Raw genomic sequence first — 118,259 nt, 5'->3', positions numbered from 1 at the left:
CCGGAAAATCTGAAAATTTCTGAAAACAAATCTGACGCCTCTCCCATCAAATCTTGTACTTTCCACAAATTTACATAATTGTCCTTACAAAATTTACCAACTTGCTATTTACAACATTCTCTCTCTATTCTTTAACTTTTTCTCTAATTTCCTTTCTAAATTGTTCTTTCATTTTTTCAGATTTATTTATTTTTTCTCCTACACATACTTCTCTCTCCAATCTCAACAGATTTGTTTTTCTTTAAAATTACTTTTCTATTTTTTTTCTCTCTCCAATTCCTATTTTCTCTCCAATTTTTAACCAATTTCAAATTTCTCTCTCCATATTTTTTTTTCTTTTTAAACATATTTTCTCTCTCCAATCTTAACTACTTTCCTTCTCTCAAACTTTCTCTCCTTGTATAATGACAGATTTTTTCCAAAGATCTTGTACTGTAAATATAATTATGTCATCTCGCAAACATTCTCTCCTTATCTGATGGACAATTATAGGACATTTATTCCAAAACGTAAATTGTTGTCAATGAAATTTATAAGATTTTTTTTATGTACTGTACATTTTTTTAACGCACTGGCCATTTTTTTTACTTTTCTGATACCACTTGTGACGCCTCGTGCCCTATAAATAGGCACGAGCACGCCTCGACAATCCACAGACGAGACTAATATCCGGCAGAGTCTTCCTTTATAACCGGACTGGCCGCACCTGTAAAACCTGTCATGCAAACCATACATTCGCATACACAAGCTTAAAGGAAGCTAAAATCAACTATCAGACTCTAGTTCCAAGCCGAACCACCAGAACTCGATTAACCCATCCTGCACAACACCATACATCCCTATACAACCTATGCGATACATAGTTATATATACATTATATGGTTTTCAGTGTATAAAAGTATAACTTTGAATATAAATCAAACCAAAGTGAAAGGAAATAACACCAAAGTGGCACCGCGCCACAACCTCTGCAATCCATCTGCTAACCTTGTCGTTGCAGATAAGTCTAACTAGAACCTGCATACTAAGAACTGGTAAGGGGTCAGTAACTCACCGACACGAGCTAAACTGGTAGAGGAGTCCCAAAATAAAACTACAAGAAAAACCCTTTTCGTAAGTAAAACATGCACACATATAAATATATATCAATCCTAATACTGGCATACGATAACAGACTTAACTGCCCACCCATGGTATGCGTCTCAATTAACATGGAGTTGCCCAGAGAATTCTATAGTACGTTGGCTAGTACTGTCCCATACAGGCACTAACCATGGTACTAGCATTCTCTCGAGAAAGTGTCTTACCCTAGGTAGGTAAGCTCCTTTACCACTGAGAGACTCCACAACCATTGAAAAACTAACCTCATGATAAATATATATGCCTAGCTTAACTAGATACGTTAGCTTCATCGAATTCGAATAGTCAGATCGTCCCTCCAGTATTCGTGTTAGGACAAAAAACATATTCTCATCGGTACCCTAGCATGAAACTACTTCGTCTGGTTTTGGAAAAGTATTTTATTATGTCAAAAGCAGAAATAATACTCTTTTCTTGTAAGAACATCCTTCACCCACAATCTCAACAGATTCAGAACTCGCCTGTTACGCCCCCGACCGGGATAAGGCTTTTTAACACATACTTATCTTATCACACACAGAAGTGGCACAACAAAGAGTTATATCATAACATGCAGAGGGATCCCAATAGCCAAACAAGTCGCGCGGTATGAGGTGTACAACCATGAGACCCGAGGGTAAAAGAAACAGGCTTACAGGCCAGCCGAGCGGTTAGAGGTAGTAAATTCTTGAGTCTCGAGGACCAACCTAAAACAAGAATCCTTGCCAGAGAGTGGAACACTACAACTGCCAAGACCCTCATGACTCGTCTCAGTCCACTTCACCAATCACATACAACGTGCAAAATCAATATGTTTTCAAAACGTCGATTATCACAAAGCAGTTCAAAACTATCACTTTGAAAGTCATTTTCGAGCAAAAACTATCAAAACAACCAATCGATAATCACCATCAACGACACAAACTTCATCGTAAAACCATTATCGAAATAGACATAATCAAAGTCATAAGCTTCAATGGAAACAACGGTGTAAATCATGTACTATGATCGCCTATCCATCTAAACATAATGATGCATGCATATCTCCTACTCCTAGCATGATCTAGATGATAATATAAAAGAAAATAAGAGGTATCCCCTACTTAGCGATTTAGGACTCCGTCCTCCTTCGCTTGGCCTTGAACAACTCGCTCCACACTTGTTTCGGCTCCCCCTCTAACAAAATCAAACACAATAAACATAAATGTTAGATATTCCAACAAGGACCTTGACATAAAATAAAAATCAAAAGAACAAAGACCTTAAAACACTTAAAACCCAAATCCAACTCGCTTAACATCGGAAGAACCCACGCGTGACTCTTTTCTGTCTTCGATTCAAACCAACCACAATTTAGATCCATTTCGATCATACCATAAATCGGTGGAAGGGTAATTCAATTTATAACATTTCATTACTGTCTCGGCCAAATTGCCAATGTGTAATCCTTGAAATAGCTTAATACACACAACAGCAAAACAAATATTTCCTAAACGCGCGCTGCGCACTATCACAGTCATAACTCTCTCATCCGAACTCGAATTAACATGTAGCATATCATTTCGGAAAGCTAACATCCTAATATATGACTTTTGTGTATGTGGAAAGTCCATTCGGGTACTCTACAAGACCCAGATTGTCCAATAACAGACTGCACTATGCAGTCCTTTGTTTCAACTCAATCCAATAGAATTTGCAGCTTCCCTCAACCTTACCTTCTACCATGACATTCTCTAGATAATAAAACCCTAGAATTTAGAACAAGTTAATTAAAACATGAAAAATACAATTACTACCTTGATTTAGATGGTGTTGAGTTGCTTCATAATTTCATCAGTTCCTTTCTATCTCCTACAAATTCGAAGTAACAAAACTCCATTAAAAATTCCAATTAGAGTAATGTTGAGTTTTAAAGAGAAACAAATTTCTTACCCCAAAATTCCATGTAAAACCTTTTGACACAAAACCACGAAAGATTAAGTTTCATTTTGTTTATTCCCTTAACTAGCTGAAATCTCAGTTTAGTCTTTGAATTTTGTCTGATTGCAAATAGGCCCCTGGTTCTGACTTGATTGCAAGTTTAGTGCTATTTTAACCCGACCCAATTGCCTAAACAGTCCTTCATCAACCTTATCATTTCGTTTCAATTATCTAAAAACTTGGGATGTTATAACATTTTTTACGAGTTAATTCCTGCGAAGGGTAACCCTTGGTTCTGATTGCAAATAGCCCCCTAGTTCTGTTCGGAATAGACCTTCAGATCTGTTGAACCGGTCTGGTTCAACAGATTCCGGTGAAGGGTAACCCCTTCGCTGAAATATTTAGAGAGAGAGAAAGATGAGAGTTTTTTTTTGAAGGTCGCCGATCGGAAAAATTTCCGGTCGGCGACCTTCATTAGAGAAGACAGAGTGAGGTGGAGAGAGAGAGATGAGGTGCGAAGAGAGAGGTGAGGTGGAAATAATTATGTTTTTTAATATTTTATTTAGAAATTAGGATGGGTATTTACACCATTTACATGAAAATAGGGGGCCAAATTTGAATTCATGAAAAATTGGGGGCAAAAAGGAAGCTGGTTACAAAGTAGGGGGCCAAATATGAATTAACTCTTTTTTTTACGCACAGACATTCTTGTATGTACAGGGAATTATGTTTTGTACTAGACACTTTTTGAAAAGAAAGTGCAGGAAATTTTGCTATGTACAATACATGATAAAATTTACTTTACATTCCTTTCAAAATGGAAACTATTTCACTGAAAATTCATCTGACATTTTGTTATGTACTGGATATTGTTTTATGTACCGGGCATTTTGTTATGTACTGGACAATTTTTGGATATAAAAAATAAGAAATTTTAGTTATGTACAGTACATTATTCAATGTCCAGTACTGTACATTACACTTCAAGAAAAACTTCGTTCACTTCAAGAAGAAATTCATTTATAAAACATAGTGAAATAGATCTGATTTCATTCACATCTTACAAACCCCTTACAAATAAATCGAAGTTTGATCACGAATAGTTGACGAAATCAACAAAGATATCCAATTTGGGTTAAAGATATCTGATATGTTGTTATTTGATTTAATTTTAAAAAAAACCCTAAATCTTGATTTTAGGATTTTAAGATCCATAAATCCAAAAAAATCAAAGATTTCATCTCTTAATAAGAACCTAACCATGCGACATCGAACATAAATCATCAACGATCCTTGATCTTTTGAACCATATGAAATCGATCTTTTGATCTTCTTTGAGACAGAAAAAGAAACCCAAAATATCAATCCTGAAAAAGAAACATTAAAGTAAACCATTCACCTGGAAAAAGAATAACAGAAAAGTTTTAGATGTTTAAGACATTTGGATGTATAAATAAGAAAGAAGAAGGAATTGAAACAAAATAATGGGCATAATCCCACGGCCAAAATTTCCGAAAAAATGGCGCCACAGATCAAAATTTGAGAGATAAAGAGATGAAGAAGATAAGATCTGAAAGTTTTAAAGAGAGAAAGAGAAGGAAAATATCTCAGATATAGTGGGAATTTTGGATTATCAAAAAAGTTTACTTTCCTGCGTCAGATTGTCAGAAAACGTCAGAATGTCCCGTCCAAGGGGAAGAAAAAACAAAAATCAGAAAAAGTTGTCCTTGCCCTGACATTTGGACCTGAAAAGAATTTTTTGGCAAACCCAGTCTGGACTCTCATTTACCATCCATTATCTGGACCCCCAGCTTATTTTTTGTTTTCAATATCCCACACCCTCCTTGTCATTAATTATGTTGTGAAAGATTGAGAGATGATGTAAAAAAAAAAACAAAATTGAGCAGTGAAGTGAAAGTAAAGTATAGTACCATATAAACCCAGAAAATGGGTCCAAATACTAAAATAAACCCACTCAAATTAATAATAATATCAAAAATCCAAATTTAACAATTAATAGGGATGACGTCCAATTTCGGATCTCTATGCTCAAACTCCCATCTCGAGACTTACCCTTTATATCTTAATACCATTTATTCCATTCTACATGAACCTTTTTATTAAATCAACAACCTCCACTCATTCTTCACTTTTTCCAAAAACATAAATATCTTTTCTCTCCTTACCGAAGTATTGGAATTTGATGTCACTTAGTGTTGTAAGCGGAATCTCAAACATTTATATGTTTAACACAAACTACCAGGATCACATGCAAGAACTAAAGATGAACTAGAATGAAACAATAAATTACCTTAATCGCTTTCCCATCGAAGTAACTTCGATGCCTTTATCCCGAAGATGAGATCTTCAATCGTAGCTTCTCTACTTGAGACACCCGAGCAAGTTAACTTGATATCCCTTCTTTATTGTCAGCTAGGACCTTATTGAAGATTGAGAAGAAGAACTATTCTTAATTTGACTAGATAGATACGTTGGGAGATTTTTCTCTAAAATCCCTCTCTCCACTTAGATGTCCGAGAGATTGATTTTCTCTAGAGAAAATTTCATACCTTTTTTGTTCTATAATGGTCCTTATATAGAGGAACTCTAATTAGAATCATATTCAAACTGAAGAAGATGTCCTGCGACCAAAGATGCAATGCGAGCAATTTGTCGGATAGGACAATTGATGAAGAAGATCATCGAGTCCGGTTGATTTAGGGGTTGTAGTGTTTAGCTTGAAACCAACTACGATCGTCAAATTACGAAGTAATTCGCGGCTAACTTCGACCAGATCCTACAACGGGTGACACAATAAATGACTATTTAATCGGATGATATGACTAGTGGGAGTGAGATATACAATCATGGGAGAGTCCCATAAACATATCTCATCGGCCTAAAACAAGTTTAGCCAAAGATAGCACAAAAAGCCCAAAAGAGGGGTTTTGGGCCTAGAGCCAAAAAAGGACTTTTGTGCTCGGATTGGGCTGAAAATTGGAGGGTGGGTTGCCCTAATAGGGAAGGTTAGATCTGCAAATTTTGGCCTGGTTTGGACGTCCCCTCATTAAGGAATTGAGAAAATAGCAACTAGTTTCTATTTTCCACTATTTCCTTAATCTTATTCAAAAGGGTCTTTTAGGAAACCAAATTTGAATATGACTCTTATTAGGTTCTATCTAATGACCCTTAGGGAAGTGAATAAGGTGTGGAATTTCTCTAAGAGCTTTCTTACTCTACAACATCAAGTAGAGAGAAGAAATTAGCTAATTCCCAAAAGTTATCAACTAGTCAAATAAAGAAGTAGTTCTTCTTATTATCAAACCACCATTGGAGTTCTAGCTAGCTTATAAGGTGGGAGATTAAGTAGACCATTCGGTGTCCCAAGTAGAGGAGCTACAATTGGAGCTCTTGGTCTTCTGAAAACGATTGGAAAGGTTCGAGGGAAAACTAGCGATTAAGATAATCTCTAACTCTTAGTTGATTATTAGATTATGCATGATGATCTTGGGACCATACTAATGTTAGACATGAGATGTCTGAGATTTCGCTACCAACATTAATAGACACCACTAATACCCAACACAAACTAGGATTAAACATAGACCACAGAAAAGATAAAGTGAGAATCCTTTTTTGATTGGGACTCCTAGATGGAAAGGATTTTCATCTAGGGTTTCCCATAAACCTGGTCGGCCAGATCAGGCCCTTAGTGGACTTGGCCTGGCCGGCCTATTAGCTTAGCCGACCATCACATGGCCGGCCTTTTTAGCCCTTTCCGGGCCTCCCTTTCGGGCTCAGTTCTTCCTATCTTTGTCCAGATCCCATCTGAACCTTTTGGGCATGTTTAGGTGGATCTAATCCATTTATTTTCCAAGTTCCCACTAGTCAACTCTCTCCGATCAAGTATCCACTCTTTGGTGTAACCCGTTGTAGGATCCGGTCTATGTTAGTCGCGAATCACCGAAGTGATCAGACGATCGTAGTTGGCTTCTAGCTAAGCATTACGACCCCTAATTCGATCGGACTAGATGATCTTCTTGATAAGGTCATCATTATCCTAAGTGACAAATTGAGCACATTGTTACCTTGGTCGAAGGACACTCTTTCAGAAGGACATCTCCTTCAGACCAAAAAGATATATCCTTCAGTCTCCCACTTGTTACCTTGGTCGAAGGAACTAGTCCGAGACGCTATAAAACTTCAGCAGACGCGTCTTCGACGCATCTGGAGTGCCCTAGGCATCGGACATAGGCCAGACGCATCTGGGATTTGTCTGGGATGGCCTTGGGGTCTCGGACTTTGTCTGAGACACACCCTAAGGCCCAGCCTTAGGCCAGACGCGTCTGGGCCTAGGCTAACGTCCTGGCCTAGTGCCAGGACGTGTCCTATGCCTGGGACGAGAGCAAGGATGCATTTGACCCGGGCCAAGACGCACCTAGTCTCGACCAGACCGTGCTAGGCAAGACCCGAGGACTTGGCCATAGGGCTGAAACGTGCATGGGTCGGACCTATGCAATTCTTAGGGCTCTTTGGCCCGGACCACCTTGTTGGGCCTTGACCTTAGGGTCTTGGGCCATGACCAAGGGATGTCGCGGGCCTTTCCGAGTTAGACCTAGGTCCACGGGGAGAAATTTATGGGTCTTGACCCGAGTGGGAGTTTTTCAGACGAAAGTCAAAATTTTCTCCCGATTCCACCCAAATTTTACCGAAATAGTTCCGGGTCTTTCTTAAAATTGATTTTGGAAATCATTAAGAACCAAACCAATTTTTTCCGAAATTGACCAGGGCTTTCAAAAACCCAAAACGGAGTTTTTCTTAAAATTGATTTTAGAAATCATAAAAGATAAAACCAGAACACACCATTAGTCGAGTTCCTCGAATTTATTCTTTTGGTCCATAATGTGACATGGGATAATCAACATAAGTATCTCCCGGATTATCATGCATATATAATTCTTAGCCTTTAAATATTATATAAATGTATGTGATGTGAATGCGGGAAACTAGTATGGCCATAGAAATTGTTTCTTTTATTCTTGTTTTAAGCACAGATGGGTGCAAATTTGTAATTAATTTTAATTTCAAGTTTATACGATCTGCGAATCGTTAGAGTCTTGTAATTAGAGTTTAGGGTCTTTGAGTCCATTGAAGAAGCTCGAGGATGAGATCCAAAGGCGAGTGAGAGAAATCAATGGAGGTTCGAAGATGGCGATCTAAGGCGAACCAAAAGGCGAAACAAGAACAAACCAAAGGAGATTAGATCTTCTAGGTTAAGGGCCATACTAGGATCCATGTCTGCTTAATTTACTTTCTCGCGCGCATTTACTTACTTATTTACGCTTTATGTCGTGGACGTTAGTTACGCTAAGTAGTTCACTATAACACATGTCAGACTAGCGTAAAAGTCCCTAAAAGTAATTTTGAGTAAAATTTCTACCCATACTAAGACACCCTTTGAGCCCTCGATTGTGGAAGGTGGGTCGTCCTTCGCAGAGTACCTCCTCTATCTTAGGACAATGCGGGTAGACTCATGGCGGGGGCCTACACGTCTAAATGGTTTTACTTAACGAGATCAGCAAAAGAGTTTTGGATACTCGAGACAAAAGGATAGATTAGTCATTCATTAATGAAATCTATCAACCGAGAGTTCATCATCGATCAAACCGTGTCTAATAAAGTTTAATTTCTCATTTTGGACACACCATTCATTTGTGGTGTTCCAGGTGGAGTGCGTTGGCCTACTATTCCACAACTCCTAAGATAATCCTCAAACGCTTGACTCAAATAGTCACCACCTCGATCTGATCGAATATGGCTTTTATTTTCTTGCCAAATTGATTCTCTACTTCGTTCTGAAATTGTTTGAATAATTCAAACGATTCTGACTTATGCTTCATATGATATATGTAACCATATCTAGTGAAGTCGTTAGTGAACATAATGAAGTAGCCATAGTTACCTCTTGATAGTGTACTCATAGGTCCGAATACATCTGTATGTATCAGTCCTAGTGGTTCACTAACCATATCTCCCTTTTCTTTAAAAGGTGATCTTGTCATTTTTCCCATTAAACATGATTCGCATGTAACGAATGATTCTAAATCACATGAACCCATAAGCCCATCTGAATGAAGCTTATGGATGCGTTTCATGTTAATGTGGCCTAAATGACAGTGCCAAAGATAGCTTTGGTTTGAATCATTTGAACGAACTCGTTTCGTGTCTATGTTTAAGATTTCATCTTCTATGTTCAAAACAGAAAGACCATTATAAAGCTTAGCACTGGTATAAAACATCTCACCTCTATATAGAGAACAACGTTTATTCTTTATCAAGAGATGATATCTTTCTCTGTCCAATACTGAAACAAAGATGGTATTCCTCGAAATAGAAGGTACATAACATTCTCACTCGCTGGAGAATTGTGTGTGCAGCTATGTTCCCATACATATTTTGGAGTGCAGGTTCCATGGTTGGCAACATAATGTTGGTCACTTGTTTTGACCTTGACCGGATAACTTTGGACTGCTCTGCTTCCTCGACTGTCGAGGTAGTTGATGATGCATAAATTGTCCATACGTTGACTAACGTTAAGAAGTCAAAGAACATACCTGAAGTCCAACGGACCAACCTAGCTTAAGGCAGCAGAACAACTAAACCTTCGACGCTCCGCCACCTGCATCCCTAAATGGGAGGTTGACCAGGACAAGCTAAGAGGTATCAGCCCTATTTCGCCTACAACACGAATAGATCAGCCCTAGAATCTCTAAAGGAATGAGGGGGGGTCCACGTAAGCTAGGCCGATGCCTTACGCCCTACACTGGGAAGGCAGAGGCGCGCCAACAACTTACAGACTCAATTCTGGAATCTCCTTAAAAGATCCCAGTCGGTTAAAGATCTTAAGTGTTTAAGTAAGCTTGGACTACAAGAGTCTCAAAGGAGGAAACATCTCCTAGATGATCTATCACCTCGGCAAGATATCTACGAAGGATCCTTGAACTTAGGAACTTATATTTATACTAGATACGAGATAACTACAAGGGAAACCCTAAACGCGAATAGTGAGAAACTTCCCTAAATGGTGGATCACGACCACCTCATCTAGACCGTCTAATCACAGTCGGTCTACTTCAACCTATAAAAGGGCCCCCCATCGTATTCAACAAGACATGTAAAAAATAAGTGAAAACACAAGCACTTTAACATGGGCCTCATCTTGAAATCCTAACAAGAAAGGGAGCCAAAGGGAAATATCGAAAGCAAAATTACTGAAGAAAAGTTAAGTCATGAAGAAAATTCAAGGCCAAAGGAGGTTATTTATTGTGGGAGAAGAAGATCAAGAGACCTCCTCAAACGAGATGAAAGCATTAAAGAAAGAAGGAAAGCTACCTCGGTAACGCACCAAGTCATGATGATTGGGCGACAAATCGCGGCTGAAGACTAACCAAGTCAGAGAAGGAATTAATGGGACCCAACAAACGTCAAGAAGTCAAAGAAGTGGCAGGACTCATGATTACGCATAAATTGTACAAACGTTGACTAACGTCAAAAAGTCAAAGAACATACCTGAAGTTCAACGGACCAACCCGGCTTAAGGCAGTAGAACAACTAAACCCTCGACGCTCCGCCACCTACACCCCTAACTGGGAGGTCGGCCAAGACAAGCTAAGAGGTATCAGCCATGTTTCGCCTACGACACGAACAGATCAGCCCTGGAATCTATAAAGGAATGAGGGGGGTCTACGTAAGCAAGGCCGGTGCCTCACGCCTTAAAGGTGGATCACAACCGCCTCATCTAGACCGTCTAATCACATTCGGTATACTTCAGCCTATAAAAAGGGCCCCCCATCGTCTTCCAGAAGGGAAGCTTGAATACGATCTCTCAACCAGAAAGATCGCCCCTTACACTGAGTTCCAATACTCGCCCCCCCAAAAGGTTCAATAAATATTCAATCTATTACCACAAAGAGTAACTTGGCTGTCTTCAGCGCCGGAGCAGTTTTCGAACTCTCTACACGTTTTCCCCCTAGGAATCAAGAGTTGGAGCGAGGAGCAAGGAGAAGGAGCAGGAAACAGGAATCTCATTCAACATAACAGAATATTTAATGATAAAGGAAGCTGTCACTCATCAAGTCCCGCTTTCATGTTGATATAACGGAAGGCCATTTTTTAACATCAGCAGTAGCAGTTACCAATGGCCTTGGGGTATCTAATACGCTTTCTTTGTTTGAAGATTTGAGAACACTTCTCAAATTCTTCTCCCAATCTAGAAAGTTGTTTAGATTCAACTTTTTCTTCTCAAGGAACGAATCTAATGGTGAACTAAAACCATATTCCATCTTCATTACATAAAACAGAAAAAGGATTTTCGTAAGTACTACATTCAATATTCGCAAAAACTTGTTTTTTCCATATTGTTCAATGAAAACCGTCCTCGTTTGAATAATATGATTCAATTTCTTCGGAGTTAAGCGTACTAAGGCACTGCCCTTAACCTCATCTTCATGGGTGGGTAAACTCTTTACTGATCATACTCTTATAACTCTTGGTTGATGAATTACACCGAGTGGGTTTCTCTATATAAGGGTCATTAGAGAACAGAAAAGGTGTGGATTTTTCTCAGGAAGAAAAATTATACAGCTCTCTCTCTCTCAATATACAGCTAGTGGAGATAGAGGATTGTAGAGAAAAAGCTTATGTTCTATCAATCTAGTCAAGAAGAAGGGTTCTTCTCAACCTGCTATTAAGTCCTAGCAGACTGAAAGGAAGGGAGATCAAGTCAACATACTCGGTGTCTCAAGTAGAGGAGTTTTCTTCTCCGAATCTTTTTCTTTCTTTAATGTTATTAATTTTTATCTCTCCCAACATGATTATGATCTCTTTAGTGATGAGTAGCTAATTTCTCTAATCTAGGGTTAGGATGAAGCCTTAATCTTGTATGATAGGATGACATTTTTCTCACGATAAATATATTCGATGTGATTTGATAGATAAATTTAATTTCTTTGCACTTATTTTATAGTATCTCCTTCATTATTTATGCTTACAATTTGATGTTACATGTTTAGACTTAGAGTCTTTAATGTATTGTGACGCCCCGTGTCCCAAAATAGACATGACCACGCCCCGGCAACTCACAGACGAGACAAAAATCTGACAGAGTCTCCTCTGTAAATCGAACCGGTCGCACCTGTAAACCTGTCATGCAAACCATACATTCGCATATACAAGAATAAACTATTAAACGGAAGCTAAACAAACTCAACTCAATTTCGGGTCGAAACCCGAACCACAAACATACAAACGCCTCATACAACACCGATACAACTTATAAACAACTCTAAGTTTTACGTATATACATATTAGAGTTTGGTTTCTGCGATAAATACATAACTTGAGAATAACGAAAAATCATATAAAACGACATAACTCTGCTAGCCTCGTCAGACAAGATCACCGGCTGGAATACACACTCCGCCTCGAGGCTACAACCAAGAACCTGCACACGAACAACTGGTAGGGGGTCAGAATACTCACCGACACGAGTTATTCTGGTAGAAGACCAATCCAAAACCCATCACGTTTTCAAAAGTTCCTTTAATAAGTTGTAAACATCATGACAAAGCGAGTTATCAAACCAGTTACCGTATATACTATATACAAAACCATTTTCCTTAATGTAGCAAGCAATAGCAGTGATTAGCTGCCCACCCATGGTGCGCTCCCAATAAGAGGAGAGTTCCTCAGGAGAACCTAGAGTGCGTTAGATAGTACCAGCCCATTTATGGCACTAGCTAATGCACTACGTCTCCTCGAGAAAGAGACTTACCCCTAGCCGGTAAGCCCCTCTCCCACTAAGGGACTCCGCAATCATTGAAGAGTTTACCTCATGATACATATATACCTTACGTATCTAAATAAATTTTTGATCACCGAGTTCGAATAAGAGAGCCGTCCCCCAATACCCATGGAAGGACCTGAACCTCATTCTCTTCGGTACCCTGTCATGCATCTAATGCGATCTTTCAAAATCAGTTTCATTCGTATATCAAAACCAATATTCATATTCAATTCATTATCTTATCAAACACGGAAGTGGAACAACCAAGAGTCATATCGCCACAAAGCAGAGGGATTCCCAATCAATGTCACCTCCCAGTCGAGCGGTCAGGAGTACGTCCCTGAGTCTCGAACTGGAGGCACGAGCACCAATGGCCAGCAAGTGAAGCACTCTACTCCCACAGGTCTCATGACTAGTGTCGTCCACCTCACCGGTCTCACACGGATCACAACCGTGTCCACATGTCATCCTACCCTCAATGGCTACGTGCCCGTAGGTTGACATAATCCGCAGTCGGGTACATACAAGAAAATCCCAGTAGTTCACAATCATCGTGAAATCAGTTCGAAAATATTCATATCGCATCAAAACATTTCAAGCATATTTCAGTTCATCACATAAATCGAGTTTCATGCTACCTAAACTCTAGTTATAATGGCGCATATATAACTGTATAATCTAGCATATTCATTATCTATAAAACCATGCTGGATAAAAGATTCAGAACCCCTACCTCAGTCCTTGCATCACCAAAGACTCCCCACCTACCAGACGACCCAATTCCTCCTCATTCGCAAACTCTGGGATAAGGAAGAATAACCAAAAATCGAATAGAAACATTAGGTTCTTATACTAAGAACCTTCGTAAATAAAAAGAATCATTAAAACAAAACCATGAAAACTTAAAAGTAAATTCGCTAACTTCGGAAGACTTTAAGTATCTGTCGAATCGATCTCTAACTTTCATAACCAAGTCCATTGAATACTTGAAATGCATCGAAACCAACAAACCAATTTCCCAAAAACTCTATTTTTCATTTTAGAGTCTTCATAAGCTGACAAATGATATAATGAACTATATAATATAAATCTATAACCGAAATTGTTCATTTATATGAAATACGACAAAATTCTGGTAACCATCTCTATTCCAATTCATTCCAAAAACTAGTCCACATATGAAATTCGAGCCGTAGAATAATTCGGCAGCACCCCGTCTATATATGGTCACCCCTAAATAGTCCATAACATTCTAAACATGATCCTGAACATAAATCATTAGAAGAAATCGAATAATAATCGTCTAAATAGCTCCAAATTTCGATCCCAAATGAAATTAGTACAACTATACAGTATACGAAATAGCTATTATAAAACCACCAAATTCGGACGAAATAGAAAATTCTGAACGGATAGATATGTAGAACAAGTCGATTGGAATTACCTGGAACAAATTTCGTTTAATTCCGACTACCGGGCGCGAAGAAATCGACGAAAGAAAACCGTAGTTCACTTAGTCCTAAAACCCATTTCACCCACACGGTTTCTTTCTTTTCTCTGATAGTTTAAATTGAATTGTAAAGCAACTAAATGAAATTGGCTTAAAAAAGAGATGAGACTTTAGTGGTGACGTGGGTTGCATGCATGTGGGGTAGAAATGATTTTAAAATTGAATTCGAATAGGTGGGTTTCTTGGGCGCCAAGTGTCGGTTATAGGGGTGGGAATCGGTCCGGACCGGTCGGTACCGGACTCTAACTTCATCGAACCGGTCGACTCGGACATAAACTGTTGGTGACCACCTATTTACTCGGGCGGACTCGGACGGTCACTCTAAAAAATTCTTTGTCCATTGACCGTCCAAGACCGCTTATTTTACCGGTCCAGTCGGACACCGGACGGTCTCGGTCCGGACTTTCCAATAAATTTACTTAATTCAGAACTTTATTTTTATTACCACAAAGAAAATTACTTACAAATGAAGATGTTTAGCCAATAACTCAAAAGTAAATATAAAAAAGAAAAACACACAGTTGATCATCATTTGACAAGATATAATTAAGCCAAGCACTAATGTTTGGTCTTCTAGAGGACTATATGACTATAGCCAACGATCATCATATATTCATATGTCTATAAAATTCAACGGTCAACTTCTAAAAATGAGGACAGTTTAGTCGGTCAACCTATTCGGTCACTCGTACCGGTCGGTTAGCGGTCGGTCCTTCGACATAGAATTTTGACCGTGAGCGTTCGCCAATTCTTTCGGGCCGGTCGGACACTGACCGTTATGACCATCGGGTGTCCATGGACATTTTTTATCTCGGTCGAACGGGTCGGATAGCGGTCTTCCGGATCTTTTTCCCACCCCTAGTCGGTTATGAAGAGCCCATGGAATTAAATCACTACTAAGTTCTTTATTTATATATACTTCATAGATAAGTCCCACCATAATTATAACTTAATAGTTCAACCTCCATCAATTACCATTTGACCCTTAATTTAACTTGAGCCAAATGCAAAATAGTCCTTGTAGTAACCTTGAAAACACGGGATGTTACATGTATCATGCTTAGGGTTTGATATGTAATAGTTGGAGCATCTCTTGAATATTTGTCTTGAAATTAAGATATTAGATGTTTATGTCGTTTTAAAAGATTATAATTTTCCGAGGTTTGGTACGAATGGTTGCCTTCCCTTGAGTTATAAGAAAAATATTTGATTGTGAAAAACTAGGTCATTTTACATACATGATAAGGTGGATTCTGAAACCCTAGGTTTCCTCCTTATAAGTTTCTCCATTAATTATATTTCCGTTGTTTTAATCAAGTTCGTTATTTTTATCGTCTCATCACAAAAATCAATTTCCAAAGTAAATCCAAATTAGTTATAGGAGTCAGAATAGATTGACTTAGTCTCTGAGGAACGAATCGGACTTACCGGAATTATCACTTGACGCCCGTATACTTGCGGGTGGTGACCTATTTAGGAAACTTTCTAGGCCCATCAAGTTTTTGGCGCCGCTGCCGGGGACTATGTTTTAAATTTTTTCTAAACTTGGAAAGTTTTTATTTTTGGTAAGTTTTGACTTTTTGAATACTTTGACTTGCTTTTCTATTTTTGGTGTGTAGAGCACTAAGGAGCTAAAGAGGAGGCGCAACAAGGAGGAGGACCTCAAAAGAAGAAATTTACATTTTTTTTTTTTATTTTGGTGAGAAAGAGAGACTTTAAACTTTCTTAATTTTATTTTTTGGATTAAAGTTTTGACCCTAAATTAGAGGGCTTTTAAATTGTAACCGAAAATCAAACGAAGCCTCGGGTTCGAACACTCGCGGGGAGAGTGGCCCGGGTCGTCTGCAAGGGTCATCGCCCGTCTTGAACGGGAGGTAATTTCTTTAATCACCCACGAAGCCCCTGTCAGTGGGTAATTGTGTGTTTTGTGTGCCTAATTGCTTGATCGAATTGTTTAGTATAAGCATTCTAGTAAGGGCAATAACCCAATTGAAAGATAGGAGACGGATTTCATCACCGTTCTCTTGCCCAAATAGGTAACAACATTCACGATCCTAAACCTCACCTAAAAACTAAAATTTGATTTAGACATCAGCCCCTAAGGTGACGAGCTCATAGGATCTTTGGAACAATTCAGGGACTTGATTTTTATTTGGGCATTCTTAAAGGGAAAGTTCACTCAACTCTTTATAAGGTCGCCTCGAGAAGAGGAAACGTTACCAGGTTGGACGGCTATCACAACGTTTATCGTTGGTCGTCTCCAAGAGTTGTTTGATCGTAGTACTTGGACGGAGTAACCCTCATAACAATTATAGTTCAAGCTTTGTAACGAAGTAGGAGCTGTCTAGATTTTTAAGGGAAATCTGACCAACTTGTCATTCGTCTAGATTTTGTTTAGGTTGCTTGGTGGAGTCAGACTGATTGTGTTTGCTTTCCTCTAGGGTCTTCGTAGTGATTCCTCGGTTTTCGATTTAAAAAAAAAAAAAAAAAAAAAAAAAGAAGTTTTGTTGAGAATATCCTTGGTCATTGGGCTCTAGTTTATGCACGATAGATATCGTGATAAGAGAGGTCGTTTCATCAGTAGAGAAACACATTCAAGTAATCTTTTAGCGAATCTCTCTTTGAGTGACACTATGGGTGAAAATCCAGACCAAGCCAGGGGTGCAAACCCACCTATGACACTCAGGGATTACATGAATCCTACTAGAAAAAGTCAACCATCAAGCATAAGGTTACCCCACTCCACGACTCACTTCGAGTTGAAGCCGAGCATTATTCAAATGCTCCCGACCTTCCGTGGGGTTGAGAACGAGAACCCCTACCACCATGTTAGGGATTTTGAAGAAATATGTGGGACGATGAATCTCCCCAATATGCCTGATGACATTTTGAGACTTAGGTTGTTCCCTTTCTCTTTAAAAGAGAAAGCAAAATCTTGGTTGTATGCCTTACAACCTCATTCCATTACTAAATGGGAAGAATTAAGCAATTTGTTCCTTCTGAAATTCTTCCCTAAACACAAAACTATCACTTTAAGGCAAAGTCTTAACAGTTTTGTGCAACAAGAAGGAGAGTCTCTCTATAACTATCTTGAGAGGTTCAATGAACTTGAACTGCAGTGTCCACATCATGGTTTTGAAAAAATGAGACTAGTCCAGATTCTTTATGATGGACTAAATTATTCAACTACATCCATGGTAGAGTCATTCTGTAATGGCGGGTTTATCGGTAAGAGTGCTGATGATTGCATGGCCTTTTTAGAAGAATTAGCTGAGAAATCCCACCAATGGGAAACTTCTAGAGGACCTCCTACTAGGACAAATATTACTCCAAATAAAGGTGGCATCTATAGAGTTGATGAGTCAGAACTTAAACTCGCCGCCATGGCTAGAAGAATAGAAGCCCTAGAGCTTGGTGATGTGACACGAAAATGTCACATTTGGAGAGCCTAACTTAGACTAATTAGTCCTTTTCGAGTGTTATTAATAATAATTTTATGTGTTTTTCATGTTAGGTACCTATTTTGGAGATAAACATGAAATTTGGAATAAAGAAAGCGAATCATCACTATCATTTCATGTGTCGAAAAAGATAGAAAAAGACTTCAAGCAAATCAAATGACAAGAGGAGTTAATGACGAGTCCGACGGTGAAAACGGAATTCAATTCGGAGTTCGGACGGGGAAGATGTGAAAGATGGAAGCTAAGGTCTTTTCTTGAAGGCACTCTCCTTTGTTTTTAGTTGGGAATCAAAGTCAAGCCCACAATGAAAAGAAGAAGAAAGAAAGGAGTAGAGATTTTAGAGGCACCTCTTTAGGGTCCAAGATGAAATGGTCTAAAGACTTAGTCAAACCTTGACTAAGTCTAGGGTTTGACTCAAGTTAGAGAAAGGGGTCAAAGGTTACTATTCATCTTCTTCTTGATGGATCTTCTAGCTTGAACCAAGGAGAGAGAGAGAAAGGAGGCTAGAAACTTGAGGGTTTGTGGTTCAAGAGCTTGAAGGGTTGAGAGTGAAGGAGAGAGAAGGAAGAAGGAGGAGGGCCGGCCAAGCATAGGCCGGCCAGCACACTAGGCCGGCCTAGCTTGGCCGGCCGAGCAGCAGCCCGAGCTGCAATAGGAGCAGCAGCTCGGGACTGCTGCAATCACAAGGGAACGGGAGCTGCAGCACAACAGCCCGGGAAGAGAACGACATCAACAGCGTGAGCAGCGCACGGGATGGCTGGAAAACGACCGGAACAGCAGCTCCGAGTTCTCTTGCACGCGACCAGCAGCTCGGATCTTCATGGAGGGCTCGGGTTTCACGTCATGGAGCACGGGACGGTTGTGGGACGTGCGCGACAGCAGCTACCGGCTCGGGAGAAGCTTGTGTTGGCCGGATTTCATGCATTTTGGCCGGAAACTTGGCCGGAAACTTGGCCGGATTTTCTGATTTTTCCGGCGACCTTCTTGATCCGAAACCATGGGGCTTTTACTTCTCATGTCCTTGGCTAGCTTCCCATGTGATTTGATTTGATTTTGGGCTACAAATTTCTAGAGAGAGAAAGCTAGGGTTAGCTTTAATGGAGGTTGTGTTCTAAATGGAGAAGATGATGGTGGTCGCTATGGGGAACCCAGAATTTGCTAAGGGGAGATCGGCTGCTCCTTAAAGACTCATATTTTCCGACGATCTTAGCCTCGAACCACATCGAAAAAGGGGGATTCTCTCATCATTTCCTTTCCATTTCTTATTCAATCACCATGTTTAGCTAACTTTAGTGTGTCGATTATATGAGATGAAATGTGATGAATTCGTGATTATGTTTAATATGATTTGATGTTTTGATTATAAATTGACGTTCATTTATTTCGATTATCGTTTTGATCGTATTTTCATGTGTCTTGTCAAGCACTTCGCATAGTTAATAGACGAAACGACGTATTCGATATCGATCGTAGTCTAAGTCATAATTTCATGTGTCTTGTCATGCACTTCACATAGTTAGGCGACTAGACAACACTTTCGTTGACTCGGGATTAACCGATTATGACGTTTATTTGACTAAGTATGATCTCCGGATATACGTAGTGCTTATAGACATCACCTTAGGAGTCGAACATCGATTATACTTAGGAACATTAGATCGGACCATACATAGCTGTAGATTTATCAATATGGATTCCCGGTTCGACACCTCTCTCACTTATTTATCTCCCGACTCTTGTTGCCTCCCGACTCTTGTTCCTCCGACACTTCTCTCGAATCTCTCTCGCCCGTTTTACTTTTGATCGCTTAGTAGTTTTATTTGTTTTCTTTATTGCTTATTCAATCAAAACCCCTTATTAATGTTTCTTCCTTTCCTTTTTTAGTTTAAGTTAGCGTTTAATATCTAGACCGAGGGATAAGACCCTTCGATATCCAAACTACCTTCCTATCCTTGGATCGATCCCGGCTTTGCCGGATTACTACTTGATACCTCCGCTTGGGTGTGCTATCCTTGGGAGTATCTCGACCTCTTAGCGGAGAAGGCCCAAGATTGGGACACACCCGTTAAGAGTAACGTAGATATAGCCGAAGGAAACCATTACTCAAAAGGAGGCAGATGCTTTTTAAAGGAGAATGGGGAAGTAGAAGATAAAATTGCATACATAGCTCGGAAAGAATTTATAGATATGCATGATGGTGATTTAGAAATTGATAGTGTCTGTAGCATGTGTGCAAGTCGAGAACACCTAGCGAGTAAATGCCCTACTATTTCTCTTTGTCGAGATGTCTCGTTAGGATGCACAAATGTCGTGAACACTCATATGAAGCCCGTAGGTTCGAGGAGTGATGTCTTTACCAATGATTATGAGAATCTTCAGGAGCCCTTAGTTGGTTCTTATGCGTCTCATCATGAGAGGACTCTTGAAGATGTTTCGAAATCATTTTATGAGGTAGAAACTCAGATTAGCCAAAACACCTTGCACGCCCTTAAAGAGATGGAAGCAAAATTGAAAGACATCGAGAAAGGGGTTTCACAACCCCAAACTCCAACAAATCCTAAGGGTACAGGTGAGGGTAATACACCTAGTGCTAATGTTAAGTCCAACTCCATTCTCGAAAGTGATGAAATGATTAACTTAGAGACTCCCATGACGGTAGACATACCCGAGGATCGTACGATTTTTGAGAATGGTGGTGGGCATAACGAGGTTTTTCAGTCGAAATCTGAGTCTAAACCAGTTGATAGACCTAAACCCTCATTCTCTCAACTATTATTGCCTACCTGTGATATATATATGCTTGCACCGGTAGTTCAAAGGGACAATACTATTAATGCTCAGGAGGACCATAACAACATGACGAGCTTGATTCCTGAGACCTTTGTAGATCATTTTGGTGAAATGCATGCCCCCTCTGTTATTTTATCAAACTTTGTTGCCTTGTCATCATCCAAGTTTGGGGATTACCTCTTATTTTTTGCCGTCTCACGTATAAACCCATACCATTACATTGTTGTGAGACGGTTTTTACTAGTTAAAACTTTCGTATGGGTAGACCCCGAAATATTTCGTCTTTTGTTATATGATTGGTTGGTCTATTGAGATGGGTTTGATGTTTGTGGGTATCATCTCTGGAAACCCTCCACGAGACCTAACTCGTGCTCTTGTGAAAGCAAGAGAATCAATGACTAATTGCATGGTTCGATGCAATCGAGTGATCCTGCGTGAGTGGTCATTTTTATGTGGTCATGCTTATGCTCCATTCTTATGTTTTATATTGATGTGTTAGGAGTGTTTCTCACTTTTTATACTTTTGGGACGTGGTTCGTTCCAAGTTTGGGGATGGCGATGGGCTTATCATCAACTTGGAACTCGAATACACAAGTCTTGGTAGTATAAATTTCTATCTCCGCCGGCTATGGTAATATCCTTCCACTCTTCTCTTTAACTTATTGTACCTCTTATCTTTTGGTGCGTATATGCTTAGAACATTGAGGACAATGTAGTTTTAAGTTTGGGGATGGGGATACGACTTTTTGGTCGCATGACATCATGACCTTAGATTTCAAAAGACAAGAGAGTTCAACAAATTGACCAAATTTGAAATTTTTTGGGTAGATTTGGTATGATTCTAGTGGTATTTTTAAGTATGTTGATGCATATGGCTCTTTCTCGATAAATCTTATGCATGCTCTTAGTCCCTTCATGAATGTTAAGTCCTTAAGTGTTCGTGTGCTATCATGTGAGTATCATCTTAAGGAAGAAGGGACATTTCTAAGTGACCTAAAATAGTCATTAGTGGAGACTTAAACCCATGTGAGATATCTGAGCCTTTTTATTGCCTTTGAGTGTACTCTTCCGCGCTAACTCCGAGTAGAATGAAGAGCTACTCAACTTCGCAACTTTCAATAGAGCTTAGACGATCTCATGAGCTCAACTTCCTTAGCCACTAGGAGTGACATCAGGATAGCGAATAAACCTTACTCTTGTAGTCCATGAAACCCGATAATAGTGTCAACTTTAGGGAAACGGATACTCCACCATCCATTCATCATACTACTCCTGAGAATGAAGGCATGAAAAGTAAAGAAAAAAGAATGTGAAAGCAAAGTGTGAAAGTAAAGGTGATTTGTTGAGAATACTAGTTTGTACTTTTGTGTTTGGTGTTTGGTTATGTGTGTAAAAAAGAGAAAAAAAAAAAAAGAAAAAAAAAAGGAAATGAAAAAGAAAAGAAAAATAAAAAGAGAAAGTTATTTTTGTGTAAAAGTTCATGTGAACTTTTGAGTGTTTATGTAAGTATTTGGAATAAATATTCAAAGCAAAAAGTCAAGTTAAAGGTTGTTTGAGTATTCTTTTATCATTGAAGGCGTCGACATTCTCGGGATTTCATCATCTTCCATTCCATCACTTGTATCCGTTTACCTTTAGGTGACATTAATAGAGGGTAGAGTGGGTGAGAAGAGTAAGTGAGCTTCCCCATTCCGTTAGTGGTTGTTTCCATTCCTAAGAGATCATTTCGTTTTAGAACTTGATATCCTCATTTAATTTTGTATGTGTTGAGTTTACTTTATTCCATGCTCACACATGAGAGTGAACCATTACAATTCGATTTTGAGTGATTTCATGTTTAAGAGCGTATGACCGTGAGGCTAAAGTCGAGGCGAAATGCGCTATGATAGGAAACAAGGTTTTGTAACTTTAGCCTTGGATGATACTCATGATGATGAGACATTTGCACTTGAGTATGAAACTATTAGTGAGGAGACTCTTAGCATGCTTTTGTGTTTATTGATTTGGTTCATATGTTTGACATACTTAAGTCTCTCACTTGTTGATCATCACCTTATTTGCATCGATAGTTGAACCCTTATGTCTCTTGGAAATCTAGAACTTTGTGGGTGTATTCACTGGAAACCCTCACGAGACAAAACTCGTCCTTTAGGGGTAACCTAAGGGTTTAAAGGCTTGTTGCATACGCTAAATGCAACCGGGATGCCTCCGAAAGTGAGTTAGGCTTTTGTTTTGTTTTATTTGCTCGAGGACTAGCAATGTTTAAGTTTGGGGATCTAGTTTTATTTGTTTTCTTTATTGCTTATTCAATCAAAACCCCTTATTAATGTTTCTTCCTTTCCTTTTTTAGTTTAAGTTAGCGTTTAATATCTAGACCGAGGGATAAGACCCTTCGATATCCAAACTACCTTCCTATCCTTGGATCGATCCCGGCTTTGCCAGATTACTACTTGATACCTCCGCTTGGGTGTGCAACCTTTTCAGGTGCATCAAGTTTTTGGCGCCGCTGCCGGGGATAGGTTTAGTAGTTTAGATATCGTATTGGTGTTTTGTTCATTAGTTTAGTATTGTTTGCTTACTTGAACGTTTATTTTCTTTGCTTTTTTTAGTTTCTTTTTAATTCTTGTTTTCTTTGAGGTACTTATCCAAGGAGCTTTAAAGGACGAAAGCAAACAAGTTTGGGGATAAAAAGGTAGAGACAAGAAAAGGGAAGAGGATCCAATTGTGGTAACAAACGTCACCTCTAGTATCGTTCTCTAACCTTTACCTATTTGAGCGGCTTAAGTGCATTTGCATCTTGTCTATTATTGATAGTCGTAGTTGAATTGAACACTTGTGATTGCTTGCATTTTGCTTTAATTGTGCTTCAATGGATGTTTATGGGAATGATAGTTGGAATGATGGGTATAAGGTTCATCGACCACTTAGAAGTCTTAGAGACTACCTTGAACCTAATATGGCTAGCATACCTTCATGCATCATATTTCCGAGTTATGAGTGTAATTTAGACATAGACCCTGAGATTATTCCATTACTTCCTATATTTCGAGGCCTAGAGAATGAAGATCCATATTTTCATTTGAGAGAGTTTGATGAGATTTGCTCGATACTCCCAATCAATGGAGTACTTGAGGAAGTCGCTAAGCTCAAACTATTTCCATTATCATTGAAAGAGAAGTCGAAGATATGGTTTCATTCTCTAAGGCCTAGGACTATAAGAAGTTGGGATGAGATGACTAGGGTGTTTTTGAAAAAGTTTTTCCCATTCCATCGAACCAACACCTTAAGAAGAGAAATTATGAATTTTGAGCAACACAAAGAAGAGACCTTCTTCGGGTGTTGGGAAAGATTTAAAGACCTCCTTCTCGCATGTCCACATCATAACTATGAAATATGGAGGGTCATCGGGTTCTTTTACGATGGCTTGACCTCCAAAATGAAACACTTCGTGGAAGTGATGTGCAACGGAGAGTTTATGAGTAAAAGTCCTAATGAGGCTTGGGAGTGGCCGGAACACCATGAAAATTCCGGCCAAAGAATGGTCAAATCCGGCCAAATCATGGAATCCGACAACAAAAACTTAGATCCGGGCTAAAGGGAGCTTGCAGCCGCGTCTCGAGCTTCAGGTCGCGCCCAAGGATGCATCCCGAGCTGCAGCCGTGCTCCCGTGCTGGCTGTGCGCGTCCAACTCGTGCAAGCTGCTGCTGCTTGCGCCGGAGCTTGCATGGTGCTGCTCCCGGTAGCTGCGTCTTGCTGCTGCGCCGGCCCGTGTTCTGTGCGTGCTTCCTCTCGGCTGCCACCTTGAAGACCCGAGCAGCAGCCACCTTCTTGTGCTCGTCCCGAGCTGCTGCCGGCCAAGGCTAGGCCGGCCTTAGTGCTGGCCGGCCTAGCTTGGCCGGATCTTCCTCCTTTCTTCTCTCATTCAACAACCAAGAGGAGAGAGAGAGAGAAGGAGGCAAGGGGCTAGGGTTCTTCATCACTTAGTAGAGTTTGAGAGAGAGAAAAAGAGAAGAAGGAGAAGGAGGAGTGCCGGCCAAGGCAAGGCCGGCCTAGGCTTGGCCGGCAGCAGCTCGGGCTGCACGGCAGCAGCTCGAGCTGCTCGGGAGAAGCTGCTAAGCAGCACAGCTCGGGAGAGCTTCAGACCAGGCCGGAGCAGCACTTGCTAGTCGCGACCAGCAGCATAGGACGCGTGGAAGCAGCTCGGGTAGCTGCTGCTCCTGGCCGGATGCAAGGTAGCTGCTGCATCTGGCCGGTCTTGATGCTTCATAGCTCGGGACGTGCAAGGGGTAGCTGCTCACGGCTCGGACGTGCAAGGACAAGAAGCTCACGGCTCGGGACAGTAGCCTTTTGGCCGGATTCCATGGATTTTGACCGGATTTCTTCATATTTTGGCCGGACTTATATGAGTTTTCCGGCAACCTTCTTGGTTCGAAACCTTAGGGCTTTTACTTCCCATCATCTTGGCTAGCTTCCCATGTAGTTTGATTTGATTTTGGACAAGAAATTTCTAGAGGGAGAAAGCTAGGGTTAGCTTTAATGGAGGTTGTGTTCTAAATGGAGAAGATGATGGTGGTCGCTATGGGGAACCCAGAAAATTGCTAAGGGGAGATCGGCTGCAACTAAAACTCATATTTTCCGACGATCTTAGCCTCGAACCATCATCGAAAAAGGGGGATTCTCTCACCATTTCCTTTCCATTTCTTATTCAATCACCATATTTAGCTAACTTTAGTTTGTCGATTATATGAGATGAAATGTGATGAATTCGTGATTATGTTTAATATGATTTGATGTTTTGATTATAAATTGATGTTCATTTAGTTCGATTATCGTTTTGATCGTATTTTCATGTGTCTTGTCAAGCACTTCGCATAGTTAATAGACGAAACGAAGTATTCGATATCGATCGTAGTCTAAGTCATAATTTCATGTGTCTTGTCATGCACTTCACATAGTTAGGCGACTAGACGACACTTTCGATGACTCGGGATTAACCGATTTAGACGTTTGTTTGACTAAGTATGATCTCCGGATATACATAGTACTTAGAGACATCTACTTTAGGAGTCGAATATCGATTGTACCTCGACACATCAAATCGGACTACACATAGTCGTAGGTTTATCATTATGGATTCCCGGACTTCGACACCTCTCTCACTTATTTGTTGCCCGAATCGAGTCTTACCGTCTCCCGACTCTTGTTCCTTCGACTCTTCTCTCGAATCTCTCTCGCCCATTTACTTTTATTGTTTAGTTTAGCTTATTTTACTTGTTTGCTTTATTCTCTTATCACCTTATTCGATCAAAACCCCCCGTTTATCTTTGTTCTTCTCCTTTTTAGTCTAAGTTAGTTTGTGATACCTAGACCGAGGGATAAGACCCTTCGATATCCAAACTACCTTCCTATCCTTGGATCGATCCCGGCTTTGCCGGATTACTACTTGATACCTCCGCTTGGGTGTGCAACCTTTTCGGGTGCATCACTTGGTCAGCCTAAAGCATTCAGGGAGGATCCCACTCACATCATGAGTGTTGTAAATGAATCCACCTCTTATCCGTGCTCCGTCTGTGGAGACCCTTCTCATATAGGGAACAAATGTACCCTATTTCTTGGTTCTACTGAAAAAGAACAAGCTTATGTTCTTTACCAAAACTCTAGGCAAGACAATCATCAGAAGTATGACCCTTATTCTAACACGTACAATCCAGGTTGGAGAAGTCATCCCAACTTCTCCTGGTCCAAGAGTCAAAATCAGAGTCAGCCTAGTAATTCAATGAACCCTCCTGGGTTTAATGCTCCATGGAATCCTTATGCTCAGCCTAGTGCACAATATCCTCCGGAGAACAAGAACTCTCTAGAGGAGGCCTTCATAAAACTAGCTAATAGCCAAGTAGAGACCAACCAATCCTTGAATAGTCTGAAAATCCAGGTAGGTCAACTTTCAGAAGCCCTTAGCCAGAGGGAAAAGGGTATGTTTCCTAGTCAAACTGAGCAAAACCCAAAAGGTACACTAGGTAAACAACCAATGGATCAGGCCAATGCAGTAACCACCCTTAGAAGTGGTAGGGTAATTGACAATAAGGTAGGAGTTCCCGAAGATAGTGAACTAAACTCTGAGCAACCCACCTTACCAACTAGTGTCTCTAGTGAAGAGCCCGAGAAGGCTCCTGAGTCTGAGGAACCACCTGTAGTGCCTGAGCCTTACATTCCTAAAGCCCCGTATCCTCAGCGTCTCGTAGAGCCAAAGAAGAAGTCTCAGTTCGAGGAGATAATGGAAATATTTAAACAAGTCAACATTAATATCCCGTTATTAGATGCAATTAAACAGATCCCAGCTTACGCTAAGTTCCTTAAGGACCTATGCACTAGAAAGCGTAAGATGAATGTGCATAAGAAGGTCTTCTTAACTCAACAAGTGAGTTCTATCATCCAGCAAAACCTTCCACCTAAGTACAAAGATCCAGGAAGTCCTACATTACCTTGCACTATAGGGGACCATAAGATCGAGCGAGCTTTGTTAGATCTAGGTGCCAGTGTTAACCTTCTTCCTTACTCTGTGTACTTACAATTAGGTTTAGGAGAAATAAAACCTACTTCTGTAGTTCTTCAGCTGGCAGATCGGTCTGTCAGACGACCACGTGGCATAGTAGAGGATGTTCTGATAAAAGTTGGTGAGTTTATCTTTCCTATAGATTTCATCATCCTAGATACTGAACCCGTTCATGATACCCAAAGTCAAATCCCTGTCATTTTGGGTCGACCATTTTTAGCTACATCAAATGCTGTCATATACTGTAGAAGTGGTCTTTTAAGATTGTCATTTGGAAATATGACAGTGGAGATGAATATTTTTAATGCGGGACTTCACCCTGATGACATAGATGAGTTCAGTGGGTTGAACTTGGTGGAGTTATTAGTTCAAGATGCATTACCAACAACTCAATCGAGAGATCCTTTAGAAACTCTATTGGCACTTTTATGCTTAGATGAGGAAGCTAGTATTAATGAGATAGAAAACATATCAGAGTCTACTTCCTTATTCGTATCTGAGTCGATTAGTTTGCACACCTTAGAGTCACCACTTCCATCGTATGAGTCAATTGTTAGTTCTGACGAAACTTTTGAGGCACTTCTAGAGGAGCGAGAAGTTGAGGACATGTCATCTTCGGTATCAACACTGCGTTTTATCCATAATCTTATGGATAACCGCGAAACTCTTTCCAGAAACGAAGATGATGAGTCATGGGTGCTCAATCTATTAAATGAAAGTGATGACTCGTTTGACTTGGATGAAGATCCAGAATTCTTCAAGGACCCTGATTACATCATGATAAAAGAGATCACAGAAAGTTTATCTGAACCAATTTTTAGGGAATTTGAGTCAGGAAGTCGGGTTATTCCTTTGGAAGTACCCAACATACCTGTTTTGGAAACCGCTAGTCTAAGTATAGACGTCTTTGATAGTCCTCAAGATCCTCTTGCATCGTGTCCATCGGGAGCATGTTGGGAAGTTTTTGCAATCTCTCACTTGGGTTCTCCTCCTTACATAGATCCTTTCTGTCCGGACTATACTATTTCTAGTCCATGGCCAAACTTAACGACTTTATTGTCGTCTAAGTTTGGGGATTCTTACCTGATCACGATAGTCTCACCGGTACTGCAACATATTTACACAAGTGTGAGACTATCATTCACTAATCACTGCGTGTCCTGGGTAGATCCTCAGATGTTTCGCCTATTGGTTTATGGAGCTGTTACTTAAGGATTGTTGAATCATCTGTATCGTCTGGCTGAAGACGTTAAACTTAGCGCTTTCTGGGAGGCAACCCATGCAGAGGACGCTGAACCGGGTAATATCTCTCCCTTCATCCTGTTATTTTTTGCATAGTCTTCAGAACATTGAGGACAATGTTCGGTTTAAGTTTGGGGATAGGGGATTGAATTTTTTGCTAAGTCCTTATTTTAAAAAAATTCAAAAGGGTTCAAAATTTTTAATTTTGGGATTGAAAAGGCGAGTCTAGTTGTTTTTGCTTGTTAATAGTTATAGAGTCTAGTTGGTCGTACTATGCTTTTGCTGAAAGTTTTTTCACGAATTTCGAGTCTTGGAGTTGTTGTGCACTAGCCATGTGAGTGTTAGATAGGTGAAGAGTTGACTTTTCTTTAAGAACTTAATCGATCATTAGTGGAGACTTAACCTATGTGAGATTCTGAGCCTTTCTTGTTGTTTTGAGCGATCTCTTCTGAGCTAACTCCGAGTAGAATGAAGAGCTACTCAACCTCGCAATATTTATTAGAGCTCAGTTGATCTCTTGAGTTCAAATTTTACAACCACTAGGGATGTCATCAGGAAGCGAACCTTTCTCTTGTAGGCTGAGAAACTTGAAAGCAGTGTCAACTAGAAGAAGATAGGAACCTCATCCATCCTTTAGAACCCTGAGAATAAGGCATGAAGCAAAGTGAAGAGAATTTTACCCAAGGAAAGAGTAGTACCAAGAAAGTGGTTTTTGTATTATGAGTCCTATAAAAAAAAAAAAAAAAAAAAAAAAAAAAAAAAAAAGAAAGAAAGAAAAGAAAAGTAAAGAAAAAAATATGTTTGTTTAGTTTAAGTGTTTATCCCAAAGTAGTTCTTGAAGATTTGAAGACGTCGAGTTCTCAGAAGTTCTAATTCATCCTTAGTCTATCGACCTCTAGGAAGCATTGTTAGAAAGTAGATCAGGTGAGAAGAGTTGGTTAGCTTCCCCATTCCATATTAGTGGTTGTTTCCTTTTTATGAGATTAGTCGTTCATAAAGAAATTTAGTCCATCTTTTGTAATGTGTTGAGTTTTCTTTTATACTCATACTCGCACATTGAGTGAGCCATTTCTGAGTGACTTTAATTTTTGAGTGTATGACCGTGAGGCTGTAGTCGAGGCGAAATGTATCGAGACGGTAATCAAGGTCTTGTCTTTTCAGAACCGAAATGATACTCATATTGGCTGGTCACGTGCACTTCGAGTCTTGATTACTAGTGAAGAGATTTTTAGCATTTGTATGGTTTGATGGACTTGGATTTTCATTTCTATTAACTTTTGAAAATCTATCAGATAAACATTTTTAGTCCACATCATAAATAAACCCTTCTGCATTTTTGAAATTCTTGAATTTTGTGGGTATATTCACTACAAACCCTCACGAGACAAAACTCGTCCTCTAAGGTAACCTAGAGGTTTAACGGCTTGTTGCACGTGCTAAGTGCAATCGTGATTCCCTACGAAAGTGGTGAGTTTGGTTTAGTTTTATTTTTGCTCGAGGACTAGCAAAATCTAAGTTTGGGGATGTTTGATGAGACATGAAAATGTCCCATCTGAATCTCTTAACTTGGGCTAGTTAGTCAATTTCGGGCTGTTACTCTCATGAATTGTTTGATTTTCTTTCTCAGGTCTCATTTACGGAGTTCGATGCGAAAACATGTGATAAAGACATACTTGAGGGGCATTTTGGTCATTTTAATGACAAGGGTATTATGGTCAATATAAGTGCTCATGTGAAAGTAGAGTCGAAGACGAACTCGACGGCGAAAACGGGAGTCAAATTGGGGTTCGGATGAAAAAGGTGTAGCAAGTCAAAGTTTTGGTCAAGTTACTTGACCAAAGTACATCATGGAACGCTCAGGTACACATGGCGCAAATCTGTCGTCCAAGGGTACACTTTCGGTATTGTCTTGGGGTTCGGTGGGATAAAGATGGGATAGCATGTGAAGAATGATCCGGTACATCATGCATGCAGAGTTCAGTACTTCCCCTGGATCTAGCGGTTTGTGTTCCGTCAGCGCCACGTGGGATCATCAAAACGTGTGCTGTAATTCTTTCTCACACGACCACAACACACCAGATCACTTCGTCTTAACAAACCACGTCAAAGAGCAGCCGGCATTATCTCCTTACTGTTTCCTTATTAATAGAGCTAGAAAGAGAAAGAGATATTTTTCTTTCTCTTAATAGACAAAGAGATAGAAAGGAAAGAGAGTGAAGAGAAGGAAAGAAAATAAAAGGAAACCAGAGAAGGGGACCATGATCTCTCCATTAAAAGGAGAGCCGAGAGGTTAAGAGAAAGGAAGGGAGTTTTGGAGCTCGGTTTTGAGGACAACTCTCGGCTAAGAAAGAGAGAGAGAAGAAGAACAACTCTGTTCTTTATAACAGGGGTATCTCGGGTTTTAGAAGACAGCTACCGACGGTTGAGAAGACAGGGAGTTCGGCCATTAACAAGTGACGACCGAGAGCTAGAGAGAGAGAGAGAGTGAATCTTTTCTGCTTCTTCTTCTTCTTCTTCTAATCCTTCTCTTTGTGAGAGAGAAAAGGATACATAGAAAGAGTTAAGAGAGAGAGAGAGGTTACTGTTATGTAGAGAGAGAAAGAGTTTTAACTATTTATAAAATCCATCGAAATCATCTATTTCTTCTTCTTTCTTTCTTGTTTCTGTTAGGTAGAGAAAGAGAGAGATATATTATTGTTTAGAGAGATAAAGAGAAAGGATAGAGTGAGAAAGAAAGAGAAAACAGAGAAGGAAAGAGAAAAACCAGAGAAGGAAAATTATTTTCTCACCTGGAAATCGTTTCTGGGAAGATGAGAAAATAATTTTTCCTAAGGTTCTGTTTGGCTGCGCAGAAGAAAAAAAAAAGTGAAAAAAGGTGTTTTCTTCTCCGAATCTTTTTCTTTCTTTAATGTTATTAATTTTTATCTCTCCCAACATGATTATGATCTCTTTAGTGATGAGTAGCTAATTTCTCTAATCTAGGGTTAGGATGAAGCCTTAATCTTGTATGATAGGATGACATTTTTCTCACGATAAATATATTCGATGTGATTTGATAGATAAATTTAATTTCTTTGCACTTATTTTATAGTATCTCGTTCATTATTTATGCTTACAATTTGATGTTACATGTTTAGACTTAGAGTCTTTAATGTATCATGCTTAGGGTTTGATATGTAATAGTTGGAGCATCTCTTGAATATTTGTCTTCAAATTAAGATATTAGATGTTTATGTCGTTTTAAAAGATTATAATTTTCCGAGGTTTGGTACGAATGGTTGCCTTCCCTTGAGTTATAAGAAAAATATTTGATTGTGAAAAACTAGGTCATTTTACATACATGATAAGGTGGATTCTGAAACCCTAGGTTTCCTCCTTATAAGTTTCTACATTAATTATATTTCCGTTGTTTTAATCAAGTTCGTTATTTTTATCGTCTCATCACAAAAATCAATTTCCAAAGTAAATCCAAATTAGTTATAGGAGTCAGAATAGATTGACTTAGTCTCTGAGGAACGAATCGGACTTACCGGAATTATCACTTGACGCCCGTATACTTGCGGGTGGTGACCTATTTAGGAAACTTTCTAGGCCCATCAAGTTTTTGGGATTCATTTACAACACTCATGATGTGAGTGGGATCCTCCCTGAATGCTTTAGGCTGACCAAGCTCTAGGGTCACATGTTTTCGCATCGAACTCCGTAAATGAGACCTGAGAAAGAAAATCAAACAATTCATGAGAGTAACAGCCCGAAATTGACTAACTAGCCCAAGTTAAGAGATTCAGATGGGACATTTTCATGTCTCATCAAGGAGCGACACTTGGAGCTCTCGATCTTCACACGCGATTGGAAAGGTTCGTGGGAAAAACGCGATAGAGGTATTTATTCTCTTCTAGTTCATTGATTAGTTCATGCTATATGATCCTGGGTAATCTAGTGTTAACATATGATGTTTGAGATTCCGCTTAGAACACTAGGTAGTTGTATTAGATACACACAAAATCCTACAGTGGCATCACGAGCCAGTTGCAAGAAACTATCTCTGACTAGTCGAATTAGATTCGAACTTGATTGATTAGATGATTTTATGTTTGAATATTAATTTAGACATGAAATTGATTAGTTTAGATTACATTTAGACCTAATCGGATAGAAATTGAAAGGGTTTCAATGCATAGAACTTTAAATTTTCAATTTTTGAAAAGAGTTTTCAAAAAGGGAACTTAAAAGTTGATGAGTTTATTAAAAAAAACAATTCAAAACCTGTTGTTTTTGATAATTTTTCCTCAAACAACAACTTAGGGTTGAATGGGAGAGAAGACAGCAAGCTCGGATGGTAGTTTCTATTTTGTAAAATAGAAACTGGCAGACCGGACCAGCCAGGACGCGTCTGGCCATTCCGGGCATCTCGGGAGACAGAATCCCAAGATGCGGAAAGACCGGACTGAGATAGTCCCAGTCCAGGTCCTACTAGGAGTACGAGACATGAAGTCTCGGACGCCCAGACGCGTACAAGACGCGTCTGGAATCCTAGTCCGTCTCGGTCTAAGACCGAGAGAGAATCCGAGTAGGACTAGGAGTTCGAGACTAGGTCTCGGACATCCCAGACGCGCCTAAGACGTGTCTGGAATCCCAGTCCATATGCGACTGGGAGTCCGAGAAGGTCTCGGCCTTAGGCCGAGACATAGTCTGACTGTCCAGACGCGTCTAGGACACGTCTGGCACGTCCTAGCTTCTCGGACTTAATGTCTGAGAGAGCAATACTTGGTCAGACGCGTCTAGGACGCGTCTGATGCACCAAGACGCGTCTGTGGCCAAGGGACGCATCTGGCCTCGGGCAAGGACGCGTCCAAACCGGGGTACCCGATATATTTGGAACATGTTTTCTTGGTCCGGCCAGTGCTAAACACTTGTCCTAGCTAAGTTTTGGGTCAAACAGAGACTGGTCCGCGGGTATTTGACCAAGTTTTACTTAAGTCTTTAGAGTTAGACTTTTCTTCTTCCGATTTCAACCATATTTTCCGAAAGTGTTTAGCATTGGAAATCATCAAGGAAGAAACATGACGTTCCATTAGTCCGTATTTCACGAAAATAGACTTAGAATTCACGTTAGACATAGAGATGTCACAATTTCCCACAAATAGCTATACGAAACGTAGCGAACCTAAAAATAATCTAGGATACATACTTTATCTTATATTATTGTCATATTTTTGAATGTATGTATATTTATATGCGTGTGATTGCGTAGATAAGTATACCTTTAGATAGGTAAACGTTTTTTTTTCAAAGCATAAGTGTGATGTGCCCGAATAATTCTTAGAGTATAGGGGCTTAAGAAACCATTGACGAATTGAATGATGGGATCATGATTCGAGTGGGAGTACTCAATGGTGGTTCAAGGATATGTATCCAAACGAACCTTAGGCAAACAAGAAATAACCTAAAAGATGAGATTTTTTCGGACTAATACTAAGATTTAAGAAATCATTACGCAAACCCACATATCTTTACCTAATAAATCACAGTTAGTTATGCTAGAGTTCACAGTAACGTAACTTGATAAATTACGTAAAAGTCTCCAAAAGGAATTTTCTGTAATGCCTACCCAGATTAAGACACCTGTTGCGCCCTTGTTCATCAATGGTGGGTCATGCCAAAGCAAGGTGCCATCTTTTACCTCGGGACAATACGAGTAGATCTATGAAGAGGTCTACGCGTCTAAATGGTTATTCTCAACGAGTCAGCAAAAGGGTTTTGGATTTCGAGGCAAAAGGATGAATTAAACACATAAGTGTTATTCATCAACCAAGAGTCATAGGAGTATGATCAGTAAAGAGTTACTCACCCAGGAGGGCGGAGTTAAGGGCAGTGCCAAAGTACGCTTAACTTCGTAGGAATGGGGGTCTTGGAATCGCATTATTCAACCGGGGACGATTTTGAGTAATGTGGCAAAAATTGTTTTGCAATGATAATAAGTTCTAGGATTTTGTTTTAATTTTCTTTTAAAAGTATTGTGAATATGACTATTAGAAAATAGTTTTCCAACCTTCGTTCATTCCTTCAGAAGGAATTAAATGAAAATTATTTTCACGATTGGTAAAAAATCCGAGAAACATTCTCGTATTCGAAACAAAGGAAACGTCTGAGAATATCCCATTCCCAATGTTCACTACTACTTCAAACAACTTAGGATATGATTATCCACAAATTCTTTTGTGAACATCCATAAAATTCTTCTCTCACGTGAAGATTAATGATATGGATGCTTACACAACCATTCGACAATTAGAGGAAAAGTTCCACTAGATGTCGTGAATGGAGAGGTTGGGACCTCTAAGAAAGTCGTCTTGAAAAGAATATTGAGGAAAAGTGAATCTAAGAAACGTTCTTAAGATTCAGAAACCAAAAGAATATAAGAAGAGTTTTTATGATTCAAAGGGTTGAAGGGTCGACATAAAGGTTTCTAAAGCAATGGCTAGGCCATTCAAGGAAACTACCCTAAGTACCTGGAAGACAAAAGAAAAGGAATTATGAATTCGGATTCTCGTATCTTTGTTAACTAAGTTAATCTAGCAAGTATTGAAGACTCCCTTCATCAGGTGTTTAAACCGGATGTACGGCTCAGAGGGAGCTCAAGGGAATTACATACTTGACTAAAAGAAGAAAGGATCCAAGAGGGAGCAGAAGCAAGAATTGCTAAGGATGCTGAAAGGGATCAAAGTCTTCTTTTAGACACTGATCTAAGTAGAACTTAATAAGCGTTATTATGTTCTTCTAGAAACATCTATGTTTTAAAACAGAGCTAAATTGACAAAGAGGTTCTTAGAGAACCAAAAGCGTTAACAATGATACTATAGGCTATAATCAAAGGATTCAAAAAGGTGAACTCATGTTTTGTCATTGGTCAAGTTGACATAAGACACATGAAAGAAGATTCAATAGTATGGACTTCTGAGTCTGAATGATTTTGGAATCATAAGACATATCTGAATTTTGTTCAACAGGGCTATTTGACAAAGTCACCTTTTTGAAAGGGAGACATGGCTAGTAAACTAATAGTCTTCATACATAAAGATGTACGTAAAACTATTAATACACTAACTAGAGTTAACCTGAATCCACTTGACGAAAATATAAGTCATTCGATTGGATCGAGATGATAAGTATTTGAGTCAAGAATTTGATGACCATCAAAGAAGTTGAGAAATAGTTTCTCACCTTGCTCCACAAACACATCATATGGGTGATGAGTCCAAAGGGAGTAATCAAACAAGTTAGACATGAGTCGATCAATGGTGGGTATAAGCCAATCTTCCGAACACTTTCTAAGATATATTCTCAAACACGATCGTTCATCCTAACTAACCAAATTCCATCAAAAGCTGAAAAGACACCATAAGAGTATGAGTTTGGAATGGTTCCAAAGTAGTCTTTTCTTAAGGTCTAATGATATGAAATTAACGTAAATGGTTCCCGAGAACCAATATTACATATCAAACAGAATATTTCTTTATGACATAAAAAAATATTAAGGGATTCTTCCACAAGCAATCAGAGAACAAGGTGGTTGTTTCTCGTGGTGGTGTCTTCCCTGAAATAAGAGTTATTTCAAGAAGACAAGTGGGAGAAATATTAGATATCGAAGAAATTCGATTTGAGCAACAAAACTGACAGTGATGTACAAATGTCAGAAATTCCGAGTCCTATCTATTCAGAGCCAATAGACAGGGAAAGAGAGGTAGAGATGGAAGATCTCGAAGATCCTCCCGCATAAAGCGAATTAGATTCGCAGGAGAACTCTCAAAGAATTGAGAGCGTCTCAAAGTTGCTCACGCCCCTTATAGACCTTGAAAGCTCATAAATCTGTCTCAGAGGAAGGAGATCCAACTGAAGAAGAAAATGAGCTAGCTACACAAAAGCTATGACGGAATCACTCCGAAACATGGTTTGGAGCCATATGATCAGAATGGAATCCATATCTGAAATCAAGTTTGGAACTTGGTCTATTTTACTGAAAGGAAGGGTTCCTGTTAAGTCCAAATAAGTTTTTCAAAGTGAAAAACAGACAAGGATGAAAACATTGGTGTTTTCCAGAGCATGACTAAGAAACAAGGTCGCAAAGTTCATGGTATGGACCAGGAAAGACCAACCCTCGTGTCACAATGCTAAAAACCATAATGATCTATTACTAGTCAAAGAATGTGTACATGACACATTCAGGAGGAAGTTCACTCTTCTAAAGTTGGTGTAAAACGCAAGCTTCAAAATCCATCAAGGGATTAAAGCGAGCAAGTACGAGATGGAATCTTCGATTCAGCAAAGTATACAAGAGTTTTTCTTTGGGAAAGAAGATAAACCTTGAATTTAAGAAGTTCAAGAAGGTTAGTGGGAGTGACCCAGATTTCTTTGGTCCGGTATGTAGACGACATACTAGAAATTGAATACAACATTATGAATGTTGAAAAAGAGTTTAGAACTGACTCAATAAAAGGACCACACATAAAGGTGAAATACTTTTGGGCACCAAACATCTACAGAGATAGATCGAGAAGGTGGTAAGACTTGTTCAAGAAAAGGTCTTGAAAAGTCTAATGTGAAACACTCAAACGGAGTACTTCTACACAATTCTCATGGCACACAACTTAGCAAGATTCAGAATCTGAAGGATTATGATGAGCAAGCACGCATGAGAAAGATGGTTATGCAAAAGGCATAAGATCGGTCATGTGAGACATGATTAGCATTCGTCCCGACGTCGCAAAGTACTTGGAGTATTTATGGTCGTCACCAATCAAATCTAGATAAGCTGATCTGGATCACACAAAGTACTTAAGAAGAACTTGTGAATTCTCGGTAAGAAAATAAAAGGTTGAAAAGTCATATGTTTAATTTCCAGAATAAGATGACAATCTTGACTTGGAAGAACAATAAGCTGGAAAGGTTCCAGGCAGAGACTGTTGCAAACTTTACAAATAAAAGAAAGTAGTTAAAACTTGGGAAGTTTTAATTTAGTATGGTAATACTAAAGATTATCATCGAATGATAACAAGAAAAATCCATATAAATTTAATCTATTAACTAAACTGTCACCTTAGACTAAGTATGGAAACAATACTAAGGTCATAGGCATTAAGCTTTAAGCTTAGACAAGTAAGATTGAGGGTGTTAGAGTTACACGAGAAGACTCAATATTACAAACTCTTATTATCAGAAATAAGCTAATTATTTCGTCGTTAAATCATGGTTTAGTGTTTAATCGACGGTCCAAAAGATAGTGAAGCATTCCAAGTAGGTTTGTAAGATGCGTGATCTGGTAAATGAAACCCTACTAAGTGAACTTGGAATAGATTCATTATTAAGTCCCTAGTCCAGGTCATTGCATGGACAACAATAGCACATGAAGACCAGCATGTCAGATTGACTGATAGCGCTGTTTCATGGGCTATAGGAATATAGTATTCAAGTCAATTACATGAGTGTATGATTGGGGAATATACACTGGATAAACCAACCATGAGAGTTCTTCAAATGTTGAAAAATGTCATGAACACTCAAAGGCAAGATTTGGAGAGATTCCTCAAACATGAGTACTCCACTCATCTTATGTAAGGAATGTCAAACTTTGGTACCGTCAAACGCCGTGCTGTAAAAGGAGGTTATAAAGGCGGATTACTGGGGGAGATAGGATATACTTGAAGTTAAGTGGGAGTACAAGACTGGATGATGTCCTCCTATTAAGTTAGGATAAGTATCTCCGGGCCACTTGAGGAGAAGCAACTGGAAAATGTGTGGCCACACTCAAATGGATTAAGGGTTAATCATTTTCTTTGACAGTTGTTCTCCAGATCAAGAAAGTCTGAAAGGTATGACGTATCAGATGAGATACGAAGAGACATGGGAATCGAGCATTGCACTTGTTCTAAGTACAAGTGGGAGACTGAAGGATATATCCGTTCGGTCTGAAGGAGATGTCCTTCCGAAGGAGTGTCCTTCGACTAAGATGGCAATGCAATCAATTTGTTAGCTAGAATAACGGTGACCATATGGTGAAGATCATCCACTCCGCTCCAATTACGGGTCGTAGCGTTTTGCTAGAAGCCAACTACGATCGTCGGATTACTTCGGTCATTCGCGGCTAACATAGATCGGATCCTACAACGGGTTACACGTAAGAGTGGTAACTTGATCGGAGAGATTTGACTAGACGAAACTAGGCTAAAGATGGATTAGATCCAACTAAATAGGTAGAAAGGGTTCGAATGGAGATTCGGAACAAGATAGAAAATACCGGGCTTAAAAGGGGTGCCCGGAGCAAGGCTCTAAGGGGCAGCCATGAGATGGCCGACCAAGGTAAGGGGGCCTGCCAGATAAAGCCCATAGTGGGCTGCCCCGGCCGGCCGCAGTAAAGGAGGAAAGCCAAAATACCCTTTTAGGGTATTTTGGTAATTATCTTTTCTTTGACCCGGAAAATAGAAAGACCTCATTTGAATATGATTTTAATTAGGATTTCTCTATATAAGGGTCATTAGAGAACAAAAAATGTGTGAATTTTTCTCAGAAAGAAAAATTATAGAGATCCCTTTCTCTCAATATACAGCTAGTGGAGAGAGAGGATTGTAGAGAAAAAGCTCCCGTTCTATCAATCTAGTCAAGAAGAAGGGTTCTTCTCAACTTTCTATTAAGTCCTAGCAGATTGAAAGGAAGGGAGATCAAGTCAACCTACTCGGTGTCTCAAGTACAGGAACGACACTTGGAGCTCTCGATCTTCACACGCGATTGGAAAGGTTCGTGGGAAGAACGCGATAGAGGTATTTATTCCCTTCTAGTTCATTGATTAGTTCATGCTATATGATTTTAGGTAATCTAGTGTTGACATATGATGTTTGAGATTCCGCTTAGAACACTAGATAGTTGTATTAGATACACACAAAATCCTACAATCCCAAAATAAAAGATGACATCCTGCGGTGCAGACCCACCATCGATGAACAAGGGCACAACAGGTGTCTTAATACTTTTTAGGGACTTTCGGTCAAGGCTCGGGTTGATTTCAGAAAAAATATGTGTGGAACCGGGAGAAAAATCGGTGAAAAGACGGAAAAACCCCCACTCTGATCAAGTCCCGAAAAATCTTAGTCCGCGGCTCAAGACAATCTCGGAAAAGTCCGGGTAAAACCTAGGTCAAAGCCCGAGTTTTCGGTCTAGGCCCATTGGCTAGTCTCGGGCAAGCCCATGACATGCCACGACATGTGCCAGACATAAGCCGGACCAGGGGCAGCATGTTCCAAACGTGCCATGCCCCTGACTTGAGACACGTCCTAGCTAGGTTAGGACGCTTCCTTTCTGTCCCAGAGGCGTCTGGCCAAGGATCGGTACTAGGCCATCTCGGACTCCTAATCCGAGATGACTTGGGTGTGCCCAGACGCGTCTGGACTTCTCTAGTCGCGTCCTATGACGCGCACGTCTCGGACTCCTAGTCCTAGACGGACTGAGACGCGTCCCGATCAACGTTTAGCCAAGACGCGTCATGGCCAGACCGAGCTGATGATTCCAAGAAAATTTTTGTTTTTTTGTTCCACCTACTGTATTTTGACCATTCAATCCTCCAAAATCAATTTTGAAAACTTTTTCCGAAATTTGTTAAAACAATAAGCTTCCCTTTTGAAACTATTTTCAACAAACCGAAATTTTAAAGTTTTAACCTATTGGAACTCTTTCAATCTCTTTTTGATTAAGCCTAAATCTCACTCAAACTAATGAAATTCATGTCTGAAGAACTTAACAGACCTATCTACCTACCTAATCAAGTCTGAATCTAATTCGTCTAGCCAAAGTTAGTTCGTGCAAGAGGCTCTGACGTCACTGTTGGGATTTGGTGTCACCTAGTGTTGTAAAAGGAATCTCCAACATCTAAATGTTTAACACTAGCTACCAGGATTGCATGCAAGAACTAAAGATGAACTAGAATGGAACAATATATTACCTTAATCACTTTCCTGTCGAAGTAAGTTTGATGCCTTTATCCCGAGAGTTTCAATCGTAGCTCTTCTACTTAAGACAACCGAGCAAGTTGACTTGATCTCCTTTCTTTAATGTCAGCTAGGACCTTATTGAAGGTTGAGAAGAAGAACTATTCTTCTTTTGATTAGATAGATAGGTTGGGAGCTTTTCTCTAAAATCCCTCTCTGCATTTAGATGTCTAAGAGATTGAATTTCTCTAGAGAAAATTCCACACCTTTCCTATTCTAAATTGGTCCTTATATAGAAGACCCTAATTAGAATCATATTCAAACTAGGATTCAATGTGGACCACAGAAAAGATAAAGACAGAAACCCTTTCTGACTGGGACTCCTAGATGGAAAGGATTTCCATCTAGGGTTTTCCATAACCCTGGTCGGCCAGATCAGCCCCTTAGTGGGCTTGGCTTGGTGGGCTCATTAGCTTAGCCGGCCATCACATGACCGATCCTTTTAGTTCTATCTGGGCCTCTATTTCGGGCTCGGTTCTTCCTATCTTTGTCTGAATCCCATCCGAACCTTTTGGGCCTGTTTAGATGGATCTAATCCACCTATTTGCCAAGTTTCCACTAGTCAACTCTCTTCAATCAAGTCACCACTCTTTGGTGTAACCCGTTGTAGGATTCGGTCTATGTTAGCCGCGAATCACCAAAGTGATCCGACGATTGTAGTTGACTTCTAGCTAAGCATATTACGACTTCTAACAGATTAGATGATCTTCCGGATAAGGTCATCGTTATCCTAACTTATAAATTGAGCGCACTGTTACCTTGGTTGAAGGACACTCCTTCAGACCGAAAGGATATATCCTTAACGAAGTTGTTGTTCGGTTTGACGGAATATTAGTCGGAGTTGTTGTTCGGTTTGGAAAAGGTTTTGGTCATCTATATGCTTCATCTTCTTCAACACAGTCATCATCATGTTTCAACAACCTTGTTGTCGTCTTCATCACATTTTGATCATCTTCTTCTTCTTTAATCTTCAACTCATCTGCAACAACAACCAAGGTACGATCATCTCCATCTTCATCTTTAATTTTTTGTTGCAACAAATGTATTTATTATTCATCGAAGTTGTACAAAACGTTAAATGTTTACTCAGCTCAACATGCAAAATTAGACTATAACATTTCTTAAAATGCTCACAACATAACATAATTTACTGAAACCAATACAAAATATGCAACCGAATATGCCTCAATGCGGTAAAAAGTTAAACTATAACATTTCTTAAAATGTTCACAATAAAACAAAATTTACTGAAGCCAATGCAGAATATGCAACCCAATATGCCTCAATGTTGTGAAAAGTTATCAACATTAAGAACCACCATGAAATACTAAAATATTTTTAAATATGTTCACAAGAGATGTAAAAAAAAAGTAATACCAACAAAAAAAAATGCATCCAACCTGGTAAAAACATTTACAAAAATGTTCATAACAACCATAACAACTAAAAACCAACTTAGAGCAATTACAAATATGTAAGCAAATAATCCTAAATGTTGAAAAATCTTTTTCCACCAAATAACTCATCGTGCAAAACTAGACTATAACATTCTACAAAATGTTCACAATAAAACATAATTCACTGAAACCAATGCAAAATATGCAACCGAATATGCCTTAATGTTGTGAAAAGTTATCAACATTAAGACCCACCATGAAATAATAAAACATTTTTAAATTTGTTCACAACAAATGTAAAAGGACTAATACCAGCCCAAGAAATGCATCCAACCAATTTAGCATAAAACATAGTAAAAAATGTTTACAACTATTAAAAACCAACTTAGAGAAATCATAAATATGCAAACAAATAACTTTAATTGCTGAAAAATATTTTCCACCAAACAACTCACCTTGCAAAACTAGACTATAATATTTCTTAAAATATTCACAATAAAATAAAATTTACTGAAACCAATGGAGAATATGCAACCGAATATTTCTCAATGCTGTGAAAGTTATCAACATTAAGAGGCACCATGAGATACTAAAATATGTTTAAAAAAGTTCACAATAAATGTAAAAGGACTGGTACCAACCAAAAAAAATGTAACCAACCAAGTTAATCTAAAACATTTACAAAAATGTTCACAACAACTAAAAACCAACTCAAAGCAATCACAAATAGGTAAAACATATAATGCTAAATGATAAACCCTTTGTACTAAAACATTTATGTAAATGTTCATAAAATCTATGCCTTTGCAACTAACTGATAGAAAAGTGTCACCATCTTTCTAAATCGCACTACAAAAATCCGGCCCTTTTGTAACGCCTATTTGTAACGACTGTGACGTAAGCCGTTACAAATAAGTCAGATATAACGGTTGTCAGCTTGCCGTTATAAAACTTGGCTTATATATAACGGCTTGTCCCTTAGGTAGCCGTTATAAATAACCCAATTGAGTTGGCGCGGAAGCTGGCGCGTACATTTTTGTTATTGTAACGGCCTTTGTAAAATAACTCTGTTACAAAAAAGTTTTAATAGTACAACGCTAGGACTTTGTGTTATAACGGAGACCAAGCTGTTACAATATCGTGTAGTTTTAACGGCCTTGCTATTTTCTGGCCGTTATAACATCTTTAAGCCCTAATTTCTAAAATCAGGAACTGTTCCCTCTTTTTCCCGTTCGTTTTTGCAGAGAGAGAGAGAGAGAGAAAGCGAGAGAGAGAAAGAACAACTGCAAGGAGGAATCGATCCCACCACACCAGCAAGGAGGAATCAATCCCACAACACCAGCAAGGAGGAGTGAGAGCAAGGATTTCTCGTGAGTTTTTTCTGCCGATTCTGGTGAGTTTGAACTATCTCTCTCAAGAATTTATGCAGGGCAACTAGGGTTTTATAATAAATAGATTAGATCTTATAGAATCAGTAAACCAGTAATGGCTTTTGATATGCTAGTTGTTGATGATCGGATCCCTTAATCAGTTATTTTTTTCTAACACTGATTATTCTTTGATTTTTAGGGATTTCTGATAGGGAGACTTCTCAAATCTACACCAAACCAGCAAGAAGGGGGTTTGATCTCTCTGTCTCTCTTTGGGTTCTTCACTTTCTCTCCCAAGGATACGGTTGAACTGTATGTAGCTGTTTCAAAGTTTTGGTTCTTTATATTGTTCTATTTTCGAAGTCAGATATGACTATAGATTCTGAATAGTTGATTCTGAATAGCTTGTTTCCTTTCATAGACATGCTTTTAATCAGTAGACTGATTAATGTTCGATCTTGTATTATACTTCCTTTTAATGGATGTTTTAACAACAATACCTTTTCTTCCCCAATTCTTCTTCTTGCTATTGAATCACTCTATAGTGTATTAATTAGTAGCTTCAAATCTTCATACCCAAATCAAAATATCAACTCCTCATATCTCACTTAGCACGACCATGTGATATTGGTTGACTTAAACACTTAGCTACTTGATTGAAAGGCATTAGAGAGACAAGAGCACAACATCTCCTACCATCTAGGCATAATGTACAGATTATAACAATTTCGTTAGTGTTTCATCATGTGATGATTAAATCTATACTGTTGCTGGCTATTTGTATTTGGTTGCTTTACCAAATTAAGCATAAGTATGACAAAGAAGAATACATTTGATGAAAACAAGTCGAAAATCTCGGAAAAGATAGAGAACAATCCGTTTCTTAATGTTACAACTTCAGTAGCTTTTGTCATTGTTCTTTATGTTGTTCTGTTTATGAAGTCAAATCTGACTTTAGGTCCGAATTAACAACTTAGATTTCAAAATATTTGTTTTTGGCTGAATCTTGATGCTTATAGATTCTGAATCTTGATGCTTCATTTTAGATATCTAGATTAAACACTAAAAAATTCAATAGTCTTTTACTTAGAAAACTCGGAGCGAAAATCTAGGGCTCAATATCGCAATCAGGTAGCATTTCAGTTTCATTTAAGCTTTTTGGTTCAATTCAATTACATATCGTACCTAAAATGATGATTTTCATTTACTTTTTACATTGCAGTATAAAAAGAAGCATGACACTGTGGCTAGTGGATTTCAAGTTTTCAAGACAACTAGATTAAGAAGTGATGGAAATTATCGCAATGAGGTAGCATTTTCAGTTTCATTTAAGTTTTTTTGTTCAATTCGATTACATATCGTACCTAAAATGATGATTTTCATTTACTTTTTACATTGCAGTATAAAAAGAAGCATGGCACTGTGGCTAGTAGATTTCAAGTTTTCAAGACAACTAGATTAAGAAGTGATGGAAATTATGTTAACTAATACACGGCAAATTTAGTCGTAAAGTTTTAATTAAACTTAAGAGTTAATTCCTATATGGCCCCCTACTTTGTGACCAGCTTCCTTTATGGCCCCCTTTTTTTCGTAAATTCAAATATGGCCCCCTATTTTCAAGTAAATGTCCTAATTGTCCTTCCTATTTATAATTTTTCAAAATAAAATTAAATACAATCCACCTCATTTCCACCTCACCTCTATCTCCACCTCACATGTCTCTCCACCTCACCTCTCTCTCTCCACCTTTCTTTCTCTCTCTCTCCACCTTTCTTTCTCTCTCTCCACCTTTCTTTTTCTCTCTCTCCACCTTTCTTTCTCTGTCTCTCTCTTTCAACCTCTCCCACTTCGTCTTCCCCGGCAAGGTCGCCGGCCGGAAAATTTTCCGGCCGGCGACCTTAAAAAAAAAAAAAAAAAAAAAACTCTCATCTCTCTCTCTCTCTCAAAAGATTCCGGCGAAGGGGTTACCCTTCGCCGGAATCTGTTCGGAACAGACCTTCGAAGGTCTGTTCCGAGCAGACCCTTTGAAGGTCTGCTCGGAACAGACCCTTGAAGGTCTGTTCCGAGCAGACCTTCAAAGGGTCTGCTCGAACAGACCCTTGAAGGTCTGTTCCGAGCAGAGCAGACCTTCAGATCTGAAGGTCTGCTCGGAACAGACCTTCAGATTTGAAGGTCTGCTCGGAACAGACAACAGACCTTCAGATCTGAAGGTCTGTTCCGAACAGACCTTCAGATCTGAAGGTCTGTTCCGAACAGACCTTCAGATCTGAAGGTCTGTTGAACCAGACCGGTCTGTTCTGTTGAACCAGACCGGTCTGTTCTGTTGAACCAGACCGGTCTGGTTCAACAGATTCCGGCGAAGGGTAACCCCTTCGCCGGAATCTTTTGAGAGAAAGAGAGACGAGAGTTTTTTTTTTTTTTTTTTTTTTTTTAAGGTCGCCGGCCGGAAAATTTTCCGGCCGGCGACCTTGCCGGGGAAGACGAAGTGGGAGAGAGACAGAGAAAGAAAGGTGGAGAGAGAGAGAAAGAAAAGTGGAGAGAGAGAGGGAAAGAAAGGTGGAGAGAGAGAGAAAGAAAGGTGGAGAGAGAGAGGTGAGGTGGAGAGACATGTGAGGTGGAGATAGAGGTGAGGTGGAAATGAGGTGGATTGTATTTAATTTTATTTTGAAAAATTATAAATAAGAAGGACAATTAGGACATTTACTTGAAAATAGGGGGCCATATTTGAATTTACGAAAAAAAGGGGGCCATAAAGGAAGCTGGTCACAAAGTAGGGGGCCATATAGGAATTAACTCTAAACTTAATTAATGTTTTTAGTTCATATAACGTGCTTTTGGTTAATCATATCAAGTGTTTAACATTAACAGAAGAAGTTGGATGGAGGTTTGGAGCAACGGCGAAGTGAGAACACCTCAGAAGGCGAGTTTTAAAAAGCCAAGTTCTGGTGGCCTTACGAATCTTCAAAACGAAAATGGCAAACTCAGAAAGGAAGTTGATCAGCTTAGGGAAGACCACACTACGATGCGTGAAACGATAGAGAGACAAGCTAGAGATATGGTTGCATTGATGGCACTCTTGAACCAACAACGACAACCACCTACTTCAGAATCTTCACAATCTAGGTAAGCTTTTATCCATCTATTAGATAACTGATAATTATTAGGTTAGAAACACAATTGCCGAGTCAGTTAAGAAAACAAGGTTCAATTGCTTATTAATTTATATGTGCTGAACGTGTATTCTAATACGGAGGTTCTGATATGTACCCTCACCATTTGCAGTAGCAACTATAATGAAGCCCATGGAAGCTGAGATCGACCTTGTGGTGCGTATCACAGTGGGAATTACTCAACATGACATGGTAAAGTATATAAACTTGTTCTGCTTTCATGTTCTTGTTCTGCTTTCTATTACAAAACCAACGACTTTTTATTACCTCATAAACCTTATTGCCTGATAATATAACCGAATGAGATATGAGATAAACAACCATTAGGGAAATCAGACAAGAGTCCTACAACAGTCGACCTTGAGTTCATTTCGTAGGATCCACCAAACTTTCCTAACTCAAACTCGTAGCATTAGAGTCAAAAGAACTGGTACTACTAGTTATTAAACTTATTAGTTATTAAATACATGTTGTCTTGACCGAGACCGAGATCAACTACACAGTCTCTTATACTCTAGACTGTTATGTTTTATTGATTTGTAACTAGCATTTTCTAATTTATTGATGCTGGATTTGAAACATTAGAGCTTAATCGAATTAGTGTTACCTCTTATACTCGATATGGTTATCTCTTATACTCGTAGCATTAAATATTAATTCTCTTTTTCTTTTATTCCTTTTTCAGGATGAGAAGGACAAGAAAATTTGAGATCGTTGGAGCTTAATCGAACTAGCATATATTTACTAATGTTTCGGTTAATTTGAATAATTTCTTTTTAGTTTAGTTCTTACATTTATGTGTTTAGGAAGTACTATGAAGTGTTTTATATATATATATATATGAAATCAATATTAAGAGTACGAAATCAATATAATGTGTGTTGTTTGATAATTTGTTTTAGTATGAGTTATCTTGTTTCAGTTTTCTGAATTTCAAATAGGACAACAGTAAAAGCTGTAAAATATTTGCAGCTGGATACCACAAAATTTAACAATTTTTTTTCTTCAGAAATGAGCTATTTGTAACGGCCAAAGTTTTAAATCCGTTACAAATAGTAACATTTGTAACGGCCTTTTGTGCTGAAGCCGTTACATATAGGCATGCAAATTTGGCTCCTTCATTTTTCCCGCCAGTTTGATGAGCTCTTGTATAACGGCTAATCCACACAAAGCCGTTATAAAAAGTGGAATTGTAACGGCTACAGGCCGTTACAACTGTATTTGCAACGGGACTTTTTATAACGGCTTTTTGTAACGGCCTTTCGGGCTATTTGTAACGGTTACGGCTGTTATAATTGTGACGTGTTTTTGTAGTGTGGTCTGCAGACGAAGAAATGCTAAAGACATATTTTGAAAAATCAAAAGCAAATTTCCATAAGAAAACAAATCGAACCAAAAAGTTGAAAGAGAGACAAACTTTCATGCTTATTTCTCCCAAATTTTTTTTTTATGAAAACACGGTCAAATTTTTTGAGAGATCTCCTCAATATTTCTGAAATACCAAATTTGCTTAACAATAAAGAAGAACATCAACAACTAAATATTTCCCTAATATTCATGATTTAACAACAAAACATAATTTACTGAAATCAACGAATAATATGCAACCGAGTAACCCTCAATGTTGTGAAGAGTTATCAACATTAAGAACCCAAATGAAATACTAAAACATTTTTAGATATGTTAACGACATTAATAAAAGGACTAATACCAACTACGAAAATGCATCCGGTTATGAAATAAAAATCGACTTAGAGCAATCCAAAATATGCAAACAAATTATAATTAGTGGTGAAAAAAGTTTTCGACCAAAAACTTACAACAAAATGTTCACAACAAAACAAAATTTTTACCCAAAATGTAAAAAAAAAAAGAATAACAAAACAAAGATTTTCCCTCGAAGTTTTCCACCGATGCACCTCGAACTCTTTCAAGATGGCGATTAACTTTGGCTCGGCTACTCAAACCCTAATATGTCCTATCAGATCCACGAAAATCCTTAGGGTTTTTTGGAGACTTTTCGAGAGAAAAGAAGCAGATTATAAAGATTCCCCAGAAATGTAGAGAGATAAGAAGCTTCTGTAAATGGTTTGAGATAAATGTAGAGAGAGAATGAGAAGATGTAACTGGTTTGAGGTTTAGTAAATTAAAGGAAGAGAGAGAACATTTTCGTCCTTACCCCTGGCTTGGTAGGTGGAAATTTTGGGTGAGAAAGGGCAGGGGGATACTACGAAGACCAATTTGTGTAACGGGGGATAATAGGGTATTTTACAGAGTGGGTTTTTTTGGATTAATATTTAAGATTGGGACTCCTTCCTATTTTGGGCCTTAAAATTACGGGTCCAATTCAAAAGAGAAATTCTAATTGTTTCATATGTTAAGTTTCAATTGAGATTTCTTTTTCAGATGACGGTATTGAAATCCTCATTTCAGAAGACATCTCTAGTGCAGTACTTTAAAAAAAAATTCATATGTTAAGTTCAATTGAGATTTCTTCCTCAGATAATAGTATTGAAATCCTCATCTCAAAAGACATTTTTAGTGTAACTTTAAGAAATATTTTTGTTTTTAATATTGAGTGCACAACTGAGATCGTTAAAAAAATCTGAAATATTAAACTTCTTCTTAGGACATCTTAGAATTAAATGCATCCCCTTAAAACTCAATTTTATTTGTGTGACTCATCGTGCCAAAAATCTTGTCAAAAATTCTTTGTAGAGTTAGCATACCCTTCAAGTGTGACATATTAGAATCTTTTTTGTAAAACTTTGAGAAAACAACAGGTACTACTACTATGAGTTTTTCATTTGGAGACTTGATGCTCTACAGACCGTTGTCTCAAAATTGCAATATTAAAAGTGCTTCAAAGAAGAACTAGCATTCATTATTTGACCATAGATGCTTCGTCTTGTTCATGGGTCTACCGTCTACCGAACTTGACCTCGAATTCATAATAATCACTATAAAATAAACCCGTCCTAATCTCTAATTCAATGCAAACAAATGTACTCAGTATTTTATTTCATTTAAAATACCAAGTGTCAACCACCCTTTTTGCAACCACTCCCTTTGACTACAATTATTGTAGCGAACCCAACAATTAATCTACAATTAACTAAGATATCCTATTTCATAACAGGTCCCAGAAACTTATGTAATCAAAACTTTTTAAAGAAAATGACAAGAAAAAGGAGAAATGAAAATTGAAGTTCTAACGAGCCTTGAATAGTTATGAACTTCAATACTGTTATCTGAGGAAGAAATCTCAATTGAACTTAACACAGGAATTTTTCCAAAAGTTGTTGGTTTTGATGTCACCTTACTTTTGGAAAATGTAATTTAGCCTTATTACTGCCCGAGCATATGCCTACAGATGACATGGCATGTTTAGATTTTCACTCTAAATTTGAAAAAGAGTCTCATCTTATTTTTATTTCCCGCAACTTTGAAGAATAGCGAAAAATTTCGGAGGAATAAAGTTTTTTTTTAGAAAATTGGTCAACTGAGATTGACTTTTTTATTTCTATTTGTTAGAACTAAAAGTCGCCGAAGCTATCGAAGCTATCCTAGAAATTGATCCGATTATGAAGATTAATCGAAAAGCTATGCCAAAAACTAAATATGCAAACAAAACAAACGAGGTTCGGCTTAAAGCCTACGTCCTCGCGCGAACAAGAAATCTTTATTGAAGGATAGATGAAGACGACTCACACAACCCGCAAGTTCGTCCCAAGATGGTACCGTATAGAAATTAACCTTCTCTACTAGATCTTCGACGACCGAGAAATTAAAAACCGCTCAAGACTATGAACAAAATTTCTCTCTCACTTGCTCTCTCTCCAGCTCTCTCGAAAGAAGAGTTGTTGTGTTTTTTGTTGATGTTGATTACCAATACACAAAACCCCTATATATAACTTTTTATCCACCGACGATAATAGGAATTGGTAGCCTTGTAGCCAAAATTTAGAAACCAAAGAAACCGACCTCAATCCAATTGATGCCATGAAACCGCCTATTGGCTTTGGCTTGAAACCGCCAACAACAAAACTAAACCGCCAATATCCTATACTACCTCCTTTTGGAAACTGCCTCAACTGCCTCTTACAATTCTCCACCTCGTACACAATTTGATACACCTCAAATTTTGGACGAACAACAGGATACTCCTTGTAAGATATATCTGCTTCTTGTAACTTCATCCGACTGCACCATATGACCATGGCTGTCTACGTACCCTTTTATAGGATCAAGCCTACCGTAGTTCTACCAACCCTTCACATAAAGTTTTTCTCTTGTCGCCGTTACGCCCTTTCGGGCAACTTAACACGAGCTGATTTGTAGCAATTCCAAGCAATGCTGAAACTTGCTACACGTCACCACTTTAGTCAACATGTCCGCGGGATTCTCATCTGTGTGTACTTTCATGGGAGATACATCACCTTCCTCTATGACATCTTGTACAAAGTGATACCTGACATCGATATGCTTAGTACGAGCATGATGGACCTGATTCTTCGCCAAGTGGATCGCACTTTGACTATCACACCATACATCTACGCACTCCTGCTTAATCCCTAGATCATCCAGAAGACCCCACAACCACAATGCTTCCTTCACACCCTCGACCATAGCCATATACTCGGCCTCCGTAGTAGATAACGCAACTGTAGATTGTAACATCGATCGCCAACTAACTGGAGGACCATGTACCTTAAATACATAACCAGTAGTAGATCGTCTTCTATCTTGATCGTCAGCATAATCCGAGTCAACATAACCGCTTACCTGACATGTGTCTCCACCAAAGCACAAATCCGTATCAACGGTACCCTTCAAGTACCTCAAGCCCCACTTCACAGCTTCCCAATGTGTCCTTCCCGGGTTTGCCATAAACCTACTAACCACACTGACCGCCTGTAACATATCCGGACAAGTACACACCATAGCGTACATCAAACTGTCAGCTGCACTAGCATACGGTACATGGTCCATATGATCCTTCTCCACCGTAGTAGTGGGAGATTGTCTTCCCGAAAGCCTGAATTGTGGTGCAAAAGGTGTTGACACTGGCTTCGCATTCTGCATCCCGAACCGAGAAACTACTCGTTCGATGTAACCTTTCTGATTCAAGTAAAGTTTCTTACTTGACCACTCTCTCTTAATCTCCATTCCCAGTATTTTCTTTGCAGCGCCCCTGTCTTTCATCTCAAACTCTTGACTGAGTTGAGATTTCAACTTATCTATCTCCACCATGCTTCGAGAAGCAATAAGCATGTCATCCACATACAAAAGGAGATAAATAAAGTCACCTTCGCGAAGCTTCTTGATGTATCCACTACAATCATAGTCACTTCCGCGAAAACCATGCTTTAGCATGAAAAAATCAAATCGTTTGTACCATCGGCGAGGGAATTGTTTCAATCCGTAAAGATACTTCCTCAAATGACATGCTTGATTTTCTTTACCCTCAACCTTGTATCCCTTAGGTTGAGCCATATAAATTTCATCTTCCAAATCACCGTGCAAGAAGGCGGTTTTAACATCGAGTTGTTCCAGCTCAAGATCACTGTGAGCAACAATACTCAATAGCACCCAAATAAAAGTATGTTTCACGACCGGTGAGAAAATCTCATTGTAGTCAACCCCTTCTTTCTGTGCATAACCCTTAACCACTAGTCTTGCCTTATACCTTGTACTATTGATTTCGGAAGAATCCTCTTTCTTCTTGTACACCCATTTACAACCAATAACAGACTTACCTTCGGGCAATGGGACAATCTCCCATGTCTTGTTTTTGTGAAGAGACTCCATCTCTTCTTGCATAGCAACCAACCAACTCTCTCTTTCCTCCGCAGTAATAGCTTGTTTGAAAGTGACCGACTCGTCGTCTTCCACCGAGAGTGCATATTCAACCACATTTGCCTGCCCGTAATGCCTAAGAGGTTTGTTTGACCCTAACCTCTGTACCGGCTTATATAACCGTTTCGGCCTAGTGTGTACCGAAACATCCTGCTGCTGTTGTTGTAAAACTTGTGTACCTTCCCCTTGAACCTCCTCATGATCGGGTTCATCAATTTCCTCATCCTGAGTATTATCCTGATGCTCTACCTGATCATGATTCCTAGAAACCCGTTGGTCTTCAGCTTCTACTTCCACTACTTGAGCTTTAGTAGACCCGACATCACTACAACTAGGCACCGTAGCTTTCGTCATATCTACAATAGACGACTCATCAAACACCACACCTCTGCTGATTACTAACTTCTTGTCTTCCGTACACCATAGTCGATAACCCTTGAATCCTGTAGCATATCCTAAGAAAATTGCCTTCTTTGCTCTATTGTCAAGTTTGTTACCTTTAACATGGTAATAGGCCGTACAACCGAAAACCTTAAGTCTCCCGTAATCTGCATGTTCACCTGACCACACCTCGTAAGGTATGCCGCCATCTAAAGAAGAATGCGGAGACCTGTTCACAATATAAAAAGCTGTAGCAACAGATTCTGCCCACCATTCTACGCCTAATCCCGAATTGGAGCGCATACATCTCGCCTTCTCAAGTAGTGTACGGTTCAATCTCTCTGCGACTCCATTCTGCTGAGGTGTGTTTACTACTGTCCAATGCCTCACAATGCCTTTCTGATCACAAAACTCCTTGAATGCCCCATTCGTGTACTCGGTCCCATTATCCGATCTTAACGTCTTCAGCTTTCGACCCAACCATTGCTTTCCACACCAAGAACGTGTTGAATACATCATTCTTATGCTTCAGAAAATAAAGCCAGACGAATCTCGAATGATCATCAACGAATGTAACAAAATACCTGGAACCACCCTTGGAAGCTAACTTTGCCGGTCCCCAGACATCGGTATGTACGTAGTCTAATACCCTTTTGCTCCTGTGCTTGCTTGTAGAGAACGTCACCTTGTGTGCCTTCCCGGACACACAATGCTCACAATACTCCATGCAAGGCTTCTTCATGTCCTTCAACAAGCCTTTCCCGCACATCAAAGATAGACCCTTTTCTGACATATGCCCAAGACGCATATGCCAAACCCTCGTACTAGTCGTTGGATCCCTTCCACTGTTTCCTACTGCTACATCTCCCGTAATTGTTGTCCCCAAAAGTTTGTTCAAATTACCGTAACGAGTACCTCTCATTACCACCAAAGAACCCTTAACGACTTTTATGAAGTCCTTCTCTATAATTATCTTACAGCCATTCCTCTCTAACACACCGAGGAAAATTAATTTTTTCCGCAAACCGAGTATGTGTCTTACGTCCGTCAATGTTCTCACCACTCCATCGTGCATCTTGATACGTATTGTTCCGAGTCCCACAGTTTTACATGTACTATCATCACCCAGTATAACTGTACCACCATCTATACTCCTATAGGTAGTAAACCACTCCCTATTTGGACACATATGATGTGACGCCCCTGAATCAAGCATCCACTTATCGGAGATCTTCTCAGACACCTCTGTTACGGAGAAGCATTCGTCAGGGTCTTCTGACACATATCCCGCATCTTGCATCTCTTGTTTCCCCTTGTAGCCTTTGTTTTTTTGCTTCAACTTTCTCTTTGGACAAGCCGCTTGAAAGTGGCCAAGCTCACCACAACTAAAGCACGTTTTCTTGAAAGAGCCTCTAGATTTCTTGCCCTTTCCCTTTCCCCTTTCATTACTCCTACCCCTCGTTGCAAACAACCCTTATGCTTGATCCTTGTCTACTCCACCCAACGTCATGCCGCTAGTAGCAACCTTACGAAGGTCATCCGCTAATAACGAATTTTTCGTCTTTTCCGTGCTTAGAATATCACCAACAAGCATCAAAGTTTGAACAAGGTTCTCATAAGATTTAGGTAATGAAAGTAACAGTATGAGGGCTTGGTCCTCATCCTCAACCTTAACATCAATATCCTTCCAATCTGAGATAATTCTGTCAAACCTATTCACATATTCCTCAATAGAAGAACGTTCTTCCATTCTACATGTAAATAATTTGGAACTTAAGTAGACCCGATTCGTTAAAATTTTCGTCATGAAATTGCTTTCTAGCTTTAACCACACACCCGCTGTCGTTGTTTCTCCGTCTACTAGGAACGCCACGTCCCTCTCAAGACACAACATAATGGTTGCCCGTGCTTCGAGATCTAACTCCTCCCAATCCTCATTTGACATATCTCCTGGTTTCTTTCATGTCAACGTCTTGTGTAATTTCTGCGAGATTAACAGATTCTTCATCTGCATCCGCCAATAAGAAAAATCATTTTTCCCATTGAACTTCTCTATCTCATATTTCCCTACTTTGACCGTACCACTTCTCGATCCCATCTTCTCTTCGTTCAATCTCAACAAGGATCTGGTACCAATTGTTAGAACTAAAAGTCGCGTAAGCTATCGAACCTATCCTAGAAATTGATCTAATTATGAAGATTAATCGAAAAGCTATGCCAAAAACTAAATATGCAAACAGAACTAACGAGGTTCGACAAGCCTACGTCCTCGCGCGAACAAGAAATCTTTATTGAAGGATAGATGAAGACGACTCACACAACCCGCAAGTTCGTCCCAAGATGGTACCGTATAGAAATTAACCTTCTATACTAGATCTTCGACGACTGAGAAATTAAACACCGCTCAAGACTATGAACAAATATTCTCTCTCACTTGATCTCTCTCTCTCTCTAGCTCTCTCGAAAGAAGAGTTGTTGTGTTTGATGTTGATGTTGATTACCAATACACAAAACCCCTATATATAGCTTTTTATCCACTGACCATAATAGGAATGGGAAGCCCTGTAGCCAAAATTTAGAAACCAAAGAAACCGACCTCAATCCAATTGATGCCATGAAACCGCCTATTGGCTTTGGCTTGAAACCGCCTACAACAAAACTAAACCGCCAATATCCTATAACGTCTCCTTTTGGAAACTGCCTCAACTGCCTCTTACACTATTTGTTGCTATGGAGCTTCGAATTTTAAATTAAGTTAAAAAAAATAAATGTTTGGAAGATCTCATAAAAGAATTTAGAAGGAACTTTTATAAACTTCAACAAAATCTTTTCTATGGATCTAAACTCCTTCCAAGTATTTTTTTCTTTTCTTCATCTTCTTTTCCAAAACTTTGATTTCTTGATTTCTTCTAATCACTAAACCCTAAAAACACGAAGAACAAGCCTAATATGTTTCAAAGTGATGAAAAATATGCTTTAGGGCTGAAAATTAACTAATTTCTAGGGTTTACAATGTGTTTACTTCTCTTGGGGGGGGATTAATGAATGAAAAAAGTTACTTTGGACGTCCCATGGAAGATGTATCAAAAGTTTCAAGAGATATTTTTCTTATGATTTCTAGGGTTTAGAATGTTTTTTTCCCTCTTTATCTCTCTAACTTTGTTTCTGATTTTAGGAAATAAAAGGGTTCCATGGAAAGTCTTCCATGAAATTTATTCAGTGGAAATGAGAGTTCTGTGGTTTTGTTGTTACTATTCCGGGGAATTACAAGCGCTGCTATTTGGTTGACAACTAACTGCTACGAATATAATATGCAATGAAGAGCTTTTATTTACTCTTTATGTAGTCAAAATGACATTTATACCCTTATGTTGCTAAAATTACATTTTCACCCTTATGCTGTCCAAAATACATTTTTTACCTTTATGTTGTCAAAATTATATTCGTATCCTTTTGTTGTCAAAAATTATTTACACTTGTGTGACTTTGGTAACTTAAGAATAGGAAGGTCAAATTGTTAATAAAACAATATAAAAATGTAACTTTGACCACGTTTGAATAAAATAGAGACTTTATTAATATAAAAGACTAAAAATGTCATTTTAGTATTGTGAGGGTACGAAATCGCGGGTCAAGAAGTCAGCTAGACCGGGTCGTTCACCAGATGTCGAACCTCCACCTGTTAATATTCTTGCGGGCACTGACGACGTCTTTGAGATTTAACGTGTGACAAAAGAGACAAAAACACACGTGACCGTAAGTCCCTTGGGATACCGGGGTGGTGTCGTCCTAAGGGGGTCCGACGGTCAATTCAGTAAGCTTGCAAGCGAAGTAAAATGTACGTGAACAATGTCCTTGGAAATATTGTCGTTGGTTGGTTGGTGGTCGGAGTTTAGTGCGCTCATAGAGTAGCCGAAGCTCGCTCTCTACGAATTTATTAACTTGATTGGAGAGAGATTATGAGGTCTTTCCTTGGCTAGGGAGATCCTCGTAAATGTGGCAAAATAAGGAAGGCCTGGCCTCTAGGAGAGATAAGGTCACTTGCTTATGCTTTGATCGTCAGGAGAGAGAAAAGTAGGCCGTCCTCTTTGGATGAGCAGTCTTTAGGAGAGAGAAATAGGTCGTCCTCCCTAGATCAACGGTTGTCAGGAGAGATAAAAACAGGTTGACCTCCTTTGATGTGTAGTCGTAGGAGAGATAAAGATAAGTCGTCCTCCTTTGAATACAGGTCGACCTCCTTTGATGTGTAGTCGTAGGAGAGATAAAGACAGGTCGTCCTCATTTGAATGCAGGGTTGACCTTCTTTAGTGAGCGGGCGTCAGGAGAGAACAATATGTGTCAACCTCCTTTTGATTAGTCGTATCTGGTTCAATGGATGTTTGGTTAGTCGATCATAGAAAAAAAAAATAGGACAATAGCAAGAGTGGGAGTGTCGTAGACGACTGATTGGTCCCTCTGTGTGAGAGAGAAAGTGGTGATGAACATTCGATGATCGATGATCGAGTGTCTTAGTCGGTAATTCAATGATGAGTATTTTTGTCACCGATCAGATGATCTGTATCATTCTTGGTTCCGTCCTTTTATAGTGTCTTGGATTGACTGTTACCCGGTGATGAGTTGTCATCTTTATTGGAGATAACGCATGGGTTGTCACTATTAATATTGATTTCGTAACCCCCGAACGGATATATCCGAGGTACGGTCATCTTGAATGACTGTAATGTCTCTCCAACGGATATATAGGAGGAGGTTTGTCGAGGATTTGAGGGCGGACCTGTTTATCTAGGGTTGGATGTCTTGTCGTACTTGGGTCTGTCGAGAAGGTGAGGGGAGTCTTCCAAGGCTGGAAGTGCTTACGTATTTCGGCCAGGTGAGGAGGTGAGGGCGGACCTCTTCCTCCGGGGCTGGAAGTGCTCCTTCACTTTGGCGTTCCTTCGGGGTATCCAAAGATGAATGTACACCTCTATTGTCTCACCGAGCATATTGGCGAACATTTTGTTGACTAACCTTTGGTAAGTTTCTCCTGCATTCTTTAGTCCGAATGGCATAACTTTATAACAAAAGATGCCTCTCTCTGTTGTGAAAGAGGTTTTTTCTTGTCTTCGGGGTGCATAAGAATTTGATTGTACCCCGAGAAGGCATCCATGAAGTTGAGAAACTCATGGCCAGCAGTTGCATCTACTAGCATATCTATGTGGCGTAAAGGGAATGAGTCTTTTGGGCATGCCTTGTTTAGATCATTGAAGTCAATGCACACCCTCCATTTCCCGTTTTTCTTTTTTACGACCACAACATTGGCTAACCAGTCAAGGTAGTGGACTTTCCTGACAGACCCAATGTCTAGTAGCTTTTTTACTGCTTCATTTATTACTTTGTTACGTTCAGGTGCAAACCTCCGTCTCTTTTGTCTGACAGGCGGGTGGTCTGGATCGACCTGTAAGCTGTGTGTTGTAATAGACGGGTCTATGCCTGCCATGTCGGCGTGTGACCAAGCAAAATAATCGTGTTGTGTAGTGAGGAAGTCTATCAACTATTTTCTAAGAGTAGGATTTAAGATAGACCCTACCTGTACTTTATGGTCTGGGTAGTCTGGATGGATTTGTACTTCATCCAGCTCCTCTATGCTAGGCCGGTTCGGTTCAGGACTATGTGGTTGTTTGGTCTGTAACTGCTATAAAGGGGTTTTGGGAGATTTTATTATATTTTTATAACAATTACGGGAGGCTCTTTGGTCTCCTTTAATCTCCCTAACTCTCCAAGGTGTAAGGAACAGTATTACCTGATGGAATGTTGAAGGTACTGCTCTCATTGCGTGGATCCATGGTCTGCCTAGGATCATGTTGTAGGCCGACAGAGAGTCCAGCACCACGAATGTGGTCGATAAGTTGAGTCCTCCAGCGTAGACAGGTAGAGATACTTCCCCCAAGGTGTGCTTCAATTCGCCACTAAAGCCAATGAGTATGGTTGCCCGACGACATATGCTTGTCTCGTCTAAGCCCATACCATGTAAAGCATGTCGAAACAGTACATTATCAGATGATCCATTATCAATTAAAATTCTCTTTACCAGAAAGTTAGCAATTGTAAGAGATAGGACGAGAGCGTCATGGTGAGGGTTGACGAGCCCTGTGACTTCGTTGCCTATGAAGTTGATGATCTGATCAGTGCAGGCTGGTGGCGGAGCATCAGTTGAGTGTGTTGCGGGGTTATGAGCTATCCTTGCGCTTCTCTTGGGGGCTGAATGGCTGACTCCGCTTACTTCTGAACCTCCAAAGATCATCGAGCATGTCCTTGTTGGGATTGGCTGCTCGGGCTCCTTCATTTGTTCGTCCCTAAGTGCTAGCGTTCTTTTTTCCTTCGTCTGTTAGCAAGTCCTTGAGGTGCCCTCTTTTCAACAGCTCTGCCACCTCCAACCTCAGGGCTATACAATCTCCAGTGGTATGTCCATGATCTGAATGAAATTCACACCACTTGGAGTTGTCCTTTTTGTCGCTTGGAGTTTTGGTCTTACCTGGCCACCTCATGATATTGCCCATACCTTTCTTCACGGCCACTACCTCGCTGGGTTCAACATTGAGGTTGTACTCTGGGAGTCTTTCCCTGGGAGGAGCATGGACCTTCTCCTCAGGTCGTCTGGTTGGAAGATCTAGAGGTCTCCTGCTCTCTCTCAGATTCGGGCGCCGAGGTGGGTAGGGGTCTCTGTTGCCTCGGTGCTCTGGCCTACGATCAGGTGTCCTGGATCGTTCATCGCTAGATTGACCGTCGTACGAGTACCCCTTACCTCTGTGGGTCTAGTCTTCTTCCCACCTTATCTCTAACCAAGCTTCGGATATCACATCGTCGAGGGTCGTACAGTTGAACTTAGTCAGCTCTTTGTATAACTCTCCATCATGAAGGAGCCCTTTTCTGAAGGCATCCACAGCTTTCTCGGTGTTGCAGTACGGGATCGACACCTTCTCCCTGTTGAATCTTCCCACGTACTCTCTAAGAGGCTCGCCTCCCCTCTGTTGTATTCGGTATGGATCGCCAGATAATTTCTCTATCTTCTTGCTACTAGCGAACTGCTCAAGAAAGGTATCAGTCAGTTGTGCGAAAGATGAAATACAGTTGTTAGGAAGATTGGTGTACCACTACAAGGCTGGGCCAACGAGGCTAGAGCTGAAGCTCTTACACATGCATGCCTCTCTTAGGTCTCTTGGTATTGTAGCGGTGAACATAAGTTGCTTGTAAGAAGCAATGTGGTCGGCTGGGTCAGGCGTACCATCATACATCTTCATATTCGGGAAATTAAACTTTCTGGGCATTTCAACAAAAGCAATGACGTCTACAAATGGTGAGTCGGCATAACTTTGGGGCAGAACCTTTTTAAAGGGAGTCGGAACCCCAAGTATGCGCGTAACTAAAGCCTCTAGGTCTGCTAGCCTTTTAGTTAAGCTCTGCTCTAGAGAATTATCTCTAGGGGAGTACGGGTGTGTAGGGATGTTAATCCCATTAGCCTCCAACATAGGTACGGTAAGTAAGCGAGGAAGAGCAAAGGAGTGGAGTGCAGTCGTGGTCTGCGTTGCTGGATGTTGGTTGTCATCCAGGTTTGGTTGAGTGACTGGTCGGCTTGAAGTACCGCCCACTTTCGTCCTGGTTGACTGGTCCGGAGCTGTTGAGCGGAGGATTGGTTAGTTCGCCATGCCCCTTGCTTCGGTGGTCCTTTCAGTCTGTTCTTCGAGATTCAGCTCTGTCTGTCTAGGGGCAACTGGCCTTCCAGGTGGTACGACTACAGACAGCTTCGTGATCTTTTCTTGTAGTAATTGATTCTCGACTTTGACCAGGATGTTCTCCTCTTCCACGACTCTGTACCTTTGCGTGTTCCCTTGCATTTAAGCTGTTAGAAATGCAAGTTGGGATGCTACGTCGAGTGGAGTGTTGGGTATCTCTTGTGCCATTGGGGTAACCTCAGTAATTAGTAGTCGGGCCCCTTCCTCTAGCACCAAACTGTGAGGGTACGAAATCGCGGGTCAAGAAGTCAGCTGGACCTGGGCGTTGACCGCATGTCTGTTATGCCAATCGGGGTTTAATGTGAACAATACGAGTAATCAAAGACAAGCAATAGGAATAGTAAAGAACAATCAAGAACATAACACAGAGATTTACGTGGTTCGGTTGGTGAGACCTACTCCACGACGACAACGACGTGATGATTTCCACTATGATAAGCAAACAAGTTTACACAAGAGATTCATGAGATTGTGCTTACTTATATCTCCTTAGGGTTTAGTTTATATAGCCACTAAACCCTAATCCCACCGCCTCACCAACTCTCTACAACCGACTCTCTTTACAACCGACATTATACACGAATAACATTAATCACCGACATAAGCATAGCTTCCGCATTCCAGCTCTGTCTCGGAGTCCAGCTCTGCCTCACAGGCCTGCTTCGTATACCAGCTCTTGCCTTGTAACCGGGTTGGCAGGTCGTAAACCTGGTTCGATACCAATCCATATTCGAGTGACTTCCAACAATGTTGAACCTCCAACAGTTAATATTTTTGCGAGCACCGACGACGTCTTTGGGCTTTAACCTGTGATAAAAAGAGACAAAAACACACGTGACTGTAAGTCCCTTGGGACACCAGGATGGTGCTGGCGTAAGGGGGCTCCGACGGTCAAGACAGTAAGCTTGCAAGAGAAGTAAAATGTACGTGAACGATGTCCTTGGAAATATTACCGTTGGTTGGTTGGTGGTCGGAGTTTAGGCACAGCTCGTAGAGTGGACGGAGCTCGCTCTCTACGAATTGAATGACTTGATTGGAGAGAGATTATGAGGTCTATCCTTGGCTAAGGCGATCCTCGTAAATGTGGCAAAATAAGGAAGGCCCAACCTCTAGGAGAGATAAGGTCACTTGTTTATGCTTTGGTCGCTAGGAGAGAGAAAAGTAGGTCGTCCTCTTTGGATGAGAAGTCTTTAGGAGAGAGAAATAAGTCGTCCACCCTTAATGAACGGTTGTCAGGAGAGATAAAAATAGGTCGTCCTCCTTTGAATATAGGTCAACCTCCTTTGATGTGTAGTGGTAGGAGAGATAAAGATAAGTCGTCCTCCTTTGAATGTAGATCGACCTCCTTTGATGTGTAGTCGTAGGAGAGATTAAGACAGGTCATCCTCATTTCAATGTAGGTCGGTCTTCTTTAGTGAGCGGTCGTCAGGAGAGAGAAATATGTGTTAACCTCCTTTTGATCAGTCGTGTATGGTTCAATGGATGTTTGGTTAGTCGATCACATAGAAAGAATAGGACGATAGCAAAAGTGGGAGTGTCGTAGAAGACTAATTGGCGCCTCTGTGTGAGAGAGAAAGTGGTGATGAATATTCGATGATCGATGATCGAGTGTATTAGTCGTTAATTCGTTTTTATCTCCGATCGGACGATATGTATCATTCTTGGTTCCGTCCTTTTATAGTGTCATTCTTTACTGGTGGTAACTGATGTGACACTAAAATGTCACATTTGGAGAGCCTAACTTAGACTAATTATTCCTTTTCGAGTGTTATCAATAATATTTTATGTGTTTTTCATGTTAGGTACCTATTTTGGAGTTAGACATGAAAATCGGAATAAAGGGAGCGAATCATCACTATCATTTCATGTGCCGAAAATGAGAGAAAAAGACTTCAAGCAAATAAAATGACAAGTATAGTCAATGACGAGTCCGACGGTGAAAACGGTATTCAATTCGGAGTCCGGACGGGGAAGATGTGGAAAAAAGAAGTCCGAGGGTATTCTAGTCCGTTGTAAGAATTTGAAGATGTAGAGACAAGGATGAAGTGAAGGAGTTGAAGGAGATGTCCTTCGACCAAGGTGACAATGCGAACAATTTGTCGGATAGGACAATTGATGTGGAAGATCATCAAGTCCGATTGATTTAGGGATCGTAGAGTTGTAGCTAGAGACCAACTACGATCGTCGAATTACGAAGTAATTCGCGGCTAACTTCGATCGGATCCTACAACGGGTTACACATAAGAGTGACAAATTGATCTAGGATATGACTAGTGGGAGTGAGATATAATCATGGGAGTGTCCCATAAACATATCTCATAGGCCTAAAAAGGAATTAGGCAAAGATAGTACAAAAAGGCCAAAAACAGGGTTTTTGGGCCTAGACCGGTTCGGGTACTTCTAGGACTCGGATTGGGCTGAATTTTGGAGGGTTAGTTGCTGATATAATAAACATTATATCTGCCAATTTTCGTGGTGTTAGGGCACCTCCTCCTTAGGGAATTGAGAAAATACCAATAGTTGCTATTTTCGACTATTTCCCTAAATCTTATTCTAAAGGGTGTTTTAGGAAACCTAAAAGGAGGTGGATTCTTATTAGGGTTCTATATAAACACTCTTAGGGCAGAGAATAAGGTGTGGAATTTCTCTCTAAGCTTTCTTACTCTACCACATCAAGTAGAGAGGAGAAAGTGAGCTAATTCCCAAGCTATCTTCTAGTCAAGCAAGAAGAAGGTCTTCTTATTATCCAACCACCATTGGTGTGCTAGCTATACAACAAGGTGGGAGATCAAATTGATTGCTCGTGTCCCAAGTAGAGGAGCTACACTTGAAGCTCTTGGTCTTCTTCAATCAATTCAACTAGTTCGAGGGAAAGGCGATTAAGGTAATCTACTATCTCCATTAGATTAATTACTAGTTTTGCATGTGATCCTGGGAATACTAGTGTAGACATTAGATGTCATATTTCCGCTATAAACACTAGTAGAAGGGTATAAATCCCTACAGTGGCGTCAGAGCCTCTTGCCATTAACTCGTCTTTGCTAAGAATCGAACTAATTAATATGCTTAATAGTTTGAAAATTGAGTTTATAAAAGTATTTTAAAAGATGTTTTTAAAAGTATTTTAAACTCATAATTTGATGGGATTCAATAAATTTTCAAATTGAGAATCAAATTGATGATTAAAAGTGTTTTAAAAGACTCAATTTCATTGAATTTCAAACTAATCCATGCTTGATTATGTTGATAGTTATATTTAAAAGGTTTTAAACATAAAATTTGATTAATTATGAATTGGATTCAAAGATTTTTCAAAATTGATTTCAAAATTGTTCTTTGAAAAATTTCAAAAACCTAGATTTTGATCCAAAATTGGTTTGATTAAGAGTTGTTTTTTAAATTTTGGAAACTTTTGAAAAACAAAGATTTGGAATTTTAGAAATGTTCTAAAAAGAGTAGTTTTGAGTTTGGGAAACTCTCAAAACGAATTTGGAAAAATTTAAAAAGTTTCTAAAAGTTTTGAAAAATTTTAGAAGTGTTCTAAAAGGAATTTCAAAAATTTAAGAAAAGTTTTAAAATTGGAAAATAGCAACTTAAAGTTGCATAAGAAAAAAAAAAAAATTTTCTTTTTGGAAACTAGGGTTTTGAAAAACCCTAGTGTCCGGCCAGGAAGCTTCCTGGCCGGACCAGAAGCTCCTGGATGCGTCCTCTGGACGCGTCCAGAGCAGCTGCTGAGACGTGTCTTGAAGACGCGACCAGCAGCTGCGACAGAAGCTTCTGGACGCGTCTTGAAGACGCGTCCAGAGCAGCTACTAAGGACGCGTCTTGAAGACGCGACCAGCAGCTGCGACAGAAGCTTCTGGACGCGTCTTGAAGACGCGTCCAGAGCAGCTACTAAGGACGCGTCTTGAAGACGCGTCCAGGTCGCGTCTAAGACGCGTCCAGGTCGCGTCTAAGACGCGACCAGCAGCTGCGAAGGAGCTTCCTGGACGCGTCTAGGACGCGTCCAGAGCACTCGACCAGACGCGTCTTGGAGACGCGTCTGGGAGGTTCTGGGTGTCTCGGACTAGTCCGAGACACCTAGTGCTGGTCCGGTCCAGTACCAGACACGTCTAGAACGCGTCTGGTACATGGACTAGCGTCCTGGCTCCGGCCAGGACGAGACCAGGCCTTGATAGGCCTCGGCCAGGACATGCCGGCCCTATGGGCCGTGCTATGTCCGGACCTTGTCCGAGCCCTTTTTGGGCTTGGGCCGGGACTTGTCTAGGACTTGTCCCGGGCTTTTTCGAGGCTTTTCGGACCACGAAAAGGGACCATCATTCGAGTGGGAGTTTTTGCCAAAAATTATTTTCCGATTCCAACCAAATAATTCCAAAATCAATCCGGGCCATCCAAGAGCCCAAAACGGATTTCTCTTTAAATTGATTTATGAAATCATTAAGAATCGAACCAATATTTTTTCCGAAATTGACCCGGGCTTTCTCGAGCCCAAAACGGAGTTTTTCTAAAACATGATTTTAATCAAAAAACATAAAACCGGAAAGCACCATTAGTTGAATTCTTCGAATTTAGACTTAAGGTCCGCAATGTGACATGTGATGTCAACAAAAGTATCTCCCAAGATAATCATGCATATATAATTCTTAGCCTTGATATATTATATGATTGCATGTGATGTGAATGCGGGAAACTAGTATGGCCATAGATTTATTTCCTTATCCTTGTTTTAAGCACGGATGGGTGCATGCTTTGTAATTAATTTTAATTTCAAGTTTATACGATCTGCGAATCGTTAGAGTCTTGTAATTAGAGTTTAGGGTCTATGAGTCCATTGAAGAAACTCGAGGATGAAAATCAAAGGCGAGTGGGAGAAATCAATGGAGGTTCAAAGATGGCGATCCAAGACGAACCAAAAGGCGAAACAAGAAAAAAACCAAGGGAGATTAGATCTTCTAGGTTAGGGGCCATACTAGGATCCATGTCTGCTTGATTTACTTTCTCGCGCGCATTTACTTACTTATTTACGCTTTATGTCGTGGATGTTAGTTAGGCTAAATAGTTCACTATAACAAACGCCAGACTAGCGTAAAAGTCCCCAAAAGTAATCTTGAGTAATCGCCTATCCAGATTAAGACACTCGTTGCGCCCTTGTTCGAGGAAGGTGGGTCGGCCTTCGCAGAGTACCTCCTCTACCTTGGGACAATGCGGGTAGGCCTATAGAAGAGGCCTACACGTCTAAATGGTTCTACTCAACGAGATCAGCAAGAGAGTCTTGGATACTCGAGGCAAAAGGATAGATTAGTCATTCATTAATGAAATCTATCAACCAAGAGTCATAAGGTATGATCAGTGAAGTAGTTCACTCACCCGGAACGACGGAGTCAAAGGGTAGGGCCTTCGTCCGCTTTACTTCGAAGAACTGGGGTCTTGGAATCACTTATTCGATCGGGGACGATTTTTATTGAATAATGTGGGAAAACTAATGCTTTTCAAAACGATAACGAGTTTTAAAACTTTGCCATTACTTTATGTAGTTTTAAAGATGACACAAGGAAACATGTTCGACCTTGGAACGTACCTAAGGAAGGTGTTAAACGAAAACATCCATGAAGGAAGGAATCGGGAGATACTTCAAATATTGGATGGAGAGTTTAAAAACAAGCTAAATGTCTCAGACTATCCATTTTCAAAATTGGATTTTCTGACTGCTAAAGAAACAGAGCATCAAGAGGATGATCAAAAGAGGGCAGAACCAGAATCAATGACTTCTCGGTTGTTATCAGCCATGGAGGCTACTCTTAACGAGAAACCTCTGAACATGGAAGTCCCCTCCATTACTCCGAAAACTGAGGATTCAATCCGAAGCAAAGCGAGAGTGGAGAGGTTTGATGCAACCAGTAAATTATTGCGTCTGCGCCTCGAGAAAGGAAAACCAGTAGGTCCTCATGTTCGGCAAATGATAGAACTCTTTGCTAAACTAGAAGAGCTGGGTTCTCCTGTTAGCCAATCGGCGGCTAATGACATGATCCTCTATTCACTTCATGAAGGGTTCAATCTATTTAAGATGGAATATGCGATGAATGGATGGAACAAGCCTTTAGAGGAACTTGATGCAATGCTTCAGGCAGCAGAACGACTAACAATGGACTTGGAGCCAAAGAATAAGATTCTTGTGGCTCAAGAGAACAAGAGGCAGAAGAAGAAACCCGCGTTAAAAGGAAAAGGCAAACGTATTGCTAAACCTCAAAACAAAGGTATTCAATCTACGTCAAGATGTTTCTACTGCAGTAGCATAGGCCACTGGAAAAGAAACTGCCCTAAGTTCTTGGAGGACAAAAAGAATGGAACAGTAGCTTCCAATTCAGGTATAAACAGTTAACTTATCAAATACTGTAAAATTCCCAGATTATGGTATGTAATACCTAAAATTGCCCTTTCATTGTGAATGTACAGGCGCAGCTGGGAACTGAGTATTTGGCTAAGGAAGACAAGATCCAAGAGGGAGCAGAAGCCTCGACTGCTAAGGATGCTGAAAGGGATCGAAGTCTACTTTAGGCACTATTCTAGATTAATCGTTTTTCTTGTTTTTTAACATCATCTCTGTACTAAGTATTATGGAGAATCAATAAAGAATTTTATTTCTAAATTGAGATGTTAATAAGTGCTAAGTTTAACAAACTATACCAAAAGATTCTAAACTTGGTCAAAAACCTATAAGATAGGTTCATCCCAATCGAAAGGGATGAGGACAACAAGTCCACTATAACCAAAACATGAATCAAACTGACAAGAAAGAAAGCCTTGAGTCAAAAACAGAGATTGATCTTCAAACGTACTTCTAACCTATCCATATTTGGAGTGTCCAAAAGGATTAAGATGAAGAACACGAATCAAACTCTATCCTCCAAAATCCATTTAGTCTAGACATAGCTTCTCACAAAACTACCAAAATTCCGTCTAACAGCTAAGCTTGTAAAAGCATTACAAAACTAGCTAATATCTGACGCAATTTCTTTTAAAAGAAATTTGGGCTTCTTCCATAACTAATCAAGAGAACAAAGTGTTTGTTGCTCATGATAGTATTCTTCTAATAATTAGCACACCTAGTAGTTTGGGAGAAAACACTAATTATTAAAAGAATAAGTGGGAGAAAAGTACAAGTCGATTTAATTCGATCATGAGAAAAATCATGGAGGGTCATGAAGAACAATCATGAAACTTGTACAAGTCGATTAAATTCGACCAAGAGCAACAAACTGCGACTCCTTGGAAAAGGAAAGGTTAAAGATATGATCTTATAAACCCACCGCACAAAAGCGAATGTCATTCGCCGGAGAACTCTCAAAACAAGTGAAAGTGTCTCTAAAGGAATATCTCAAAGTAGTTGAGAAAATTCCAAATTGTTGTTCAAAAGCCCTAAAAGGTCAAATCTCAAAGACACAGAAAATAAAGGTTATTTCTGAAGAGATAAAAGACCTGCGCAGAAACGGAAACTGACTCTAGATTTTGGCTAGAAGCCAAAGTCATCGTGGAATCCATATCTCGTCAAGACATGAAGCTTGATAATTTAAGTCAACAAAAGACCTAAATTGGTTTTCCAAAATAGAAAACTGAGAAGGATGGAAACATTCGTGTTTCCCGAAACGAGACAAGAAGAATAAAGATTCTTCCAATCAAGTTATGTCCACAAGCATGCTTCAGAAATCTATCGACGGATTAAAAGCACGCAAGAGTTAGAATCTTCGATTCAAAAGGCAACCAGAGAAATTTGATTCCTGGAGAATGAAGAAAATCTTGAATCACGAGTTTCAAGAAGGTAAGTGGGAGTAAACAAACCTTCCGGGTCCGTATGCAGAGTACATACAAAAGATTGAGTACGACATAAGGTGTTGTATAACAGTAACGAACTGACTCAATAAAGGACCACACACAAAAGGATAAAATGCCATTTTGGGCATCTGAAGATCTATAAGCATAGATCAAAAGGATGATAGGATTAGAGAGACTCAGTACGCTGAGATGCTTGAGATCCGAAACAGAAAATCTAAGACTCGGAAAGTCTAAAAGAATTTCGACCCAAAAACTCATGACAGAGGGCGTTGCAAAACTCGGAGTCTAAAAAAACACCGATGAGCTAGCACGCATGAGAGAGACATTTATGTTCGAAAACATAAAGTCAATCATGTTGGACATGATTAGCATTTAAACATCCGAATTCGGATTGGAAAACCGAAACACTACTTAGTACATCCTAGAAGGCTAAAGGATGAAGTAGTACAAAGTTGAACATGTCATCGTAGCAAACTTCCAGACATGGAAGGAAAGTAGGCTAAAAGTGTTTTTAAGCCGGGAACTGTTGCAAATACTACACAAAGAATTAAAGGCCTTAACTCTAGTAAAGATTACTAGATATTATCAAGATTGAAGATAGTAATCTTCAAATTAATTGATAATAAGCAAAGTTTAAAACCGACTACCACGGTAGTCAAACTAAACTGTCACCTTAGACATAGTATGAGATTCATACACAGTCTAAGGCATGAGGTATAATTTTAAACCTCGACAAGTAAAACTAAGTGGGTAAAATGAGTTTTACGGAAGAGGCTCAGATTTACAACTCTCGTTATCAGAAATAATAAGAATTATTTCACCAGTCGTCTAAACTTGGTTTAGTGTTTAAACGACAGTCCATCGATAATAAAACATTCCGAATAGGTTTGTCAGATACGTGATCTGATGAATGAAACCCTATTAAGTGAACTTGGAATAATTATTATCAAAAATCCCTGGTCCAGGTCATTGCATGGACAACAATGACTCACGAAGACTAGCACGGGAGTCGATGGGATAGCGCAGTTTCATGGGCTATATGAATAGTATATTCTATTCGACTACGTGGGTGTGTAAAAGGTTTATACACTGGATAACCCTCAAATGAGAAGTACATCACTCGTGATGAACGTCAATACTTCTCATAAAGACAATTGGAGAGATTCCTCAAAACATGAGTGCTCCACTCATCTTATGTAAGGAATGCCCGACTTTGGTTCCGTTAAACGCCGCGCCGTAAAAGGAGGTTATAAAGACGGATACTGGGAAGGACAGGATAGACATGAAGTTAAGTGGGAGCGCAAGAATGGATTGTGTCACCCTAATCACATTAGGTACAAAGTGTCTCAAGGCCACTTGATGAGTAGCAACTGAAAATGCGTGGCCGCGCTCAAACGGATTAAAGTTAATCGTTTGTCTTTTACAGTTGTACTCGGATATCAAGAAAGTTTGAATGACGTGACGTATCAGATGGGATACTAAATTGACACGGGAATCGAGGCATTGCACTTGTTCTAAGTCCAAGTGGGAGTCTGAAGGAGTTGAAGGAGATGTCCTTCGACCAAGGTGACAATGCGAACAATTTGTCGGATAGGACAATTGATGTGGAAGATCATCAAGTCCGATTGATTTAGGGATCGTAGAGTTGTAGCTAGAGATCAACTACGATCGTCGAATTACGAAGTAATTCGCGGCTAACTTCGATCGGATCCTACAACGGGTTACACATAAGAGTGACAAATTGATCTAGGATATGACTAGTGGGAGTGAGATATAATCATGGGAGTGTCCCATAAACATATCTCATAGGCCTAAAAAGGAATTAGGCAAAGATAGTACAAAAAGGCCAAAAACAGAGTTTTTGGGCCTAGACCGGTTCGGGTACTTCTAGGACTCGGATTGGGCTGAATTTTTGAGGGTTAGTTGCTGATATAATAAACATTATATCTTCCAATTTTCGTGGTGTTTGGGCACCTCCTCCTTAGGTAATTGAGAAAATACCAATAGTTGCTATTTTCGACTATTTCCCTAAATCTTATTCTAAAGGGTGTTTTAGGAAACCTAAAAGGAGGTGGATTCTTATTAGGGTTCTATATAAACACTCTTAGGGCAGAGAATAAGGTGTGGAATTTCTCTCTAAGCTTTTTCTTACTCTACCACATCAAGTAGAGAGGAGAAAGTGAGCTAATTCCCAAGCTATCTTCTAGTCAAGCAAGAAGAAGGTCTTCTTATTATCCAACCACCATTGGTGTGCTAGCTATACAACAAGGTGGGAGATCAAATTGATTGCTCGTGTCCCAAGTAGAGGAGCTGCACTTGAAGCTCTTGGTCTTCTTCAATCAATTCAACTAGTTCGAGGGAAAGGCGATTAAGGTAATCTACTATCTCCATTAGATTAATTACTAGTTTTGCATGTGATCCTGGGAATACTAGTGTAGACATTAGATGTCATATTTCCGCTATAAACACTAGTAGAAGGGTATAAATCCCTACATGGAGGCACTTTCTTTGTTTCTAAATCAAAGCCCAAAACCAAGTCCAAGCCCAAGAAATATTAAGAGAAGAAGAATTGGGTAGAGATTTTATAGGCACCCATTTGTGGTCTAAAGTCTTAGTCAAGTTTGACTAAGTCTAGGGTTTGACTCAAGTTAGAGTAAGGGGGCAAAGGCTACTATTCATCTTCTTCTTCATTCATCAACTACACAACTTGGAAGGGAGAGAGAAAAAAGGTGCTAGGGTAGTGCTTGAAGTTTTAGGGTTTCTAGAGCTTGAAGTTTGAAGAGAAAGGCAAGAGAGAAGGTGAAGGGGGACCGGCCAAGCTAGGCCGGCCAGCACTAAGGCCGGCCAAAGCTTGGCCGGAACAGCAGCTCGGGAAAGCATGGAGCACGGGAAGCACGAGCAAGACGCGTCCTCAGCAGCAGCAGCTTCCACGGGACGCGTCTGAGCTCGGTTGTGCACATTCCAAGGCTCGAGACAGTTGCTCGTGTGGAGGGACAGCAGCTCGGGTTTCTTCATGAGCTCGGGATGAAGTGTACCAGCTCGGGACGGGCATTGGAGAGCTCGGCCGGAAGCTATCTTGCTCGGGACGAAGCTCACAAGCACGGGACGGCTGCACTCGGCTCGGAACAGTACATCTCTTGGCCGGATCTAGGGTTTTGGCCGGATTTAGTCACCTTCTTTGGCCGGAGTTTTCTAGGGTTTCCGGCCACTTTATTGGTTCGAAACCTTAGGGCTTTTGCTCCCCATCATCTTGGCTAGCTTCCCATGTAGTTTGACTTGATTTTGAGATAGAAATTTCTAGAGAGAGAAAGCTAGGGTTAGCTTTAATGGAGGTTGTGTTCTAAATGGAGAAGATGATGGTGGTCGCTATGGGGAACCCAGAATTTGCTAAGGGGAGATCGGCTGAACCTTAAAGACTCATATTTTCCGACGATCTTAGCCTCGAACCACATCGAAAAAGGGGGATTCTCTCACCATTTCCTTTCCATTTCTTATTAAATCGCCATGTTAGCTAACTTTAGTGTGTCGATGAAATGTGATGAATTCATGATTATGTTTAATATGATTTGATGTTTTGATTATGAATTGATGTTCATTTAATTCGATTATCGTTTTGATCGTATTTTCATGTGTCTTGTCATGCACTTCACATAGTTAGGCGACTAGACAACACTTTCGTTGACTCGGGATTAATCGATTATGATGTTTGTTTGACTAAGTATGATCTCCGGATATACGTAGTGCTTATAGACATCACTTTAGGAGTCGAATACCGATTGTACCTCGACACATCAAATCGGACTACACATAGTCGTAGGTTTATCACTATGGATTCCCGGACTTCGACACCTCTCTCGCTTATTTGTCGCCCGAATCGAGTCTTACCGTCTCCCGACTCTTGTTCCTCCGAACTCTTCTCTCGAATCTCTCTCGCCCGTTTACATTGATTGTTTAGTTTAGTTTACTTGTTTTCTTCTTTTGTTTACTTATTCGATCAAATACCCCCATTATCTTTGTTTCTTTCCTTTTTAGTCTAAGTTAGCTTGTAATATCTAGACCGAGAGATAAGACCCTTCGATATCCAAACTACCTTCCTATCCTTGGATCGATCCCGGCTTTGCCGGATTACTACTTGATACCTCCGCTTGGGTGTGCAACCTTTTCGGGTGCATCAAGTTTTTGGCGCCGCTGCCGGGGATAGGTTTAGTAGTTTAGATATCGTTTACGTGTTTTGTTCATTAGTGTAGTGTTATTTGCTTACTTGGACGTTTATTTTCTTTGTTTTTTTTTTAGTTTCTTTTTAATTCTTGTTTTCTTTGAGGTACTCCTCCAAGGAGTTTTAAAGGACGAAAGCAAACAAGTTTTGGGATATAAAGGGAGACACAAGAAAAGGGAAGAGGATCAAATTGTGGTAACAAACGCCATCTCTAGTATTGTTCCCTAACCTTTACCTATTTGAGTGGCTTAAGTGCATTTGCATCTTGTCTATTATTGATAGTAGTAGTTGAATTGAACACTTGTGATTGCTTGCATTTTGTTTTAATTGTGCTTCAATGGATATTTATGGGAATGATAATTGGAATGATGGGTATGAGGTTCATCGACCGCTTAGAAGTCTTAGAGACTACCTTGAACCTAATATGGCTAGCATACCTTCATGCATCATATTTCCGAGTAATGAGTGTGATTTAGACATAGACCCTGAGATTATCCCATTACTTCCTATATTCCGAGGCCTAGAGAATGAAGATCCATATTTTCATTTGAGAGAGTTCGATGAGATTTGCTCGATACTCCCAATCAATGGAGTACTTGAGGAAGTCGTTAAGCTCAAACTATTTCCATTATCATTAAAAGAAAAGTCGAAGATATGGTTTCATTCTCTAAGGCCTAGGACTATAAGAAGTTGGGATGAGATGACTAGGGCGTTTTTGAAAAAGTTTTTCCCAATCCATCGAACCAACACCTTAAGAAGAGAAATTATGAATTTTGAGCAACACAAAGATGAGACCTTCTTTGGGTGTTGGGAGAGATTTAAAGACCTCCTTCTCACATGTCCACATCATAACTATGAAATATGGAGGGTCATCGGGTTCTTTTACGATGGCTTGACCTCCAAAATGAAACACTTCGTGGAAGTGATGTGCAACGGAGGGTTTATGAGTAAAAATCCTAATGAGGCTTGGGAGTATCTCGACCTCTTAGCGGAGAAGGCCCAAGATTGGGACACACCCGTTAAGAGTGACAAAGATATAGCCGAAGGAAACCATTACTCAAAAGGAGGCATATGCTTTTTAAAGGAGAACGGGAAAGTAGAAGATAAAATTGCCTACATGACTCGGAAAGAATTTATAGATATGCATGATGGTGATTTAGCGATTGATAGTGTCTGTAGCATTTGTGCAAGTCGAGAACACCTAGCGAGTAAATGCCCTACTATTTCTCTTTGTCGAGATGTCTCGCTAGGATGCACAAATGTCGTAAACACTCATATGAAGCCCGTAGGTTCGAGGAGTGATGTCTTTACCAATGATTATGAGAATCTTCAAGAGCCCTTAGTTAGTTCTTATGCGTCTCATCATGAGAGAACTCTTGAAGATGTTTCGAAATCATTTTATGAGGCAAAAACTCAGATTAGCCAAAACACCTTGCACGCCCTTGAAGAGATGGAGGAAAAATTAAAAGACATCGAGAAAAGGGTTTCACAACCCCAAACTCCAACAGATCTCAAGGGTATAGGTGAGGGTAATACACCTAGTGCTAATGTTAAGTCCAACTTCATTCTTGGAAGTGATGAAATGATTAGATTGGATACTCTTATGAAGGTAGACATACCCGAGGATCTTACAAATTCCGAGAGAGGAGATGGACATAACGAGGTTTTAAAGTCGAAATCTGAGTCTGAACTAGTTGATGAACCTCATTCCACTTCTCATAAACAATTGTTCCCTACTCGTGATATGAATATGCTTGCATTGATAGTTAAGAGGGACAATACTACTAGTGCTCAGGAGAATCATAACGACATGACTAATTTTTTACCTGAGACCTTTGTAGCTAGTAAAAATGGACGAGATGTGGATGCCCTCTTGAGCGGGGCTATAGATTTCCCTAAGGACACATATGATATCGAGACAAGAATAATGTTTAAAGGATTGGTTGAACCCTCACTTAAGGAAACATCTGACTTAGTCTTGAGCCTTATGGGCAACCCCTTAGGTTTTAGTTCGACATCTCAACCAATATCTCAAACATATGTAGATCCTTTTAGTGAAATGCATGTTTTCCCTGTTATTATATCAAACTTTGTTGCATTGTCATCATCCAAGTTTGGGGATTACCTCTTATTTTTTACCGTCTCACTTATGTACCAATGTCATTACATTGTTGTGAGACGGTTCTTACCGGTTACATCTTTTCTTTGGGAAGACCCCCAAATCTTTCGTCTTTTGTTATATGATTGGTTGGTCTATTGAGGTGGGACCTTGATGTTTGTGGGTAGCATCTCTGAAAACCCTCCACGAGACAAAACTCGTGCTCTCGTGCATACGAGAGACTAAAAGGCTTGTTGCATAGCTTGATGCAATCGAGTGATCCCGCGTGAGTGGTCATTTTTATATGGTCATGTTTATGTTTCATTCTTATTCTATTATTGATGTGTTAGGAGCGTTTCTCAATTTGTATACTTTTGGGACGTGGTTCGTTCCAAGTTTGGGGATGGCGTTGGACTTATCATCAACTTGGAACTCGAATACTTAAATCTTGGTAGTATCACTTTTTATCTCCTTCGGCTATGGTAATATCCTTCCACTATTCTCTTTAACTTATTGTACCTCTTATCTTTTGGTGAGTATATGTTTAGTACATTGAGGACAATGTTAGTTTTAAGTTTGGGGATGGGGATACTACCATTTAGTCGCATGACATCATGACCTTAGATTTCAAAAGGCAAGAGGGTTCAACAAATTGACCAAATTTGAAAATTTTTGGGTAGATTTGGTATGACTCTAGTGGTATTTTTAAGTATGTTGATACATGTGGTTCTTTCTTGATAAATCTTATGCATGCTCTTAGTCTTTTCATGAATGTTTAGCCCTTTGGTGTTGGTGTGTTATCATGTGAGTAGCATCTTAAGGAAGAAGGAACACTTCTAAGTGACCTAAAATAGTCATTAGTGGAGACTTAAACCCATGTGAGATATCTGAGCCTTTTTATTTCTTTTGAGTGTACTCTTCCGCGCTAACTCCGAGTAGAATGAAGAGCTACTCAACTTCGCAACTTTCAATGGAGCTTAGAAGATCTCATGAGCTCAACTTCCTTAGCCACTAGGAGTGACATCAGGATAGCGAATAAACCTTACTCTTGTAGTCCATGAAACCCGATAATGGTGTCAACTTTAGGAAAACGGATACTCCACCATCCATTCATCATACTACTCTCGAGAATGAAGGCATGAAAAGTAAAGAAGAAAGGATGTGAAAGCAAAATGTGAAAGCAAAGGTGATTTGTTGAGAATACTAGTTGTATTTTTGTTTTGGTGTTTGAGTATGTGTGTAAAAAAGAAAAGAAAGGGAAAAGAAAGTGAAAAAGTGAAAAAAAGGAAAAAAAAAAAAGAAAAAAGAAAAATAAAAAGAGAAAAGGAAGAAAAAAAGAAAAAACAAAAAACAAAAAACAAAGAAAGTTTATTTATATGTGTTATTTTGTGTAAGTGTTATGATAATAAAGTATTCAATGCAAGAAGTTAAGTTTAAAGGTTGTTTGAGTGTTCTTTTATCATTGAAGGCGTCGACATTCTCGGGATTTCATCATCTTCCATTCCATCACTTGTATCCGTTTACCTTTAGGAGACATTATTAGAGGGTAGAGTGGGTGAGAAGGGTGAGTGAGCTTCCCCATTTCGTTAGTGGTTATTTCCATTCCTAAGAGATCATTTCGTTTTATAACTTGTTATCCTCATTTAATTTTGTATGTGTTAAGTTTACTTCATTCCATACTCACACATGAGAGTAAACCATCATGATTCGTTTTTGAGTGATTTCATGTTTAAGAGCGTATGACCGTGAGGCCAAAGTCGAGGCGAAATGTGCTATGATAGGAAACAAGGTTTTGTTACTTTAACCTTGGATGATACTCATGATGATGGGATACTTACATTTGAGTATAAAACTATTAGTGAGGAGATTCTTAGCATGCTTTTGTGTTTATTGGTTTGATTCATATGTTTGACATACTTAAGTCTCTCACTTGTTGATCATCACCTTATTTGCATCGATAGTTGAACCCTTATGTCTCTTGGAAATCTAGAACTTTGTGGGTGTATTCACTGGAAACCCTCACGAGACAAAACTCGTCCTTTAGGGGCAACCTAGGGGTTTAAAGGCTTGTTGCATACGCTAAATGCAACCGGGATGCCTCCGAAAGTGAGTTAGGCTTTTATTTTGTTTTATTTGCTCGAGGACTAGCAAAGTTTAAGTTTGGGGATCTTGATGTGACACTAAAATGTCACATTTGGAGAGCCTAACTTAGACTAATTATTCCTTTTCGAGTGTTATCAATAATATTTTATGTGTTTTTCATGTTAGGTACCTATTTTGGAGTTAGACATGAAAATCGGAATAAAGGGAGCGAATCATCACTATCATTTCATGTGCCGAAAATGAGAGAAAAAGACTTCAAGCAAATCAAATGACAAGTATAGTCAATGACGAGTCCGACGGTGAAAACGGTATTCAATTCGGAGTCCGGACGGGGAAGATGTGGAAAAAAGAAGTCCGAGGGTATTCTAGTCCGTTGTAAGAATTTGAAGATGTAGAGACAAGGATGGAGGCACTCTCTTTGTTTCTAAATCAAAGCCCAAAACCAAGTCCAAGCCCAAGAAATATTAAGAGAAGAAGAATTGGGTAGAGATTTTATAGGCACCCATTTGTGGTCTAAAGACTTAGTCAAGTTTGACTAAGTCTAGGGTTTGACTCAAGTTAGAGTAAGGGGGCAAAGGCTACTATTCATCTTCTTCTTCATTCATCAACTACACAACTTGGAAGGGAGAGAGAAAAAAGGTGCTAGGGTAGTGCTTGAAGTTTTAGGGTTTCTGAGAAAGGCAAGAGAGAAGGTGAAGGGGGACCGGCCAAGCTAGGTCGGCCAGCACTAAGGCCGGCCAAAGCTTGGCCGGAACAGCAGCTCGGGAAAGCATGGAGCACGGGAAGCACGAGCAAGACGCGTCCTCAGCTGCAGCAGCTTCCACGGGACGCGTCTGAGCTCGGTTGTGCACATTCCAAGGCTCGGGACAGTTGCTCGTGTGGAGGGACAGCAGCTCGGGTTTCTTCATGAGCTCGGGATGAAGTGTACCAGCTCGGGACGGGCATTGGAGAGCTCGGCCGGAAGCTATCTTGCTCGGGACGAAGCTCACAAGCACGGGACGGCTGCACTCGGCTCGGAACAGTACATCTCTTGGCCGGATCTAGGGTTTTGGCCGGATTTAGTCACCTTCTTTGGCCGGAGTTTTCTAGGGTTTCCGGCCACTTTATTGGTTCGAAACCTTAGGGCTTTTGCTCCCCATCATCTTGGCTAGCTTCCCATGTAGTTTGACTTGATTTTGAGCTAGAAATTTCTAGAGAGAGAAAGCTAGGGTTAGCTTTAATGGAGGTTGTGTTCTAAATGGAGAAGATGATGGTGGTCGCTATGGGGAACCCAGAATTTGCTAAGGGGAGATCGGCTGAACCTTAAAGACTCATATTTTCCGACGATCTTAGCCTCGAACCACATCGAAAAAGGAAGATTCTCTCACCATTTCCTTTCCATTTCTTATTAAATCGCCATGTTAGCTAACTTTAGTGTGTCGATGAAATGTGATGAATTCATGATTATGTTTAATATGATTTGATGTTTTGATTATGAATTGATGTTCATTTAATTCGATTATCGTTTTGATCATATTTTCATGTGTCTTGTCATGCACTTCACATAGTTAGGCGACTAGACAACACTTTCGTTGACTCGGGATTAATCGATTATGATGTTTGTTTGACTAAGTATGATCTCCGGATATACGTAGTGCTTATAGACATCACTTTAGGAGTCGAATACCGATTGTACCTCGACACATCAAATCGGACTACACATAGTCGTAGGTTTATCACTATGGATTCCCGGACTTCGACACCTCTCTCGCTTATTTGTCGCCCGAATCGAGTCTTACCGTCTCCCGACTCTTGTTCCTCCGAACTCTTCTCTCGAATCTCTCTCGCCCGTTTACATTGATTGTTTAGTTTAGTTTACTTGTTTTCTTCTTTTGTTTACTTATTCGATCAAATACCCCCATTATCTTTGTTTCTTTCCTTTTTAGTCTAAGTTAGCTTGTAATATCTAGACCGAGAGATAAGACCCTTCGATATCCAAACTACCTTCCTATCCTTGGATCGATCCCGGCTTTGCCGGATTACTACTTGATACCTCCGCTTGGGTGTGCAACCTTTTCGGGTGCATCAGTAACGCATGGGTTGTCACCATTAATATCGATTTCGTAACCCCCTGACGGATATATCTGGGGTACAATCATCTTGAATGACTGTAATGTCTCTCCAACGGATATATGGGAGGAGGTTTGTCGAGGATTTAAGGGCGGACCTCTTTATCCAAGGCTAGATGTGCTGTCGTATATGGGTCTCTCGAGAAGGTGAGGGTAGACCTCTTCTTCCAGGGCTGGAAATGCTTACGTATTTCGACCAGGTGAGGAGGTGAGGGTGAACCTCTTCCTCCGGGGCTGGAAGTGCTCCTTCACCTTGGCGTTGCTGCGTGGTATCCGAAGATGAATGGATTGGGCTCATTAGCCATTAGTTCACGGGCTTCGTCACCGAGTAAGCCCATTAATCGTGAATTTTTTGTCGCACTCCTGGTGACGTATTTTGGCCCATACAAGTATAAAAGTGTAGACAAACTACTTTTACGAAATAAATGTAAGAATATCATTAAGACCACACAAGGGTAAAAATGTCATTTTAGTATTATACGAGCGTAAGAATGTCATTTTGATAACATAAAGGTTGATATTATAAGAGGGTAAAAATGTAATTTTGAATACATAAAGCCAAAATGTCATTTTGACGACTTGGTAAACATGTCATTTGGTGAGAAGGTAAAAAAATGTCATTTGCCCTGTATAAGTAAAAGTGTGTTTTGGTAAATGTTTGGGTAAAAATATCATTTTTGAACATATATGGAGATAAATATTAGGTTTCAAGTATTTGAATATATTAAAATATATTTATTTTGATTTTTGACTTTCCACGGAATTAAAAGTGAGTTATTTTATGATAATAGATTCTCTAGGGAATTAAAGCCATGGAGTTATAATTCGTACCAAACGGTGGAAATACCTATTTCCACGAAAATTCTTTTATTTCCATGAAAATAGGTGATATCAAACACACCCTTAGAGAAATAAAGGTATTAGGGGTTGAAGATTGGATACGCTTACACTTGTTTCAAGATCTCGAGATAAATATAATGATCAACAACTAAAATTAGAAATAAAACTAATTTAAATTGCATATTCAAATTTGAGAAAAAACATTAGTTACTATTGAGAGAATTGGTATTTAGTGTGAAATTTAGTTATTTAAAAAGATGACTAGTTGACATTCACAACACTGAGTAGATTTGTGGACAAAAACTTACTTATGATCTAGAAAAACTACTTTCTCTCTCTAAAGGTAACTTCAGATCAAAGTCGTTTCATAGTTTTCAACCAAACCCTCGCCGGATCCGGCGAGGGTTTCGAGCAAGATGACTCTCTTCTTCCCGTCTTTCTGTTGATATGGGTCTTATTTCTCTATCTTTCTCTCCAATCAAAGTTCACAGTCAAATTACGCCAGATCCGGCAAGGGTTTCGAGCGAGATGATTTTATCGGATCACAGATCTTCCCGTCGTTGTGGCTATGTGTGTTGCGGGGGTTGTTGTGGTGAGTATGTGTTAGTAATGTAGTGGCTTTGGGGTTGTTAAGGCTTGGTGGTAATGGTGGTCTGTGGTGGTATTTTGTGGTTATGGTGGTCCGGTGGTGATTGTGTGGAAATGGTGGTTGTGCTCATCTAGTTTATGGTGGTGTCCATGGTTTGGTGATCTTGGTGGTGGGTTTTTTGTGGTGGTAGTTTGTGGAGGGGATTTTGTTGTAATGGTGGTGGTGGTTTGTGGTGGTGATTTTGTGGTGATGGGGTGGTCTGCATCGGTTTGTGGTGGCGATGTTGAGACGTAAAAGATCTTTCTACAACACAAGTTGATAGGAATAGAAGAAGGATTCGTGCAAAGAAATGGGATTGGAAAACATCTTGTTTCGTGTTTTATTAGTATTATTGTAATAATTTTGTCGACCTTTAGGGTCTTTTCATTCTCGATCTTCAGGATCTTTTGTCGGCCTTTAAGGTCTTTGAGTCAGTGTCGTGTCAATTTCTGTCCCTTCATGAGGCACTTTACATTCGAAAGTTCTTTGAACTTATCTTATGTAACTCTCATGAAGTTCAGGAGAGAAATAAGAATTATCTACCATGTAACTTCGTGATTGTTATTACTTATGAATGAAAGTATGGTTTTGCTAAAAAAAAAAAAAGAAAACACTGAGTAGACGTGTAGATTTCGTCAATTTACAAAAATGATCCCGGCCCAAGTTTACATTATGATTCTTCCTAACAGAGAATATAGTATGTAGGTCCTCTTCACTCATTAACAACAAATTTTGAGTTGAATGAGCAGAATATTATTAATAAATATTCTAAATACAGGAAATTGGGCCGAAGGCCTAATTTTCGGATTTTTTAGGTTAAAAAGACATCTCATCTTTTTAAAGAGCTAGACTCCAAATAACTTTTCAAAATGTTCTTGGAGGACAATCTTGTAGGCACTTACATTTTTAAGGTCAGAAATATCCTTTGTCTAATGAAAAATACCAAAAAAACAAATTTCTAATAAACTAGGAAGTTGTTTTCTACCAATGAAAAAATCAAACGAGCGTGGTGGATTGGACGATTTTACCGAGTTGATTATATAAGGTCGAAAATGATTTCCTGATTTTTTTTTTATCAAATATATTTTAGGTTAGGTAATTGGATCTCTTTAATTGTTGTTTGAAGATGATTTTGAAGGTTTTGAGTTAGTTTTTTGTGAAGAATTCTAGAGAGAGAAAGTTGTAATTTTCAAGTTTTCAATCTTTAGGATTGAAGTAATTTTTTTGCTATGTTAGTTATGATGTTTTGATGTTTATGTTCAAACTTATTTGTTGGATTTATATGGAAGTATAGTTGATGCAAGTAATGTGTTTGATAAAATTCTTGAAAGAGATTTTGTTGCTTGGAATGCAATATTAGTTAGTTATACAAGATTTGGGTTGGTTGAAATATCTATAAAGTTGTTTGATGAAATGTCGGTGAGAATGTTTGTTCTTGGATAATCATGATAAGTACTTATGTTCAAATTGAAAATTTCATGAAAGCTTTAGAAGTTTTTCGAAGAAATATAAAAAGATGGTGCTAGAGCTTATAAAATGACTATTATGATTTTGTAGGGGTTTTAGCTAATTTTTTTATACAACATTCTATTAGACAAAATATAATAATTTGTTATAAAGTCAATGTTAAATCAATTCAAAAACTAATTTGCAAACTATTTACAAGGTGTTTGCAAGGTTATAGCAAGGTTGTGCAAGTTGTTTGCAAGGCACTGCAAGCTCCTTGCAAGGCTCTGCAAGATGCTTGCAAGGCAGTGCAAGGTGTTTGCAAGGCTATCCAATGTGTTTGCAAAAATCATGCAAGGTATTTGCAAGGCTCTGCAAGGTGTTTGCAAGTTTATGCAAGGTGTTTGCAAAAGTCATGCAAGGTGTTCGCAAGGCTCTGCAAAGTGTTTGCAAGGCTCTGCAAAGTGTTTGCAAGGCTCTGCAAGGTGTTTGCAAAAATCATGCAAGGTGTTTGCAAGGCTCTGCAAGGTATTTGGAAGGCAGTGCAAAGTGTTTGCAAGGCAGTGCAAGGTGTTTGCAAGGTATTTTCTTAGACCAGGGTCAGGTTGGTCTTTTCACTGAAATAGAAAATTACATAATTGCCACCAGGGAGGTGAAGCCTAAAAAACTTTGATGTATCTTTTTTAACCAAATTCATAATTTCTTAGAGAGTTTTGCCCAAATTCCTTCGGTAAAATGTACTATTATTACTGAAACTCACGTAACTCTATTTTGCTTAGAGAGGATTGGTGTTTAGATTTTAGAGTATAGTTTTAAGAAGTTTAATGTATGATTAATTTCTTGTTAATGGCTGACCCTTTTCTTTAATATTAATATGAGCGGCCTACCATCTTGGACTCTATTATCCTTCCTCTACAAATAGAAGAAACATAACAACATGCAGCAAAATGTTATTTCATGAAAAGGTCCAAACTTACCTAATGTGGTTTATTTAATTAAGAAAATGAGGAAGGATAATAGAGTCAAAGATGGTAGAGTCTAAACTAACCTAATGTAGTTTATTGATAAGGGAGATGCTAGAGTGCCCAGTTTTTTGGGCATTTTAATACCCAGCTGACGTGGAATCACTAAAAGACAAGATTTTTTCAAAGTTTGACTACGGTGGGGACCGCTTTTATTTCTAAATGAGGAAATATGTCACCCTCTAAGTACCAATTTCTAAGTCACTCTATCATTTCCCTATGGATAATACATGTTCAAATAATGTATTGAAGTTGGAATATTACTTAATCAACTTGTCTGGTGGGCTTTCCCTTTCACTAATCTTAATTAGCTAGTATAGCCCCACATCTCTGACTTACTTATCTTTCCCTCTAGAAGAAAACTTACTTAATTGAGAAAATTGGCATTTAGGCTATAGAGTTAGGTTTACACTACATCGAGTGCTATATTTTATGTAGAAATTGACATTAAACTAATATTAATCAATTAAGTAATTGTTGGATTTCCCTTTCACTTGTCTTACTCTAGTCAAGTGTCATAGAAAAATTTGCAAAAAAAGCCCCCTTAACCTATGAATTAAAATTAACCCCATTTGAATTTACTTAAATGAGGAAACAGTCGTCAAGACCAAAATTTTATCAAGTAATATGTGACTTACATAAATCTCATACATGACCTACCTTTGGCCAGTTTTAAAACGGATTGTTAAACATAACATTAGTGTGGGTGTCACATATATACCTAAGGTACCACAGTATATAATATTTTAATTTATGTTAAAAGTGTCTTGAATATGAGTCGATATCTAAATAGATTTGCGACTTGTGAAAGGTATCGAAACAAAATTTTGGATACATTTAGCAAGGCTCATCTCAAAAGAAGAGCTGATCCAAGAGGTATGCATGTCAATTTCAGAATCAGTAATTTAGAGTCGGTGAGGAGGTGAGATTTTGTGTAACTTGTTATTCTTATCATAGTGAAAATTATCCCGATGTTATTCGCCGTGGAGTAAATTTAACAAACCCAATCACATAAATCTCATCTTGTTTTCGATGTGATTGTTTACTCTTTTTTATTGTTTTTCTTGTACCACTTGATTTCCTCATAACATTTTTTTTTATTATTCTATCACATAAATCCACAGAGGAAAAACTACACATATCTAAACACCACAAAATAAGAAAGTAACAAAATTAATATTTCTTTTACTTCATCATCAGTACTAGACACCATATGGAACAAGGGATAACACAAGAATGAGGTGCCGTTTGGGTGTATCCTTAGTTCAATATTTTCAGGTCTTAGGTGGGATATAAGCTGACCAATAAGGTAAATGTTAGTTAATATAAAGGCTGTCATCCTACGGTATGTCTGGCCCACTCCTGCATTATATATACGTCTCACTTGTACCAATTGAGTACTGAAGCAACTTCAGATTAATCCCATCTTAGAACACTTACTACTAATCAAGATATGAATTCTCAAACAGAGATGATGGAACTTGTGAGTCAAGTCTGCAAATTAATGTTCAGCTATATGAATTCTATGTCTCTGAAATGTGCTGTTGAGTTAGGGATACCAGATATAATCCACAACCATGGAAAGCCCATGACTTTCTCTAGCCTCGTCGACGCTTTGTCCATACCACCCGAGAGAACCAATCACTTCAATCGCTTGCTTCGTTTCTTGATTCACTCAAAGTTCTTTACTATGAAGAAACTTGATGAAAATGAAGAAGGGATTGATCTAACTCCTTTATCAAGTCTTGTTATAAAAGGGACCCCACATACTATGTCATCTTTGGTTCTTGCTATGGTTAATCCAGTTCTTATAACTCCAATGGATTTCTTAGGTCCATGGTTTCAAGGGAAAAGTGGCGAATCTACAGCATTTGAGATTGCTCATGGAGTACAATTTTGGAATTTCACAGAGCAAAATCCTAAGTTTGGAAAGGCTTTTGATGATGCAATGGCTAATATCTCTCTTTCACAGATAACTGCAATTGTGAATGAGGGTAAGGAAGTATTTCAAAATTTGAAATCATTGGTTGATGTTGGAGGTGGTAATGGGGCTGTAGCTCATGTCATTTGTGAAAGCTTTCCAGACTTGAAATGCTTTGTTCTTGACCTTCCAAATGTGGTTGCAAATGTCCCAAAGATTCATGATAACATAGACTTCATTGGTGGTGACATGTTCGAATCCATTCCTCATGCAGATGCTATCTTATTGAAGGTGAAGTTACTTTTCTTTCGTTTTTTAATATTTCAATGTTTTTTTTTTAATATGGAATGAATAGGATTTTTATGTTTACTTTCAATATCCGATCTGAAATCTGGCTTGACTTTTGAATGGACTCAAATCTTATTTCAAACGGTTACTTTTATCTTAGTTGTGCATCTGACCCATCTAAATGGCCGCCTCAAATTATATTTCGTCCAATTGAATCAAGCATAGAATTAGTATGAATTAAGAGCTAATCTTGTAGAAACTTTACATGATCGTTTTGCGTCTGATTAAAACAAGTCTTACTTCAAACCACTCAAATTCAGACGTATTGGAAGTACACTAGATAATTTAGCATATAATTGCCCACAAATGATCATTAAGAGTTTTGACTTTTATGGGTTGTTTCAAATTTTTTATTTGTTTCTCCAAGAATTCAACATGTCTACATCTAACTAGCGATGTTAAAAGTAATGATAGTTTATATCGATTCAAATGTTTATCTTTCGGTTTTGACTGAAAAATATAAGTATGACTGAATCCTTCTTGGTCCTCGGCGAGTCAGACGAGTCAAATGTTGAATAAATAATATCAGATTAAATTTTAAAAGGGCAAACGAAAACCATCTAAATATGATATTCTTTTTACTATGTCAAATGACAGCATACTCTCCATAATTGGAACGATGATGATTCAATTAAAATCTTGAAGAAATGTAGAGAAGCTATTCCAACAAAAGGAGGAAAAGTGATTATAGTAGAAGTTGTAGTGCAGCATGAGAAGAGCCTAGAACGTCCTCCATCCGACGTTGAATTTTACATGGACCTTATGATGATGACTACGTTTGCAAGCAAAGAAAGAACCGAAGAAGAATGGAAAAAACTTCTTGTGGAGTCTGGTTTTAGTGATTACAAGATAACCTATCTTATGGGCCATGGCTCTATTATTGAAGCTTTTCCTTAATGAGGATACAACTATTTTACAACAAGATTTCAATCGAAAAAAAAGATTTACTTTTTCCATTGCAGGGAACATAGATCAAGTATGTTATCGAGGTTGTAGAATTGAAATCTTGTAAAGTGCGGGTGAAGTTGTATTGAAAGAATCTCGTGTGAGTTTGTTTATGTATAAGGTCATTACACCTCAATGTAATGTATCATTAATAAAAGGCTTCTATTAAGATTAAACTATGTATTGTTTTTTTTCGTTGAAAGTCAACTAGCATTACAACATAAACAAATAACTGAAGTATTACAATATCGTGGTAAGGGTTGTTGGAGATTAGAAGGTATAGTACACCTTTCAACAAAAAAGAAAAAAAAGCTGTAGTACACCAACACAAAGAATACAGGGCGCCAAGCCAAAACTAAATATGCAAACAGAAACTAAATATGCAGATTAGAAGGTTGTACACCTCGTTAAATTCTGTTTGCATATTTAGTTTTGGCTTAGCTTTTCGATTAATTTCATAATCGGATCAATTTCTAAGATAGGTTCGATAGCTTCAGCGAACTTTCAGTACTAACACATACAATCCGAACTACAGTTTATTCATATTAGTTTCACTCTAGATTATCAAAACGAAGAAATTTATGCAGCCAAATTACTATTTTCTTGGAGGCCAATGTGAATCACTTCTTCCTTTGAATTCTCCACAGTATTTGACATTAATGATGCACATCAATTTAATAAATTTGGGTGTTTTTAGTCAAGTTCTGATTGGAATTATGTTTCTTCCCTTCTTGGATGAATTAGAGTAGTTGGTGTTGGGGTCCCTCCTTATATAAAAATGAATCCTAATTGAAATAGGATTTTCCCTATTCTTTTTGGGTGAAATAGGTTTCCTATTTCAAGCCTAAAAAAGAATCCTATTTCTACTGGAATACCTCCCTATTTATCAAAAAGGGAATGAAAGGGAAGAAAATATTCATACTTTCAAGTCAGAAAGTGTCCTCTCAGATAATCTTCTCTGATGATATCTTCTCAGATTAGAGAGAGAGATCAGAGAGATGCGACAGAGAGAGAGAAAATCCTCTCAGATCATGTTTTCTCAAATGGGAGAGAGAGATCAGAGAGATGGGACAGAGAAAGAAGGTGAGATTTCTGAAGTGATCTTCTCAAGAGAGGTTGAAAGGGAAGAATACTAGTTTGAAGAAAAGTAGATTATTAATCTAATGAAGCAATTTAGCTAGTTTGTGTTAAACTTCTTCATTCTTTGTGGTAATCTAGGATTTGTTCAAATCTTAAGGAGTAAGAAATCTTTGTATCCCTTTTCTTGTTTGGTTTATCCACCATAGGTTTGATGAAGAATTGGTTAATCCTCTATTTGTTTAAGGAAGAGTTGTTATCAAAGAGTGTTTCCACACATGCATCTTGAAGAGTTGGTTAATCCTCTATTTGTTTAGGGAAGATTTGTTATCCAAGAGTGTTTCCACACATCTTGAAGAAGGGTTTATTCACCATAGCTTTGGTGAAGAATTGTATAACCCATTATTTAATCATAATGGAAGAATTCTGGACTAGGTCCCGTGGTTTTTTTTTTTTACCTTCTATCTTGGAGGGGTTTTTGCCACGTTAAATTATCTTGGTGTCCCCACTTTACTTTCGCATCTTTTATCTTCATATTCCTGAACAAGTTAATTAGGTTATTTTTTCCTAACAAGTGGTATTAGAGCTGAGGCTAGATTTATTGTTCAAAAATATAAAAGTGAAACAGTAGTACGCAATTTACACACGATTCAAGTGAATTCATGAATGAGACTTGAATGCAATTGGAATGTAAGATATCAGTGGTTTTAAGACATTATTGAAGAAAAAGTGTTGAAGATCAAGAAAATCCATTTTAGCTCCTCTACTTGAGACACCGAGTAGTCAATTTGTTATCCTGCCTTTAAGTTTAGCTAGAACCCAAACGGTGGTTAGACGAAGAACACCTTCTTCTTTAGACTAGATAGATAGTTGGGAACTATTCTTTCTTTCTTTCTCTACTTGATGTTGTAGAGTTAGAAATCTCTTTGAGAATTTTTCACCCCTAATTTTCTTCTAATAAGGCCCTTATATAGAATCCCTAAAGTTAGAGTCCAACCCTAATTAGGATTCCTAAAAGACCAAATATGGTAGGAGGTTTAGGATTTTAGAAAATAGAAACTTCTTTCTATTTCTCTCTTTCTCTATTGGCCGACCAAGACATGCCCTAAGAGGGTAAATCTGGCCGATCCTATTAGTGTGGCCGGCCAAGGCATGGTCGCCCCACTAATGGGCCCTTAAGTCCCCGACCCAAATATCCCTTTATTCGGGCCTTCGCATTATCTTTGCCTTGACTTTCTTTAGGTCGTTTGGACATTTATATGGGTTTAACCCATGTTTGTATGTCTCATCCCTCTAGTCATATATTCGGATCAAGTAGACACTCTTTGGTGTAACCCGATGTAGGATCCAGTCGAAGTTAGCCGCGAACCGCCCCGCGATTCGTAGTTGGTTTATAGCTAAACACTACGATCCCTAAATCGTCCTGACTTGATGATCTTCTTCATCAATTATCGTATTCGACAAATCGTTTGCATTGCATCTTTGGTCGAAGGACACCTCCTTCACAAAGAACGACCGAGCTTTACTAACAACTCTGGGCCAGATATATTTGTTATCTTCAAGATTTATTTATTTAAATTATGTAAGGTCTAGAACTTCAGAATTATTTTTACTCCTTAGTTTCTTTATTGTCGACTAAGGAGTGGCGGGACTCGTGATGATTCATAAAATGATCAACCGTTGGCTGGCGTCAATAAGTCAAGAATAGACCAGAAGCCCAATGAGTCAACCTATCTGAAGGCAACATGATCGCTAGGCCCAAAACGATCCGCCACCTAAGCCCAGAACTGGGAGGTCGACTGAATCATTTAAGGAGCTCCAACCCTGTTTGGGCTAAGACATAACTAGGTCTGCCCTGAGATTTGCAAGAAGTATAAGGAAATCCACGTAAACAAGGTCGGTTCCTTACACCCTGAACATGGGAAGACAGAATCGCGTCACACGCTTACTGACTTAATCCTGGCTGTTACTGAAGATATCAGTTTGCTACAATCTTAAGTGTGTAACTGCATTGGGCTTCAAGAGTATGAAAGGAGGAAACATCTCCTAGAAGATATATCAACTCGGCAGGAAATCCACGAAGTATCCTTGAACAGAGGAACTTCTAATTATCCTAGATACGGAGATAAACTAAAAAGGAACCCCTAAATCTCCTAACTATCGAGGAATAGTCTTAATACTGAACGATGGATGAAACCTGCTTCATCTACACCGTCTATCACAGTCTGTCTTAAGCAGCCTGTAAAAGGAGACTTAATCACCTTCACCAAGGTAAGCTCATTACGTTCCACAAGGATCACTCAGTACTCATACTTTAACTGCAAAGGGAAATCTGACTGTCTTGAACTTCAAAGAAGTTTCCGAACTCTTTGCAGGTTTTTCCCCCAGGTTTCTAGAAGCAAAGAACGAGAGCTAAAAGAAATAGTATCGTTCATCAAGACGGAATATCACTCAATCAGATGATCCAGCATCAAGGTGTCTATTTCCTGATTGATAACAGGAGGTGACAATTTCCGACATCAATAGTATGCAAATCGAGTTTAGGTTCCGCAAACTGAATTTGCAAGATCTACAAAGTGAGGTTGCACTTTGCAAAGAGAGTTTGCAAGATTTGCTTCCAATACGTTTGTTCATGAGTCCACTTAACTTGACTTAGAATTTACTCCGATCACTATATGAAATAAACTCATCCTAATCTACGATTCTATGCAAACAAAAGCTCCTATTTTATTTCATTTAAGATACCAAGCAAGTACCAACCACCCACCTTGACTAGAATTATTGTAGCCAGGGCGAGCCATTAATTTGCAATAAAATAACATATCCTGTTTCATAAATAGTCGAATAGTTAGTAGTTCGTTTCCCCTTTTGAAAAATGTTGTTTAGACTTTATTATTGTCCCAGCATAGCTTGAAGAAGGACCTGACATGTTCCAAATTTGGAAATGAGTATACCTGGTCGCCTTTCAAACCATAGGTAGCCAAAGAGCTCCACTCAAATAGTAATTTTTATTATCTTTTAACTCCAGTTTCACTTTTATTTTACTAATAGTTCTCTCTACAAAAAACGAGTTTAGGTATACATAGCTGACAAGATATATAAGCACACACTTGCGTAATGCATTACAAGCCATTAGATTTTAATTTTTATGATTTTGGTGTCATCAAAATGAATCTCTTAAAGGTGATTTAATCCTCAAACCTATATTTCATTAAGTATGTAAAAATAGGTACAAAATGTTGTAAAGTAATCCCACATCGGAAGTGAGACGGACTGTGGTGTTGCTCTTTAGAGGTTAAACACCTTTTCTAGTGAGGCCTTTTAAAACTGTGATACTTAGGTGTGCCAATCTAGCAGTTCTGAAGGTTTGGTCCGCGTCATCCTACAACACGTTATCAGCACAATTCGCTATATTGTGGTGTTGTCTTGGGTGGGTATGTTGTAAAGAAATCTCACATTGGTAGTGAGACGGAGTGTGATGCTTCTCTTCAGAAATTCAGTACATTTCTCTAGTGAGAGACTTTTTAAAATCATGACCACAGACGTACCAAAGCGGACAATATCACTAGTAGTCCGGAAGGCTAGTCCGCATCATCCTATAACGCAAACTGTAAAGTCGGTCATATTTAGAATTTTTGCCTTACAAAACCGACAAGGGCAGACTCATTAAAAAGCCATTCTAGCCTGGGCAGGAATTTTCTTTTTTAGAAAGAGAATAAGTTTTATGGGCATCATATATTTTGTCATACCATCTAACACATGTAATTGCTGGTACCTTAGCTTATGAACTCTTTGGACAAGGGAACTGAAATTCACTAGATTTAGGTGCTGTTTGTTTTTTCATTTTTCAGATCTGAAATCTGAATTGGATGGTAATTCAGATTTCAGATGTTTGTTTTTTTTATTTGGTAAGATCTGAATTTGGCTGATTTTTTTTTATGTCTGAAATAGCTGAAAACAGATCCACAAATTTCAGACTTCAAAACAAGTCTGAATTGGTAGTCCAACATCTGAAAAAGTCCAAATGACAATAATACCCTTAAAATATCTTAGAAATCACATCTCTATCTTCTCCTTCATTTTCACTGTTAACGTCAAACACATCACCGCCGAGCATCACGTTCTCTCCCTTTTTCTCATACATCACAAATGATAAAATAAAACCCTAGAAATCGGCAATAAAATGAAACCATGATGATAGATCTGGGATCTAAAGATGCCGCTAGCTTCCGGTTGATAAAGAAATTGAACCCACTTTCATCTTCAACCTGTTCATGTTATTCATAAGAAACAAGAAACGGCACCGTGGGTGATCGGTTAGAAGGGTAAGCATCCTCAGCAAGTGTAACAATACGAAACCCTAGTTCTTATTATTCATCTTTTCATTGGGTCTACTTGGATATTAACGTTAAAATCTCGATTTAGGATTTACATAGAACTTATTTTGGAACAAATGTTCATTGTTGTGATCTGTGTTCCTCATTTTGTGTTAGAGAGAGAGAGAGGAACTGAGAGAAAGAGAGATGGAAGGCTGATCGGTTAGAAGGGTAAGGAGAGTTAGAGAACTGAACCGCCGGATCCTCATTTAGAGAGATCTCGTCGGTGGGACTGAGACGAATTCTGTCGGGGAGAAAGAGAGGGGAACTAAGAGAGAAAGAGAGATAAACTAACCAACCGGAGAGTTAGAGAGACATCTGGCCGGAAGAGACAGGTTCGCCGGAGAGAGATGTGGCCGGAAGTGAGAGGGAGACAGAGAAATGGAGAAAGAGAAATGAGGAGCTTAGGGTTTTGCTTTTCACTTTATGAGAGAGAGGGTTTTGCAAAATTATGTTTGTTTGTTAATATTAAATTGGGGGTATAAATGTAAAACTATTAATTCAGACCTAAAAATTCAGATTTAAAAAACAAACATCTAACTTATAAAACATTCAGTCAATTTCAGATTCAGCCAATTCAGTTCAGCCAATTCAGATTCAGACGTATAAAAAAAACAAACATCACCTTAGTCTTTTTCCTACTCAATTTTTTTGTAACCTGGTAATGGGTTCAAAATTGAACTTCATTCACTCTCTTTTTTTCTGATTTCCTTTCTTGTTTTCTTTTTCTTTTTCTTTAAACGAGATTTGATTGACCTAATAATAAATAGTAAAGAGTACATACACATGTCATGTTATAGGGAAATAGCAATTTATTATACCAACCTTGCAACAACAAGCTTACTAAACAAACCCATAAACTTTCCTTTTCTTTATACTTTGTTTTGGTTTTTGTTATTCATGGCTATCTTTAGGCATGTTCAAATGGAAGTTTTGTCGGCGAAACAATGAAATTATATATTTTTCTATTGAAAAGTAATGAAGAATTATGAGATATTTAATATTACGATAAAATTATTTTTGAACAAAAGATTTGAATTCGATTTTTTGGTGCAAAAAGTGGGTGCACTAAACATACTTTAATGTAGAAAATCTTAACGTCCATGAAGTAGATGCAACTAGTTGCTATTTTCTAGCTTTCCTTAATATGGCTGACTAGAGTAATCCCTTATTGGGCAGATCTGGCCGGGCCCTAGGGGCACTCGGCCAAGCATGGTCGGCCCTTATTTGAGCCCAAATTGCTCCTTTAGGTGTCCGGCCCAAATAACCCTTATTCGACCCTTTTATACTATCTTTGTCCAAAACTCTTTTAGGCCTTTTGGACTAATCGGTCTCGCCTATGATTATAAGTCACACTTGTCATATCTTCCGAAATTGACACTCTTTGGTGTAACCTGATATAGGACCCGGTCGAAGTTAGCCACAAATCACCCCATGATTCGACCATCGTAGTTGGTTTCTCGCTAAACACTATGATCCCTAAATCGTCCGGACTTGAGGATCTTCTTCATCAATTTTCCTATCCAATAAATTGTTCGCGTGCATCTCTGGTCGAAGGACATCTCCTTCAATAATTAGTATAAATTTTAGGTTAATTCTGTTTTGGCCCTAAATTTGTGACCAACTCACCATTTTGGCCCCCATAAGTGTCTGGCAGTTCGATTTGGCCACCAACTTCCTGTTTGGCACCCAAATTTTTTTTAAGCTTCACCATTCTGCCCTCGTGGAAATTCTGTAATTTAATTGTTTTTCTTTCTCTTTGTCTACCTCACCTAGCAATTTCCACATCACATTTGTCAACATAAGCTATCAGGAAAGGTCGCGGAGAGAGTCGCCGAACGCCATCTTTTCCGGTGACCTACATTTTTTAATCTTTCTTCTTCTCCAATCATCTCCTCCACCTCCCATTTCCCTCATCTTCTCTTTCTCCCTATCTCCCTCATCTTCTCTCTATCTCCCCCCTCTTCTCTTTCTCTCAATCTTTTCTGTTTCGGAGAAGGAAAACCCTTCGCCGGAAACTGTCGGAAATAAGAGTTAATTCCAATAAGACAAGTGGGAGAGTCTCAAAGTTGTTCAAACCCCTTATAGGCCTCGAAGGCTCATAGATCAGCTTCAGAGGACTGAAATCCTGCTGAAGAAGATAGTGAGCTACCTACACATAAACTATGACAGAATCACTCTGAAATGTGGCTTGGAGCCATAAGATCAGAATAGAATCCAGGTCTAAAATCAAGTTTTGGAACTTGATCTATTTGCTTAAAGGAATAGTTCCTCGCAAGTACAAATAGGTTTTTCATAGTGAAAAACAGATAAGGATGGAAACATTGGTGTTTCCCAGAGCAAGACTAAGAAAGAAGGTCACAAAATTCATAGTATAGACCATGAAAAGGCCATCTCTCATGTCACGAGGCTTAAAGACCATACTGATCAATCACTAACAAAAGAATGTGTGCGAGACACATCCGGGTGGAAGTTAACACTTCCAAAAACTGGTGAAATTGCAAGCTTCATAAATCCATCTGTGGATTGAAGCGGGCAAGTAGGAGTAGGAATCTTCGATTCAACAAAGTAATCAAAAATTGGGTTCTTTGGGAATGAAGAAAAATCTTGAATTCAGAAAGTTCATGAAGGTTAGTGGGAACGACTCAGTTTTCTTTGGTCCGGTATGTAGACGACATACTAGAGATTGAGAACAACATTCTGATGTTGAGAACAATTTAGAACTGTCTCAATAAAAAGACCACAAACATAGGTGAAATGCTTTTGGGCATCAAAGATCTATGGACATAGATTGAGAAGATGATAAGACTTGTTCAAGAAAAGGTCTTGAAAAGTCTAATGTGAAACACTAAAGTAGAGTATTTCTACCCAAGTCTCATGGCACACAGCTTAGCAAGATTCAGCATCTGAAGGATTCTGATGAGCAAACACGCATGAGAAAGATGGTTATGCTCAAGGCATAAGACTGGTCATGTTGGACATGATTAACATTCGCTTAGACGTCTCAAAATACTTAGAGTATCTATGCTCGTCACTAATCAAATCCAGATAAGCTGATCAGGATCGCACAATGTTCTTGAAAAGAACTTGTGATAAATTCTCGGTAAGAAAATAGAACGGTTGAAAAGTCATATGTTGCGAACCTCTAGAATAAGATGACAATCTTATGGAAGAACAATAAGCTGGAAGGGTTCCAGGCGAAGACTGTTGCAAACTGTACAAATAAAAGAAAGTAGTCAAGAGCTTGAGAAGCTTTAATTTAGTATTGGAATACTAAAGATTATCATCGGGATGATAACTAGCAAATTCCACATAGATTTGATCTAATAACGAAACTGTCACCTTAGACTAAGTATAAAAGTCATACTAGGGTCATAGGCATTAAGTTTTCCTGAAAAGCTTAGACTGGTAAAGTTGAGGGTGTAAGGAGTTACACGGGAAGACTCAATTTTACAAACTCTTATTATCAGAAGTAAGTTAATTATTTCGTATTAAATCAGGGTTTAGTATTTAACCGACAGTCCAAAAATAATAAAGCATTCCAAGTAGGATTATCAGTTACGTGATCTGATAAATGAAACCCTACTAAGTGAATTTGGAATAGATTCATTATTAAGTCCCTAGTCCAGGTCATTGCATGGACAACAATGACTTATGAAGACTAGCATGGTAGATTGACTGGTAGCGCAGTTTCATGGGCTATATGAATTGGAAACTCGAGTCAATTACATGGGTGTATGAGTGGGAATATACATTAGATAACCCAACATGAGAGTTATTCAAATTGATGGAAAATGTCATTAACTCTCATAGGCAAGATTGTAGAGGTTCCTTAAACATGAGTGCTCCACTCATCTTATGTAAGAAATGTCAAACTTTGGTACCGTCAAACGCCGTGCGGTAAAAAGAGGTTATAAAAGTGGATTACCGACAATGACACGATAGACATGAAGTTAAGTGGGAGTACAAGACTGGATTATGTCCTCCTAATTAGGTTAGGATAAGTATCTTCGGGCCACTTGAGGAGAAGCAGCTGAAAATGTGTGGCCGCACTCAAATGGGTTAATGATTAATCATTTGGTTTGACAATTGTTCTCCAGATCAAGAAAGTCTGAAAGGTAAGACGAATCAGATGAGATACGAAGTGACATGGGAATCGAGCATTGCACCTGTTCTAAGTACAAGTGGGAAACTGAAGGATATGTCCTTCCGAAGGAGTGTCCTTTTACCAAGGTGGCAATGCGATCAATTTTTCAGTTAGGATAACGATGACTTTATCCGGAAGATCATCTAGTCCGGTCTAATTAGGGGTCATAATGCTTAGATAAAAGTCGCTTACGATCGTCGGATCACTTCGGTAATGCGCGGCTAACAAAGAACGGATCCTACAACGGGTTACACCAAAGAGTGGTGGCTTGATCAGAAAGATTTGACTAGTGGGAGCTTGCCTATATATGGATATGATCCGGTGTGATAGTGCCAAAAGATAAAAAGAATCATACTCGAAAAAGAAGCCCGAAACAGTGGAAAACCCACTTATGGACCGACCAGATCAAGCCCAGTAATGGGTTGATCTAAACCGGCCATAGTGTGGAGTGGGCCAGCCAGGCTAACCCCATTAATGGTCTTAAGTGGTCGGCCACACCAATATTAGGGGAAACCCTAATTTCCAATCAGATAGGGTTCCGATGAGTTTATCTTTTCTGGGACTCTTATTGAAACCTAATTTGAGTGAGGCTCCTATTAGGGTTTCTCTATATAAGAGTCATTAGAGAAGAGAAAAGGGTTAGATTTTTCTCAAGAGAAAACCGCTTCTCTCTCACAATATACAGCTAAGTGGAGAGAGGGTTTTAGAGAGAAAACTCCCAATCTATCTAATTAGTCAAAAGAAGAAAGGTTCTTCTTCTCTACCTTCAATAGAATTCCAGCAGACAACAAAGAAGGGAGATCAAGTCACTTACTCGGGTGAGTTCTAGCGGACAACAAATAAGGGAGATCAAGTCACTTACTCGGGTGTCTCAAGTCGAGGAGCGATAATTTGAGCTCTCATCTTCTTCGAGATAAAGTCATTGGAATCTATTTTGTGGGAAAACGAATCCAGGCATTCTACTTTCAGTTTCTAGTTCATTATTAGTTCATGCATATGATCCTGGTTAGCTAGCGTTAAACATACGATGTTTGAGATTCCACTTACAACGTTAGTTAGATGATTAAGTAGTCTTAGAGACGACATTATGTTAGGGTAGTAAAGAAATCACGGAGGTCACCAAATCTTAGAGTCATGCTAGATAAAGTCCCAACAAGCAGTAATTATCACGAAAGAGGTATATCCGCATGTTCACTTAGACGAGATATAAATAAAACAGATGGCATTTGCTTAACCCTCCGACTTTGATTCCAACAAGAGAAGAAGTATTAGAATCACCACCTCCAGCCTTCCCTTCGATAAGAGGTGGATGGGAGACCCTGGAAACACCACCCTCAAGTTCTCCCTCGGTCAGCAAAGGAGAATGAATCCTAAAGCCATCCCATTCCTCTTCACTATCTAAGGTAAAAGGGAGAGTTTCTTCCACCTCAAGCCTGTTGCAAATCTCTATCACTATGTCGGACACCATTTTGCTGAGGAAGGTCAGATAATGAAGTTGCCTCAGGCCTTAAAATAACATCGAAAGTGGCCTGGACCCATCTTGAAGCCCAACTTTCATTTTCGCTCCAAGGTTGTTCATAATCACCATCAATTTTGTAAGTCTTTATGACCTTCTCCATGACTCGTTTTTTACCTAACAAAAAATCTTTCATCCACGACGAGATTGCCTGGTCTTTGACATGCCACATCTTCAACTGTCTATTGCGAGTCTTCTCTTGGTCCAATGAGCGTTTTAGAGCCTCTGTTCCAGCCTTAGCCTCTTTCAGGTCCTCCTACATAAGGGTCATTATTATATCGAAATACGTCATCTGAACTTTCACGTATGTAGTTTTGCCCGTGTGGCATCCTATTGAGAATGACAAACCTTTAAGTCAGGACTATAGGAATTGCCTCAGATTTGCAAACTTCCAAGTCTCGCCTACACGCCATTAAATCAACTCTGCTGCGACCGGGTTCATCTTGGCAAGTTTGCAGTTTGGCCTTACAACCTTCAAGTTTTGTTTTACTGACCTCCGATTCGGGGAAGGTCCATAGCGTTGGGAAAATAAGGACCCTATTGGAAAAGGACGATCCAAGAAATAGGTGAAAAGTGTCCAACGACAAGATAAAGAGCAAAAAATCAGAAGCTTACAAAGATAGCAAATGACGCTTCTCGACTAAAAAGTCAAAAGAGAGGCATATAGCTTTCTTGGAAATCCTTATTCGTCTCTCATGGAAGTTCTTGATCGACTTCCAATCTCAATGGAGTTAAGAGCGTCGGAGACGAAGGCTTAGTTACAAGCTCTAAACGAGGAAGGGGGACACCGTAATAGGCTCGAGCCAAGAAATCCTCGCCGCAACCAAAAGCTCCCTTACATGAGCAAGGCAGGTGGGATCAATGGGAAATGGAATTCCAACCATTACAACGTTTTTCAAGTCGAGCTATGAAAAAATTATGAGATTTTCGAATCGAGTATAAGATGTAACAAATTCAACAAAAAAAATAAGGAGATTAAAAAGTGAGTTTTATTTGGGTCCTCTGAGACAAAGTTGAGAAAGCTTGTTCCTAACTAACCGGACCACCCGATGGCCGACCGAATTTAGTAGCCCTCGATTTGGTTAGGGTTCTCTTAGGATTTGAAGATTCTCTTATATTAGTTTTGTTCTTCCTCTCTGGGATCCCCAAGCCTAAAAGACAAATGAGATAAACCTACTCAGGTGGTAGACACATTAGGCGGGCAACAAGATATATATATATATATATATATATATATATATATATCCGTTCGGTCTGAAGGAGATGTCCTTCTGAAGGAGTGTCCTTCGACAAAGGTAACAATGCACCCGATTTTCCAGTTAGGATAACAAAGAACTTATCCAGAAGATCATTTGGTTCGTTCGAATTAGGCGTCGTAATGCTTAGCTAGAATCCGCTTACGATTGTCGGGTCACTTCGGTGATTCACGACTAACATAGATCGGATCCTACAACGGGTTAGACCAAAGAGTGGTGGCTTAATCGGAGAGAGTTGACTAGTGGGAGTGTGTCTATAAGTGGATATGACTCAGCTTGATAGACGCGAAAATTTATATAGAATCAGGCTAAAAAGGGGAAGGCCAGAAAGGTGCAAAACCCACTTTATGAGGTGCCCTGATCAAGCCCGGTTAGGGATTGAGACCGGCCATGAGGAGAGGGTGGGCCTGACATACCAAGCCTATTAAGGGGTTGGTATGGCCGGCCAAGGCATAAGGAAACCCTAATGGGTTTTTTGGTCAGAAATAGTTCTGGTATTCAGGTATTCTTCTTCCACTTTCTAGTTCATAGTTAGTATATGCATGTGATCCTGATAGCTAGCGTTAAACATATGATGTTTGAGATTCCGCTTACAACATTAGTTAGGTGAATAGGTAATACCATAACCCTACATTGGTATCAGAGCCTCTTGCATGCACTAACTTTCACTAGACGAATTAGATTCGGACTTAAATAGTTAGATCGATATGTTCGTTAAGTTTTTCGGACATTTATATGATTAGTTTGAATAAGATTTAAGCTTAATCAACTAGTATTTCAAAGGTTTCAATACGTAGAAACATTAAATTTTAAGTTTTTTTAAAAGAGTTTTCGAAAACATGTTTAATGGATAATTGATTTAATAAAGAAAATTTAAAAACATGAGTATTTTGATGATTTTGATCAAAAACAACAGTTTTAGAACATACTGGAATAGCAGTTTCGAAAGAAATTTGGAAACAACACGGTCTGGCCGTCCAGGACGCGTCTAGCCGGTCCCGTGCATCTCGGGAAGCTTCCTGAGTGCGGGAAGATCGGACCAGGACATGATCCTAGTCCGATCTTTACTGGGAGTCCGAGACGCATCTGGGAATCCCAACATGTCTCGGTCATGGACCGAGACATGGGCCGAGAGTCCAGACGCGTCTGGCTCATCCCGATCATCTCGGACTTCATGTCAGAGATGGTTATGACTCGATCATCAGTCAGACGCGTCTAGGACGCGTCTGTGACACCAGAACGCGTCCTGCCTAAGCCAGGACGCGTCTGGACCGATGGTATAGCACCGTTGGAACGTATTGTCCCTAGGTCCGAGAGGTGCCCGACCTTGACCATGTGTCTTCTTTGGTTTCTCGAGACTAGTCCATGGGCCTTTTGACCAAGTTTGACTTGGGTCTTTGAGTTTGACTCAGGCTCTTCATGGGCCTTGACTCGAGTGGGAGTTTTTTCCGTCTTTCTTCTTGGTTTCATGCGTATTTTTTTTTGAAATTGATCCGGGCCATCCGAAATCCCGAAATGGATTTTTTCCTTAAATAATTATAGAAACCATGGAGTAGAATCCGAAAGAGGTTTGTCACCTGAGTCCAGAATTGAGAAATCGGCGTGAGTGTCCTAGGCGCCTTAACCATTGCACTAGCTCTAAAATCCACTAAGTCAACCCTAGTCATAACTATGCTCTTGATCTTGAAGAAGTAAGAGGGTCACTGGAAGCCAGCTCGACCGTTAAGCCCGTCTTGCCTCAAGGCACGGGAAGGCGAATCCGAGACTCGGTTTATTCAACCTAATCCATAACCTGATCTAAGGTTGGGGCAGAGAAATCAACGTAATCCAAATAACCCGAAAGACAAGAATACGCCGTAATACGACGTTTCACAAAAAAATTTATCAAATACGAAGGATATGCAGAAAAGGAAACTTACCCTCGACCATCAAAGCATGTTCAACCGAAGTCGGTCATGCACCACTGCATAATACCACTCGACGCAGCCGGCCAACTGAGTATATATAAAGCAACATGTTCACCCTAATCGACCGGGTAAGGTTCAACTTCTCAATTCAGACTTGAATACAATTCTCTAGCTGCAAAACCACCCTACTGGCATTTTCAAAGAGCTTTTTAAGTTTTTTTCAGCTTTCGTCCTAGAATTACAGAGACAAGTTCACTGTTTGGTTTACTGAATCTTCATATTTCGAATGATAACCTAAAAGCCTTTTTTAGACATCATTATGTTCAACTTTTAAATTCAGACTTTGAATACAATTCTTTGACTGCAAAAATACCCTCCTGACTTGAGCATCGTAAAGGTTTTTGAGTTTTGCAGGTTTATCTCAGATTCAGGAGAAAAATTCATTGTTTGGTTCGTTGAGTCTTTATTACGTGAGTGATAACCTAAATCCAGTTTTAGACATCATCCAAATTAAGGCGGATCTTCACTCATAAAACTAGTGTTTTTTTAGACACAATAACATCTATTGATAAGAGTTGAAGTTCATGATGTTAAACTTTCTATTTACACACAAAAAGTTAATACTAACAAAAGATGGAAGTAAACTCCTAACTTCCTTCAACACATGCTAAGTAGTCCAATGTATTGAGTTCTTGTGGTTGTTCAAAAAACTATTCACATTACTTGAGTCTCCCTCCAAGATGACTTGTTGTATCCCATGATCCACCGCCCATCTAGTACCATGAAGACAGGCTTTGCTTTCTCCCTCGTCTACTGATCTGCTTGAGTAAAGGAAGGATTCTTTTGCAAGTTGTGTTCCTGCAGAGTCAGAAATGATAATAGCAATATAAGTATCTAGAGATAACCTATCCCAAGCTGCATCATAGTTAATTTTCAGAATTCCTTGTGGGGGTGGGATCCATCTTGTAGCCACTGGTGAGTTTTCATGTGAAAAAATTCTTGAGGCACATTCTTTGGATAGTAAGATAACTGTTAATGGTTTAACAAAGGAACTCAGTATTCAGTTGAACATCATTGAAAGTTATGTCACATCTGTGCTTCCAAAGAAGCCAAATGATAGTTGACATGGTTTCCAGCCTGCTAAGAGAATTTGGTTGTATATTTCCTTCATCTATACTGTAATATGCCTAGAACCATTCTAAGAAGCTTGTGGGTTCTGTTTGGAAACTTGGAGTAAAGTTAAATTTGCTTAAAATATTCTTAGAAACTCTGCATTCCTGAATTAAGTGTAGAAGATTTTCATCAGCTTCTTTGCACATAGGACATGTGGGCAATATATTGGTAATGTAAGAGTGTAGTAATGAGTCAAGAGGTAGGATATTATGAGCTAACTTCCATAGGAATAAGAGAATTCTTGGATGTACTCTTAGTTTCCATAGCTGTTTCCATAAAGTTGATTCAGATCCAGGAGAAGAGACATTCTCATGAACCATATGTTTGTATAGAGATGAGACTGAAAAGGAACCTGACTGAGAGAGCTTCCATTTTTGTGTATCTCTTTCTGATGTGAGAGATATACTTTGAATTTTACTACTGATATGAGGTGGAAATAAGGTATTAAGAAGGTTTTGATTCCAAGTATTATCATAGGATATAAGTTGTGATACTTTGGAATAGCACATATCATTGAAAGGTAGACCTAAGGGTTGTTCTCCAGGGATCCAAGCATCTGTCCATATGTCAATCTCCTGACCATTGCCTACATCCCATATAATGTTACTATCCACTAGGCTCTGATTTTTGCAGATGTTCTTCCAAACCCAAGAAGCATTGGAAGGACAATTAAGTTGAGATTGAGAATTGAATTTATATTTCTCTTCAAGGAACTTAACCCAGATGGTTTCATTTGGGGTTTTGATTTCCCAATTTAGTTTGCTTCTGAGAGAGAGATTATCCAACTTAATATTTCGAAATCCCAGACCTCCTACAGATTTTGATTTGCATATAGAATTCCAGTTTTCAGATATAATTTCCTTGTATCTTGTTTCTTTCCCCACCAGAAATCTCTCTGCAGAGATGTAATGGAATTTTGAATCTTGCAAGGCAGATTAAAAATGCCCATCTGGTATCTAGGGGCAGCTGACAATGAGGATTTAATTAATTCTCCTCTGCCTGCCTGTGATAGAATGTTTCTTTTCCAATTGGTAAGTTTTTACCTTATCTTATCCAGAAGAGGAAGAAATGGAGAGACTTTAGATTTGCCAATGAATATGTTTGTTCCTAGGTAAGGTTCTTGTTGGTTAATATTTCTGACTTTGAGAATCCTAGAGACAATTTTGCAATGTTTCTTGTGGGCATTTGAACTAAAGAATATGCCATTTTTATTGAAGTTGATCATTTGTCCTGATGTTGTTCCAAAATTTTTGAGTAGATCAAGTAAATGATGGACAGAAGGTATATCCATTTTGAGGAAGAGAAGGCAATCATCTGCAAAAAATAGATGTGAGATAATTGGAGATGACTGAGACACTTTAAAACCTTGAATATGGGCAATTGATTGAGCTTTTTGTAGCATTCTACTAAGAGCTTCCATACAAATAATGAAAAGGTAAGGTGAAAGGGGATCTCCCTGTCTAAGACCTCTGCTTGGAGAAAATGAAGGCCCTGGAATTCCATTAAGAAGTACTGAAGTGGGGGTGGTAGTGATGCATTGAGAGACTAGTTGACAAAATGTATTGGAGAATCCTAGGGAGCTTAGAATATCCAATATAAAAGGCCATTCTACTCTATCAAAAGCCTTACTCATGTCTAACTTCAACCCAAGATACTTTTGCCTTCCTTTTAGTAATTTCATTGAATGAACTATCTCAGTTGCTAGCAGAATATTATCAGATCCATGTCTGCCAGGAACAGAAGCACTTTGAAGAGGGTTAATAAAAGAATCCAGATGAGTTTTAAGCCTATTTGCTATGAGTTTAGATATGATCTTGTATGTCGTATTGCATAAACTAATAGGCCTAAAATCTAAAGGAGTGACAGGATTGTTTGTTTTTGGGATGAGGGCTATGTGAGTTCTGTTAATCTCAGGTGCTATAGTTTTGTTCATGAAAAAATCTTGGACCATCTGTATAGTATCAGAAGAAATCACTTCCCAATTTTGGTGAAAGAATGAGGGAGAGTATCCATCAGGACCAGAAGACTTAATTGCCTTGAGATGGTGCACTATCTGCTCAATTTCTTTAGTAGATGGGATGGTAGTAAGAGCTTGATTGATATCTTCAGTTATAATAGGTTGGAACAATTCCTGGATAGATGAAGTTATTTGTGTTCCTGTGGTGGTAAGGATGGAGGAGAAATGCTTGTTGAAGATGGAGTGCATTGCATGATTTTCCACCACCCAATCTCCTACTTCATTCTTGAGGCCCTTAATTCTGTTATTCCTTGCTCTAGAGGATACCAAAGCATGGAAAAACTTTGTATTCCTATCTCCCAGAGAAACAATGTTATCTCTAGATTTCAATTTCCAAAACCTCTCCTGTTCATCTAAAAGGTTATTCAGGTGTTTGAATAGTTCAGAGTATTGAGAGCTATCTTTGCATTTCTCAAGCCTAACAGAGGTTTTTGAAATTTGGGTAAGAAGTTTATTATAATGATGCTTATCCCAATATTGAAGAGCAGGCTGGAGATGAAGCAATTTGTTGTGAACTTTAGCTGAAGGGTGTGAATTATTTTCAATATTCCAATGATTTGTGATGAGTGAGGAACATTCCTTGTCATTGTACCAGAGAGGGTTATATCTAAATGGTTTCTTCTCTTGGAAAGTAGTACTTTTGGTATTCAATAGGATTGGATTATGGTTTGAGCCTAACCTTTGCAGATGAGAGACCACAGTGTGAGGATATAGATTTAACCAATCTTGTGTAACAAGAGCTCTGTCCAGCAGTTCTTGAACTAGTGTTTGCTCTGGGTGATTATTAGACCAAGTATATTGAGATCCGACATAAGGAATTTCAAGAAAACCCAAGTCCAAGATATTAGAAGTAAGATAATTTATATAAGAACTCGAAACCCTAGTTCCTCCTACCTTCTCAAAAGGATGGAAAATGATATTAAGATCTCCTATAATGAGCTGGGGGTAACTAGAAGTATTGGTACTCTGTATATAAGTATTGAACTTCTTCCGAAAGTCTCCTTTGTGGGCACTATTAGGTTCTCCATACATAAAAATGATGGACAACTGGATGTTGTCATTGGGAGCAATAGTGGTAAGGTGAATCTAGTGTTCATTTTGGTGCAGAATTTGTGTTCTAAAAGAACTTTTAAAAGCAAGCATGAGCCCACCACTAAGACCTATAGGAGATTGGAAAAGTATTTATCATAATAGAGGGTGGACATTATTTTAGCAACTGATTGATCACATTGTTTGGTCTCACATAAGAAGAGAAAGTCAGGGTTATGAACCCGAACTATGTTCTTTAGATGATACTTAGTGACTTTGCCTCCAAGTCCTTGACAATTCCAGCTAAGGATAGATAAAGGCCAATTCAACTTCATATTAAAATTAAATTGATATAAACTATAGGCCAGAAGAGGGCTAAAATGATAAGAATATGAATAAAATTGAGATTAAAGAGTAAGTGAAAGGTTTTTACCTGATCAGTTGGGATTGGTGGGATGCCTACCGATCCATTAGTAGTTGGCTGACTCTGAATCACAGTGATATCCTAACTTTGGGAAGCAATATTCATGTTAGCTTGGATACTTGGGGCAGGATCAGAAGCTTCCTTTATACTTGAATCAACAGTATTGTTGATTTTGACTGAAACTTTAGGCTTACAATTTTTGTATTTCCTGGGTTTGGCTTTAGAACTTGCATTTTCAGCTTTCTTTTGGGTCCCATAAATCTGATCAAAATTGAAATCTGGGAAGGAGGTTTGAATAAAAGGAACATCCTTAGAGGAAAAGGGAGCACAAGAAAAAGGACCATCAATCCCTATAAAAGTGAAAAGTCCTGTACTGATCTCTGAGGTCCAAGGAGACTGTAAGTGATTGATGCAAGAATTGTCCTTATGTTTTTTCCATAACTGTTCAAGACCATCCAGGAAGGAATTCGTATCATCAAAAATAGTAGCCTTCACCAGACTCTCATCACTCAATATCTTTCTCTTTTCCCTACTATCCAAAGAAGAGTAGTCTGGGTAATACATTGGTTCCTTACCTTTTCCTGTAGCAGCTGTTGAGTTGACTAAATTCTTCCTGTGACTTAAACTTAGCTCTTGAATATTGATTCCTGTATTTCTTCTTTCTGTGTTAGGAACAGAGGTATTGGCTTTTAGGAAGGATTTTGTCCATGATGGAGGAGGATTTTGACTTCTGGTGGTGTGTATGATCGGAGGTGTATCTATTGCTGGGATAGAAGAAGACTGATTCTGAAGAAGTGATTCTGGGATAGAAGAAGGGATAGAAGAGACAAGTTCTGAGGAAGTGGCTCTGGAAATGGGAAGGATAGTGGTAATGAGAGCTGGATTGGAGTAAATCAGAGATTCTAACGTAATAGGTAAACCAATCGATTTCTTAGACGATGATGATGGGTTAGTAATCTTCTGATTGGCATCCTGATCTTGGCAAGGAAAGGGGGAGTGATCTATATTACGACAATAAAGACAGGTAGTCTTTGGGAAAGGAAAAAACGATATTCGATTCGTATTTTATCACCCTCTAACTGAACTGAGGTTCCTGTAGGGCAAGGTTTAGTGACATCCCAAACAATATCCACTTTAATTTTGTTACCAGGAAGTACATCCCATTGAGCAGGTATGAACCTAAGAACATGACCAAGAGGACTAGCAATTATCCGAATGTCTGACTCATATTGTAGACACTGTGGGATAGAAGATAGTTGGACAATAAAGATATCATGCTTTAAAGGTATTGATTCAGGGTTTGCGTCCACATCCATTACATGTAAGATTAAAAGGTAATCAAGGATTACATAAGGTTTGTTGATCAGAACACGATCTCTATCTTTAGATACTTGAAAGGTGAAGATGAAATGGTTGAGTCTATTTGGAATTGGTTCAATAGTGTAAGGAAAGGAGACTTCCCATTTTCTTTTAAGTTGATTCTGAATTTTGTACATAGGGATGAAGTGATGGCTACAGAGTCTCCCTATAAGTTTCTTCTCAAAATTGATAGAGTCGACTGCATGAGAAAGTTTTTTAGGAAGATAAACTACAGCTTCTTCATTAGGTGGAAGATTTAGTTGTTTCTCCATGTTTGTAACCAGTTGTGTGATTTCTCCAGGATGGGATTGATTATTAGTGACACTATTTGCTATGGGTGAGTTAGTAGCAGGGATGGAAGAAGATGAAGGGGTAGAAGCCATGAGTGGGTTAGCGTGTGAATTAACTTGTTCTGGTTGAGAGGTTAAGTCTAAATTGCATGCAAACCACAAGAGGTGAGCTACGTGTTGATTCTCGAGCCTCGGGCCGATTTTGAGAAGGAATGTGTGTTTTAATGTTGAGATTTCCCAAATACCACCATAAAGAATCCCTGGTTTTAGATTTCCCAGGGAGTTAATTCCGAGTTGAGGATTTTGTGGGATCAGGTTATGATGTAGTCCAATCTCCCATGGGCTTACAGATCTTGACGTCAGCAAAAGATTTGAAGAGAAAGTCTCCACCTTTGCAAACCTTTCGACCCAAAAATCCTGCCACTTGTCACTGTGATTCATCATCATCAACATACTGCCGGAGCAAGCTCCCACCTGAATACACTAAAATCAAGGGATGAGAGGAATCTTAAATTGGGAATGAGAAAGAAAAGTAATAATGGGAACTAAGACCTCTATGATAGAAGAATCAAAGAGCCTAAAGATGAAGCTGGAAAAAGAAAAGGATGATAAAACAAAGAAACCAAAGACAAACACAAGAAGAAGAAGAAATAAAACTAAGATCAGAAAATACTCCCTGCAGATGGGTCAGGGGTCCCTTACCTCCGATGGCCAAAACTAAGCTTTGGATCAAGGTCTCAATACTTCGATGACAACTTTGTTCTTGGTGTTTGGGTACTTGTTATTCAATGAGTCTTAGATTACAACTGAGTAAATTTCATACTTGTTGGATTGTGACTTTTATGTAAAAGAAAAATAATTGAAGAATGTCATGAGTCTCAATTTCTAATGTAAAGTTCATGTTTTAGATCATTACACCCTCTGGTTATACTTGAGATGTTTTTTTGGGCACTTGCTTTTCCAATAATTGGAGCCGGAGTTTTTTGAGGTGAGAGAAACACCCGGGTGACATCAGCACCCTGGAGTTATTCCCTTTCGTTTTGACTCCAACCCTAAAATTCACACAACCATCACAGATTCAATATCCAATCTCCCTGCAACATCACCTTTAATTATCTACCCTTAATTATCTACCCCTAGCCAATTAACTCGTACTAGCTACTAAATCCAACGAAATCCACTTTAATAAACCATATTCCCCAATCTTCCATTCACACTTTCTAGATCTGAATTTACCAACAACATCAAGTAAAATCAGCCCACTAAAAACCTATTTTCTCAAGTTCTTCATCACAAACCAAAGCCCTAATAACAGTAGCAGAACATTAGTGTCTACTCCAGGTAGTAATCTCTAATCCTTAATTTCATTTGCTCATCAGCTCATCAGTTACTGCAGATTTGGGAAAGCGATGGCAGAAAGTAAATCTAGGCAACTTCGAAGATGCTGGTAAACAACAACAATACCAGGGAAGTATTTCTAATCATTCTCCATGTTATAAGAATTATTAGATCTTTCATGCATGTTACCTTATCCTTTACCTAAGTTGTTATTAGGTAGATTTTAGCTTTGAAGATGTATTATTGGCTTTCATGGTGTCTATTCCAGCAAGTAGTTTATACCTAAGGGGAGTAGCATAGTATGAGTGTCTTTTCCTCTCTTTCTCTCTCTTAGAGTTACTAATTTTGAGTCCTGATTTGGATTTTAACCTGTTTATCATCGTGTATTTAGTTCTCTCCTTTTGATCACCTAGTTACTAATTTGTTCTGAGTATCAAAACAAATTTAGTGCCTCTTGAAGGTATTAGAATAATTTTAATGTCTTCTTCCTTCTACTCTCTCTTTCTTTGAGTTTCAAGTTCTGATTTTAACTAGAGTATCAATCTTTTAATTAGTTAGGTTATGTTTAGTAAAGCTAATCTTCTCTTTTGTAGTTAGTAGACTGTTAAGGGAGGTTCTGTTCTAGTTAAGTAGTGTTTGCTTGTTTTGTTATCTGCCATAGTGGTGTTATTAGTCTGTTCAGCTACATCTATTATTAAATAGATGTGATTTTGTTATCTTTAATATGATCATGGTGGAATATAAAATTATCAGTTAGTTATTTGTGTTATTTATATTAGAGTTTATGGTTGTATATCTTTCATTTTGGTAATTAGTGTTCTTTTTTCTTGTTAGACTTTGTGAGACTCTTTACTTCTTTGCTTAGATCGTTTCGGATTATAAGTTGAGTTTTAACTATAGTTTTTCAGTCCGTCGACTCGATTATTTTCCTTATTGTTGGGGTGGGTGCCTTTAGGGGCGGTTCAGGGTTGCACCTCCTCCTGGATAGGGTGCTCTCAATCTGCTCTTCTTTTATTAGAGGGCTCAAATTTCTTTAGGGGCAGTGCCTTTTTCCCCTTTGCTATGGACCCCACTAACCCTTGCCCAACGGTCCTTAGTTGGAATGTAAGGGGTCTTGGTAATTTCCTTACCAAGAAACATCTCTTTAGACTTATAAATAAGTATAACCCCGATATTATCTTTCTAGCAGAAACAAAAAATAAATCTCATATTATTAATAAGAACATAAAGATTCATAAGCATTATAATAGTCATTTCGTTGAACCTCTGAATAAAGCTGGTGGACTAGTGATGTATTGGAAACATTATTTAGATACTAATATTCTCTACTCGGATAATAACGTTATACACGCTAAAATCTTGGATACTCACAATAACAGTCATAATTTAATTACGGGCTTCTATGGTTGCCCCTACAATAAGAATAAACTTAAACCTTGGAAAACGCTTAGAAATCTTAAAGTTGATAATAATATCCCGTGGACAGTCATCGGAGACCTTAATAATATTCTAGATATGCAAGACAAGAAAGGGGGTTCTTGTGCTACTAATTCCCACATGTCTAGTATTCTCTCTATCATTAGTAATCTTGAACTCATGGATATGGGTTATAAAGGTAGTCCTTATACTTGGAGCAACAAGCAATATGGCGAACACCTTATTCAAGAAAGATTAGATAGAGCGCTAGCTAACATTCATTGGTTGACGAAATATAAAAACTCTAGTATTTCTCATCTTGAGATGGTGGGCTCTGATCATCTCCCTATTCTTCTTGGGGATGGCACTAATATTAATCAGAAGTCAAAGCCGTTCAAATTCCTTCGTACTTGGATGACTCACCCGGAATGCCATGATTTCATAGCTAGCAAATGGAACACAAATCAAGATATACAAAAGGAACTCAAAAACTTAAGCAAGCATCTCACTAAATGGAATAAAAGTGTTTTTGGTAACCTAGATAGAAACATTAAGATGATTACTGATAGCTTACAGGTTACCACTAATAAAGAGGAACTAGCTAGGTTGAATGAACAATTACATAATCTCTACCTATATCAAGAGAGTCTGTGGAAGGAGAAATCCAGAAATAACTTTATTTCGGTAGGAGATAAGAACACCAAATACTTTCATTCGCAAGCCATACAACGGAACCGTATCAATAAAATCACGGCTATTAAAGACAACAATGGAGAATGGCATGAAGAACTTAATAGCATCTAGACCGTTTTTACTAGTCACCTTCTTAGCATCAACACCACGGATAATACTACAACGGCTCCGGACATCCTCAACCTGTTTAACCACTCTATTACCCCTCATCAGAATGAGGATCTAATAGCTATTCCGGATGAAGAGGAAATCAATAATGCCATCAAAGGTCTTAAGAAAGAAGCGGCTCCAGGCCCGGATGGCTATCCCCCCTTCTTCTTCCAATCCAACTGGGACACTGTTAGGCCTGATATTAATCAGCTTGTCCAAAAATTTTTTCTCACTGCTACATTACCTACTGAATCAAATCATACACACATTTGTCTTATTCCCAAAACATCTACCCCCCAGTCTCCAGCAGATTATAGACCGATTAGCCTTCTTAATACTACTTACAAGATTATCACGAAGATCTTAGCGGATAGATTTAAAGAAACCCTTAATGCTATCATTAATCCTTTCCAAGCTGCATATGTCCCGGGAAGGCAGATTTCAGACAACATTATAATTGGACCGGAGATTATTCATTCTATGAAGAAGATGAAGGGAGCGACAGGGTACTTTGGATTAAAACTGGACATGTCTAAAGCTTTTGATAGGATTGAATGGAATTTTCTGATAGATATCATGAAGAAGCTAGGCTACGCTGAGCACTGGATTCGTTTGATTCACATTTGTATTTCTACATCTTCCATGTCGGTTCTGATCAATGGTCATCCAGGACCCACGTTCTATCCGACTAGGGGTATCAGGCAAGGAGATCTTCTCTCCCCCTTTCTCTTCACTCTTGCCATGGAAGGACTGAGTAGAATGATTGTAGCAGAACGCGGATCTGAAACCTTTACTGGATTCCCAACTAATAATCCTAGTCTCAAGATTTCGCATCTCCTCTTTGCTGATGATTACATAATCTTCGGCCGTAATTCTCTAGATAATATCCATATCCTTAAGGATATTCTTAATACTTTTAGTGTGTCATCAGGTCAAATGATCAATTACAAGAAATCTAATATCTTCTACTCCAAGAATTCTCATCCGAAATTCAAGCGTCTTATCATGCGCTCCCTTAAAGTTAAGAATGCGTCCACCTCGGATAAATACTTAGGGGCGCAGCTTTTCATTGGAGCAAATAAGACTAAAGCTTTCAATGACATCCTTCTTCATATCAAAGGCAAATTAGAGAAATGGAATCACTATTTCCTTTCTCAAGCTGGGCGCACTGTTGTTATCTCAACAATAGTTGCGGCCGTACCCCGATACCAAATGCAATGCTTTGCCATTCCTAAAGGCATATGCAAGAGTATTACGACTATTCAAAAGTCGTTCTGGTGGGGTAAGTCTAGAGGCATTTGTACGAAATCTTGGTCTTCCATTTGTATGCCTAAATCCATGGGAGGGCTTGGTATACATCTACCTGAGCTAGACAACAAAGCTATGCTCAGTAAGCTCGCTTGGAGGATTAAATCGGAGCCCAATGCTATGTGGGTTCGTTTCTTAAAAGCTAAATATTTTCCTCATACAGAGAATCCTGGTCCAGTCAAGCCACATCACTCGTGGATATGGAAGAATATTAGAAAGCAATTACACCAGATTGAAGATTTCACCACTTGGGAGGTCCACAATGGAGAGAACATCAATATTTGGACTGATAGCTGGATTCCTGACATCAATACTCCTCAAAGCCATAGTAGTGAGCCCACGGTGACAAAGGTTGCTCAATTAATCAGTAATAACAAGTGGAATGAAGAGGTCCTTACTAGTAACTTTGATAATAATACCTATAACCTTATTAAATCCATCCCCATCGATGAAATGGGGGTGGATCAAAGAATTTGGACGCTTACTAAATCGGGTAAGTTTACAGTTAAATCCATGTATAACTACCTTTGCACTAGTATGAATTCTCCCCCTCCACTTAACCCTAACTGAAAATTTATTTGGTCACTCCCTACTATACCCAGAATACAAAATTTCATTTGGAAAATATGTACTAAATCCCTTCCAGTGAGGAAAAGAATTGGTAAATATATTAACAATAACCTGGTTTGCCCTAACTGTAATGAAATTGAATCTATTGAGCATGCGCTCCTTCACTGTCCTCTTGCTAGAAATATCTGGTTCTATTTCAATATCATATCACCGAATATTATGGATGTTATAGAATGGATTTTTTCATGGGAGCACACACCTCCTTTCAATGAACCTACTTACCAGAATCTGTTAGCCACTATCATGTGGATCATTTGGAAAATCAGATGTGATCACTGTTTTCAATATGAAATTACTTCTCTATCTCAGATTATTAATATGATTCAGGCTTTTCCAAAGAATATTATTACTCTTCCTTGCATGAATGCTCAATTGCAAGGAAAATGGAACCCTCCAGAACCAAACTGGCTGAAAATTAATGTTGATGCTTCTTCTATCAATGTGCATGAAATTACAGGAATTAGCCTTATTATCCATGATTCTGAATCAAAATTCATAGAAGCTCATACGAGTATTACGAGAGGCAGAAATAGTGAAGAAGGAGAGGCAATTGCAATTCTCGAGGGCCTAGTATGGGCGGTAGAACATGATTATAATAATACTATTATTGAAAGTGATAATATAAATATCATACAAAACATTCAGAATTCTAAGCATGAGGTTCAATGGCAGTCTAGAATCCATCTTCGTAAAATTCAGGAGGTAAAACGCAAGATTCATACGGTGAAATTCAGTTACACTAATCGTAGATTCAACTCCCCGGCGGATAAGCTTGCTAAATGGGCCAGAAAGAAGAATAAATCGAAGACTTGGAGCAGAATTCCTTATTTTATGGTTTCTTTCTATTGTAATGACACTTTATTAGCTTAATAATATTTGTATCTCTTAACAAAAAAAAAAATACTTGAGATGTTTTTGTTTGTTATATATTTTTCTATTCTTTGATATAAATTCTAAATTCATAAAACTAGTGTAGGTATCATATATATGTATACCTAAGGTACCCCAATATATACATTTTTAGTTTAATTACTATTATATAATAAGAAAGTAACTCAATTATTATAGTTTACTTGAATTATTGTTTTTTGGTTGAAAATTTACTTGAATTGTTAGTACAAGATACCATATGAAGCGAGTAACTTGCTTATGGAGGTTTGACATAAGGATGAGGTGCTCTTTGGGTGTATTCTTAATCCAATATTTAAAGGCTTAGGTGGGATATTAGTTACTGTGAAGGCTGTCAATTCTATGATGTATCTGGCCCACTCATGCACTATATATCTAACTTGACAAATTGAGAACTGAAGCAAGATCAGATTAATCCTATCTTGGAACACTACTAATCAAGATATGAATTCTGATACAGAGATGATGGAAGTTGTGAATCAAATGTGCAAATTAATATTCAGCTATATGAATTCTATGTCTCTGAAATGTGCTGTTGAGTTGGGAATACCAGATATAATCTACAACCATGGAAAACCCATGACTTTCTCTAGCCTAGTAGACGCTTTGTCGATACCACCCGAGAGAACCAATCACTTTAATCGATTACTTCGTTTCTTGATTCACTCAAAGTTCTTTACTATGAAGAAACTTGATGAAAATGCAGAAGAAGGGATCCATCTCACTCCTTTATCCAGTCTTCTAATAAAAGGGAATACAAATACTATGTCATCTTTTTTTCTTGCTGTGGTGAATCCAGTTTTCACAACTTCGATGGATTTTTTAAGTCCATGGTTTCAAGGGAAAAGTGGTGAATCTACAGCATTTGAGATTGCTCATGGAGTGAACTTTTGGAATTTCACAGAGCAAAATCCTAAATTTGGAAAGGTTTTTGATGATGCAATGGCTAATATCTCTCTTTCACAGATAACTGCAATTGTGAATGAGGGTAAGGAAGTATTTCAAAATTTGAAATCATTGGTAGATGTTGGAGGTGGTAATGGGGCCGTGGCTCATGTCATTTGTGAAGTATTTCCAGACTTGAAATGCTTTGTTCTTGACCTTCCAAATGTGGTTGCAAATGTGCCAAAGATTCATAATAACATAGACTTCATTGGTGGTGATATGTTTGAATCCATTCCTCATGCAGATGCTATCTTATTGAAGGTATAGTTACTTTTCTTTTCGTTTTTTTCTATTTCAATGAATTAGATCAAATAAATAAGGTTTTGTCTTTGTTTTCGATATCCGATCTGAAATGTGACTTGGGATCTAAATTGACTCACCTCTCATTTGAAACGGTTATTTTTATCTTAGTTGTGGGTCTGACTCATCTAAATGACTTCCCCAAATTATTTTTCCCTCCAACTGAATCAAGCATAGAATAAGTCTGAATGAAGAGTCGATCTTCTAGAAACTTTACATGATTATTTTGCCTCTGACAAAAAACAAGCCATGCTTCAAACAACTCAAATTCAGACAAGTACACTAGATGATTTATAATTAACTTCCTCACAAATGATAGTTTCTTTCTATATATTTTTTGACTTCGCCATGAAATTTACCAGGTTGTTACTTACATCTAACTAATGAGGTTATATAAGTAATAATAGTTTGTTATGGCGGATCCAGGATTCGAACCCATAGGACTAGGAGCAAAGTTATATACCAAACCAAGAGAAATTGCAAACACAACAATTGTTAAGAGAAAAATTGTCAACACGATAATTATATAATATAGAGCTGACCATAAATTAAAACTGTAGGAAAGAAAAATTGATTCGTATTACTCCGAGGAGACAATTTCTAGTGTGAATACAATTGCTTGAATATATGCTAATGGTCGAACAATTACTTTTGTTTTTGTTTCATTTGCAAAGTCATGGAATAGTTTAGAAATATAAGATTGATAATATTTTAAATGAGAAATTTTATAAGCACCTTCCATAACGGTTAAAGACACCTCCTTCACGTACAAACTTTCTCTCAAATTTGGGTAGAGGGAGGTGCATTTAACACTTTTTGGCATTACATTTTAAACTTCCCACTGATTATCTTCCCAAAGAAAACCGAAAAGTAAGTAAAAAGGATTCAACATGGGACCTTCTTTTTTTTAATTGTTATGCGTGTGCCTCAAACCCTTAATCTCTAGGTGGAAGATTATACCTCTTACCACTCCAGCCAAGAATTGTTGGCTCCTGGGACCTCTGGTACCTCAACTAAACCAACAATCAGCAAGCTATCAGTATTTATAGGATAAAACAATGCAGATACATAAATATCAGATTAAATTTTAAAACGACAAACAGACATACACCATCTAAATATAATGTTTTTTTATCTTATGTCAAATGACAGCATACTCTCCATAACTGGAAAGATGAAGATTCAATAACAATATTGAAGAAATGTAGAGAAGCTATTCCAACAAAAGGAGGAAAAGTGATTATAGTAGAAGTTGTAGTGCAGAATGATAAGAACCAAGAACGTCCCCCGTCTGATGTTGAATTTTACATGGACATTATGATGATGACTGCGTTTGCTAGCAAAGAGAGAACTGAAGAAGAATGGAAAAAACTCCTCTTAGATTCTGGTTTTAGTGATTACAAGATAACCTATCTCATGGGCCATGGGTCTATTATTGAAGGTTTTCCTTAGTGATCACAACAAATTTACCACAAGATTTCATTCAAAAGAAAAGGTCTACTTTTGGGATCTCAGGGTTCATAAATCAAGTATGGTATGGACGTTGTAGAATTGAAATCTTGTAAAGTGTAGGTGAAATTGTGTTAAATAAAAGAGTCTTGTGTGGGTTTGTTTATGTATAAGGTCAATACACCTGAATGTGTGGGTTTGTTTCTATTAAGATCAAACTGCATCAGCATAGCTTATAATAGTATTTCTCACATGATCACACCCCTGCAATTGTAGATAATGATATTGCTGATCAGAAAAACTTACTAAGCAGATTCTTGGAACTCCCTTAAAGGTGGGGTCAGCAGGTTGGATCAGTTAGGTCTTCAAAGATCCCTAGGTTTTGGGGTGAGGTTTATGTTGGAGATTTAAGAAAAGATAACAACAATTAATAAGTTAAATATCTCTTTTACCCTTATTAATTATAACTTAAAGAGTTAATTCCTATATGGCCCCCTACTTTGTGACCAGCTTCCTTTATGGCCCCCTTTTTTCGTAAATTCAAATATGGCCCCCTAATCAAGTAAATGTCATTACTATCCTTCTTAATTCTAAATTTAAAACATTTAAAAATATTAACAACATAATTATTTCCAACTCACCTCTCTCTCTCTCCACCTCATCTCTCTCTCTCCTCCTCACCTCTCTCTCTCTCCACCTCACCCCTCTCTCCACCTAACCTCCATCTCTCCACCTAATCTCTCTCTCTCCACCTCACTCTGTCTCCACCTCATCTCTCTCTCTAAACCTTCAAACATAAGTTGCATCAATTTGAGCTTCAAATAGATTTGAATAATGAAATCCATTACAAGAATCAATCACACCTGGGTTTTCACGAAACAAAGCATAATCTAAAGGTATAACATCTGAATTAACTACATAAACAAAAAATGGGTAAGCATTAGCCATTAAATAAGATTTAGTTTCTCTTAGAAAATCCAACATGGGTTTGATTACTGGTTGGTTCAAGTCGGTTCTGAATGAACCAGATGAAACTGGGTAAGATGATTGAAGAGCAGTTCAAGCAATTGGGGAAGAAACTTTAATGGAAGAGTCCAATTTGAAGTGAACCAGAGCAGCTTGAACATTTTTCATGGTTGGGATTAAGAAATTGGTTGTGTTTTTGGGATCAACAAAAACCTCATTAGCAACTGCTATAGCTTCGATTTGGGTTAATGGGCAGTGAAAGGAAATGTTTTGTTGAACCCAGGCGGAGAGACGGCGAGAGACAGAGAAGTTCATTAGGTAAGGCGACGGTGACTTTGATGTTAGTTCCGGCGAGGGCTTTTAGAACGGTGGCATCAGTATCATAAAGCTTTACTTGAACAACCCCTTGAGATTTGAGAAGCTTTACCACTTCTGTTGGTGATGGCAGGTAGTTTGCTATTGGACCGTGGTTTACTCCGATCAAACCTGGATCTGCAAAATGTAGAGAGAGAAAGAGCATTTAGTTATAGTATTAGGCGCAAATGTAGTTCAAGAACAGACCATTGCTCTGGCAAAGGGGTTTAGAGATAGAGAGAGAGAGAGATGAAAGTTTTTTTTTTTTTTTTTATGTTTGAAGATCCTTTCGCTCAATACTAGAATCGAAAATTGAAGCATCTGAGGCTGCATCAATCGGGGATACACGACAGAAGGAATTGTTCTATATTCCAAACTTCACCTTCAACAAGCGTAGGTTTATTTCAATAAGCTTCGCCGGCCGGAAAATTTTCCGGCCGGCGACCTTCGTCGGAGAAGACAGAGTGAGGTGGAGAGAGAGATTAGGTGGAGAGAGGGAGGTTAGGTGGAAAGAGGGGTGAGGTGGAGAGAGAGAGAGGTGAGGAGGAGAGAGAGAGAGATAAGGTGGAGAGAGAGAGGTGAGGAGAAGAGAGAGAGATGAGGTGGAGAAAGAGAGGTGAGTTGGAAATAATTATGTTTTTAATATTTTTAAATGTTTTAAATTTAGAATTAAGAAGGGTAGTAATGACATTTACTTGAAAATAGGGGCCATATTTGAATTTACAAAAAAAAGGGGGCCACAAAGGAAGTTGGTCGCAAAGTAGGGGGCCATATAGGAATTAACTCTAACTTAAAGGATCTAACACCATATACTCAAACTAACTGTCCTTTAATTACAAAATCTTCATTCAACATAAACACTAACATTCTTGTTGTTCCTTTCGTTAACAACGTAATAGACATTCAAAAACATTAGATAATAGTCATAGATACATACCAATTGATTACTTCAAATTTCTTAACAATGGATCTTCTCCAAAGAAAAACCCTAGTTCTTTCTCTCTTTAAGTTTTTTCAAGTAGTAGACATAAGGATCTCTACTATCTCTCTTTTAATTAATTTAAGGAGTCTTTTTCCTTCTTTACCCCTTCTAGTTTGGTGGAACCATTTACTCAAGCCCACATTTCATATTGGGCCCAAAACCAAATTTTGTTTAAAAGCACACTTTCAACATCCCCCTTAAACCAAATTTCCATAGTTTCTCATACCTAACATCCACTTCATTCTTTCAAAGACATCATGCTTCAAGGACTTCGTAAATATATCGGTCATTCCATCTTGAGACTTGCAATACATCACTTCAAT

The 118,259-nt window shown here is 38.9% G+C and overlaps 4 protein-coding genes, 2 long non-coding RNA genes, 1 other non-coding gene and 1 pseudogene across 8 annotated transcripts; 6 read left to right on the top strand and 2 right to left on the bottom strand.

The window, feature by feature from the left end:
• The first annotated feature begins 18,330 nt into the window (after positions 1 to 18,330).
• On the top strand, positions 18,331 to 71,844 carry LOC147548924 (uncharacterized). The gene is made up of 2 exons (XR_015238012.1): positions 18,331 to 19,026; positions 71,604 to 71,844. It is a non-coding gene; the product is annotated as an uncharacterized LOC147548924 (long non-coding RNA).
• LOC147548926 (uncharacterized) lies at positions 43,108 to 45,013 on the top strand. Of its 2 annotated transcripts, XR_015238552.1 has the most exons (5): positions 43,108 to 43,264; positions 43,441 to 43,553; positions 44,320 to 44,372; positions 44,464 to 44,550; positions 44,643 to 45,013. It is a non-coding gene; the product is annotated as an uncharacterized LOC147548926 (long non-coding RNA). The 2 variants fall into 2 exon arrangements; XR_015238553.1 differs by lacking the exon at positions 44,320 to 44,372.
• On the top strand, positions 64,366 to 67,065 carry LOC147548925 (uncharacterized). Its single transcript, XM_086666112.1, has 2 exons — positions 64,366 to 66,785; positions 66,874 to 67,065. The coding sequence occupies exons 1-2, from the start codon at positions 65,903 to 65,905 to the stop codon at positions 66,888 to 66,890; spliced, it is 900 nt and encodes a 299-aa protein (XP_086522238.1). The 5' UTR covers positions 64,366 to 65,902; the 3' UTR covers positions 66,891 to 67,065.
• Positions 71,845 to 72,741: 897 nt separating the features above from the next.
• Positions 72,742 to 75,820, top strand: LOC147548922 (uncharacterized). The gene is made up of 2 exons (XM_086670297.1): positions 72,742 to 74,310; positions 74,512 to 75,820. Exons 1-2 carry the CDS (start codon positions 72,804 to 72,806, stop codon positions 74,724 to 74,726), a joined length of 1,722 nt encoding a protein of 573 aa, XP_086526423.1. The 5' UTR covers positions 72,742 to 72,803; the 3' UTR covers positions 74,727 to 75,820.
• Positions 73,215 to 73,321, bottom strand: LOC147548923 (small nucleolar RNA R71). Its single transcript, XR_015239026.1, has one exon. It is a non-coding gene; the product is annotated as a small nucleolar RNA R71 (small nucleolar RNA).
• An 8,190-nt stretch (positions 75,821 to 84,010) lies between the features above and the next one.
• On the top strand, positions 84,011 to 86,101 carry LOC147548921 (putative O-methyltransferase 3). Its single transcript, XM_086669946.1, has 2 exons — positions 84,011 to 84,923; positions 85,578 to 86,101. The coding sequence occupies exons 1-2, from the start codon at positions 84,165 to 84,167 to the stop codon at positions 85,875 to 85,877; spliced, it is 1,059 nt and encodes a 352-aa protein (XP_086526072.1). The 5' UTR covers positions 84,011 to 84,164; the 3' UTR covers positions 85,878 to 86,101.
• A 27,239-nt stretch (positions 86,102 to 113,340) lies between these two features.
• Positions 113,341 to 115,895, top strand: LOC147548920 (putative O-methyltransferase 3). Its single transcript, XM_086669910.1, has 2 exons — positions 113,341 to 114,146; positions 115,338 to 115,895. Exons 1-2 carry the CDS (start codon positions 113,385 to 113,387, stop codon positions 115,635 to 115,637), a joined length of 1,062 nt encoding a protein of 353 aa, XP_086526036.1. The 5' UTR covers positions 113,341 to 113,384; the 3' UTR covers positions 115,638 to 115,895.
• Positions 115,896 to 116,423: 528 nt separating this feature from the next.
• On the bottom strand, positions 116,424 to 117,121 carry LOC147548919 (glucan endo-1,3-beta-glucosidase 11 pseudogene; annotated as a pseudogene).
• Between the last annotated feature and the right edge of the window lie 1,138 nt (positions 117,122 to 118,259).

Source organism: Eschscholzia californica, unplaced genomic scaffold (genome assembly GCF_041429995.1).
Source record: "Eschscholzia californica isolate CP2 unplaced genomic scaffold, dmEscCali1.0.p SCAF_3, whole genome shotgun sequence".
NCBI lineage: Eukaryota > Viridiplantae > Streptophyta > Magnoliopsida > Ranunculales > Papaveraceae > Eschscholzia > Eschscholzia californica.
The sequence above is the reverse complement of the archived record's forward strand: the minus strand, read 5'-3'. Positions and strand labels throughout refer to the sequence as shown.

What these genes read in the sequence shown, in the direction of transcription:
- LOC147548920 (XM_086669910.1), top strand. Translation starts at nt 113,385, where the DNA reads ATGAATTCTGATACAGAGATGATGGAAGTTGTGAATCAAATGTGCAAA. An exon ending in CAGATGCTATCTTATTGAAG is followed by an intron (nt 114,147 to 115,337) that starts GTATAGTTACTT and finishes GTCAAATGACAG; the next exon opens with CATACTCTCCATAACTGGAA.
- LOC147548925 (XM_086666112.1), top strand. Translation starts at nt 65,903, where the DNA reads ATGCTTTTCAAAACGATAACGAGTTTTAAAACTTTGCCATTACTTTAT.
- LOC147548922 (XM_086670297.1), top strand. Translation starts at nt 72,804, where the DNA reads ATGGATATTTATGGGAATGATAATTGGAATGATGGGTATGAGGTTCAT. An exon ending in ACCTGAGACCTTTGTAGCTA is followed by an intron (nt 74,311 to 74,511) that starts GTAAAAATGGAC and finishes AAACATATGTAG; the next exon opens with ATCCTTTTAGTGAAATGCAT.
- LOC147548921 (XM_086669946.1), top strand. Translation starts at nt 84,165, where the DNA reads ATGAATTCTCAAACAGAGATGATGGAACTTGTGAGTCAAGTCTGCAAA. An exon ending in CAGATGCTATCTTATTGAAG is followed by an intron (nt 84,924 to 85,577) that starts GTGAAGTTACTT and finishes GTCAAATGACAG; the next exon opens with CATACTCTCCATAATTGGAA.